This window comes from Cornus florida, unplaced genomic scaffold (genome assembly GCF_030987335.1).
Source record: "Cornus florida cultivar Cherokee Brave unplaced genomic scaffold, ASM3098733v1 CherokeeBrave_3.0.0_Hap2_Chr09, whole genome shotgun sequence".
In the NCBI taxonomy this organism is placed as follows: Eukaryota; Viridiplantae; Streptophyta; class Magnoliopsida; order Cornales; family Cornaceae; genus Cornus; species Cornus florida.
In genome coordinates this window covers 77,921,604-78,065,782 of record NW_026775579.1, presented here as the reverse complement: position 1 = coordinate 78,065,782, position 144,179 = coordinate 77,921,604, and the positions used below count along the sequence as shown (strand labels likewise).

At 37.5% G+C, this 144,179-nt stretch overlaps 4 protein-coding genes and 1 long non-coding RNA gene across 6 annotated transcripts; 3 read left to right on the top strand and 2 right to left on the bottom strand.

Moving 5' to 3' along the window:
* The first annotated feature begins 738 nt into the window (after positions 1 to 738).
* On the top strand, positions 739 to 2,311 carry LOC132272913 (probable serine/threonine-protein kinase PBL21). The gene is made up of 5 exons (XM_059773978.1): positions 739 to 951; positions 1,029 to 1,173; positions 1,672 to 1,799; positions 1,909 to 2,035; positions 2,265 to 2,311. The coding sequence occupies exons 1-5, from the start codon at positions 739 to 741 to the stop codon at positions 2,309 to 2,311; spliced, it is 660 nt and encodes a 219-aa protein (XP_059629961.1).
* Positions 2,312 to 37,546: 35,235 nt separating this feature from the next.
* Positions 37,547 to 63,310, top strand: LOC132274502 (probable serine/threonine-protein kinase PBL10). 2 transcript variants are annotated; one of them, XM_059775777.1, is made up of 6 exons: positions 37,547 to 38,063; positions 38,347 to 38,491; positions 38,977 to 39,104; positions 39,189 to 39,315; positions 58,510 to 58,578; positions 62,599 to 63,310. In XM_059775777.1, the coding sequence occupies exons 1-6, from the start codon at positions 37,848 to 37,850 to the stop codon at positions 62,967 to 62,969; spliced, it is 1,056 nt and encodes a 351-aa protein (XP_059631760.1). In that variant the 5' UTR covers positions 37,547 to 37,847; the 3' UTR covers positions 62,970 to 63,310. The 2 variants fall into 2 exon arrangements, with proteins under 2 accessions (XP_059631760.1, XP_059631761.1); XM_059775778.1 differs by lacking the exon at positions 58,510 to 58,578 and having other exon boundaries at positions 37,553 to 38,063.
* Positions 63,311 to 70,410: 7,100 nt separating this feature from the next.
* Positions 70,411 to 81,000, top strand: LOC132274501 (uncharacterized). The gene is made up of 4 exons (XR_009470446.1): positions 70,411 to 70,722; positions 71,036 to 71,127; positions 76,645 to 76,870; positions 79,058 to 81,000. It is a non-coding gene; the product is annotated as an uncharacterized LOC132274501 (long non-coding RNA).
* Positions 81,001 to 84,339: 3,339 nt separating this feature from the next.
* LOC132274499 (probable serine/threonine-protein kinase PBL23) lies at positions 84,340 to 101,395 on the bottom strand. The gene is made up of 5 exons (XM_059775776.1): positions 101,178 to 101,395; positions 100,506 to 100,708; positions 100,224 to 100,359; positions 94,526 to 94,656; positions 84,340 to 84,557 (listed from the first exon to the last, which is right to left on the bottom strand). The coding sequence occupies exons 2-5, from the start codon at positions 100,704 to 100,706 to the stop codon at positions 84,447 to 84,449; spliced, it is 579 nt and encodes a 192-aa protein (XP_059631759.1). The 5' UTR covers positions 100,707 to 100,708; positions 101,178 to 101,395; the 3' UTR covers positions 84,340 to 84,446.
* Positions 101,396 to 112,481: 11,086 nt separating this feature from the next.
* Positions 112,482 to 114,721, bottom strand: LOC132272912 (uncharacterized). The gene is made up of 2 exons (XM_059773977.1): positions 114,020 to 114,721; positions 112,482 to 112,535 (listed from the first exon to the last, which is right to left on the bottom strand). Exons 1-2 carry the CDS (start codon positions 114,719 to 114,721, stop codon positions 112,482 to 112,484), a joined length of 756 nt encoding a protein of 251 aa, XP_059629960.1.
* Positions 114,722 to 144,179: the final 29,458 nt, after the last annotated feature.

Sequence of the window (144,179 nt, the reverse complement as noted above, 5' to 3'; positions counted from 1 at the left end):
GTTCCCTCATAATAGTAATCTACTGGACTCCAAGATAACTTTCATGATGGTGAATGTAGAATTCTGCAAGTATTTTTGTTTTTTAATTTATATTTCCATTGTGAAGTGCAGACTGTGATCGCCTTTTGTTATTGATACCTGATGATCTATTGTTCTCCATATCCTCCTGATTTGATTAATCATTAATGTTACAGAATGCTTTGTTGTCTTTGTTTATATATATATTTCATTTAATGGTTGATGTATTGTTTTGGTTTTCTTTTTCTTTTTCTTTTCACTTTTCCTTGCAGTGCCTTCAAATCTGAATCTTGGTTTATTTACCCGGAAAAAAAAACCTGAATCATGGTTCTCCTCAGGCACTGTTTTGTGGCAGGGAATTCATGCCTTGGAACTGGAAATTGGGTAATTTGTATTGTGGACTGATATTATCTTCAATTTCAGTTCCAGGTTAGTGCTCTCTCGCTGGCAACGCAGCGTTAATGATTTTGTAGATTGTTCTATATTGGTTGAACCATTTTAGACAACTGTTGCACTCAAAGTCCTCATTTGGTGTTAGAATTGCCTTCGTTTCTGTGTTTGTATATAGGAATAAATTTGTTTTGATGTAATTTTACTTACAACGACGCAATTTACATACAAAAAAATGCAGGACATACTCGTGAGTATATTGATTCACATGGTTCATCATACGAAAAGACACGTTATATTCTACCATACAAAACTGAAATAGGACCCTCAATGGAAGGCGAAGGAATAGATCCCAGGAAATGTTCTCCTGAGGAGTTAAAAGATTTAACTGATAATTTTAGTGAAGCAAACCTGATTGGGGAAACCCAATTTGGCAGAGTGTTCCGAGGAAAGAGTCAGCAAGGTCAGGATGTGACTGTGAAGATCTGGGAAGAGGGAGGATTCTTTTTTGTTGGCAAGAATGAAAATCGTTCCCAATTGATGGTAATAACAATTTTTGTTTTTGTTTTTGATTTTTTTTCCCAGTTTAGTTTTTCTATGATGTGTTTCTATCTTCCCAGGCAGAATGTACTTTTCTAAAAGAACCAAGTGTCAACCATCATCCAAACTTGGCCAAGTTGATGCGATACTGCAGTGAAGATAGTCTTTTGGGTGTTGTTTATGATCTTAATACTTTGGATACAGTGCGCCATCTCATACTTAAAGGTACTAAAACTTTTTTCACTTTGATTCTTTTTCTGCACCTAGATTTTATCTTATCATGTATCTCTTTGTTCAGCATATAGATCAAAAATTTCAGTTTATGTTTGAAGAGTTTTTGTGGGGGCAAAAGAATACTTGCAAAATAACAACCATGATCGCAATATAAACTAATTCTGCTGTTCATCATATCATGAACTATGATGACATTTATAACTTTGCCTCGCAGTCAACATCCAATTAATCTTAAACTTGGTCTTAAGCTGATCAGATTAGTAGTTCATTTGTTTAGTTTTGCACCATATGGGATAATATTATTTTTAAAATCTATTCTTTCTTAGAATAAGAAAATTTCTGCTTCCTTTGGACTGCAACCAGTACAAAGTGTGGTGGTTATTTGCTTCAGGAATGTTGTTGTAATTAAGAAAAAAAATTGTTTCTGTTATTTACCAACATTTTTCTTTTCCTTGTTGTCTTTCCTTTTTTTTTTTTTTTTGGGTGTAGATAATTTTTCCTGGCTCCAAAGAATAAAGGTGGCAATTGGATTTGCACGTTTGCTTGAGTTTTTGCATGGTCAATCCCCGGAATACATTGTTCGCAATATTAATGCTGCACATATAATGCTTGATCAGGTTGCTTTTTCTGTCTACATATTCACCGTACCTAGCTTTGCATGAAAATTCATTTTGAAGCAAGGTATCTTGAGAATTTTACATGACATTATGTTATCCTGAAATGCAGGATTACAACCCAATAGTATTTGACTTCGGTATGCTTACTGGTGGAGTTCTCGGTGATAAGACTAGTGCCCCGAATAGTTTATTGCTTGGTTCTTCTGGTTATATTGATGTAAGGATTGCTCAACTTGGTATGTTATTTTGATCTTTGTTGTACAATTTTTTTTAGATAGATAAGTTATTGTCTTCTTCACCAAGAGTTTTCTTGTTTATGAAATTTTGTTCCACTTGTTATGTAATCACTAGAGAATATGCTATATGAGAGGGTGAAAAAAAGGAGAAATGAGAAGTGAAAATCGAACCAGATAAATGGAAATCTTTCTGCATAATCATAAATTTGTTCTTGACTGCTTTTTTTAGTTGAATCTGCATTGCTGAATGTCAGAGGTTTGATCATTTATGTGTGAACCTCTCTTGGATTTTGCAGCCAACTAAAAACTTGGAAGATGATTCTTAGGTTAAAATGTATCACCAAAAAGATGTACTGCCTAGCTCAATGCTTGCTTGAATGATTTTATCAAGCATCGTAACTGACATCATAAAGAAGCTAATAAGCTAACTTTTCACATTATAGAGTAAAGATCCTAGACACTAAAAAAATCCTCCCACAACTTGAGAGGGATTCTGTTATTTCTAAGGGTGACCTAGTTAGGGAAATTCTAAGGGTGACTTAGTTAGGGAAAAATACACGGACCTCTCCTATGTTTTGGATAATTACACTTACTTCCCTTTAAGTAACAGGAGTTAATGCTTGTCTACAGAGTTTAAGAATTTACTATATTGACCTTATTGAAATGGGATATATTTAAGAAAGACATATATCCAAGCTCATCTTAGACGATGAAAAACCTATGGTGACTCTACCTCAGTTTGGGTTGGGTTAACTCAACCAACCCATAGTAGGATATGGCTCCACCTGTGTTGAATATGCTAAAAACGTGTTTTCATTTTTTTTCCTTTTAGCTATATAGACACACTAGGGACACATTGCATACACAATATAGACACAGTATAGACATGCCATGGATGTCATACAATTGTCCAGTCATAGCTGTCAGAATCATGCGAGTTGCTATATCAATAATTCCCCCCCTCCCTCCTCCTCCTCCTCTTCTCACCCACTCCCACACACCCAAAAAATTATTCATACAAGAGTTAAGCTTGCACATTTAGAAGTTGTGAAGATGAAAATGAATCGATGAAATTGTAATGGATCTAGAATAAAGAACAATTTTGTTAAACCTTTTGGCTACAAGAAGTCTTGGGCTGTTGATTGTAGAAAAGGAATGAATGAAAAGAAGAAAAAAGACGTTATATGATGCTAAGAGAGAGAGAGAGAGAGAGAAGTCCTTTTGTTGAATTTTTTGCCCTAAAAGAGTTTCTTCACCATGCAAAGGTCCAAGTGCTTGCATGTGGAAGCGATGATTTCTTAGATGTTTGATATTGTGATCTTTATCTTTACTTCGGGCTTTGATGAAGTACGTTCTAGCTCTAATCAGCTTGCATACATACATATCCATATAGTGGTGAAAAGAGGAAATCCCTTTTCATTTGTTACAGGGCATGTTCAGAATAATTCCTAATTTCTACTGTCAATTCCTAAAACAGGAATCAAAAGTAAAAATTATGTTTAGTAAAATATTTTCACTTTTTAATTTTAAGAAATTAGTACTTTCTAATTTTCTAATTTTGTGAATAGATGAGAAAGTGGGAAATCCTCACTTTCTCTATTTTCTGCATTGTAGCAAGGAATTATTTACTTTTACTGTAGCACTCAGATTCACTTTCTCTCTACTGGTTTAACCTAAGCCAATTTGGCTGAAAGTATATGAACGGGGGCGGCTAGCAATGACTCCGAGGCCGGACTGAACTTACCGGCGGACCGAATGACGACGATGCTGTGACGATGCGTACAAGGAATCCAGCAATTGGGCATCGGAGAGGGAGACCCAAATTCACATCCACAAGCAATTCATAAAGTTCTATTCCGAGTCAGTTTGTCCATGGATTCCGGCATCGGAGAGGGAGACCCAAATTCAAGTCTCTGGTTTCCATGGATGCCGGCATCGGCAAATAGTATATAGAGAGAGATTGATGAGGCTGAGGTCCACGATCCGACATCCAAAGAGTGAGATGGTTCACTGGGTTACCCATCTCTTACACACAAGATACTAGAAACCCATAAATGGTCTCACCAAGCATGAGGTCTCCAGACCCTATTGAATATTGGAGGAGCTGAGGCCAGTCATTCAAGAGAAGAGTTTGGTCACTAGTTGAAACCCTAGAATTGACAAATGATTTTGTTGCATTACACTTTGGGCCTTGTTTATATAAGAACTTGCAAGATGAGCTCAAGTTGTTAACGAGTGGCTCTGGTTTCAGTGGAAGGAAGGCCAATTCAGTTTTTAAGGGTAGGGGAACACAGTAGTGAGTAAAAAGGCAGGAAAACAAAATTAAAATTAAAATTATTAAACTTACTTTCTAATTTTTTGCTTTCAAAATATTGAGAGCAGAATAAATTATTAAACATCATTTTCTTTTTTATTTCATCTCAAGATGAGCTCAAGTTATGATTTTACTTTGGAGAAAGTGAAAATCACGAAGTGAAAGTTTTAGTGAACAGGCCAAAGAGTTTCAATAGAGTTGTTTTCATTTATTTCTGAGGGACCTTTGTATGACTATGTTTTCATAAAGTTATTGAGTATTGACATTGAGTGGAAGTTTGATTGATTTTTTTGATGTATTTTTCGTTTGCGGGTCGTGGGCCTTATTTGGACTTTGTTGTAGCCCAATATCAACACACTCCATGCATGGAAATCCAATTGTGGCTAAATTATTTAATTAGTGTCAAAGTTCAGAGTTCTGTTGTTGACATTCCCCTTCTCGCTTTCAAATGCTAAATGTAAATGTAAAAAGACATTGAAACAACAATGAATGATTCATCGTTTACTTAATCATAGGGATGCACACGAGTCGTATTGGTCAGGTTTCGGAATATTTTGCAACCAAAGTGGTCCTAGAGGTTCCATAAAAATTGGAACCTAACTGAACTGTGTTTTAATTTTTCAATCTAATTTACTACTATAAAATAATCTATTATAATATAATATTTATATTATATTATTATATATGGTTAAGTGGTTAAAAGACTAATCTTATTATTCAATTATTTATATTATATAAAATATATGAATAGATACACAATTTGTAAGTTTGGTTCGATCATCTAGAACCTCAAACCAAAATCAAACTATTTATAAATGGTTCGATCATCTGAAGTGTAAGTTTTTATAGTAAATTGGTTGTTAACATGGTATCAGAGCCAAAAATCTCGAATTCAAACCTCACTTTCATCTTGATATTTAAAAATTGAAACGCGTGTTGAACCAAAAGAAGGCCACATGTGAAAAGTGTGTTGAATGATTAAATATTAAAGTTACACTCTCTCTAATAGCTTAAGTTATTAGAATAGATGTTAACAGGATGTATCTAAAGGAAATATATATATATATATATCAAATCAAATGAATGCATACATCCAAAAACAGGATTGTCAATCCACCATTGCAAACTCCATTAGTTGCCAAAAAGGTTTATTATTATACCTATGGCAACGGGCTATTAGCATCTAGCCTTTCTATGGTTTTATAAAAAACAAAAAAAATACAAAAAGCTTTATTGTATACCGGCCTATGGGCTATTTGCCTCTAGCCTTTCTATGGATTTATAAAATAAAATAAAAAATTACAAAAAAGCTTTCTATGGGCTATTTGCCTCTAGCTTTTTTACGGTTTTTAAAATGTACTTTGTAACTTGGAGTATAGGATAATCTATATTGATACGTGTTTGTGGGATTGCCTATGGTCTATTAGCCTCTAGTCTTCTTAGATTTTCTAAAATGTACGTCATAACTTAGGTCATGCCAAGGACCTCACAAGCTACCTGTAACACGTGATAGCTGACTTTGTTGGATGAAATATGGAGTATATGTAAAAACTTTAGGGGTTGCAAAACAAACGTGCCTGCATTTAAAAAGATTTACCGTGTAAGAAACGCGTGCACACGTGTAAAAGAAAAACGCATGAATAAAACGCTCCGAATGGTCCATAACACTAGGTATATAACGTGTATTACCGATTAACTGTAGCCAGCGCTTTGTCAACAGCCGAGTCCAATTTGTAATTTTTTTTAAAGTAAGATTGTATTAGAAGTCTTCAAAAGGGAACGCGGCCCACCAAAACATAGGTAGAGCCTAAAAAGGCCCCTAATCGAATGTCCAAAACGTTAACTCTCCTCCAAAGATTTACAATTCCTCCAGCAACCCAACAAAAAAGAGAACCGAGAAAAGAAAATTCCAACACCCCAATAGGAGTTTCCTCGCCGTCAAAAGATCTCCCATTATGTTCCCTACAAAGGTACCACCAAAGGCACAAGGATGCCACCCTCCAAAAGTCACGGGCTTGTGTTCCCCAAAAAGTGGATCCCACTCTAATAGCTCCGAATAAATTAAACTATACATCCTCTCCGAGCCTCAATCAAGCCAAACAAGGTCCTTGGCATGACCCAAGGAACCCAAAACAAAGACAAGAGCAAGCTCCAACTGTCCCTGGCAATTAACAATGCAACAAAAGATGATCAATCATCTCCCCGTCCCTCTTGCACATACAGCACCAGTTGACCACAACCTGTCTCCTCCTCCTCAAATAGTCAAAAGTCAGAACCTTCCCCAGAACAACTGTCTAGCAAAAGAAGGTCACCTTAAGGGGGCCTTGGTGTGCCACACTACCTTCCAAGGGAAATCAGCCCTTGGATCATCTGAAAGCCTTCCATAAAATGAGCGAACATCAAACCTCCCTTAAGAAGAAAGGGTCCAAACCAAGGAATCAACCTCACCTGCAGCCTTCTCCTGGCAGTACAACAATGCCAAAAGCTTGAGATTGATATCTAAATCCCAATCCTTGAAATGCATTACAAAATGAGCATCCTAAGTCCTCCCATCTCCAAGAGTCACGGGTTTGTGTCCCACTATACATCCTCTCCAAGCCTCAATCAAGCCGAACAAGGTCCTTAGCGTGACCCAAGGAACCTAAAACAATGCAACAAAAGATGATCAACCATTTCCTCGTCCCTCTTGCACATACAGCACCAGTTGACCACAACCTGTCTCCTCCTTCTCAAATAGTCAAAAGTCAGAATCTTCCCCAGAACAACCGTCCAACAAAAGAAGGCCACCTTAAGGGGGGCCTTGGTGTGCCACACTACCTTCCAAGGGAAAGCAGCCCTCGGATCATCTAAAAGCCTTCCTTGAGAAGAAACCTCCCTTGAGAAGAAAGGGTCCAAACCAACGACGCCAAATGCTTAAGATCGTCATCAAAATCCCAATCCTTTGAATGCCTTACAAAATGTGCATCCCAAGTCCTCCCACCATCAAGGTGATAACAGTCGGCAACCAAAGCATGCCTATCAATCCTAAAGAGTACGGGGAAAACTCATGCCAATGCATGGTCCCCACCTTTGTCACATAAATTTGTTCATCAGGGGCACTACTCTTAGCACGGCGCACGATTTTCCGATTTGAGAGTGAAATCGCACAAAATTCGCGAACTCATTTTTTGAGTTCGTGAATTCCATTTTTAGAATTCGCTTGGATTCACATATTGTGTCAATTTTCAATTCTCCTGTTTGCGCAAATCATGCTCCCAAAAAGTAGCAATACTCACTCCATGGGACCCATGACATAGTTTATAGAGGCTAAACATTTACCACTGGGCCACTATTTGGTAACACAATATTACATAAAATTTAATAAATCTACCACTCCAAATAATTTATTTGATCAGAGCAATAATAAGTAAAAATTTGATTACTTTTGAATAGTTTTATAATAAAAAATAACAAAATATAGTATTTAATAAATAAAAATAATAATGCATTAAATGGAATAATTCAATAAAAATAAATGTACAAACGCTCTCACAGCGCTCCCGCTCCTAAAGAATTTTAGAATTGACGCTCTCAAGCTCCCACTCCCGCTTTATGTGACTTAAGTCCCCACACCATATGTCCTCCCAAAACTAAATGAAAGAGCCCTTTGAATTCTGAACATGATTTATTTAAGGAATTCACCCTACACTTTCCTGATGAATTTCCAAACACCCATCCCACCTGGAATCCTCACCTCAAGATAGCACCACCCACACATCTCCTCTCCAAATCTGAGCGATAACTCTCCTCCAAAGTCTATTTCTCTCAACTCCAAACATTCAAAGCCACTTCCCCAAAAGAGCCTTATTGAAAGGCTCCAACTGATCCCCAAACCACCTAATTGAAGCGGCCTGCAAACATGCTCACAACAGACAAGATGGTACTTGAACTCCTCCCCCAAGCCACCCCAAAGAAATTGCACTAAAGCCTCTCAACCCTTATAGCCAAAGAGGAAGAAGTTTGAAATAAGGAGAGAAAATACGTAGTAAGACTCGAAAGCATATCCTACGTACGCGTCTGTGCTGTGTCGACACGAACACCCTCAGTGGCGCTAACGAGTCCATGTAACACAGCTTGTCCTATATAATTTACATACATAATTATGTATAATAAATGAGGGTTGACCTTGGCACAATGGTAAGGTTGCTCTATTGTGATATGGAGGTCACAAGGTTGAAATAGGAAATAGTATTTCCGCATATGGGAGTAAGGGTATAGGGTACATACATTTAATGCTACCCAGACCCTGCAATGGCGAAACCTCGTGCAATGGGCTAACTCTAGTAGTAATCAGTATAGGCACATATATGTAGCATATTCAGGTTGGTGGTCCTTTGCATGGCACCAATCTTGGGCCGTGCGTGGCCCAGATTCATATTTGGGTCAAAGATGAGTATTGGCTTGTGTCATTTTGTCAAATTTGGCTCAACAACCCATTTATTATATGAATGTGTCGGGCTATCCTACCCAAATTTACAATTGTACTAAAAGCTAGGGTTCTTTTTTTTTTTTTTTTTTTTTTTTAATAAAACTACAAAATTAAAGTGTGAGTCATATAATGTGAATTTCTTTGAACCTTTTTTACTCACTTTTAAAATTTTACTCACTTTTAAGTGGAAGTTACTGATTTAAGTGGTATGTTGCATTTTAAACTCACTTAATTAGTTAAGCAGTTATTTGAATTAAGTGACACATGCTTCCATAGGAAAGTCACTTGAATCTTGTCGGCCTAGTTATGAAAACTTATAAATAGTTAATCTTTTATTTTTTTCATAGTTGGTACTCACACACACATGCCTCTACTGAGACTCGAACCCTTGACCTCCCTTTACGAAGTAGGGATCTGTTGGTCTTATAAATAGTTGATCTCTATAAAAGAATTATGGAAGTTTGAAACTAAGTCGTTATGAACAATACACTTGTGAAACATAAGGTCCTTTACATCAACAAGTTTCTTAATTGCATTGAGGACTAAAGCCCATCCTTTGGGCTTCCAAATTATCATAACTACAGTGGACACTTCCTAATCCTTTGTTACGTTAGTTTGTCTTTCATGCTTAAGTTGTCCTCTGATGTGACGAGTTATTTTGTTCGGTTCTGGTTATTATATTTGGTTAAATTTTAACTTATTTGAGGAATATTTGGAGTAACTTATAGATAAAAAAAAATTATTTGTTGTAACTAATTTTCTTAAGCTCAAGATTTTGCTTTGTTGCATCATAATATGGGTTGAAGTTTTATCTTTTGATCTCTATTATTGATTTTGGGGTGTGCTTCCTCCATTCATTTTGGAACTTTTCTTGTGAAGTATTTTTCTTATTTTTGTCAACATAAAGGCCCGTATGATGCAATGTTGTCAAAGGCACGCCTAGGCTCCAGGCTCTACTCTGTGCTTTAATATAGAATATGAATGCTTTAATAATCATATAATTTCCTATTGTATGTCTTGCTTCAATCAGGCGCGCGTGCCTCGGCTTGCACCTAGGCTTTAAAGGACCTCTAGCATCTTGGGCCTTTGATAACACTGGTCTGATAACCTTTTAAGTTCTTAAAATTGATTTCTTTTGGTGATTAGCTATTAAGTGTGTTTGGTAATGCATCTATTTATAAAAAATAAAAATAAAAAGTGTGTTTGATAATACATCAACTCTTATTTTTAAGAAACATTAGTTTTCACCGAAGACGGGGTAACTTTCAAGTCATAGACGTAACTTATTGCTAAACAAGTTGTGGAAGGAATTTTATAGACTAAATTTGAATTTACATATGTATCCTTGAATATTCATCAACTTTAAATCTTTCATGTTAATAATTTAGCTCTTAGTGTTTTGATACAAAGTTTTTCAGTATATCAAACAACACCTTAGAGTAACTTTAAGTACTTTCTGTTTGGTATAAACAAGAGAATTGGCAAGTATCTTCCTGTGGAGAATTAAGTATTCTACACTTCTATGAAGTGATAAAATTATTTTTGGATAAGTTTGTCTCAGTAATATTCGAATTTGAATTCATCAACTTTAAATCTTTCATGTTACTAAATTAGCTCCTAGTGTTTTGATGCATGGTTTTCATTGTGTCAAACACCACCTTAGAGGAACTTTAAGTACTTTCAGTTTTGTATAAACAAGAGAATTGGGAAGTATGAACCCGTGGAGAATTAAGAATTCTAACGTTCTATGAACTGATAAAATTCGTATTGAATAAGTTAATCTTTACATATGAATGTGAAATCATTCTAGGTAGATGTTACCTTATCTTAATCAATTGGGTACTACTCTTTGTAAAAGCTTCCTTTATTTGGTGATTGTAACCACTTATTTAGTGGGTAAATTTACACATATCCCCTGAGGGTTGCCTAATTGCACACGGTGATTGAAATGGACCTCAATTACATCCTTCTTTTTTCTTTTTCTTTTTCTTTTTTTTTAGGGATTATTACATATAAATGAACTTAGTGGCCCATATTTATCAATACATTAAGTCAAAGTCAATAATTTCTCTAAAATGTGTTTGACCCAAAAGCTGAGGTGGCACATGAAAAAATACTGTTTCATATTTCTGTTGCCTAAAATACCCTTATTCCTATTTTACGTGTTGCCTAAAATCCCCTTTTGCGAAAGTACAACTTTTTTTTCCAAAGGTACCACATTTTTAGACTGAAGGTACCACTTTTTGGCGTCCAGGTACCATATTTTCTAAACACTCGTTTAGCTAGATTGGAGAATATTTTGTGTTATTCATGGCGTTAATGGAGCTGTTTATGAATGTAATGTGCAACCTAATTAGTGGTTTGGGGTTTAATACCATTTTCAATTGCAAAAATAAGTCCATTTTTTTGGTGTCGAGGTACCATATTTTCTAAACACTCTAGCTGGCTTGGAGAATATATTTTGTGTTATTCATGGCCCTAATGGAGCTATTTATTGATCCACTGTACAACCTAATTAGCGGTGTAGGGTGTAATACCATTTTCAATTGCAAAAATAAGTCCATTTTGCGAAGGTATTACTTTTTTTTCCAAAGGCACCACGTTTTTGGACTGAAGGTACCACTTTTTGGTGTTTATGTACCATGTTTTCTAAACACTCGTTTAGCTAGATTGGAGAATATTTTGTGTTATTCATGGCATTAATGGAGCTGTTTATGGATGTAATGTGCAACCTCATTAGCGGTGTTGGGTTTAATACCATTTTCAATTGGAAAAATAAGTCCCTTTTTTTGGTGTCGAGGTACCATGTTTTCTAAACACTCTAGTTAGCTTTGAGAATATTTTGTGTTATTCATGACTCTAATGGAGCTATTAATTGATTCACTGTGCAACCTAATTAGCGATGTAGGGTATAATACCATACGTATCAACTTACCCCCTTCCTTTAAGTAACAGACGTTTAGTGCTGATGCTAGGATGGATAAATGGGTATAATGTCAATTTTGCCCTTTACAATGGCTGAAATGACATTTTTAACGTTATTGACCATTGCAGAGTTACAAAACTACCCTTATTCACAACTGCTTCAATTTTGGAATGAAATATTTTTGATACTACATTCATGCAATAGTCGAAGAAAATTCAGGAAGGCTCTAGTATAATAAGCCATACAATACTAATTCATAAAAACCCAATGCAAAAGAGAACTTCATTTCATTCCATCTAAGGTAGATGCCAGTATAATACGCCATACAATGGTTGCAAAACCATACCAACCTAATCCACAATAAAAAGTTGCAAAGCTATTCTCCTTTAAAAATAGAAAAATAGCTCACACCAACAGATTGCAAAATAGCAGCAAAAAAAAATGACACTGTTCAACATTACAAATGTCCCATATCCCACATCATTTCAAATACTTTTTGGATTCTGAGATCCTCCTATCCCACTTCCTCTAGCTCCCAATTGGGTAAATATAGGTATGTATTTCCTTGTTATGCGGTAAACTATTTTGTGGCCCTTTTCCTTTGTGTGGTCCTAATGAGAGTCCTCTTGTTTGTGTATTTGATGGACATGCATTCTCTGTGTCTCTATGTGTAGTTGGAACAAAAGAACCACTTTGTCTATGTGATTGTCACATGCAATAAAAATTAAGGTATTAAGGCATTGTATAATAATAATAAGGAACAAAAGTAATATAAAAATAGATAATTCGAAACTTTGAATAATAATAATTTTAAAAAGAATTATCAGAATTAAAAAAGAATTTATAATTCGCCCAAAAAAGACAGCACTATCATGGTTAACATGAAAAAAAAAAAAAAAAAAAATTGCCCAATTAATACAACTATGAAAGAATTCACAGATTTGTACCAGATATATATATATATATATATATATATATATATATATATATTTGATATTACGAGACAAAAGACAACTTCAAAATATAATAATAAAAAAAATCACTCATTCCTACCAACAAATGGCCTTTGGAAAATTTTCACTAACTGTGCAGAATATATAACATAGAAAAGTGCAAATGAACATTGAGCTATAGTACTAACAACTAAGTTATACTAAGAAATTATTCTACAGCAAAAATTATATCAAAAGTCGAGGAAATTACATCTTATAAGCCTTGATGGATTAAGATGGAAATAGTGAGGTTCCTTAAGGTGAATGGTAGCTTGTTGGCTAATTAAGTTGCACATTGGATCAATAAATAGCTCCATTAGGGCCATGAATAACACAAAATATTCTCAAAGCTAGATAGAGTGCTTAGAAAACATGGTACCTCGACGCCAAAAAAAAAGACTTATTTTTGCAATTAAAAATGGTATTAAACCCCATACCGCTAATTAGGTTGCACATTACATCCATAAACAGCTCCATTAAAGCAATGAATAACACAAAATATTCTCCAATCTAGTTAAGCGAGTGTTTAGAAAACATGGTACCTGGACGCCAAAAAGTAGTACCTTCAGTTCAAAAACGTGGTACCTTTGGGAAAAAAAGTGGTACCTTCTCAAAAAGGACTTATTTTTGCAATTGAAAATGATATTACACCACACACCGCTAATTAGGTTGCACATTGAATCAATAAATAGCTCCATTAGGGCCATGAATAACACAAAATATTTTCCAAGCTAGTGATAAGCACTGAATACTGTATATTCAAGCGCCCTAAATTACATTAACAAAATCCAGTTATTAATTATTTTATGTAGATTAACTCCATTTGCATGTTTTTTTGCATTTTCAAGTTAATGTGCAAAAAGGAAGCAAAAATGATGCCTTGTGGAATTTTGAACAAAAAGGATGCCATTTCTGAATTTCTGGCAGCAGTGATCCTGACTTTTGTCGCCATTTTCGACTTAGAAAACTCAAGAACTAGACTTCCATCATAACATGAAAGATTTAGATCTCTGAATCAGCTTTCCAAATCTTCAAGTGGTTCATCATTCGGAGTTCAGAGCAGAGAGTTATGATCTTCGTAACAGAGGTGCGCAGAACTGCCTGGCAGCACTGAAGTACTGCCTTTCTCCCCATTTTCGACCAACCAAACTTGAGAATTGGGTCTTCATCAAACATGAAGTTTTTAAAGCACTAAATCAGCTCTCCAAATCTTCAAACAGATCATCATTCGGAGTTCGGGGCACAAAGTTATAACAGTTTTACCAAAATAGGTCAGCGCTGAGCGAGAGGAGCATGTTGCACATTGCACTAAGTTAGAGTGCTCGAGATCACTTTTCGAGTGCTCGAAAATCAGGCAGATTGCACTCGAAAATGGCTCAATTTCAGCCACTTGTATATTGGTTTCCTCAATGCCATCTTCCTTATTTATGAAGTGGTTGGAGGTGTTCCTTAGAGGAGAGAGAGAGGGTGTTGTTGGAGAATAAAAAGCTACCAAAGGCCACACATTTGCTATCTTTGATTTTAGCAAGATTAGAGGAGAGAGAAGAGAGCAAGGAGGAGGGTGTTCTTGAGTGCTACAGTAGGAGCACGAAAATGGAGTCTTGGATGGAGCTTCTTCCTTCTTCTAGCTTAGCAATGGGTAACTAACTCTTTCTCTAGGGAGGTGATGAAGTCCCTCCCTTGTAAGCATGTCCTAGGATAGTCTATTTTGGGGATTTGCCATGTATATTTTATGGTATTTTCATAACCATGAGCACCTCATTTGTTGTAATGAATGTTGATACATGTATAGATGATTTCTTTAAGTTGATTATCTTGTCTTAGATGATGTCTTAGAGTAATCATATTGCTTGAGTTTTTCATGGTGAGAGTGGAAGCATGGTTATGAAATGGTTTCATGGCATGTTGATAGGTGACTTTGATAGACCATTGCTTAGGAAATCCTTTGATGGTGTATGCTTAATCTCTAACTCCATGTGCTTTATCATTTTGTCAAGAACTTGATAGTCTCTCATTTAAGTAAATGTGTATAAGCTACACCTTAGTTAGGTAGTCTAAGCATGTTTATCTTTTGATGGATTATACTTGTTTGAGACCTAATGTACCTCTTGATTACTTATATGGCAACCATGTGTTGCTATGTAAGTCTTGATCATCATATGTTGTTTTTTCCCCAATTTAGGTCTAATCTAGCATATGTATAGGGATGGAGGCGGATTCACTTCCCTAGTCTCCTCTTCTTAATCTTTTCATCCTAAATTCCTTGCAAATTGGTGTTTTATGCACTTTGAATTCCTAATTTAAGTGACAACAAACAAAACCTTTATGAACACCCCTTCATCAGCCTAAGAATGACTCTAAACACTTAGGTTGCCTTAGACTAGCGCAGTCCCAGTGGTTTGACTTACCCGACCAATAGCCCTATTTTACAATGATTCGTGCTATTGCAAAGAGGGTTGATTTATAATTGATTTCGACCGTCGATCAATTTTTGGCGCCGTTGCCGGGGACTTGCAAACGGTTTAGCAACCAAAGTTTAGGGTTAAATTTAGTTTGATTGTGCATATTATGTCTTGTGAATATTCCTTGTGTGTTTTGATCATCTTCGTGTTGCAAGATTCTAGGGACTCGAAGCTCGCCGTGGGATTGCTAGCAAATTGTAAGTCTAGAGGACCCCAGGTAAGTCTCGTGACTTCTAGTTTCAAATTGTGAATATCGTGCATGTGTTAAGCCTAGAAGTAGATAAATTGCAAGCCCTTGTCGAGGCTATTTTAATTATGTATTTTCAATTCCAAGCATCGGTCCTTGTCGTGACCATTTATTTTCGGTCTTGATAATTGAGGAGAAAGGGAACATCGTATGTGGAGTTGATGATAAAGATTTGTTGTGATGATGTTGTTGTGAATTGTTGATGTTTGGCCGGAGGTCACTCTCTCTACCCACACTTGACTCGCCTATTGATATAAATTCACTTGAAAGAACTCTTAGACGGAACCTTAGGGAACCCACTCTTACAAGGGACCTTGAAACTGAATTCAATATAATGGGGGATAACGTAGGAAATCCAGGGAATGAAAGGGCTGAAATTCCTAATGTAGAACCAATGACTCTTAGAGATCATTTCATTCCTACCACCTATGCTTCTCCTTCTTGTATAGTGATGCCAAACATCGATGCAACTCAATATGAGATCAAGTCTAGTACCATTCAAATGCTTCCATCATTTCATGGCTTTGATAATGAAGATCCATATAAGCATCTTGATGAGTTCCTTGAAATCTGTTCGACCATCCGGTTGAGAGGTTTTCCGGACAATGCACTTCATCTCCATCTTTTCCCATTCTCCCTAAAGGATAGGATAAAATATTGGTTGAACTCCCTCGCTCCCAACTCTATTATTTCTTGGGCTCAATTGCAACAAGAATTTCTTAAGAAGTATTATCCGGTGAGTAAAACCAACCAAATGAGGCGTTCCATTCTAAGCTTTTCTCAAGTTAATGGAGAACAACTCCACGAGACTTGGGAAAGGCTACAAGATCTTCTTCGAAAATGTCCTCATCATTTGATCCCAAAATGGCAATTAGTACAAGCTTTCTATGCTGGCTTGATCGAAACCCATAAATTCATGGTTGATTCTTCTTGTGGTGGGATGTTCATGTCCAAGAATGCGGATTAGGCTTGGACCTTACTTGAGAATTTGAGTGAAAATTCACTTCAACACAATTCTCGTAGGGCTCCGACCGCAACCACTCCAAACAACACCAACCCTTGTCAACCAAAGTCAATAAGGGAGGAATCATCTCAAGTGGATGCCATCGCTCATAAATTCTACCAATTGATGGCACCACATCTTCCTCCTTCATTGTCTCAAAATTCGGCAAGTTCAGTTTGTGCTTCATGTACTAGTCCATTCCATCTCTCGGAAGATTGCCCCACATCGGAGCAATTTCCCAATCCCAACCAAGAGCAAGCTAATGCCATGTTCTCGCGGCCCGGGAACAATCCATATTCCAACACCTACAATCCGGGTTGGTGAGATCATCCGAATTTCTCGTGGCGGCAACAAGCCCCACAAAATTCCCAATTCTAAAACCAAGGGCGGCAAAATCAGCCCTCTTCTCAATTTCAAGGTAGACCTTTCCAAGCCTCTTCAAGCTACCGTCCTCCTTACAATCCAAATGTCTCCAATCAACCTCCTGTGTGTCCAACTGACGAGATAGTAGCTGCAAACAAGCAAATGATGGAATCATTAAATAAGCAAATAATGGATGCCAACAAGCAACTCTTGACATCCTTGCAGCCTACTCTCCAAATGGTTCACTCTCATACTCAATCCATAGCTAATCTCGAAAATCAAGTGGGCCAAATAGCTAACTCGGTGAATCAATTGCTTCAAAAGGACAAGGGCAAGCTTCCCTCTCAACCTTTTGAAAATCCTAGAGGAATGCATGTGATTGACGAAACCCCTCCTCCGAGTGGGCCGACTCATGAACAAGTTCAAGCTATCACCACCCTTCGGAGTGGTAGAGTGGTTGACAACAAGGTCGATGGAGACAAAAGTGAGGAAGTTTCTCCTTTGAAAAATCCAAATTCAAGCTCTTCTAATCCAAATTCTTGTCCAAATACCATTCACGGAAATCCCACACATGTCACCCCAAATGTGGAAACTACTTATGAGCCAAAAGCTCCGTTTCCTCAACGTCTTCAAGAGTCGACACATTTTGGGAACAAGAATTGTAAAATTCAAGACATGTGGGAAGTTTTCAAGCAAGTGAAGATTAACTTGCCCCTCTTGGATGCTATCAAGCAAATCCCTCCCTATGCGAAATTTCTCAAAGATTTGTGCACTCAAAAGTGCACTTCTAAAAATCATTTGCCAAAAAAAGTGAGGTTGACTGAAAATGTTAGTGCTATCATTCAGCACAGCACTCCTCCGAAGTATAAGGATCCGGGTGCCCCCACAATCTCTTGCGTCATTGGTGACAGCAAAATCGAGAGGGCTCTCCTTGACTTAGGAGCTAGTGTGAATTTAATTCCATATTCAGTCTACCTACAACTTGGTTTGGGAGATCTTAAGCCGACTTCCGTGGTTTTACAACTTGCCGATAGATCAGTCAAGCATCCACGGGGTATTCTTGAGGACGTTATCATCAAAGTGGACAAATTTTACTTCCCGGTAGATTTTGTGGTTCTTGATACGGAACCGGTCCATGACCCAAAAAAACACATTCCCGTGATCCTTGGTAGGCCATGTTTAGCCACGGCTAATGCATCAATTAATTGCCGAACCGGGGTGATGGACATTGCTTTTGGAAACATGCAAGTCAAACTCCACATCTTTCATGCAACTCAACATCCCTCCAATCAGGATGATTGTTTTCTTGTGGATGTCATTGATGAAGTGGTCGAAGAATCTCTCCCCTTCATTCTAAGCAAAGATCCTCTTGAAACTTGCATGTCCCATTTTGACTTCTCAAACTTTGATGTTGATCAAGCCATTCAAGAAGTCAATTCCTTGCTTGATATTAATGCTATCATGGATGTACCTCCTTGGAAAATTCCAAAAGAACCACTTCCCCAACTTTCCACCACTCTTCCGGTCCCATCATTGTTATCTCCGCCACAACTTGAGCTTAAGCCGCTCCCGGCCCATCTCAAGTATGTGTTCCTTGGTCCAAAGCAAACCCTTCCGGTCATTATTGCCTCGGACCTTCAAAAAGACCAAGAGACTAACCTTTTAGCGGTGCTCCAAGAGCATAAAGAAGCTATTGGTTGGACAGTGGCAGATTTGAAAGGAATTGACCCCTCCATTTGTGCATCGCATTCATATGGAGGATGACGCAAAACCTACTAGAGAGGTCCAGCGCCGGTTAAATCCAAACATGAAGGAAGTGGTAATGAAAGAGGTGATCAAATTGCTAGATGCGGGAATCATCTATCCTATCTCTGATAGCAAGTGGGTGAGCCCCACACAAGTTATCCCCTAGAAATCCGGGCTCACCGTTGTTGAAAATTCAGCGGGTGAGCTCGTGCCACAACGAACCACCACCGGGTGGCGTGTGTGCATTGACTATCGTAAACTCAATTCATCAACTAGGAAGGATCATTTCCCACTCTCATTTATTGATCAAATCCTAGAAAGGTTAGCCGGCCAAAGCTTTTATTGTTTTCTTGATGGTTATTCCGGCTATAACCAAGTGGCAATCGCCCCCCAAGATCAAGAGAAAACAACATTCACATGTCCCTTTGGTACTTTTGCCTATCGACACATGCCTCTTGGTCTATGCAATGCACCGGCAACATTCCAAAGGTGCATAATGTCCATATTCTCCGATATGGTTGAAAAGTTCTTGGAAGTTTTCATGGACGATTTTTCCATATTTGGCTCCTCCTTTGACTCGTGTCTTAAAAATTTATCTCTTGTGCTCCAAAGATGCAAAGAGATGAATCTCATTCTAAGTTGGGAGAAAAGCCACTTCATGGTCCAAGAAGGCATTGTCTTAGGACATGTCATTTCTAAGCGGGGAATCAAGGTAGACAAGGCAAAAGTTGAGTTAATCTCTAATCTTCCTCCTCCAAATTCCGTCCGTCAAATCCATTCTTTTCTTGGCCATGCCGGATTCTATCGTCGCTTCATCAAAGATTTTAGCAAAATCTCACGGCCCTTGTGTAATCTCTTAGCCAAGGATGTTCCGTTCAATTTTGATGACGCTTGCATGGAAGCTTTCATCAAACTTCGTATTCTCCTCTCCTCCGCCCCAATCATGAAACCCCCTAATTGGTCTCTTCCCTTTGAGATCATGTGTGATGCATCCGACTATGCATTAGGGGCGGTTTTGGGCCAACGTGTGGATAAACTTCCGCATGTCATTTATTATGCTAGCAAAACTCTCTGCGATGCCCAATTGAACTACACCACCACTGAAAAAGAATTGCTAGCTGTGGTGTACGCCTTGGATAAATTTCGCTCTTATCTTCTTGGCTCCAAGGTCATCGTCTTTTCAGATCATGCCGCTCTTAGGCATTTGTTAGAGAAAAAAGAGACAAAACCCCGTTTAATTCGATGGATCCTCTTACTTCAAGAGTTTGACATTGACATCCGGGACAAAAAAGGGACCGACAATGTTGTCGCCGATCATCTCTCTCGCTTACTTATTGAGAAATCTTCAGAATTCGCCGCCATCCGTGATTCCTTTCCGGATGAGCAACTTCTTCAAGTTTCACATTCTACTCTTCCATGGTTTGCAGATATTGTCAATTATCTTGCGGTTGGCAAAATTCCAGCTCATTGGTCCAAACAAGAGAGGGACCGGTTTTTCTCCCAAGTCAAGCATTTCTTTTAGGAAGATCCGGAACTATTCAAGTATTGCCCGGACCAAATCATACGGCGATGCATTCCTGAAACCAAGGCCACAAGCATTCTAAATTTTTGCCATACTCTTGCTTGTGGAGGCCATTTTAGTGCCAAAAAGACCGCTAACAAAGTTCTTCAAAGCGGGTTCTTTTGGCCTACCTTGTTTCAGGATGCATACAATTTTTGCAAATCGTGTGAACGATGTCAAAAACTTGGATCCATGTCCCAAAGAGACATGATGCCCCTCACCAACATTTTAATTGTTAAAATTTTTGATGTGTGGGGGATTGACTTCATGGGACCATTTCCATCTTCTTATGGCTATGAGTACATCCTTGTAGCGGTGGATTATGTGTCTAAATGGGTTGAAGCCGAGGCTACCAAAACCGATGATCATAAAGTCGTGATCCATTTCATTCAGTCTCACATCTTTAGTCGTTTTGGTACGCCCCGAGCAATCATTAGTGATGGCGGATCTCATTTCCGAAATCATTATCTAAAATCCGTCCTTGCTAGGTATTCCGTCATTCATAAGGTTGCTACACCTTACCACCCTCAAAGGAGTGGTCAAGTAGAGATTTCTAACCGGGAGATTAAGCACATTTTGGAAAAAACGGTTAGACCGGACCGCAAAGATTGGTCAGTAAGGCTAAACGATGCGCTTTGGGCTTACCGGACAGCTTATAAGACACCCATTGACATGTCACCATATCGACTTGTCTTTGGCAAAGCATGTCATCTCCCGGTAGAATTAGAGCACCGTGCTTATTGGGCCATAAAAAGGTTCAATTTTGATCTCAAACAAGCTGGCTCTAATCGTGCATTGCAATTAAATGAACTTGAGGAATTGCGTAATGACGCGTATGAAAGCGCAAAAATTTACAAGGCAAAGACTAAAGCTTTTCATGACAAACACATCGTCAAGAAGTCTTTTGCCCCGGGACAAAAGGTTTGGCTTTTCAATTCCCGCTTGAAACTCTTTCCCGTTAAACTCCGATCAAGATGGGATGGTCCATACATTGTCACTACCGTCTTTCCTCATGGAGCAATCGAACTTCATGATCCTGCAAGTGGATCACTCTTCAAGGTAAACGGCCAACGGCTTAAGCCTTGCATTGACGGCACAATTCTAACCCGAAAAGTTGAGGAAGTCCTCTTGACGGATCCAATTTATGAGGATTAGTGCCTGCTCTAGCTTTGTCTAGCTATCGACATTAAATTTAGCAAAGCAAGGGAATAAATTCTTTCGATGTTCCAAGCTTCCTTCTCTTTGAAATTGCTCGTGCCTTGCAAATTTTCTGGGAAACGGTTTAGAAAAGCCAAAAATTTGATTTTTCTTAGACCTTCTCAACTCTAATTTTCATTCCCGGAAGTCTCCATCGCTTTCTAGCAATTTCATTAGATTTTTCAAATGCGACTCATGTGCATATTTTCTCATTTTTACTAAAAAGTTTGAAAATTTTCTCAAAATTCTTCATGCATTTGAGATGATTAAAAAGTTGAAAAATTGCAAGGTTTCAAAACAAAACTTTCAAAATTTCCCATGCATTGGAATTGAATGAATTTGTAAGTTTAAAATTTTCTCCAGAAATTTCATTCATGCATTGTGTGATGTTCTGAAAGTTGGCAATTTTTCCATGCATTAGAAATTGCAAAGTTTGAAAAGTAAAAAAAAAAAAATATATATATATATATATATATATAAAATATATATATATATATTTCATTTTGTCCCAATGCCTTCATCATTTCCATGTCGAATCCATGCAAAACTTTCAATCCATTTCATCCATGCAAAATTCTTAAAATTCAATCCATGCATAGGAAAAATGCATGCATTCCATACATTTCTATATTGCATGCCTTCTTTCATATCCGAGCCATTGTGGGTTGCATGTATTCCTTCATCTTGCTTGCATGGCCTCACATTGCAACATTCATTTTCCATGTTGCCTTATGTTGAATAATGATGCCCACTGTCAACTAAGCTTTTCTCATAATGTTGCTCACACTGCATAATTCGAGTGCTCGCAGCTGAAGCTTCATCCAACTCTTCTCACCTCACAGCCGAGCTCTCTGTCAACACTTTGAGCACTCCAATTTCCAGTTTGAGTGCTCGAAAATCCCTCCCATCATTCGGTTGCTTCTGCCTCCAGTTCGAGCAATCACAACTACCCTTTGGAGTGCTCGCGGTCCATGCATTAAACCACCGAACCTACTGCTCTCAATTTGAGCACTCGCAATACCATTTCGAGTGCTCGACATTGCTTACACCAAACACCCGCGACACTGCCTTCATTTCGAGTGCTCGCACGCTCATTTTCGAGCACTCGAAGTTAACCTCATCTCCTCTCATCACCCTAACATGAACCATCTCTCTCTCGGCCACACAAACCCACACCTCAACTTCCCATGCAAACCTCTCCTCTCGGCACCCCAACTACACCCACACCACCCCACCATTCCAAACCCACAACCACCCTCCACTCTCATCCACTTCCCCAAACCATCTTCTTCTTTCTCCCACCCCCAAGCTCACCACCCTCTCGGCACTTCCACAAACCCACCACCAACCTTCAATCACCCCCACCTAGCGAGCAACAACCCATGCAACACCAATGCACCACCACACTCACTCTATCTCTCTCTTCAATATCACAAACCATACACCATCCCCACAATCAACTTCCTGCATGCATCAACCTCAAATCACCCTCAACCCCATCAACCATGCATGACCATACAAACCCACCACCCCACAACCATGCAACCAACTCCCATGCACCAAAACCTCTCTCAGCCATTTCATCAACCCTTCACACTTAACCTTCTCACCACCCTACCCTTCACCATCCTTGCTCTCGACATCACCTAACCAACAACCCAACCACGACCCTCACCCCCTCATCCAACCTCACCTCTCTACCAAATTTTCGAGCACTCGAAGCCAAGCTTCGAGTGCTCGCAACTGCTTGAGTCCTCTCACCACTCGGCTCCCAACTCTCTGCCCATCTTTCGAGCACTCAAAGTCCAATTTCGAGTGCTCGAACCAAGCTTACCCCCTCTCTTTTAAAAACCCCGAAGCCCCACCAATCTCACTCAACCTCAACAACCCTCCTCGGCTGCCAACTCCCTCTCCTCCACCATCAACCCAACTTGCTGCAGCACCCCAACACCCTTCCTCAAGCTTCACCAACTTCTCACACCCTCTCGGTCTCTCTCTCATCAACCCACCCCCTTCCCCAACCATCATTCCCTCGACCTTAAACCTTCATCTCTCTCGCACCAACTCCAAAACCAAACCACCCTCAAACCTCACCACCCATGCAAACCCAACTTCACCACCTCCACCTTATTCCCCACTCTCCTCTAACCCAAGCACCATTACCCACCTCCCACCCATCCCCACCACTTATCCCACGCACAAAGGGCCTTTGGTTCTCCATTGTGGGGTAAGTTTCTTCCTTCTCTTTCTCTTTCACATTTTTGGTATCAATGGAGGATGGGCTTGCATGCAATGGAGATTTGTGATTGTTTGGGAGTAGTTATTACAATTGCAGGGCCAAAAATTTTTGGGTTTCATCATCCATCCCACTCATTTTCACCTTCTCCTTTTTGTGGTGCACGCCAGGTGTTCGCCGAAATTCCTCAACCAAGTCCACCTCTCTAAATGTCTCGTGCCCATCATTCTCGCCCTCCTAGACCCTCTGCGGGTGCCCGTGCTGTCAATCGTGAGCGACCACGTGATCCTTGGGATCGAAAACAACTCAACTACGAGCTTTCTTTTCCGCTCACCGATGCCTTTGATATTCTACCCACAACTTCGTGGGCTGTAGCCGAATTGACTAACCGGCGTCTGCAGCACATTTGCGCGCCCCTTGCCAGGGTTGCCTACCCCCGTGTAGTGCGCCTTTTCTACCAGAATCTCCAATGCCCTGAAGAGCCACCCATTTCTCTCACTACATCCATTGATGGCACCACCTATGCTTTCACTATGACTGACATCATTCAGGTTTCTGGTTGCCCCATTGAGTGCCTCGATGACATTGTCAATCGTGAGAATCTCCCTTTATATGAGGAGCCGGATACATTAACTGTGGAGCAGATTGCCGCTGCCATTTGCACTATTGACGATCCTACTAGGCCCCGGTCTTTTATCCGCAAAACCAATCTTCCGGAATGCCTATGGTTCATTGACACTGTCTTCAAGCACAATGTCTGCCCTTTGGTGCATAGCACCGAGCGTCGGGGCCTCCTTCTGCAAGCCTTATATGCCATGGACCAAGGCCAATGGTTCTCCATCCCAGAGCTCATTTGGACCACATTTATGAAGTTTTGGCATGATGCTCATAATACACGGGTTCCGCGAGTTGAAAATCGAAAATTGCCTTTGCCGTTTTTCATCACTCAGCTCCTTCAGCACAAGGGTTTCGTTGTTCCTCCCCATGAACCAAAAGGCGAAAAGATTAAAATTTTTACCCAGCGCCGGTGGATCAATGTTCTTAGCCATTCTAGTACCCCTCAGCCTCCTGCTCCCCTGTTCATCCACGCTCCTCCTCCTCCTCCTTCTGAGGATGCTTCCACTGCAGCAGCCGCTGCAAGGGTAGAGCCTCCGGTCGACTCTCACTAGGACCAGGCTTTCATCCGGGCTAGCATTGCCGGTATTCATGAGCGACTGGATCGTTTTGAGAATTCTTTGTCCGCGTGCACTCAGACTCTGTGTGAGACTTCTTCACGTGCCGAAGAAGATCGTCGTCTTGCTGCTGAAGACCGTCGTGTCGCAGCTGAGGAACGTCGTTTGGCTTCCGCTGAACGGCGTAAGACTCAATCTCTCCTCCATTCCATCCTCGCCCGTTTACCCTCTGGACCATAGCTTGTTGCGAGTGTGGACCTTATCTTTTTGTTTCATATGTACCTATTTCTCTTGTATCTTTTGTTTTCCTTTTGAACTGTAAGAATTTGCTACGTATAGGTTGCTCTAGTCGACATGATCCCTGTACAGCTCTTTTTGTAATCATGTAAACTCTTTTTGCAATGCAAATTCTTTCTGTTCTGTTAACTTTTGGTACATTCTTTTTCTGTATTTATGCTTGTGCTATTAATACTGTTTGTGGTTGTTTCTTTTTGTTCTTCGTGATGCTCTCCAGGTTGCGCAGTCCAATTCAAGTTTGGGGGTTTTTGTATCAAAATGCCGTTTCCTCCCCTAGGTATTGTTGTTCCTTTTTATGCTCTTTGTCATTTTTGTCTCTAACTTACATCCATGTCCCACATTGAGGACACTGTGTAGTTTAAGTTTGGGGGTGCATCAAAGCATTCTTGGCATATTTTTGGTTTTATAATTTTTGCTAAGCAATGATAATATAACTTGACACTTATCGGAGATGAAACATATGTTTAATACCTTGTGTATAGAAGTAATTGAAATTTTTGAAAATAAAGAAAAATTTGAGTTGAAATGATCATGTAGATTCAAATTAGTCTGTATAAATGTTTCAATTAGATTCTTGCTGGATTTACACTCTTATAAGCTTCACAATGCACAGATGCACATTGGAAACTTAACTGTGAGGCATGCAGCTTGATCAACCTTGACCTTGGCCTAGTTAATCTGATTTGATGAACCTGATAGATGAATATCTTTGGCATGATTTAAGTTAAAAAAAAAAAAAAAATTGAAAAATGACAAGTTGACATTCGTAGCCTTTCCAACTTGAGCTAATAAGCCCTTTGGAGTGTCTCTACACTTAACACCCTAAAGCCGTCTGGTTTGGGAGTTGTTGGCCTAAAGCTTGCTACAAGGGTTGGTTAGAAAGCTTAAAGGACTTAAACATTGCACGGTCATTCAAAAAAAAATTGTAATAAACATGGTTAGCTAGAGTTCGTAGCCTTTCCAACTTGAGCTATTAAGTCCTTTGGAGTGTCTCTACACTTAACACCCTAAAGCCGTCTGGTTTGGGAGTTGTTGGCCTAACGCTTGCTACATAGGTTGGTTAGAAAGCTTAAGGGACTTTAGCATTACACAACCATTCTATGTTTCGCTTATGAGTTGCAGTAAATTGTTAACAAGCAACAAAGGTTGTCTTGTAAATAAAATCATGCCTTAGGGACCTTATTTAAAGGGGAATTCAATGATTTGAAAACTTGTGCTTTGGAATTGGAAAAGAAAGTAAAAGCCGCATGTTGGGAATCCAATTCACTTTCACTGGAGTTTGAGTTATTTCCATTTAAGAGATGACAATTGAATTATTTATATGGACTATGATGTTGATGCATGTATGTTGAAATGGTTTTTTTCATTTTTTGTATCAATGCTTCATATATGCAAGGTAGTCTTCCTAATGATCCCGTCTCCAGCTCTTTTTCTGTTTCAAGTTGTATTTGAGCTATGTTTATGTTTATCTTTGCCATGGTGAATATTTTTGTAATAGCATTCCCATGTTTTCTTTCCATTGAGCTTTGCATTTTGGTTTTGCTAAGGGACTAGCAAAATGTAAGTTTGGGGGTGTGATAAGCGCTGAATACTGTATATTCAAGCGCCCTAAATTACATTAACAAAGTCCAGTTATTAATTATTTTATGTAGATTAACTCCATTTGCATGTTTTTATGCATTTTCAGATTAATGTGCAAAAAGAAAGCAAAAATGACGCCTTGTGGAATTTTGAACAAAAAGGATGCCATTTCTGAATTTCTGGCAGCAGTGATCCTGACTTTTGTCGCCATTTTCGACCTAGCAAACTCAAGAACTAGACTTCCATCATAACATAAAAGATTTAGATCTCTGAATCAGCTTTCCAAATCTTTAAGTGGTTCATCATTCGGAGTTCGGAGCAGAGAGTTATAATCTTCGTAACAGAGGTGCGCAGAATTGCCTGGCAGCACTGAAGTACTGCCTTTCTCCCCATTTTCGACCAACCAGACTTGAGAATTGGGTCTTCATCAAAACATGAAGTTTTTAAACCACTGAATCAGATCTCCAAATCTTCAAACAGATCATCATTCGGAGTTCGGGGCACAAAGTTATAGCAGTTTTACCAAAATAGGTCAGCGCTGAGCAAGAGGAGCATGTTGCACATTGCACTAAGTTAGAGTGCTCGAGATCACTTTTCGAGTGCTCGAAAATCAGGCAGATTGCACTCGGAAATGGCTCAATTTCAGCCACTTGCACATTGGTTTCCTCAATGCCATCTTCCTTCTTTATGAAGTAGTTGGAGGTGTTCCTTGGAGGAGAGAGAGAGGGTGTTGTTGGAGAATAAAAAGCTACCAAAGGCCACACATTTGCTATCTTTGATTTTAGCAAGATTAGAGGAGAGAGAAGAGAGCAAGGAGGAGGGTGTTCTTGAGTGCTACAGTAGGAGCACGAAAATGGAGTCTTGGATGGAGCTTTTTCCTTCTTCTAGCTTAGCAATGGGTAACTAACTCTTTCTCTAGGGAGGTGATGAAGTCCCTCCCTTGTAAGCATGTCCTAGGATAGTCTATTTTGGGGATTTGCCATGTATATTTTATGGTCTTTTCATAACCAAGAGCACCTCATTTGTTGTAATGAATGTTGATACATGTATGGATGATTTCTTTAAGTTGATTATCTTGTCTTAGATGATGTCTTAGAGTAATCATATTGCTTGAGTTTTTCATGGTGAGAGTGGAAGCAAGGTTATGAAATGGTTTCATGGCATGTTGATAGGTGACTTTGATAGACCATTGCTTAGGAAATCCTTTGATGGTGTATGCTTAATCTCTAACTCCATGTGCTTTATCATTTTGTCAAGAACTTGATAGTCTCTCATTTAAGTAAATGTGTATAAGCTACACCTTAGTTAGGTAGTCTAAGCATGTTTATCTTTTGATGGATTATACTTGTTTGAGACCTAATGTACCTCTTGATTACTTATATGGCAACCATGTGTTGCTATGTAAGTCTTGACCATCATATGTTGTTTTTTCCCCAATTTAGGTCTAATCTAGCATATGTATAGGGATGGAGGCGGATTCACTTCCCTAGTCTCCTCTTCTTAATCTTTTCATCCTAAATTCCTTGCAAATTGGTGTTTTATGCACTTTGAATTCCTAATTTAAGTGACAACAAACAAAACCTCTATGAACACCCCTTCATCAGCCTAAGAATGACTCTAAACACTTAGGTTGCCTTAGACTAGCGCAGTCCCAGTGGTTCGACTTACCCGACCAATAGCCCTATTTTACAATGATTCGTGCTATTGCGAAGAGGGTTGATTTATAATTGATTTCGACTGTCGATCAGCTAGCTAGAGTGTTTAGAAAACATGGTACTTCGACACGAAAAAAAGGGATTTATTTTTACAATTGAAAATGGTATTAAACCCCACATCGCTAATGAAGTTGCATATTACATCCATAAACAGCTCCATTAATGCCATGAATAATACAAAATATCATCAAATCTAGTTAAACGAGTGTTTAGAAAACATGGTACCTGGACGCCAAAAAGTGGTACCTTTAGTCCAAAAACGTGGTACCTTTGGAAAAAAAGTGGTACCTTCGCAAAAGGGACTTATTTTTGCAATTGAAAATGGTATTACACCATAAACTGCTAATTAGGTTGCACAGTGGATCAAATAAATACCTCCATTAGGGCCATGAATAACAAAAACTATTCTCCAAGCTAGCTAGAGTGTTTAGAAAACATGGTACCTCGACGCCAAAAAAATTGACTTATTTTTACAATTGAAAAACGTATTAAATCCCACACAGCTTATTAGGTTGCACATTATATCCATAAACAGCTCCATTAACGTCATGAATAACACAAAATATTCTCCAATCTAGCTAAACGAGTGTTTAGAAAACATGGTACCTGGACGCCAAAAAGTGGTACCTTCAGTCCAAAAATATGGTATCTTTGGAAAAAAAGTGGTAGCTTCGCAAAAGGGCATTTTAGGCAGCACATAAAATAGGAAGAAGTGTATTTTAGGCAACAGAAATATGAAACAGTATTTTTTCATGTGCCACCTCAGCTTTTGGGTCAAACACATTTTAGAGAAATTATTGACTTTGACTCAATGTATGAGTAAATATGGGCCACTAAGTTCATTTATATGTAATAATTCCTTTTTTTTATTTGTTTTTTTTTTTTTATTCAAGTTACACTGACTTCCCTTATTGATGTTAACTGTTAACGGACTGCCACAATGGTGTGGAAATGTCATTTATGTCCTTGACTTTATAAGATTAAAATAAAGAAAAGTTTTGCAAACTAAATGTCTCCCTCCACCCAACCACAACTTCCACCACCATCCTCTCTCCCCCACTCGCAACCTCCATGACCACCCATCTCTCGCTCCACCCACTCTCGAATCCATGGATAATTATGCGTATACTTGTCTACACATCCACATCCAATATGTTAAAAACTCAATCAAAGGCATTAGGATAAAAATAAACAAAAAAATCGAATTGCAAAAACCCTAGATTGTCGGAGAGAATGGTACCTGAAGACGAACCACCATCAAACCATTCCTTTCTATGCACTTTCCCTTTCAAACTACGCAGAAAGAGAGGGTGAGGACCTGAATTCTGAAAACATTTAACCGGATAATTCAGATTCGATTCACACGGTCCAATCAGGACCCTAATTATACGACTTCAATACCAACACGATGAACCCAATTGTCTGATTCCGGCAAGACCGTGGTGATCACCAACTACCACAAGTTTCATTCGGACGTGAAGCTGTAGTGGCTGTCTGTTCTTGCAATCAGGAACATCTTCCTCTTCTTCTACAAACAACCTTGACAACCAAAACTAGGTGAAATCTGTTAATTGTCATCAACAACTGGGGTGATTCTATCATTATGCTTCTAGAGGGGCATGTTCTATATTATTGCTTGGAAAATCCATTCAACCTTTCCGCTGTAATTTTGTCAGCAACTTTCTGATTTCTAGTGAAACCCTAGCTGCTGGCAGGAGATATCTTCGCTTGCTGCACCTTTAGATCATTTGGGTTAGGTAATATAGAGCCATCAATCCAAAGCAGTAAGTCCTTGGTTTCTTTCTCTTTTAGAAGAGATAGGGTTTTTCCAATCGAATTTATTTATGTAATTCTTTGAAAAAATTGTGGGGCTCGAATACATAGGCTCAAAGAGGTCTACAACAAGCAATGGAAAGCGTAAAGCAGATGGCTCCTCCTGAACTGAACCTTTTAGTGACTAGTGAAAAAGCATATTGTGAATATCAATGGAGGATTTAAATAAGAAACAAAAAAAATGGAAATGCTACATTGGTGAATTGGCCAACACACGCACAAAGAGGGAGGGAGTGGGTTAAAGGTACATCGTAATTTTTTAGATCTCCAAATACTGTTAACATCTTTTTGGCCGTGGGAAGGAAAAATTCGTCATAACGTCAATTTTTTTACGATTCTAATGGCTAATTAATAAGATGGGGGTCGTCAAGCGCATACGCCAAACCTGAGGAGGAGGTGGAGTAATTAGGCCCTTTTCCGACCACAATGTATAATTAGGGCAAACCTCAGGCTTGTTTTTTTGAATAAGAACAAAATTCTTAAATGGTTCTAGTGCATATGTTCATGTTGAGATTTGGTGAAATTTTGTTCAATGAAATGTGTGACGACATGTTCCATTTTTGAGAAAAGCTTGCAAGCTAGGAAGTATGAGTACTTCTCTAAGTGTCGCACACTCAGACATGCGTGACAACTAAAAGTGTCTTGGAATTTGATTTTTTTTCCCGGACAATATGGGGACACATTTTGGGTACTTTCAAGATACGACAGTGTAGTTCCGTAAATATTTCTTTCAGAAGAATATGTTAGGATGCAAGTTTAAAATATATTATGGGTTAATTTTAAAAATGATATAAATTTTTTTAAAATAAAAGTACAAATATCCAACTCTTGAGCACAAAATGAGTACAAGTTTTTTTTTTTTTGGCATATAATAATATATTATTATTATTATTTTTGACGTATCTGTGTTCTCTATTTTTTATATTTGTCGTATCGCCATGTTCGTATTGTGTCGTACCAGTGTCCAGTGTCTATGTTTCTTAGGCGGCTAGGCCGCAAATAATGCCGAACCTAGAATGTTAATATATTTCAGTGTTGGGGCATCTGTCAATTCCAATAAAATAACCCTTTTTCTAAAGGGTGGTTTTGATTTTTGAAGTACTTGATGAGGCAAACTGCAGCAAAAGGGCCTTGAATTGTGCATGTCTCCCCAGAGGCATGTGTTTTATTGCAACATCTGTGGATGAAGGTGCATTTTCGTGTCCAAGTTACTGAGGCATGCCTCGAGAGGAGGCAATCTTTTATCTATTACCTTTTTTTTTCATTTTCATGTTCCTTTTACGGGTTACAATGGTGGTTTATAGAAACACTACACAGTCAAAAGGCTTATGTGGTCTCTTTTTAAGTCAGTAAGGTCCAGTTTGAGGAGGTGAGATCAATATATAAAAAGGAGCAGCTCGATGGTGATAGCTTATTTGGCCAATCCTCCCACATTTATAAGTAGTGGATCAAGAAAATTTGTTAATTCATACGGAATTCGAGGGAAAGACTGATCCTTTCGCGTACTTCCCTGTGTAGCACACACAAATTAAGCTTTGTAGTGCACACTGATTACAGTCATTCCAACTACCAACACATAAAGGAACAGATGGTAGGCTAAAAATGCATAGCCCTTGTGGAAGGAAAAAAAAACGCCCTCCAATAAAAAGCGCACACGTCATCACTACACATATCTACACTCCAAGGACATATAAGGCCCATCATGCTCAAGCCCAAATTAAGGGTATTTTTAGCTCAAGACCATTGTTATTTGTCCTTCAATCTCCATCAAGGCCGAATCAAGAGGTCGTCGGCCCAACTTGTTAATATTTGACATCCGGTCCGTTACTCAAGCCCAGCCAGATCAAAGTATGTTCAGCCCAGTCATTCAAGAATGCACAAGTCCTATCAGTTGAAGGATTTACCGTAGAAGGAAAATTCTGAGATAGGAAGTTTTGTACAAGGCAAGTTCTATGTATGGAAAATTAGACAACAGAAAGAACTCTATTAGTAAAGAATGTTTATATAGAAAGAATTGGAGGGCAAGCAACGTGAGTCCTACCATAATTTTACAATCTTTTGTATATAAATAGAGGCTTAGACCTCCAATAAAGGGATCAAGCAATTCTACGCTTGGAGATATATTGTTCTTGTTTATTTTTACTATTGATTGAGTGAGTTGTTTTATTTTTCTTAATCATTATTGGTTGAGCGAAATTTTGCACCTACACTTTGGCGCCGTCTGTGGGAAGGGGTGAAGAGGGAACCGGAGGGCGCTAAGATGCCCTACCGAAAGAAGCAATTCACACTCTTTAATTCCCTCGCCGGAGGTAAAATTGGCACCCTCGGGATATTCTGCAATTTCTACTCCCTCAGGAATATCAAATTCTTCCATTACCGAAGTAATAGAGAACTTGATGCGGCGAATAGAGATGATTGCTTTCCTCTCTTCATGAGTAAGAACATTATCAGAGCCTGAGGTGGATGTCTCGGCTGGAAGGGGGAAAGTACCTAATTGATTCAACGAAAGACGATCTGTAGAAACCCTAGGAGGGGGAGCCCTAATGCGAACGGGGGAAGATGAAGGTGTGGATTCAGAATCCCCAATGTCTATGCATTCGGGAGTAGATGAAGTACTCATAATGAAAGATTGAAGAGAATGACGCGAAAAAAAAACTAACCTGACAAGGCAATGGAATGAAGAACGCAGGAGGGCAGCAAGGGCGAATGTAACTCTTGCAGAATCTTGTATGACGGAGTAATAATGAAAGACCTCGAACCGTTTCTGAAGCAAAGTAAAAAACCGGTTTCAATTCCCTCTTTAATGGGAGCCGTCACTCAATTAAAAATGAAATTTGGGACAAAGTGTGGAGGGAAAAAAAAACGCCCTCCAATAAAAAGCACACACGTCATCACTACACATATCTACACTCCAAGGACATATAAGGCCCATCATGCTCAAGCCCAAATTGAGGGTATTTTTAGTCCAAGACCATTGTTATTTGTCCTCCAACCTCCATCAAGGCCGAATCAAGAGGTCATCGGCCCAACTTGTTAATATTTAACATCCGGTCCGTTACTCAAGCCCAGCCAGATCAAAGTATGTTTAGCCAAGTTATTCAAGAATGCACAAGTCCTATCAGTTGAAGGATTTACCGTAAAAGGAAAATTCTGAGATAGGAAGTTCTGTACAAGGCAAGTTTTATGTATGGAAAATTAGACAACGGAAAGAACTCTATTAGTAAAGAATGTTTATATAGAAAGAATTGGAGGGCAAGCAACGCGAGTTCTACCATAATTTTACAATCTTTTGTATATAAATAGAGGCTTAGACCTCCAATAAAGGGATCAAGCAATTCTACGCTTAGAGATATATTGTTCTTGTTTATTTTTACTATTGATTGAGTGAGTTGTTTTATTTTTCTTAATCATTATTGGTTGAGCGAAATTTTGCACCTACAGCCCTCCCTCTCTCTCTCAAGATAGATCCAGATGGGGTTGTGTTAAGTAAATATGGTGCATTGAAGGGGTAGAACAGGAAACATTTTTGTGAGCGATACTAATGACAGAATTATGGCATTGAGACGGGCTCGAAGTCGACAAAAAACTATTTATCCCACAGCGTGCAATGTATATCATGGAGGCACTTTTATCCTTCTCTTTCTTTCGAAAATTACTTTAAAAGTGAAAATTTCAGTCATGTTACTGGGAAAAAATTGGCCAAAATGCCCAATACACCTTTTAATGAGATAACATCATGTGATCCCACATGAATTTGTTGACTGTCACCTTTCAATTCCTGATTTTTTAATCTGATATTTTGCATATGCTACATTGGTCTTCTACTCTGGAAAATTTTCCTTCTCCTAAATTCATGTAAAGACTCATGGGAACTTTTAAAGCTCCAATAGCTGGGAAACTCTCTCTTAAGTACCCTTAATGAGGATGATCTACCAGGGTATTCCACTAAATTGGTTACTTCAAAAGGTTGAAGTATTACTTCAATAATTTATGCGAGGGCTGTAATTTTATTCTACTCGGGTAAATTACACTTACCTCACTCTAGTCAAATTCATTAACGGCTAGAGATGATCGATGCTGATGTGGCAGGGGTTGTTTGTTACAGACTTGTAATTAGAAGGTAGATACTATAATAATTCCTAACACGGGAGGTAAGTGTAATAAACCCAATTAGAGGGGAGGTCAGCGCAATATACCGTATGCATCAATTTTCAGTCTGATTCCACTTTGCGATAGACTTTAGACTTTTTGGTCCTGATTAATTCAGTTTGTCCTATATAATAGTTAAGTTGAGTTAAGGTTGAATTTTTTTACCTTAATTTATTTTTGCAACTTAAATTTCGACGTTAGTTTCGTAATGGAAATGTCATGCAACAGGTAGATTTATGACAAAAAAAGACGTCTTTTCATTTGGTACTTTACTTCTGGAACTCATATCCAAAAGAGTTTATTGGAGGAGGAAAATGGACGTCCAGTTCTTGTGCACAAGTGGGCAAAGGATGAATGCAGAAAGCAGAAATGGAAGAAATCAGTCCCTCAAAGTTTTCTCTTGTACATGAAAGCCTTGAAAAAGATTTCGGGTTCAATCAGAGTGACCGATGTATAATTACCGAGCTAGCGATGCGCTGTGTGCAAGACGAAATGTTACACCTTCCCATAGGGGACGAAAAAAGGATAATCCGCCCAACAATGAAGGAAATTGTTCAAATTTTGGGGGATCTATATGCTGTTCATCATCATGGTGATGTGGGTTTTTAATCTGATGCTTCTAGGTGCTCTGTACAGGTGGAAGATTCAGTTTACTGTTCTTCAAGCTAATTTCCTGACTCTGGAAAACTCTGATGTTCACTGTAACAACCAAGCATGTTACCTTTACTTTTTTTTTCATCTAATTTTTCGTTCCACGTATTATGTGCATTCTGACTGATATTCATATCGTATTTGCGTCTGGTGATGGTTAATGTGAAATCTGGTAATTGTTTATGCTAGTATCAATTCCAAAAAACCTAAATCTTTAATTAATGCCATGTTTATGCTCTGATCTCGACCTTTTGTTCCTTTTCCTTTAGAATTTGGTATTGTATTTGACAAAAATGTGGGCTGCAGATTGGTATTGCCTCTTGGAAGCCCTTCATTTCTTGGGCTGCAGATTCGTATAAAGGTATATCTTCAAAGTATACTCTTTATAAGCTTGCTTTTTTCAATAAAAGGCAGTTTGAGAGCTGATACACAAGCTAATTCTATCATCAAGATTGTTATAGACTCCATTCATTTCAGGCTACCTAATGATATCACACAAGGTTTTTGATACTGCCATAAATACGCATATTTAGATTTCTTGGCACTCGTAAGCTGGAATTTTCTGATACAGTGGGTGTGGTGTTGTTCGGACAAGTTCATCCAGATTGGTCTGCTTAGTTTTATTATTTCGGGAGATGTTTCAGATTCGGAATGGATAATTGTTGCAGCTGTTTTCTTTACAGAGGTGGTGTTTATTGGTTTTGAGGGAAGTATTTAGCAAATATTTGGTAAGCATGTATCCGCCGCTTGTGCGAGAGATCAGATGAGATCATTTTGTGTGAGATCAGAGGAGATCCGTTCGTTGTCATATTTGTCGGGATATAATTTAACCCTTTTGACTTTCTTGTTGGGTGCCCATTCACATACGATGCTGCGTCTGTTGATGGGGGAATCATGTGGAGGATCCGCCATCAATTTGAGTCGAATTGATTCAAGAATTTTGTATAGAATTGTGTTTGCTATTTACTTCTCTTCTTCAATACCCTACAATTTCGTTCGGCACATATATTGTAAACAAGAGATGTGAGTGTCAATCGTGAAACATGAACTCTACAATCAGATGCCTTCCCTTTCAAATGGCGGGCAGCCCACGCCACCAGGCTGTTCTATGAGAGGGAAGAGTGTGGAAGCCGCAACAAGTTTGAATAAATGTCCAAATGGGTGCATGGAATATTGGCATCAACCTAGCTCCAGTTGAACATTGGCATCAACTTAAAAGCGGTTGTTCTTAATTAGTTGGATATTCTACAAGTCTACTCATGTCCTCGATTCATGTTTTGGCACTTTGGGCTCAATACCTCAACACTGGCATCAACCTAGCTCCAGTTGAGTTCAGGCCTTTTTTTTTTTTTTTTTTTTTTTTTTTTTTTTTTTACTAGGAAATTTGATTTATTCAATTATGTAAAATCTTTTTGCATCATTATGTGTTGATGATGCATATTTTATCTTTTGCAAGCTTTCAATCTGAACTTGTTGAAGCAACGGATATTTAGCTTCACCGATTGGAGATTCAAATTCATATTCAATTTGTAATGAAATTTTAGCCTCACCAGTGAGATTCAAATTCATCAAGGAATCGGTCTATTCCCTTCCTTCCTGACCATTGTTTTCTTTTAAAAAATGGGAGATTTGCATGCCTCTATAAAACTCTAAATTTGCATAAAATTCTTCGAAGTTTTCTAGTGGCATGTAAATATTTTTTTAAAAGATCTCAAAATTCAATTATAAATTTTTTCCAAAACTTTGTACATAGATTTAAAAAAAAATTCAAGTGGCAAGTATATCCGATATTCTTTTGAATTATTTTAGAATCCGTCTATAGAATTGTTCTGACTTCTCAATTTTCAACAATTATATATATCGTAGCCTTATTTTTATAACACCTTCCACTTTATATGAAGGGAGTGTAGTGTACAAGGGGGTGAGATCCTATTTATTCACCATATGGTATGGGTTATTGATACGAAGTTGGTTGAGAAGTTGGATTTGACTAGAGAGAGAATTATTTAGTTGTTCTCTATTTAATAGATTTAATATACTTTTTCGAAAAAAAAGTTAAAGTAGACTTCTAGTACAACTAAAAGTTATTTGAAAAAATAATTCATCTCCTAAAATTGGTGTTGTTAATTAGAATTCACAGTATATTTGTGAATTTTGAAAAAATAAATAAATAAAATAAAAAATAGATCTTATTTAAATTTGGACAATACTTGAATCCTTACTAGTAGGGATCTACAATATCTTATGTGGTCCAAAAAAAATTAATAATAAAGAAAGAGAAAATAATCTAGATCATACCCGAATGAAGTTAGCATTTTTTCCTGCAGTTTGCATTTTGCAACTTGGATCGGTTGAACAAAAAATAACTGAACTCTTTTTACCCGATCTCATTTGATAGGATTCAATTTATTTTTCATTTCTTTATTTTTTTGATTTATTTAATAAAAAATGAGGTATTTTATTTTTATTCAATCACATAAAAAAAATAAAAATATTGTAAATTTTTATTAACGAAGATCTAAATATTATCGCTTAAATTTTAGTCGCAACAATATCAAACGAGGAGTCTTCTACTTTATGGGTTTACTTCAGAAGAAATTAATTCGACCACATCGAACCAATTTATGACATGAAAATTGAAACGGACCGGTTTTTCAGAGACCCAGCCCAATTGTTGTTCACCACACCTCCACCCTCGCTGTGGGTTTTGCGAACAGCATCTAATTTAATACGGAGTAGCAGCTAGAGAGAGAAGGAAAACCTATCCCTAATGCTATGTTTTAAATTAAATATTTTCTTAAATTATATAACTAATACATCATCTTTGATTGTGTCTATCCATCGCTTCTTCTCCACCTTCATCTAATTTTTTCCTTTAATTGCATAAGTTAGGTCCTCTATGGATACCCTCGAAGGGTTGAATCTCAGAAAGTACTCCCCTGGGGAGTTAAAAGATTTTACCGATAATTTTAGTGGAACAAACCTGTTTGGAGAAACCCAATTCGGCAAAGTGTATCGAGGAAAAACTCAGCAAGGTCAGGATGTGACTCTGAAGATTTGGGAAGATGTAGGAGATTTTCCTGTTGGCCGGGATGAACACCGTTCCCAATTGATGGTAGTAACTATACTATTCGTTTGTTTAGTGTTTGTGAAATCTCAATCTTGAAATTTGAAGGTTATAGATGTTGTTCTTGTCCTTGTTCTATGATGCGGGTTTTCTTTGTTTTTGGTGTTTGTGAAATCTCAAACATGAAATTTGAATGTCATAGATGTTCATGTCATTGTTCAATGATGTGTGTTTCGTTAATTTAGTGTGTGTGAAATCTCAGTTTTGAAATTTGAAGGTTATAGATGTCGTTCTTGTCATTGTTCAATGATGTGTGTTTCCATCTTCCCAGAAGGAATGCATCTTTCTAATGGAGCCAAGTGTCCGCCATCATCCAAATCTGGCAAAACTGTTGGGATATTGCTGTGAAGATACTCTATTGGGTGTTGTTTATGACCTAAAACCTTTGGATACAGTTCACAACCTCATTGCTAAAGGTATTACTGCATTCTCCATTTGATTAATCTATTACAACTAAAATTTTCTAATCATACATCATTTTTTCAGTATAGATAGAGGGCAAAAGAACGCATTCAAAGTAAAAATAATAATTGCAACACCAAACAGATTATGTTGTTTGTCATATTAGTAATCTGTGACAACATTTACATTTTCTACTCTGGCATGCTATCCAGTATCCAGAACACATGTTGAATCTTAAACCTGGTCCTAACTCGTTGAATTGGTAAAATTAGTTTTTGGAATTTATCCTTACTAAATAATATTTATTTTTGTAATTTTTTTCTTGGAGTATCAAAAGTATTCTTCTTTTGAGTAATAAATTTTCTTCGTCATTTGGACGTACTGCCGAGTGTAGTTCCCATCAGATGTAGCAACATAGTTGGTAATTAATACACAGTTCTTTAATTTAGATTATTTTGTTTTATACTAAACTGGTTTTTTTCCTTCTTGGCATTACTAGATCACTTTTCCTGGCTCCATAGAGTTAAGGTGGCAATTGATCTTGCTCGTCTGCTTGAGTTTTTACATGGTGTGGAACCGCCATACCTGGTTCGCAATTTTGGTCCTCCACATATAATGCTTGATCAGGTTAGATTTGGTGTCCACATACTCAGTATACTGGAGAAAAAGTTATTAGAGTTTAAAATGATTTTATGTTATGATGAAACTCAGGATTACAACCCAGTACTATTCGACTTTGGTATTATAACTGGTGGAGTTTTTGGTAAAAACCAAAGAATCCCAAATATTTTCACTCTTGGATTGGAAGGTTATTTTGATCCCACTATTACTCTTACAGGTACGTCAACTAGTCATTCTGAAATTCTGTATGGTTAATACATATTATTAAGGCTATTTGAATTGTGGGGAAAAGAGATGTGAGAAGTGAAAAGATCAACTCACATAGAAGAGTAAATCTTTCTGTTTGCTTGTTAATTTATCATCGACTTTTTTCATTATTAGGGAATCCATGGCGCTGAATTGAGAAATTTGAACATTTATGTTTGAATCTCTATCTAGGTTTTCATAGCAAGGAGGCCAATCTTTTCGGTGGGCAAGTTATAATTTGTACCAGAAAGAAGATATCCAGTTTAACTCTATACTCTTAAGGTCTACAACAAGCACTATATTTGGATACCCTTGGCTAACCAATCACAACCTTTGAGTATATGGAGTAAAAGATCCTAGTCACACACTGAAAAGGGAAAAAAAATATATATCTCAGACAAGGTTAAGTGACAAGCACATATACACACCAACACTAAGAAATCAATTCTAATACCCCAAGAGGATAGGTGACCGATGGGAATAAAATTATTCCCTTCCAAAATCCAAGAGCAAAAGAACCAACCTATTATGGAGATGGTAAGGCTAGGGGGACAGGGAAGGCCCTCCCACCTGGCTTAGGGAAACTAGGAGAAGCGTTGTTGGTTAAGGCATTTCTTTGGCTTACAAGATAGATATGCAAATTGCTACTCCCTTTCTATATTTATCTTAAAAGCAGTAATTTTGTCTTGTTTTCATTTCTTGAGTTCTTCACTTCCGTAAAACTAGGAATGACTTTGTTGCATTCTCAGCCTACTCTTCCCCTTTTTAAAGGGTATCCAAGCTGATTTTTACGTCAAACTCCTGAGTACCCTCTATCATCTACTGATCCACACTACGAGCGAGGACATCAAGTCATCAAACATATTGCCGCTACGAGAATCCCTTCTTCCATTTTTTGTCAAATGCTCTTTGCAAGGAAAGATTTAACGCAACTCTTGCCACTTGCTAGGGCTGTCCTATTACTCTTTTTATTTAGCTCTCTGCTTTTGCTTATGATTAATCTTTTAAGGAGGCTTAGTAGAAGTTTTGGGGTTGGAAGGTCAACGATTAGTAGTGTATATCTAGAGGCTTCACAGTTTTTTATTTTCATGATTTCCATGGTAATTTAATTTTGGTCTCATAAGGCTCAGTGCCATTTGAATTATGTGTATGTAAGGTCATTAGATCTGGACACTAATCTGTGCATATGTAAGTTACTTTTACATGGAGTATGTTCATACGAAGTGTTCAATAAATGCCATCCACAAAGCTTGAATCACTTTTCCAATAGGGTACATCTGAGAAGCCGGAATTTGATTAGTGAATGCCAAATTGCCAATGCTTGGGGAACATTTGCTTGCCTATAAAATCTAGGTCCCTGTCTAGTTTTTTATTTTATTATTTTCCTATGACTTATTTTAAAATCGAGGATGAATAACACAATAACCCCTTATTTATTATAACACATCCACAAGCTAACCGCAAGAGGATGGGAGAGTTGGTTAAGAACTACACCTATAAGCCATGTTACCTGGACTCGGACACGGGCATGTGTTGAGGTCGGATTTGGGGATTCGACTAAATAGTGTCCAAAAGTTGGACACGAGAACTTGGACATCTCCATGGACAAAGGATATGCAGCTATATACATGCTTATTATTAAAGGCTTTTGTCCTTCTTAGCAAAAAGTTTGTTAAAAAAATAGCTTTAAATAATAATACTCGTAAGTCTTTAAAGTAATAGCCAGATATTTAAATTATTTTAAGTACTCTGTAATTGAGTAATGAACAATTTTAAATAAAAAGGAGTTAGAGAGGACTTCCATTTGTCACGTCTTATCTTAAAAAATAATAAAAAGTAAAGAAAGGTAAATTAATATGTTGTACAGCTGTACTCCACCATCCACTCCTTTTATTTGTACTACAACTGTAAACTAATATGTTGTAAAACTGTACTCCACCATCCAGAAAGCCAAACTATATATCACTTATAATATATATATATATATATATATATATATATTACAGATTATGCGTAAGTTGGTAACCCAAGGTTAAATATGTTATATATACATAGGGGATTACAACTGTAACCCACAACACATGTATGTTTTCATGCTCGGCAATTACAAATAAATTGGGCATTGATAGCACATGAAAGGCAGACCGTCATCTTCAACCTTTCAAAGTTGTTTTCCAACCAGACGCCATCTTCGAATCACAAAGCTTCCTAACATTGCGAATGGAAGCCAATTCAACAAAAAAAACATGAAAAAAATTTGTAATCCTTGACAAGCATCAACCCATACACTCGTTTGTGTATTTTTGTCATCAGCCGTGTCCGAAGTAAAGATAAGGAGTCCAACCCAGAGCCAGTGTCCGTGTTCGTGCCGACACAGACACTCTGGCCAGCAACAACAAGTCTAGGTAACATGGCCTATAAGGTTGAGGTCTTGATTTTGATTCTCCTCCCTTGAGGCCAACCCCACGGGAATTTTTCATGGATTAAATTTGACACATCGCATTAGGGCATTCCACATATTTTGAGGGAAAAGTCTCACCGAAAGGGTGCGGACACCTCTCTAGTCACCAAAAAAACAACAAAAGTACAAACAAACAACAATCACAACCTCTTGTATAGTTTTTTTTTTTTTTTTTTGATAAGTAAGATTGTATATAAAGAAGCGTTCAAAAGGTGAACACATCCCTCAAAAGCTACGTAAGACCAAATAAGGCCTCTAATTTTTCAAAGAGCCAATACAGTCCACTATCTTATGAAAGGATTTACAATATCTCCCAAGAGCCCAACAAAAAATAGAGCTAATAATGGAGAATTTCAGCACACCAATAGAAGTCTCCTTCCCTTCAAAGTATTTCATATTTCATTCAAGCCATAAACACCACCAAACGCACAAAGGCGTGATCCTCTGGAAATCCCGAACATGAGCCCCCATTAAACAGCCTCTCCAGACCTCAATCAAGCCTCTAGCAGATTTAGGCATAACCCACTGAACTCCAAACGGACCAAACATCAAACCCAACAATCCCGAGCCACTGGACAATGTAAAAGAAGATGATTTACCGTTTCCTCGTCTCCCTTGCACATACAACAACAGTTGACCACAACCTAGGAAGCACGGACACTCCGAAATAGGCAAAGAATCCGTGTCGGACACGGACACGCGTCGGACACGGCACGACGTGTCGGACACGGCAAAAAGCGTGTCTGGAATTTTTTATTTTTTTAAAATTTTCGGACACGGATTGGACACGGCACGAATACGGCACGGACACGCGTCCGACACGCCAGGGTGTGTGTCCGACACGCGTGTCTTATTTTTGGGGGTTTAAAAGATAATTTTTAAAAGAAAGTTGGGTTAAAGTACAAATATATAAAGTTATTTACTTATGTGGTCAGAACATAATAATTTTAAACTTTCAAGGTTAATATGTAATTTTAAACAAAAGAGATAGATATTTAAGGCAGTCATTACACTATTACAAGATCAGATTCAAAGGACGGGGGTTGTGCTCTCTCAAACTGACGACGAAGCTCTGCAACTTCCTGCTGCAGATCAAAGCGACTCCTTCCAGCCTCTAGGTCAGTCTCTCTCTCTCTCTCTCTCTCTCTCTCTCTCTCTCTCCTCTCTTTTCTTCCTCCTCCTTCCTCTTTTCTTTCTTTTTCTTCACAAACCCTAGTTTCTTTCTTTCTTCTTCATTTTTTTTTTCTTTTTCCTTTTTCACAAACCCAGATTCTTTCTTTCTTCTTCATCTATTTTTTTTTTTGTTTTTTTTTCGTTTTCCTTTTTCAAAACCCCAGTTTCTTTCTTTTTCTTTTCTCTCTCCTTTGTTTTTTTTTTTCCCCGTTTTTCACTAACCCCAATTTCTTTCTTCTTCATCTATTTTTTATTTTTTGTTTTTTGTTTTCCTTTTTCAAAACCCCAAATTCTTTCTTTTTCTTTTCTCTCTTTCCTCCCCCCCCCCCCCCCCCCCCTCCACTAACCCCAGTTCACAAACCCGTCTTCTTCTTTTCTGGTATTTTTCCCTTTTTACAGACCTTAATTTCTTTCCTAATTTCTTTCTTCTGCTTCTTCTTCTTCTTCTCTGTTGTCTTTATTCTTGCTTTAAATTTTAGCTTGTGTGAGTCGTGACTTATTGACCTGTAAATGAATTAGATTTCATCTTTGATTTAATTTCAGCTATTGCATATGACTTATGAATCTGTAGCAAATAGGAATTTATTTTTTCTTTGCTGACTGTTCTTTCTTTGCTGACTGCTGTAAGTATGGATTTTTTTTCTTTTCTTTTTATGTCTAGGGAATTAGACATGTCATTGTCTACATCAGTTGCTAGTTGTACTCCTCAATTCGAACAAGATGATAACAAACCACTTTGGAACTATGTCACACAATTAGAAAAAATTGGTGGTGGAGGAGGAAATTTTTTATTCAAATGCCACTTTTGTAATAACGAATTCAGGGGGTCTTATACAAGAGTTAAAGCCCACTTGTTGCAGAACACTGGTATGGGTATTCGTATATGTCCAAAAGTCACATATCAGAATATTGCAGAAATGCAAAAAGCAATTGAAGAAGCCGAATTGAGAATTAAAAATTCTAAACCAAAAAAAGTTCCTTTGCCGCCGTCTAGTGCATCATTGGGTGGTACTACTAGTCTCACTTAGGAGGCTTATGTACCAAAGAAAAGAAAGGCAAGTGGGGGTGCCATTGGGAAGGCATTTAATAATGAGGTTCGGGAACAATTGCACTCAGAGATTGCTAAGATGTTTTATTCCGCAGGATTGCCGTTTCATCTAGCAAGAAACCCGTATTATGTGAGTTCATACAACTATGCTGCAAATAATCCTCTGTCAGGTTATTTGCCTCCGGGTTATAATCTATTGAGAACCACTCTACTTCAAAAAGAAAAGGCAAATATTGATAGATTATTGCAACCAATTAGGAGTACATGGAAGGCAAAGGGTGTTAGCATTGCAAGTGATGGTTGGAGTGATCCACAAAGGCGGCCTTTAATTAATTTTATGGCTATGACAGAAGGAGGTCCCATGTTTTTGAAAGCTGTTGATTGTTCCGGTGGAATTAAAGACAAGTTTTTCATTTCCAATTTGTTGAAGGAAGTCATAAATGAGGTTGGCCCCCAAAATGTGATCCAAGTAATTACAGACAATGCCCCAAATTGCAAGGCTGCTGGACAACTAATTGAAGGGCAATTCCCTCACATTGTTTGGACACCTTGTGTGGTCCATACTCTTAATCTTGCCCTCAAAAATATTTGTGCTGCAAAAAATGTGGAAAAGAATGAAATTGCATATGCAGAGTGTGGTGGGATTCTTGATTATGCTGATGAGGTTACAATAATAAAGAATTTCATCATGAACCATTCAATGAGATTAGCTATTTTCAATGAGTTTGTCAGCTTGAAGTTGCTTTCAGTTGCAGAGACACGCTTTGCTTCTGTTATTGTGATGATGAAAAGATTTAAACTTATAAAAGGTGGTCTCCAAGCAATGGTCATAAGTGACAAGTGGACTTGCTATAAGGAGGATGATGTAGGAAAGGCCGATTATGTGAGAGAGAAGCTGTTGGATGAACAATGGTGGGGAAAGATTGATTATATCCTTTCCTTTACTTCACCTATTTATGACATGCTAAGGGCTTGTGATACCGATAAGCCTTGTCTTCACTTAGTTTATGATATGTGGGATACAATGATTGAAAAAGTGAAGATGGCAATATATAGGTATGAAAGAAAGCGACAAAGTGAAAGTTCTTCCTTTTATGAAGTGGTGCATGGGATACTTGTAGCTCGTTGGAACAAGAACAATACTCCGCTTCATTGCTTGGCACATTCCCTAAATCCAAGGTAAATCATTAGATATTAATTTGTAAGCTAAAGAAGTTTTAATCTTAGTTTAGAATTAAGGAAATTAAATTATGAATTAAATGCATTCTCTTATTTATTGTAGGTACTATAGTGATGTGTGGCTTAGTGAAGACCAAAGTCGAGTTCCACCACACAAGGATTTAGAGTCTCAAGAGAGAGAACAAGGTGCCTTAAAAAATACTTTAGTGACCCACAAGAGCGTTCAAAAGTCCAATTGGAGTATGCTAATTTTTCATCAAACTCGGGGGAATTTGGGGAGAGTGATTCTATATGTGATAGATATACCATGGATCCTAAAAGTTGGTGGGTTGTACATGGTTCATATGGTCCCTTGCTTCAAGAGTTAGCTTTGAAGTTGCTTGTCCAGCCTTCTTCCTCCTCATGTTGTGAGAGGAATTGGAGTACTTATTCTTTTATTCACTCATTGAGAAGGAACAAGATGGCGCCACAACGGGCTGAAGATTTGGTTTTCATTCATAGTAATCTCCGTCTTCTGTCAAGGAGAACCCCACAATACAATGAAGGACGAACTAAGATGTGGGATATTGCAGGAGATGCATTTGATTCATTTGGTGATGTTGGGGTGCTTGAGGTTGCAAACCTCTCACTTGATGAGCCAGAATTAGAGGCGGTATTATTTACCGATGATGGAAGTGTTAATGATGATGAGATTCATGAGACAATTGATGATGAACAACAATAGATGAATGCTGATATGTTCTTTTTTTTTTTTTTTTTTGGACTACCCTTTTGGTATTGTAAATGGTAAAGTCCTAGGTCAAATGATGGATGGGAATAGATGATAGTACACTGACTTGTTTTTGTATCTTTTTTGGGACTAGCCTTTAGGTTTTTGTGAATGTTAAGTGCTAACAGTACAGTCCTGAATGTTAAACAATCATGAATGTTAATAGTCCTTTCAGTCTATGCTTTTGTATTTGGAGTAAAGTTGCAATGATGATTAAATGATACTAGTTATTATTCTAATATCTTGTTTTTTATTTGGTTTTATAACTCTGCAACATTGTTTTTTTTATAGTTTATTAGTTATAAGTTATGATTTGTATATATTTTCCATTGTGAGGTTGATGAAAAATAGTAACACTCGGTAATTTTTAAAGTACTACATCATATATATATATATATACACTATTCGCCGTGTCCGTGTCCTAATTTTTTTGGATTTGCCGTGTCGCCGTGTCCGTGTCGTGTCGTATCCATGTCCCGTATCCGTGTCCGTGCTTCTTAGACCACAACTTATCTCCTCTTAAGGTGATCTTGGACTTAGGCCATGATGCATTTCTCAGATTTCATCGATGGTCATCAGCTTATTGATCTGCCTTTAGAGGGAGCATCCTTTACTTGGTCCAGTGGAAGGGAAGCGCCAACTCTTTCTTGTCTGGATCGGTTCTTGATTTCTGGTGATTGAGAAGAGAGGTTTCGGGACATTGTCCAGGCCGTGTTGGCTAGGGTGACGTCGGACCATATCCCTTTTGTCTTGGACCGTGGGGGCTTGAGCTCTCGTTGCACTCCTTTCAGATTTGAGAACATATGGTTTCGTGCGGAGAATTTCCAGGGGACTATGCATTCTTGGTGGGAGGAGGATATGGTGGTGGGTACGTCGAGTTTCATTTTAGCATAAAAGCTCCGTTTTCTGAAAAATAAACTCAAAAGGTGGAATAAAGAGGTGTTTGGGAATTTAGAGTGGATGAAGAATAGGGCCTTGGCTAATATTGCTGAGTTTGATTGGTTGGAAGGGGAGGGTGTTTTCCTCGAGCCTCAACGTATTAGGAGAGCTGCTTGTCAGGCAAAATGTGTTGAAATTGCTGTTTTGGAGGAAATCTCGTGGCATCAGAAATCTCGGGCTTTGTGGCTCAAAGAAGGAGACTGAAATACCAATTTTTTTCATAGAACTATTAATGCTCATCGGAGGGGCAATCATATTGAGCGGATGTGTGTGAATGGTACGGTCTTGACTATGGAGGAGGAGGTGCGAAGCAGTATTGTCTCTTACTATCAAAGGCTTTATTCTGAGCCTCTTAGATGGAGGCCACGGCTGGATGGTCTTCACTTTGACTCAATTTCTAATGAGGATAGGGAAGGGTTGGAGAGCCCTTTTTCGGAGGAGGAGGTGCTGAAGGCTTTGAAGAGTTGTAATGGAGACAAGGCTCCAGGCCCAGACGGCTTTACTATGAGATTTCTGTTGGAGAGCTGGGAGGTGGTTAGACACGAGGTTATGGGCACTTTTCATGAGTTTCATTCTACGGGGAGGTTCGGAAAATCGTTGAATGCTACGTTTATTGCCCTTATTCCTAAGAAGGGCGGTGCTTCTAACATCAAGGATTTTAGACCGATCAGTTTGATTGGATGTATGTACAAGCTCATCGCTAAAGTCCTCGCATTTAGATTGAGGGAGGTTTTGGATGGAGTCATTTCTGAGTCTCAGAATGCTTTCATTGGGGGTTGACAGATCCTGGATTCTACTCTCATTGTCAGTGAATGTGTGGATTCTAGACTTTGTAGTGGTGTTCCTGGTGTTCTGTGTAAGCTTGATATTGAGAAAGCTTATGGTCATGTCTGTTGGAATTTCCTCTTTTATCTGTTAGAGATGATGGGTTTTGGTGAGAGATGGAGGAAATGGATTGTCACGTGTGTTTCCTCTGTCAGATTTTCGGTTTTGGTGAATGGGTCTTCTGTCGGGTTTTTCGGCAGTTCTCGCGGTCTGAGGCAAGGGAATCCCCTCTCCCCTTTCTTGTTCATTATTGTTATGGAAGCCCTTAGTAGGTTGATGAGAAGGGATATGGACTTGGGTTTCATTAGGGGCTTTAAGATTGGCCCTGACTTTGTCCAAGAGATGGAGATCTCTCACCTACTTTTTGTGGATGACACTCTTATTTTCTGCGAGGTAGAGGTGTCCCAGTTACGGTACTTGAGATGTGTCCTGGTTTGTTTTCAGGCGGTTTCTGGTTTGAAAATCAACGTGGGAAAGAGTGTACTTGTCCGTGTGGGGGAGGTTCAGGAGGTGGATTCTTTGGCTGCGGTTTTAGGGTGTGAGACGCGACGTTTCCCCATTTCATACTTGGGTTTGCCATTGGGTGACTTGGCTAGGAGGTCGGGCGGTTGGGACCCGGTAATTGAGCAATTTGAGAGAAGATTAGCTGGTTGGAAAAAGCAATATCTCTTTAAGGGTGGTAAAGTTACTTTAGTAAAGAGTGTTTTGTCAAGCCTTCCAACGTTCTTTTTTTCACTGTTTCGGATTCCCGCCTCTATTGTTAGAAGACTTGAGACACTTCAACGGAACTTTCTTGGCCCCGGGGGGGGGGGGGGAAGTTTAAGTAGCATCTCCTCTGGTAAGAGCAGGTTTGCAGGCCTTTCAGTTGGGAGGTCTTGGAATTAGGAGGTTGGTCCCTTTCAACGATGCTCTTCTTGGCAAGTGGCTTTAGAGTTTGGTAGCGAAAGACAGAGATTATGGAGGAAGGTCATCTCTTGTCGCTTTTGGGGGGGGGGGGGGGGGATGGTCAGCTAGGACAGTCAGATCTGCATCTGCTGGTGGAGTGGGGGTGTGGAGATCCATTGGGAAAGGGTGGGATATGTTCTCCAATCATGATAGATTCAGAGTTTGGGATGGATGGAATGTCCGGTTTTGGAAGGATACCTGGTGCGAGGATAGGCCATTGTCTCTTTTGTTCCTAAGGCTGTTCAGGATTGCTGTTGACAAACATGCTATGGTTGCTGACTGCTATCGCCTTGATAGCAGTAGGTTGTCTTGGGATGTGCGGTTCCGGCGATCCTTTCAGGATTGGGAGTTGGATGATGTCACTGGTGTTCGGCTCCTAGAAACCGCGGTCCTTTCCAAGTGCGGAAAGGAGGGTGAATGTCGGACGTGCCAGGAACTGCTGTTGTTCCAAAGTGAGTATCTGAACAACTATCCAGTAGGAGATTGTATGGATCAGGCGATTGAATGACGGACTGTAATTACCACCTTTAAAAGGTTCTTTTTGCCTTGAAAAATGACTTTTGGATTACTCTATGGCTAGTGGAAAGGAAAGCTGTATTGAAAGTGCAAGACTTCAAAGTGCAGTGCTGGAAAGTAAGAAAGAAAAGTGTGGGACTTGAATTAAACATATTGAAATTGCATTACATAAATGTAAAAAGACATGAATGTAAGGAAATTGAAGTGTTGTATTGCTGTGTGATTTGAACAGGGTTTGCAAACTAGCTCTAAGTGCTCTATCTATAGAGTTTTCCATGCATGCAGCAACTTGATGTGGCAGCTTCAGCAGCTTCCACGTGGCCTTTCCTTAGACTGCCAAGTGTCCCATGATCTTCTAACCTTCTCTCAATGTTGATAAGTGTAAAATTATATTCTCCCATGATTTATAACTGATAAATAGTGGTCTTGGTGGTTGAATGCATGTTTGCAAGCCTTTACCCACGTTCTGGAACTACCCAGATGGAAAGTCGGCAGTAGTTGAGAACCTCCACCTGGAAGGTCCGGATCTTGCCACATGTCCCATGTCTTCCTTAGTCTTCTCCCTCATGCATGGTCTTCTCCTTTATTTCAGACCATGATTCCACTAATTTAACCCTTGTCATTTATAACCTTTGACAACTTCCTCAGTTAGTGGTAGTTACTATATGAAGTACCACCACTTTCAACTGAAGTGTTTATATTTAGCCAAGTGTCCCACGTTCTTTATAGTCTTTTCCTTTTACAAAATCCCTTTCCCTGTATAATTCTATATATATATATATCATGCATATATATAGAAGTTATTTGCAGAGCACGTTCTCCTCGACTTTGGGTAACTGTTGAACTTTCCTTTCTGGTCTTTGTTTCATGACATTGTGGCCCCTTCTTTCTAGCAACTTCTTCATCATAAGCTGCATATAATACAAATATATATATAAATATATATCCATAAATATGTGTCATCCCACATTCCTTCTCTTCTGCAAACCATGTCTCCTTAATCTTTGGGTAACTTCCTTTCAGTTGGACTTTCCTTTCATGGCATCATGATCCCAAAGTTTCAGCGATTTCTTCATCATGGGTAATATATATGTAAATATATATATATCCATGAATACATCATCCCCCACGTCTGCTGACCATGTTCTCCAGATTTTAGTAACCTTCCTTAATCAGACTTTCCCTTCTTGCTTGATGGCGTCGTGGTCCCTGAATTTCAGTAACTTCTTCATCGTGGGAAATATATATATATATATATATATATGTATATATCAGAAATATATATGGTTGCCCATGTCCCTTGAACTTTGGCAACTTCCATCTTGAGACTTTCCTTCTGGGCTTTGGAGTTCATGGTGCCATGACCTCCTTGATTTTAGCAGCTTCCTCATCGTGGGTTTAATCTGACATATAAATATGTACATAGATATATATATATATGTATATATTTATATTTATTTAGAAGGAATAGATAAACACCCCCACATCTTGCTAAATTTTAGCAAAAGAGTTGACTTGGCTTGGACAATTACCGAAGTCTCCTAAAAAGAAGGAGAGAATTCAGCCCCACGTTCTCTTGGTCAACTCTGGTCTTGACATAATTGACAACCTTCCTTCTAGGATTCTTTGAAAATACGATCTTTTCATGAACCTTCCATAATACCACTCTTAAAAGAACTGATCCACCGTAGTCAACACCGTGGTAAGCTCAGTAGAACTCGCCATGTGTGAAAAACAATTGGTTGGATGAACCTTGACTTTGGATAATTGTATGAGGTTGCATGTAGTATAGTGTTTCCATGTAATAATTCCTTCATTCCAAATAGGAAAATGTGGACCCTTCCTTTAAAGATGGCAAGTCCTAATAGGACTCACCTCTTTCCTTTTAAAATAGAAAACCCCACATGGTAGGATTATACTGACCCACTTGTCTAATTACTACGTAATATTACATAGCTTCTAATAATAATTCATAAAAGTTGCGATCCAGCGTGGTAAGTTCTATTAGAACTCGCCACATGTCGCCTTTCCATTGGGCCAAAAATAATGGAGTAAACAACTGGCTTTTTGGCTCTCTTGTATAGATAGGAGATGGAGGGTAATGTTGCGGATTCCTTGACGTGGATGCCTTCTGCACAAGGGATGTTTCAGGTCCGGTGCTTCTTTGTTTGTCTTTCTGGGTTTCACGGTACTACGTTCCCGTGGAAGACAGTGTGATTGTCAAAGGCGCCTCTTATGGTGGCCTTTTTTTGTGTGGACCGCAGCTTGGGGTAAGATTCTGACTTTGGACAATTTAATGAAGAGAAGACATATCATTGTCAATCGGTGTTGTTTATGTATAATTAATGGAAAGTCCGTGGATCACCTTCAGCTGCATTGTTTTGTGGCCCATGATTGTTGGAGCCTTATTTTTGGTCTGTTTGGTGTCAATGGGCCATGCCTGTACCTATAGGGAGTTGATGGACATTTGGAGGGGACAATGGGTGGGGGCGCATGCTAAAGTTTTTTTGAGGGGGACTCCCTTTTGTGTTTGGTGGAGCTTTTGGAAAGAGCAGAATAGAAGATCTTTCGACAGGAAGGAGTCCTCCATTGGGGAGTTGAAATTCTCTATTTTTTGTACTCTTTTTTGTTGGGGTTGGGGGAGAAATCATTCATCTATTGAGGAGATTGTGGACTTTTTGGGTTCTCTGAGTTCGTAGCTTCTTCTCTTCTTTGTATATAACTCTTGGACGCATTCCTCTTTTGAACGCTTTCTAATACATTCTACTTATCAAAAAAAAAAATTCTTTTCCCACACAAACGTCCAAACAAAGAAGACCACTTTGAGGGGGGTCTTAGAACGCCAAATAGTCTTCCACGGGAATGCATCTCCTAGAGAAATCGTAAGACATCTAAAGTATGAGCAAACCTCAAAATGACCCCTAGAAGAGGGGACCCATACCATAGAATCAAGGACTCCACTAACAATCTCTTGATGATACAACAACTCCAGAAAACCAACTACTTCCCTCAATCTCCCAATCTTGAAAATGTCTCAAAAAACGAACATCCCAGGATGATCTACCTACCACTATCAAGGCGATAGCAGTCACTCACCAAGGCGTGTCTATCTTGGCAATCCTGAAGAGTATGGGATAGGAGAGAGCAAGAGACAGTTCCCCACACCAAACATCCTCCCAAAACCGAATTATGCTACCATTTCTTACTCGGAACCTGATGTGCTTGGAAAATTCCTCCCATCCCTTTTTGATGAATTTCCACACATCAAGACGATAGCAGTCACTCACCAAGGTGTGTCTGTCCGTGGCAATCCTGAAGAGTCTGGGATAGGAGAGAGCAAGAGATAGTTCCCCACACCAAACATCCTCTCAAAAACGAATTATGGTACCATTTTTAATTCAGAATCTGGTATGCTTAGAAAATTCATCCCATCCATTTCTGATGAATTTCCACACACCAACTCCACTAGGACGTCTCACCTCCAGCAAACACCAGCCACCTATGTTCTCCCCGAATCTACTCACAATCACCCTCCTCCACAGTCTGTGCCTCTCCAAACCAAACCTCCATAACCACTTCCCCAAAAGGGCCTTATTAAATAGCGCCAATTTTCTGATACCCAACCCACAATTCCTAGTTAATCGACACACTTGCTCCCAATTAACCAAATAAAATTTGTCCTCCCCCCACCACAAAGAATGTTCCTCTGTAATCTCTCTTTCCTCTCTGACACAGAAGAAGGAATATTTTTGTTTTTGATAAGTAAAAGTATATTAGCAAACGCGCTCAGAGGGGAGCGAACCCTTCACAAAACAAACAAAAAACGCAAACAGTGTCATTACAACGATAAGTTGTCAACAAAATCCAAAAAACTATCTACAGATGGGCAATTTTTCCCATTAACCCAAGAATAAAGAGAATACAAAATATTCGCCACACCGGCGACTCATGTCCTTCGAAAGATCTCCTATTCCTCTCATGCCACAACCCCCACCATATACAAAGAGGTGCAACCCTCCATGCCTTCCTAACCCGACTTTCCACTCGTCTCCCTCTCCAAGCATCTTACATATCCATCATGTTACTTGACACTACCTATTCCACCCCAAAGATATTCAGAACCAAACTCCAAACATCCGCTGCCACTCTACAATGCAGCAAGAGATGATTAACCGACTCACCCGACTTCTTACTCATGCAACACCAATTAACTGTTATTTGTCGTCTTTTACTGAGATTATCCAAAGTGAGAATGCTGCCAAGCACCACTATCCACGTGAAAAAAGTCACTTTAGTGAAGCTGAAGTCCTCCATACAGCCTTCCAAGGAAACCCGTTGCTTATCAAATTTGTAAGACTTTTATAGAACAGCCTCACCTTAAACACCCCTCTAGTATCCCCCATCCACACCATCTCATCCCTTCCTTCCCCCTCCACCACTTGACTATAAATTAATCCCATTAATTTGGTAAACTCCAACACCTCCCAATCATTAAAATTTCTACGAAATCTCACATCCCAACAAGCTCTCCCATTCTCTAACCTAAAGTAATCTGCCACCACCGCATACTTCTCCTCAACCAACCTATAAAGTCTAAGAAACCTACAATCGAATGCCCCATCCCCACACCAAACATCCGTCCAAAACTCACATAATGACGATCCCTAACTCGAAACCGTATCCGCTTAGAAAATTCGTCCCACCCCCTCCTAATACCTTTCCATGACCCCATAACTGCTGAAGCATTCACACCTCTGGACACCCAACCTCCTCTTCCCCAAACCTACAAGCAATAACACGCCTCCACAGCACGGACCTTTCACACCCAAATCTCCATAGCCATTTCCCTAGCAGAGCTTTGTTAAACATTTCCAACCTGCAAATTCCCAAGCCTCCTCTTCGAATCGGAGTGCACACTTTCTCCCAGAAGAAGGAATATGAAAGATATAAAGGAAATAAGTAGGAAGGCTCGATAAAGTGCTTTTCATCAAAGTCACTCTTCATCTTTCAACTAATACTGCTTCTTCCAACCTGCCAACCTTATCTTAAACCTCTCCACCATTAGATCCCAAAAACCCGTTCTCCTCGACGGCGTCTCGAGAGGAAGCCCCAAATAAGAGATAGGGAAAGAGCCAATGCAACAACCTAAGTTAATCAGCAAGAACAGAAATATCAGATACTCCCCAACTGGAACCAAAACACTGGAACCAAAACATTTTTTCCCACATTAATCTTCAATCCGGAAACAACTTGAAACCATATTAGAACGCATCTCAAATATCTCATTTTAGAAACATCCGCATCACAAAAAACCATAGTATCATTAGCAAACATCAAATGAGAAATCTCCAACTGACTAAGAGCGTCTCTCCCTACCTAAAAACCCCTTAGGACCACATCCACTGCCCTCCTCAGCATTCTTCTGCTAAGAGCCTCCACCACAATGAGGAATAGAGGAGAGCAAATCTCTATTCCTCAAACCCCTCGAACTGCAAAAGAAATCCGTCGGAGCTCTATTCACAAAGACCGAGAATTGAACACTTGAAATGCAAAACATAATCCAACTTCTCCTTCTCTTACATCCTTTCCAACAGAAATCCATCCTTTCCAACAGATAAAGAAGAAAGCTCCAAGAAACATAGGCCTTTACAATGTCCAGCTTGCAAAGCACCCGCACCCCCGAAACCCCACTACACCGCCTAGAGTCCACGCATTCTCCAGCAATAAGAACTGAATTAAGAATTTGGCGACCTCCCACAAAAGCATTTTGAGAATCCGATATAACCCCATCCAACACCTCCCTCAATATCAGCAATCTCTGTAAATGCTCGATTCTCTCTCCATTCCAGGGTCCCAAACTCTTCCTTATTCCGCCTTTTAGTGTATTCCTTCAATCGACGCAATTTTCCCGTAAGGATAAAGGTTGGGGTGCCAATCACGTCATAACCGCCCCACCAAGAACAAACCCTCTACTCGAAGCCACATATTCTCGAATCTAAAAAGAGAGCTTCGTTTTGGAGACACAATCGAGAACCAAAGGAATATGATCAGAAGTTGGTTTAGCCAACGCCGCCTGCACCAAATCTGTAAACTTCTCTTCCCAATCACCAGACACAAGGAATCTATTCAACCAAGAAAGCGTAGAAAAACTTTGCCACTGGACCAAGTGAACATCGCCGCATCTAATGGTAAGTCAATCAACTGAGAATCATCAAATAAAGTTCGAAAACTGTTCCATAGCCAAAGTCCACTCCTCCCTGTCGACCTCTCAGTGGGGGATCTAATAACGTTAAAGTCCCCTCCAATGCACCATGGAATAGGCCAACTCCTTCGGATTGCCCGAAGCTCCTCCCACGACAACAACCGTACCTCATCTTCATTAGGATTTAGGACCATAAACACCTGAAAAGATCGAGCGAAATCCATCCTCCTTCAAAGAAAACATACAAGACACCAAGAATCCAATCCACACGTCAAGCTTTGACACCCATCTTTTATCCCACATCACCAAAATGCGCCCCCTGAGGACCCCATAGCATCAATCGCCACCCAATCCACAAACACCCCCCCAAACACACACACAAAGACTTCTATCCACCTTATCTGAAACCGACCCAAATTTCATTTCCTACAAACACACCACATGAACACCCCATTTGCAAACTGCCAATTTCACCACCTTCCTTTTCTCCGGGTCATTGAGAACATGGACATTCCGTGAAATAATGTGTAACTTCACGAGTATACCAATGAGTTCTCCTTCCTCCTCCTCATCCCTCCCCTCTCCCTTGACCCCCACACTCTTCCCTTCACAGTTGACATACAATATTAAACTCCTAACCTTCCTCTCCCCTTTCCCAGATGGAGTCCTTCCCTTCCCCACCCCACCACCACCACCCCCCTCTCCCCCCCCCCCCCCCCCCCCCCAACATGCTGGTTCATATCAATATCATTGAACATTCCTTCCGCCTGAACAGGATCACCATCAAAAGTTACTCCAAGAAGGTTGCCTACAGCCCCAACTTCATCCTCATTCCAATCCCCTTCAGTCCCCCCTTCCCCTCCCGCAACATCAACGCATTCATCCCTCACTCCCTCAGCATTCATCACTGCCAAAGGAACGTAAAACTCCTCAGCCAAAAACTCACAGCCCTCCCAAGGAACAATCCCCATCGATCAATGCACATGACCTCCCTTCCCAATCGTCAATGGCAACAATAGATGAACAGCTGCCAGCAAGAGGAGTGCCAAACTCACCTTCAGAATCATCACAAACAGCATCCAGTTCCCCAATCGAATCACAATTCATCCCATTCAAAGCAATCTGAAGCCGAAACTTATTCACCAGCATTGATGCAGCCTCACTAGTCAACTGGAACTGCACATCCCAGCCCACACAAATTGTAACATCATCTCTATCCTCCAATCTGGTAGACAACCCATCTGCAGAACAAGCTAGAGTCCCTGAGCACAAAACCCCTTCAGGGTCAGTCGCAATCGTATCGGCCGAGACAATCTCCGTAACATGCTCCAGAATAGGTGAGCCTCCGTGAATCAGACCCACCACCGTTATCCATCCCCGCAAACATCCTCAACACCCCACAAGGAGTTGAAGCAGAAGAATGAGCAGAAAGAGTGCTCCAAGAATTCGAGAAAGACGACATACCTGGTTTGTTGGTAATATCATTTGCCATAACCCATTTTTGCTTCTCCATCGTGGACCATTTTTTTTATTTGGAAACATGTGGACCAACTTGTGTAGTTGCCCATAAGCTGGACTCATCCCCTGAACTAATGGAGATACCACCTGCTGTTGTCTGTGCAGGAGATACTTGCTGATCTTTGTCTGTGATCTGAGTTGTTTTAATTTGTTTTTAAAACTTCTAAGAGATCTCTGCATTTTTTTAGTTTCTTTATTGATGTTAGAAAAATTGATATTGATGATGATGTAATGGGAGGGTAAGAAATTAGTTTGGAAAATAATTTTTAGTTCCTTAAATCCCATGCACGGGAACCTGGTCTGACCCATATATTTAATCAGATTTGGGCTAGGTTTAGGCGAGGATGTTAATACCATGCTCCAACTCAATTCTGAACCCCACAGATAAATGTTCAAAGAGTTTGATGCAAATCTCCTGACTTATCCAATAAAATGTATCAAAAGCAAATCCATATATCAAATCAACTGGAAATTGTGAACACTAAATCATACACTTTTAAAAGCTAATCTTCAATTGGTAGGACAGAAGGGAGAGGGGTGGTGGGAAGAGAGGAAGGATGGAGCAAGTCTCAATTGTTTATTGTAAGAGAAAGTTGGAGAGAGAGGTTGGAAGGATGAGGCCTCTCTCCTAGCCCAAGCTGGAGAGATAGAGATGAGGGGAGGGAAAGATAAGTATTGTATATGCTGTAAAGTGACATCATTATTCTTTACTGTTTTGCGTGCTTTTGAATTGAGGGTGTAATCGTAAAAGATATATAAGATTTCTCCTTTCCTTCCATATAGAATTTATATACACTTATTAAAATATATATATATACACACACACACATTAGGATGTTTAAATCTAATAAAGCGAGAACCTCTCATTTGGAAAATAGTTATTACTTAAATTAATTATAATTGTCTTCTAACTGTACAATTTTTTATGATAGATTAACCTTCAAATGATGTAATATAAGTGCGCGCGCATGCACACACACACACATATATATATTATCTTATAGAAGTTGAAATGACATATTAGGATAGGCCTTTTTGGTTGCATCAAGCTAGGGCTTTTGCAACCAAATTTTTTATTGAGGCCCAAAGAGCCTACCTAGGCTCTATCATTTTGTAAAATTTAAATCAGTCTGCCGAATCTGTGCCCATTTATTATGTCAATGAGTCTGGCTTTGGGCCAGTCCACCTCTAGAGTCTTAATAAACATTAAACTTAAAGCAGAACAATTAAATAACAGAAAACTACAAAGGAAAAAATATATATATAAAAGGCTTGCTTAATTGCATTGGGGTTGTAGCCCTTTCCTTGTGCTTCCAAAACTTGTCAAACCTAACTTTGAAAGCATCATGCTATATTTGTCCTGGTAGTTTGTCCTTTATGTTTTCGTTGTCTAATTTATTAATTCTGATCTGGATTTTGAGATCTCGTGATTGTTTACTCAACTTTAATCTGGTCTATTGTAAAATTTTAACATTTTGAGGAATATTTGAAGTAATTTATTTTCTTTGAGCTGAGGTTTTTGCTTGTTTCATAAAGGAATAATTTTTATATGGATCCCTTTCGCTGATTTTGGGCGTTTGTTCTCTCCAGTCTCTTGGACCTTGTCAAATCTCTACTTCTGCTCGTCATTCGTCAACACAAGGGACTTTTTAAAAAAACGTAAGGGACTTTTTAGTAAATCCCAGTCAGGTGCTTAACTATAGACTTCAGATTATCAACTCAGTGTCTTCATATCGGATTTTGAGATATCTCTGAAATGTTTCATTTTAAAAGGGATTAGAATTTTAAGTCATAATAGAGACTGAATTTTTTATGAAAGGCACCTTTTAAAGTGAAGATTTGCATATTTCCTTAAAAAATAATTGCATCAAGCACCACCTAGAGTAACTTAGAATCCTTCCTGTTTGGTATGAACAAGAAATTTACCATACTTCCGATCAGATAAATTTCATCTCTTTACTATTGCTGGTGTTAGCTCCATTCGTGCTAGATGTTATATTATATTGTCTGGAATTAATTGATTTTTGTCGTCAGAAAGGTGAGAACCTACAAATTGTACTTGTTCAAAAAATCTGTTCCATTAAACACTACCTTGAATGGTGATTGTAGCCACTATTTATTTATTTGTTTTTTAATTTCTATGGAGAAAAACCACCTTTGAGAAAGTCTTGAAAAACAATTATCTCAAATGTTTTCAGTGCTATTACTATTGTCTATTGAAATTTGGTGAAGTTCTGTTCAGTAGAATTTGTTTAATGTGTTTGCTTGTCCACAATAAATAAAATAAAAGTGAAAAAATAAACATCAGAGGGGGAAAAAAAAAGAAAGAAAGAATTTGTTTGATGGTATGTATAGATATCATAAGTGTTCCAAGTGTTTAGGGAAAGCTACAGATATGTTAAGGACTTGGATATAAAAATATGAGCTGGAGTCATCTTTTTTTTTTTTTTTTTTTTGGATAAGTAAGAGTTCATTAAAAGCGCTCAAAAGGGGAACCCATCCCTCAAAAACAACAGAAGGCCAAATAAGGCCTCTAAACCCTCAACAAATCCAAAAACTCTACAAGCTCATCCAAGGATTTACAATTTCTTCCTAGAACCCAACAAAAAAGAGTGCTAAGAATGGAGAACTTCAGCGACCAATATGATTTTCCTTTCCTTCAAAGGATCTTGTATTCCTTTCAAGCCACAAACACCACCAAACGCATAAAGGAGTAACCCTCCAAGAATCCCGAGCTTAGAGCCTCTGGTAGACACCGTAGGCCGTGGCATAGCCCAGTGAATCCCAAACAAACCCAGAAACAAAAACCAACAAATCTTGAGCCATTGGGCAATCTAAGAAAAGATGATCAACCGTCTCCCCATCATTCTTGCACATAAAACACCAGTTGACCACAATCTGTCCTTCTCTGAAGATTGTCCTGAATCAAAATCTTTCCCAAAACGGATGTCCAAGCAAAGAACGCTACTTTGAGAGGTGCCTTTGTTCGCCAAACGGCCCTTCATGGAAAGGATGGTCCAGCAGCATCCACAAGACAGTAGTAGAATGACCGCACCTCAAAACGCCCTTGAGAAGAAGGCGTCCAAATGCAAAAATTAGAGATCTCCTCTACTATCTCCTGACGATACAACAACTCTAAAAAGCCAAAAACATCCTCCAACTCCCAATCCTGAAACTATCTCGAGATACATCCCACACCATTCTTCCACTACCAAGACGATAGCAGTCGACCACCATGGCATGTGTATCAGTAGCAATCTAGGAAAAGTGATAGCAAGTGAGCGATCCCCACACCAAATATCATCCCAAAAACGTATCCTCCTCCCATTTCTGGCACAAAATCTAATGTGCTCGGAGAAATCTTCCCTCCCATTTCTGACACGAAATCTAATGTGGTTGGAGATATTGTCCCACCCCTTCCAAATGTGCTTCCAAACCCCAACCCCAAATGGGATTCTCACCTCATGGGAGTACCAACCTCCCCTCGCCTCCCCATGTCTGCTCACAATCACACTCCTCCATATTCTTTGCCTCTCAACTCCAAACCTACAAATCCATTTCCCTAATAAGGCCTTATTAAAAGGCACTAATCTTCTGATACCCAAGCCTCCTATTCGAATTGGGGTGCAAACCCTCTCCCACCACACGAGATGATACTTGAACTCCTCCCCTTTACCACCCCACAAAAAATTTCTCAGCAACCTCCCAATCCTTTTAGCCATTGAAGATGGAATCTAAAAGATAGAAAGGAAGTACGTAGAAAGACTCGACAAAGTGCTCTTCAAGAGAGTAACCCTCCCCCCATTGGATAGGTATTTTTTCTTCCAACTAGGGTTGCAAATGAATCGAGCCGTGCCGAGCTTGGGCTTGCTCGGGCTCGGCTTGTCAACTTCAGAGAGGTGCTCGGGCGAGCTTGGCTAGGTCGGGCTTGGCTGGCCAGGCTCGAGCTCGGGCTCGGCTTGGTAGAGATTAGATGAGCTTGGGCTCAAGCTCGGTTGCGCACCCAAGTGACCCAACAACTATCGATTCAAGAAATTATTGTGATTTCTTCCATGAAATCCGATTTTAATCCCCGAGGAGAAAGAAATTCAACAGATCTTCATCTCTAACAAGAAGAAAAAGAAATAGCATGTTTATCAACTCGATCTACAGATAAAATCAAACCTTACAATGTTTTGTAACTCCATCTACAAATATGTTGCCTCCTATACCTTACGATCCGTTGGAGAGAGCGCGCTCTGTGTAGCATGTGGAGGACTGCCGGTGAGATTGTGGAGCTGAAGAAGAAGCGTGGATCGTGGAGCTAAAGAAGAAGATGCGTGCCGTTGTAGACTTTTGTTTTAGGTTTATTTTTATCTTTAGAGAACCAATGGCTGTGATGTGCTAAATTCTTGTGGCTGGGATTAAATCATATTCAGATGATGGGCTACTTAAATTCTTAGGCCTCATTAATGAATAGAGGTGGGTTAGAGCCAAACTTATATTTATATGGGCTTAAACCTTTTAAATGTAAAATAATAATACAAATGAGCATTTAAGTTAACAAGCTTGTTCATGAGCCGAGCTTAGTGTTGCTCAAGCTCGGCTCGTTTACTAAACGAGCCTAAAAATTTAGCTCGAACTCGGCTTGTTTACTTAATGAACAAACCCGAACCGAGCTTTTAACGAGTCAAGCCCGAGCTTTTCATGAACAGCTCAGTTCATTTGCAGCCCTTCTTCCAACCAGTCAACCTTTTCTCAAATCTACTAGATCCCAACTGCCCACCCTCCTAGACGAATCCCCAAGAGGCAGACCCAGATACTAAATGGGTAAAGAACCAGTGCTGCATCCCAAACATGAGCCAAAGTAAAAATACCAGGACCCTCTCCAACTGGCACTAACACACTTTTTCCAACATTGACTTTCAAGCCAGAGATGACTTGAAACCAAATTGGAACTAGCAGCATCCCTACCCACCCTAAAGCCTCTCAAGAAGCCCGTGTCATCATTCTACTAAAAGCCTCCATTACAATAAGGAAAAATAAAGGAGATAGCGGATCCCCCCGTCTTAACCCTCTCGAACTACCAAAGAATCCTGTTGAGGCTCCATTAACGAGTAGAGAACCGAACACTAGATATGCAACATTCAATCCATTTCCTCCATCTCTCTCCAAACCCCATCTTTTCCAAGAGGTAGATGCATAGTTGTCAAAGTCGCGCCAAGTGCGCGCCTGATGTGTCAGGTGCATCAAGGCGCAGCTTCAGCGCCTTGCATGTACTAAGGCGAAGCCGGTTTAAAAAGGCGCGCGCCTATTTGTTAGAAGCATGAATCCCAAGGTGCACTTCAGGTGCGCCTGATTAAATGTTCTCTTTTGTTGCCTTTTAAAATAGTTGTTCAAATATGATTGGTGTTAATCTATTTTGTGGTGGACCCTCTTTGTTGACTTTTAAATGGTTTGGTGCTAATCTATTTAGTGGTGGACCCTCACATAGAATAGAAACAAAAGGTTAAGTAACCTGGTTCTTTAAGGGTAAAACTTTTTGTTTAAAAAATTGATGTCAAAAGAGATTGGCAAATAGTGATCATAAATTTTTTCAGTCTTTTCCTGTATAGAATTCTGATGACATCATCTACTAGCTTCGTTTCTTACCATCTTTTTCTATTTTGTAATGATTATTTTAAAAAACCCCTTCAACAGGTAAATGGCTGGATAAAAACGATGCCTATTCATTTGGCGCGGTACTTTTGGAGCTCATATCCAAAAGACTCTATGAGAGGGGCCAAATGAGTCCAAATCCTGTATTCCGTTGGGCCAATATTGAATATGTGAAGAAGAAGAAGAAACATAAGAAATTATTCTTTAGCTTTGGCCCCTTGAAGTTCTCTGTCGTGCACGGTAGCCTTGAAAAAGATTCTAATTTCAGTCAAAAAGATGGATACAAAATTACTAAGCTGGGGATCCGCTGTGTGCAAGGGTTGAGCTTAACATCTCGCCTAAAAATGCCAGAAGTTGTTCAATGTTTGCTTAGTTTAGATGTTCTTCGTCACCTTAATGATAAGGGTAATTAATCTGATGCTTCTAGGTGCTAATGGTGCCCTCTACAGGTAGAAAATTCAGTTTAATTACCTCTGAATAGTGATCTATGGTCTCCAAGCTAACTTTATGATGTTGGAAAACTCTGATAACTGCAACATGTTGCATGTAACTAGAATTACCTACTTTCATCTAATTTTCCTTTTCTTATATGACGAGACTAGACTGATCTATATGTTTATATCATAATCATACGGTTCATACCATTTAAATTGTATGGTATGATTATTTGTGTTTATGGTGAATGTAGAAATCTGCAGGTATTCAATGGTAGGATCAATTCCTTGATCAACCTAATATTTTTTTGTGCACAAAATCCGTGTTGTTGACCAGGAAAGCTCAAGGCTAGTATAGCCCCTATTTTATTTATTATTATTATTATTATTATTATTTTGAAGTTTGCTGGGAAGAAAGTTTTCTGGAACGGACTCGTGGCAATATTCTGAAGTCTGCAACTTTTCTGTGCAATTATTTTGAGGCTACATTGTGTTTGTCACCATGTGATGGTAATACATCCTCATTTATTCGTATATATGGTGATCATCCTAATAAATGTGTGATCCATGGCATTACATTGTAGTCACAAAATATGGTTGCAATTATGTGACACTGTTATCATTGATTATTGTGTTTCTCTTTCTCGGTTACCATGTGTTTCGGCTATTTGTTGTAATTTCGTTGCAATGTATCATAATATACCTTGTGTTGTGATCTAGGGGTTTGATTGATGATATTGGCTTGCAGTTTGATTAGGAAAAACGTATTACTTGATATCTTGTTTCTTTGGTTATGGTGAGAATACGTGTTAGAACCCTACCAAATTACTAGATAGGGCGACGGATTGTGCACAAGTTATGTGTGTGTGTGTATATATATACACAAAAGTTTCCTGTCAAATTATCAAACCGGTATGTACATAAATACATATATATATTTTGATGAGTATGTGTGTACATATACTGGTTTGATAGTTTGACAGGACACGTGCAACTCCTCTTTGATTTCATGAAGGGTTGAAGTTACAAACATTTGCGAAGGAATAATAAATCAATTTTGAATTCATAAAGTTTAAGCAAAGCAAGTTCTGAAATATTATTAATGGGTCTGTCCGTTGCATTACATGTATGTATAATAGATAAATATAAAAAGAGATCAAAATGACATTGTCTCTAGAAAAGAGTCACGCTACTTAGATAAATATCCAAATTTTATATATATATATAGTTTATTTAGACATTGCAAATTGGTCCCAATGGCACGGATCCATTGGTTCTGAGATCCTCATGTCAAAATTTAAATGTGCACCCCTAAATATGTATCATATTGAACTTGAATAAATTTCATTCATACCAACTGTATCTCATAAATTCTGAGTAAGCTTAAAACAGTTCATCCAAATTGAGGTGAATCAAATAGTGAGACTAATGTTTGATGAGTAAGCTTTAAACAGTTCATCCAAATTGAAGTGAATCAAATAGTAAGACTAATGTTTGTGTGAATGAATTCAAACATCTCTTTTATTGGTACATGAATAATTCAATAATGTACATGTGAATGCATTTAAAATTTGATTGCTCAAGAGGGATGAATCAAAATGATTAAATTTAAATTTATTTATATATATATATATATGAAACATATTCTAACGTCCTACTCCAATATGATGTTAAAGTCTAACTTCCGAATCACTTACCAATGTTTGGACGGATGAATATGAGAATGCATATTTATTTAGTCCAAGAGCAACCGTTGAGTAAGGGACTGAAATATTTTTATAAAGGGCAGATTGGATGTAATTGAAATTACTACTAAACCCTAATGGTCCCTTTGATTTCCATTTAATATGTCAGTTTACTGCAAACATGTGAGGTTTTATCATAACTCTTTGTTACTTGTTAGTGATCAAAAGGGAAGAACCCTAATAAGTCACACAATTCTTTAAAATGGGTGACACTCTCATATTTAATATGTGTTTTTCCGCTCTGCGCTCCTGCTCCTACTCCTGCTCCCGTTGATATGTGTGAGTTAAACTAATTTTTTTTTTTCCCTTAATGGCCCTTCTTCAAAAGAAATTAATTAGGCCGGAATGAATCAATTTATGGCATGAGATAAAAACGGGTTGTTCGAGTGGAATGGTATGGACCCCAATGGTTTGTGTTAACTGGGCCGTCTATTCAAGAGTTTGGGCCAATTTGTTGTGCCTCACAAGTAGGGCTGCAACTCGGGCGGGCCCAACCCGAAATTACCCGAGTCCAGCCTGAAATTTTGTAGACTTAGGCAATGTTTTTCTAATTTCGGTTTGGGCCTGGGTTATATATTTTAAGTCCGAATTCAATTCGGCCTGGGCTTGGGTTGATATGGATGAAGCCCGAAACTCAACCCGAGCCCGAAAATATTATATATATTTATAATTATACTTAATTTACAAGAGTGTAGTAGCGAAGTTGATAGTATGCTTGAGATTTATGCTTAAGGTTTCACTTTCAAGTCATTGGTACAATATTAATTGATTTTTTTTTTTACACACAAATTCTTTTGAGATGGGCTTAGTGCGGAATCGGGCTAGACAAATTATGTATGGGCTTGACTTGGGTAGCACGGGTCGGGCTTAAGGCGGGCTTGGGCTAAAGATTTTCTAAATGGGCCTAGCTCGAGAAGAGTGCCAAGCTTGCCTAACCCGCCCGAGTTGCAGCCCTACTCACAAGTCAGCTTTTGTAGCATTGTTGGAATACGTATTCATTGAAGATTTGTGGGCTATGTGAACACCAAGCGAAGGCGCAAGGATCAGAGAGAAGGAAAACCTAATCCTAATTGTAGGCGAGAAACATTTTAGGGATTATTATAGGTGTTAGTGATTCATATTTATCATTTGATGGAGTTAAAATCTTATAGTTCCAAATAAATAAAGTTTACCAAAATATTGATGTGGATATGAAAAAACATTGTTCATTTAGTACCACTTTTTGTGCACGCAGGTATCACTTTTTGTCATCATCAACTCGATCAAATCGAGTAATCAAATCCATCCGGTCACAATTAATAGAAAAAATCATATATAGAGTTGTAATCTCTTGCTCATCGGTTAGCAAAAGAATTTATCCACACTTATATGTGAACAGTCACATTCCAAAACCATTAATTTTATTTCCTTTGATTAGAAAATCAATCTTTACCTTAAAGATGAGAACATTGAGAGAGAGAACTGACGGTGATAGATACCCTAGTATTGATTTTTATTCCAAAGACCTGTGACCAAGAGATGTGTAACAACTGTGATTTTTAAGACTCGTGTTATATATATAGCTAGTTAACTTACGTTTTATATATATATAAAAGGAGATAAAGTTACGATAAAAAATGATTAGATTATTCGACGGAGATAAAACTATCATTATACTAGATATATATCTAGACTTAATTGCATCGGCATTGCATTACCTACGCTGTTATACATACAATACTATTCCTTGAATTTTACACGATCATTTCAAATAAACGAAGACACTTCAGCAGATTTTATTTTCAGGCAAGTTAATTCTTGCTTTTGATCTCTTATATGCAATGCAACCTAATATGCTATCAATTAAAGCTATAATTCTCATGTTATGATTAGCAACTATATATATATATATATATATTGCTTTATATATTCGTATCTATTTGTAGTTTTCTTTGCAGAAGCTTGCGGTAATAATTATTTTGATGTTATGTAGGATTGCATGGATATTAGAAAGTGAATCTTGATATTTTAGTATGTAGTCAAAATATCTTAAAATTGTCCAATGAAATAGTCGCCGATTACATGGATGTGATAGTATGTGTGTGTGTGTGTCTATATATATATATACATGGAATCTAAGTAGTGTCGGACAATGATTCCTCGTGTTCATGGGTATACTTAGTCTGAAATTTTAATCCATAGGTGCATAAAGAGAATGAGCAAGAAATAGGTTGATTGTGGTCTGTATTGATTAAATCATTTTATTTAGAATTTTTTTTGTACCTGATTGACATTTACTTGAGACACAATACTTGAACGTCGAACCATTGATTTGGAGATAATTATTAAATAAAGAACTATGAACTCATGATGTGGTGTATGCGCTGCACATAGAAATGAAGAAGGATTTGGAGATACATGATGGTATTTAATTACATACATATATAGGTGGAGAAGGAGTTCAATTAATCATTCAATTTGGTTGCTGGCATGTACATCTATGCTTTTAAATTATTATTATCATTTACAGATAAGTTGTATACCAATGGTAAGTTCAGAGGATTGCTACAGTGATGCGTTTAAGGATCTGCAATTAGGTATTGACTTTCATAATTAGTTTTTTTGGGCACATTTCTAATTATAGCCTTATCATATATTTGATTGACTGGGTGGAAAATTAGCCGGGACTCACTTAGTGCAAGGCAAGAGATCACCATGATTAAAAAGAGAGAAATTTCCACTATAGAATGAAATACAGTTGAGTCTTCAAGGGTTTTATTGATTTACGATTATTAATTCTTAGTATTGTTGTTACTTGTGACCACACAAAATTAGAGTGCCTGCCAATGAGAGAGATTATGGGTCATGGTTTTGGAGTGTTTTGAGCCATAAAATAGAAGAATTTAAGCATAGAAGCCTCATACGAGACTTAGGGTCAATTTGGTAGAGTGGAAATGGGAGGAAAGGGAAGGGAAGGTAATGGAGAGTGATTAAAAAATTGTGTTTGGGTAAAATGGGTGGAAGAAAAGGAAAGGAGAGGGAAGGGTTTGGAGGGTTATGTATAGCTTTGTGCAGTAATTTGTTTATCCTCCCAAAAATGGGAGGAAATGGAAGGAAAGGGAAGGCAATGGCTGATGGAGGAGTTGTGATGCCAATTTTACCCTCAAGATTACACAAGTTTACAAAAAAATATACATACAAGTTAGCAGTTGCAAAGAGAATAAGAGGGCCAGAGGCTGACGGTGAACCCGAACTGGAACAACGGCGATGGAAACTGAAAGATGTGGGTTTTGATTTTCTGAACAATTTGAAATGATATACCGATCCGGGTTTTGAACTTTTGATTCTTGCAGACAGATAGATAAACTGAGAGAGAGAGGGGGGAGGGCAAGTTCAGAGTTGAGAACGAGAATAGAGATGGAGGCGAGATTGGGGAGGCTAAAATGATTTGCCCTATTTTTTTTTTCTTTTCTTGTGCAAGTATGGGATATATATGTATATATATATATATATATATATATATATATATATATATATATATTAAAATATAAAAGGGCATAATAGTCAATTTATTAAAATAATTCCCTTTCCTTTCTTTTCCTAAACATGATTATTATTCTTCCTTTTCTTTTCCTTCATTAATCAATCAAACACAATAGGAGGTTAAAATTATCATTCCTTTCCATTTCTTTCCTTTTCTTTCATAACTAATGTTATCCTTCTCATTCAAACCCACCGTACCAACACATACCCTTAGAGAGTAAGAAAAGCATGGGCCACTCGGAGTGCGTGTTGAGTCGGGTTTGGTTTTTAAGTTCACTTTTCAAGTATGACACTTTGGGGCTACTATTGGGCCACCTTTGTATTAATGAGATATTTTAAGTTAAAGTATATCTGAACATTTTGTTACAGTTTATTTATTAAATGTTTAATTTAGTTAATAAACAGTTTTGATTGATGGTTATAAATATTATTGATTTAGTCCGTGGAATGAAACAATTATGATTTGCTAAGTTCGGTCAGGGGCTGTCTACAGGAATGAATTACTCTTTTTATTATGGCCATTGAATTAATGGTGCCCTTAATAGGTGGACGTGTGGTCAGTGACCATCTGGGCGAGTAGACATACAACCAAGCCATATGTGTGAAGTTGGTAGTCCAAGACTATGCAATTCATACCATTTAATTGAAGTGGAGCCAGGGGCTCATGCGAGTTAATGGCATTAGAACGCCAACTGGTTGAGAGGAACCAGGGGCTCATGTGAGATAAGTAGAATTTTAGTAATTTAAATTCTAAATGGGTTAGAAGTTTTCAATTTGAGTTAATGTTATTGAAGGACGTCATAGTTGGCACAATTAGAGTTGAGTCAATTTAATTATTAGTTAGTTTGATGACTGTAGATATTTCGTGGTCACTTATATATGAATATATATATATATATATATATATATATATATATATATATATATATATACGGATTATAAGTAAAGATTGACTTGCTTAACAGTTATAGTGTTTAGCAATTTTTTGTTGAGCTTGTGAGCTCACCCATTTATCACTTTCAGGTGCATATGGATTTAACTTGCAAAGGAGGCTAAATGGGAGGTGGAGATTTTTCGAAATTTTCACGTATTGATTTTATTATTGTTTCTTAGCAAACATATTGTAATAAGGTTCACTAAGTTAGTAGAATTTTAATTTGTTGGTGGATGTAATAGATTTCTTTTGATGAATGGATTTTAAAATAAAATTTATTCTTACTGATTTTAATTATGGATTATTGTGGATGAATGATGTAAGTCACGTACTTAAATTTTAGTTCTTGTGTTGGAATTCTTGTATTAGAATTTTTGGGGCGTGACAAGATGTGATATTGATTTTTATTACAAAAATTCTAGATCTAAATACTTTTTTTTTTTTAATACTTTTGGATGAATGGATTTTTAAATAAAATTTATTCTTACTGATTTTAATTATGGATTATTGTGGATAAATGATGTAAGTCACGTACTTAGATTTTAGTTCTTGTGTTGGGATTCTTGTATTAGAATTTTTGGGGCGTGACAAGATGTGATATTGATTTTTATTACAAAAATTCTAGATCTAAATTTTTTTTTTTTGGTTTGATTTTTGGTAATTATCTTAATTATTAAATTGATGGTATTGATAATTTTAATAGTGGAAAGTAAAATAGGCGGTGAGTTTGTAGTAAAAAAAAAAAAAAAAGAAAGATAGTGGGTTTAGAGTATGATTATTTTATTTAATCTAATGATTCAAGTACAAATTATTCTCTTGAGACTCTGTAGAACATTATATTATTTAACAATCAAGAAAGCGCAAGCATCATTTTTTTTTCTTAAAATTGAATCACTTTGTCGAACATTTCCTCTGTATAAAACCCAATTTATATCTGTATATGGGGTTAATGACCAAAAAAACAAAAAAAAAAAAAAAAAACATTTTTATAATATCGTGTGTTTTAATTTTGGTGACGTGGCTCTTCTCTGGCCGCTGGATTTAAGGCAGGGAAATTAGCGGACAAGATTTGGGCAAGATTTAAGGCAGTGGAAATTGGCGGACAAGATTTGGCAGCGGATCTGTCGCACTGGAACGTACTGTTAAAATTGCCTCACGTGCACAGACATGTGACGTCATGCAAGCAAATCATGGCGGATTAGTCAATTTAACAAAATTTCAACGTATATCAAAATTTCTATGATAGGAAAAGATTAAAAAAATAATAATAAAAAAATAAAAAACAAAAGAAATCCCAAAATTTAACAATCTGTGTTCTGCTGGAACGACGGGATTCTCCCCCGCCGCCTGGATCTACTTTCTCTCTGCTCGCACCATCTGTTCAATTGTTTTCACAAAAGAAATTTGGATACCCTTTCTTCTTCCCTTCTCTCTCTCAATTGTAAAAATACGATCTTTTCACCGTTTGCATATATCTCTTCCTCCTTCCCTGTCATTGGTAAAGATCTGTTCTTTTCATTGCAACAATTGGGTATGTTTCCTCCTCCTCTTTATCATCTGTAAATATTTGTTGATACATATATAAATATCTCTTCTTCTTTATTTTCTTTCTTAGAGTTAAAGATCTGTTATTTTCACTGTTTGCATACCCTTTCTTCTTATTCTCTCTCAATTGGTAAAGATATGTTCTTTTATCTCCTCCACCTTCTTCTTCTTCTCTCGTCAGTCTAATCTGTACAGATCTGTTCTTTAAATTTTCTCTGGGTATGTTTAATTCTATTATATATAGAGAGAGAGACTGATTTCTTTTTATTTGATTGATTGTTTCATGAATCCTCTCACAGTCGGAAACTGATTGGAAGAAGGTATATTTTGTTGATCACGCCGGAACCATTCCTTGATGCTCGCCTGGTTCTGATCTCGCTTGCTTTTTTCCGTAAGTAATTATGTTTCTCTGTTTTTATTGTATTTGATTTCCTTAGAGACTTTGAGCCTCTTCTTTTCTCAATTCTTCAGTTTTTATTATTATTATTGGCCTGGTTTCTGAATTATATTCCCAGACACAGCTTTATACATCTCTTCCGATTCAGTCTAAACTATTGACTCAGGATAATCCCTTAGAAATATGGAACTATTAGCTCCATTAGTTGTGCATTTTGTAGGACTTTTTGCGAGTATCACGACCACTTGTTCTTTTTCCCTTAGAATTTGGTATTGTATTTGAAATAAAATGAGAGCTGCAGATTGGGATTCATCGATTTCTTTGGCAGTAGGTTCATATTCATATAAAGGTATATATTGAATGTATACTCTTTATAAGCTTGCTTTTCAACAACTGTGTATCAATTTTGGAACGAGAGGAATAAAAGGCGGTTTGAGAGCTGATATACCGGAGCTAATTCTATCATCAAGATCGTTATAGACCTTTCGTTTCAGGTTAATGAGCTCCTCCACATAGTCAGATTTCTTGGCACTTGCAAGCTGGAATCTTATGTTAAAAAAAGGAAGCTTTATGTAATTTCTGATACAGTGGGTGTAATGTTCATCCAGATTGGTCTGCTTGGTTTTATTATTTAGGTAGATGTTTTCAGATTCGGGATGGATAATTGTTGCAGAGGTTGTGTGTGTTGGTTTTGAGGGTTGTTTTGATGGTTTATCTGGTTTGCTGCTCCCACTTTGATTAGTTCCCCAGTTGGCAAGTTCTTGTTGCTGCTTGGTTTTTCTTCTGTTTCTGTATAGTTAGTCTGTTTTCTGTTTCTCTAGCCGTTGAAATTGGGCTTCCGTCTCTGTATAGTTATTCTGTTTTCTGTTTCTTTAGCAGTAGATTGGGCTTTCTTTGGGTTTTCTGTTTCTCTAGCAGTAGATTGGGCTTTCTTTGGGGTAGTTTTGTTGTTGTTGTATTGCTGTCCTTCTTGTTGTTACTGCCAGTGGTTTTTCTTCCATCTCCATATGGTGGTTTCAGATAATAAAATCTCTCTTACCCGAAACAGAGAAGAGAAAAGACTGCTGGAATTGGAATTCAAAGCGAGACGACGAGTCTTAATAATTTGATATTGTAACTTAATAACTTTAACTAGCTTCTTTAAGGAGACGAGCACTCAAATCATGGGAGTGGCTCTAAGATTATTGACTCATTAATTTTTGCTGACTATCTTATTCATGTAATTATAATGGGTATAATATTGGTCCGTGCATTTGATTATTTTTCCCGATTTCAACCCATCAATTTACAATCCTTGTGAAGTGTCATATTCTCTAGGAGATATAAATGAGCTGATAGAGAGAGAGAGATGAGAAAATGCCAGTGAGTATCGTGTGCTTCTCGCTTTTCCCTTTTGACCTGGTTAGAACGAATTCATTTTTTCTCCGTTCTAGTTTTTGCTTTCCTTTTTGCCTACGCATTTATTTGAATGTGTGGGCAACATAAATATGATTGTGTCTTGGTTGAGTTTGGTTAACCAACCTAAATGCCTTGTTTAGCCCACCTGAGTAGATGGATGTGCTCTAAACTCACAAGTTCCGGATCTTGGACTTGTTTTGGCCAATTACAAACTGCCTCATGAAATTTTCTTTGTGCAATGTAAGGTGCAGTCCAAATTTTTATTCATTTTAAAGTTCAGAAGACCCATTTGTTCTTCCATTGGATGCATACCGAAATAAAATTTGTCTATAAAAGAAATTGAATCCAATATCCTCGTATTCAAATAAGATAAATTTTCTAAAATAGAGATATCAAAAGTTCATTGTTACATACATTAAAATATACATTAATTTCTGGAAAAAGAAGAGGATAAAATTTTACATGACCTTGGTAATCTTATAATCCCTCCTCTCTATGTAAAGCCTGCAAATTAAAAATAAAAATAAAAAAGAGTATAAAGCACGGGCATTTTTTAGTGTGTAATCCATGATTAAAGGCCAAGGCTCCTCCACATAGAAGCTGTGAAATATCAAACGTTTGAATAAAACATGAGTTGCATTGAAAACCTGCAAAATACTTTTCAACAGAAGAAGCAAAATATGATATTAAGAACTCTGCAACAGCTGATATCCTCAACATATTTTTGCCTGGAATATGTTGCCTTACTCGTACTAATATTTAACTAAAATTTACTTGTCAGTTCTGTTAAAGAGTACAATTTTTATGGGTTTAGGTTCATGAATTCTAAAACAGAGTGTAAATGTTATGAAACAAAATCGTGTCTTACATTTGAAGGATATAGAAGGCAACTATACTTTCCGTTCACAAATTTCTTCTCAAGAGCTTGGACTGAGGTAGAATCCTAGGGCCAGTAAAAGCTTCTGTCAAACATATGGAGTGGAAACATGTAATTTTTTCCTTTTCATTTATTCATGCTTTCTATGGCCTAGATAAGTAAGATATATTTCATTGTAGCTTATTTTAGAAGATCTCAATTGTCAGTTTTGGAATCTCTTTCTTAGCCTTTGTATGGAGGTTTTCTATGGCAAGCTTTGTATCTTAAGCCTGCCTGCAGCTGTTTATTTTTTATTATTTATTTGTTTATTTATTTTTCTTCTTCCAGACACCTTGAAGGATTTTCTATTGTTTAGTCATGTGCTCCAAGCTCACTCTTCTCGAATGAGAAAGTCCACACATGTATTCCCATCTTTGGAGGGGCTTCACACCCTACAGCTTTTAAAACTGCTTATAAGAAATTTGCACTCTGGTGGTCTGAGGGTCCTTTCTGTGTGTATATATATATATATATATATATATATTTTTTTTTCCTTTGGCGTCTTGGTCAGACTCTTTATAATTGGTTTTTAACATTGATGTCCATACTTCCATTCTGCAGCCTTTCATGAATTCTGCAAAACCTGATTACTAGACTTGAGTATAGCTCTGAAAACATTAGCATTTCCTACAAGTCTTGTACTGCCTATGGCACATGATTGCTTAGTTTCGTTAATTACTAGCATTTTGAATTTAAACTGAAGTGTTCCGTTGGGGTCTGCCTCCTGCAATCGGAAGTTTTTTTTTTTTTCCTTCTGATAAGTAAAGTATCATAAACAACCCTTAAGAGTGGAGCGCATCCCAAAATCTACACAAGGACTAAATAGGGCCCCTACACACTCAACGTATCCACAAAATCCGCTATCTCCCCTACAGATCTACAATTTCACCCCCGAAGCCAAAAAAATAGTGTGGATTATAGAAAAATTAAGCACACTAATAGGAGTTTCCTCTCCCTCCACAAAGACCACCGAAAGCATAAATGCATAACATTCCGAGCACTCGCTAGGCCCTCTCTCCAAGCCTCAAGATTACTTCTCGTAGAAAGAGGCATAACCCACTGAACCCTATAGATGCTTAGAAGCATATTCCAACAACTTCAAGCCACCGGACAATGAAGAAGGAGATGATCCACTGACTTCTCATCCCTCTTGTAGTTTAAAGTTTATCTCACTTATTTTTGTTCTATGAACTTGCTATTCACCAAGTCTGTTACTTGGCGATATATGTGATATAAGAAAGAAGAAGTTAGGTTGGTCAAGTGGAAGCTTTGATTCCCAGAACAAGGTGAGACATATTTAAGCTACTTTCGAGAATTGTCGGAATGAATCTGGGAATGAGATTCCTATAAGTCCCTAAAAGTGATTGGCTTTGAGAATACGCGAAGCGATATTGTTCCAATAATGGAGAAGGTTTCGGTCTGGCACATTGGTTGTTACAATTCCCCAGGACTTCGCTCCACTTTCTATTGGTAATGATCAACTGACAAATGTAGGTTTCTGTCAATTCTGAGTCTTGTAAGCATGATTATAAAATTCTGAATTTGAATTGTAAAGAATTATGATTCTCAATCTTAATACTTACAATTTTATCGAACTCCCAAATTAGTAAATAAGCTATAGCTGATTTATATCAAGTCAATAAGATTTTTTATTTAAGTCCATACTATTTCATCTTTTTTACCAAAACCTATCGAGTTAAACTAAGTTCTATTTTATCTTCTCCTACCATAAAGAAACTATCAATCTTAATTTCAAAATGATATTTTTTAAGACTTTCCCTACATACATCTGATGGATGTGCCAACACTTGCTCATTTTTAGATCACAAATAGAGGAATATTTTCATTCTCATAAATGCAGAAAATGAAGTTACAGAAAATCCCATGACTAATTTTATAGAGATAATCAGTTTTATGTTTCAAGTGTAGCTACTAGCATACAATGCGATATTTCGCAATGCAACTTGATACATATTACATGTCTAGAGGTCCTTAATATATATTTTTTGGTAAGTAAGATATCATTAAAAGCAATCGAAAGGGGAGCGAACCCAAAAAAACGACCGCCCAAAGCGACCCTAATGTTTCAAGCTATCCACAAAATCCAAGAGGTCCTCCATAGAATTACCATAACTCCCAAAAGCCCAAAAAAATTAAAAGAGACAGTACATTGTATTTAAGAGCCCAAATTGGAGATTCCTCTCCCTCGAAAAATCTCTATTTCTCTCACGCCCTCATAAGCAAAGGTGAGTGAAGAAGTCCTTAATATGAGCTGCCAATATTCATATCTTTGTATTCTAAAGATACAAGGTCAAAAGAAACATCTCAATTTGTGTGTGTAATGTGTATCATTTATGTAGTGGAAGAGAAACATCTCAATTTTTTAGCTAGTTTTTTTAAGAAACTAGGATTTGTCTGAACCTCGAAATGCTGGAGTGCGTCCAGAATATGAGCTAGGCTTGGGCGCAAAATTGTTTCCTCATAGGTGGTTTCATTTTGACGTGGTCCCTTCGTGCACTCCAGTGCCAGATCGGTAATATTTTCTGCATCCTGACGACTACACCCAGATTTCATTATATCAGGGTGTACAACATTCCCATTCTGGCTTCTTTCTTTCGTAGCCCATTGAACAATATGTAAAACATCCTCAGGTGCATCTGGATCTGCAATGTCTGACAGTCCATCCCTTTTTGTTAGTAATTGGAGGATCAGCACTCCTAGGCTGTAGATATCGTCTATCTGTTTTGCTCTATATCCTGTCAGTGCAGTTTTGTGTCAAAAAGTTAACCAAGGAAAGAAATAATGCTAATCAAGTTAAAACAAATCAACTATCGCATAACAAGATAAATTTACCAGTGTGGGCTAAAATGGAAAGTTAAAAAAAAAAAACTAAAGTTCAAACAAATTTAGATGATGCCACACAAATCACCTGATTAGATTAGATGAATACAGGCCAGCAAACCAATGCCACCAGTTTATATATTCTTATGTATTCATGTGCATAACTGCATATTAGTAACTATTTATATATCTGTATTATATATAATAATTGTGTATGTATTGTTTATATGTATACATATCTTGAAATGACACTAGTGAGAGAAAAGGAGATGAAGCTAACAATGATTGCCCAGCCAAAACAAGCAATTCTTTTTGTTCTGGAACAAAAGCACTGATATCATTCTAAATGAGTGCAGATGGAATCTAGGATTTCAAGCAAGAACAGAGGATCTGGAAGGGTCCCCGGCAAATCCGCGGCAAACTCCTTCAAAAGATCAAGGACAGACATGTTATTGATCTATGGTTTGTTATCTGTCAATCACAAAACAACTCTCTTAATCGCCAAATCTAAAGTTTACAATCTGATCAGAGGGTGTTGTCAATTTCCTTCTCCCTTGCCCCTTGCAGATTATGCAATTTCTGGTAAGATTTAATTAACCAATATATATATATATATATATAAAAGCTGATACATTAGAATGTCGTTTCAATGCATTTATTGCTGTTTTCATTTAGTTCATATCTAAATGTTTTTGTGGCCATAAATTAAGTAAAAAGTACCAATTTAAGAACAACTGCAATAAAGGCTTTGAATTCTAAGGATACAAGGTCAAAAGAGTTCATGAGTGCGATGACTAAATGCATTACTAAGGTTTTGTTACTGCCCGTGTCATTATAGGCTTGTCTGGATTGGTTTGTGTCCACAATTGGGACCTTAGGTTCAATTCACAATATAATCCCTTTTTGATGATTTTTTATAAGGACCTTTGGTAAATTGCCATCCTGATTACATGTTTATTGGATTGCTTTTAAGTAATCCACTACAAAATTTAATTTCATTTATTGGCTAAGCTAAATTAACCCCTTAAAGCTTGTCGTAAGATAGAATTTATGTGTTTAATACGTTTCTATCCCCTATGAGAGTTTGGTAGACTAGGGTAAAAAAATATGAGAATGACATTTTTAATTTTTTCATTACTTAATTAATTTTAAAGAAAAAAAGAAAAGATGTTAATATTAAATAGAAGAAGCTCTATATAGTCAGTATGCTTCCTTATTTTCTGTTCATGTCTCTTTTGAATTTATCCAACTTTTCTCTCTAAAAATTCTAATTTCTTCACTTCCACCCCAGTGGATCTATCGCCTCATACAACCTGCACGTGTTCCTTTCATCTGTCAATGGCCAAACCTAAAACCAGTGTTACCTTAAAATAAAATAAAGCCAACTGGAAATACAACAGAACATTTAGTGAGCTGTTTTTTTACGCTCATTTGAGTCATACCACACATATATCTAGAGATCTTTGCCTATGTATGGACGTTATATATATATATATATATATGCATATACATAGGAATAGATGTAGAGAGATGGTTGCAATAGAATAGTGAATATAATTTATTGTTCACTTTTGAGCATTCAAAGAAAAATCATCATGTCGATTTCTTGATTTGATATATATATGTATATATATATAGAGAGAGAGAGAGGGAGAGAGATGATCATTGTGATTTCTAGATGAGAGAGTGAGTTATACTTGATAGTTGTAATAAAATTGTGCTTGGATTCTGTTGCATCCACCAGATGTGAGACCATATCAGATGTGGTTCTTATAAAAGTTAGGCAAATCGACAGATGAAGAGCATCTTCATAGTTTTCTCCAAGGTTGTTAGGGTCGGGATCCTATCCATAGGATCGTGATCTTAGTATCCGATTGAGGATCGTAAGATTCTATACCACTATTAGAAAAATTACTCAAACTAACTCTCTAAATCAACATCTTCGATATAAGTTGAGACTAAGGCTAAAAAACCAACATGAGACGTTCTAACAAAATCAATTTATTGATTTCCTCTATTACAAAAGCACTAGCGTTTTAGTACTCAGTTTGGGGTCCCTGAACCTTAATAAAATAAAGATATATTATATATATGAGATATATAATCTGTTTCTTCCCTATCCCTAACTGATGATTCTCATTTCAGATTTCTCACAGTCCTCTGCAGTCCAGAACCCCTCCTCTCTCTCTCTCTCTCTCTCTCTCTCTCACACACACACACACACACACTCTTAACACTTCGCCTCCACTGTCTTGATCCTTAGCTACTGCAGCCGTCCCTTAAGCACCCTTGACCCTTTCTCAGCCATCACCACCGTCCTCTCTCTCTCTCTCAAACACATTTCACACTTCACCACCATCGTCACTTTTTTGCCTCTACTTCTCTCTCTCTCTCTCTCTCTCTCTTATACCTCCACAATCACGACCAATAACCATACCTCACCACTCACGCCTCACGCATTATCTTTGGCGATGGAACCACTTTCAACTTCTCAAACTGAAACAGGGCATGTATTGCTGTTATGGTGTTCAAATTTTCAAATTTTGATTTTTTATCTAATTGCTATGAAGTGTGTATTTATAGCTTTTAATTGATGTTGGTAATTGATGTTTTCATGATCTGAGTAAATGGGATAAAAATTTGAATTATTATTCTAGTTTTGAGCTTTTGAATTCAGTGATATATATGTTATTTCCAAATACAGTTTCCGGATAATTGGGGTTGACCAATTTATTAAATATTTTTTTATTTGTTTCTTGTTGATGTTAGATGTAAACTACCAGAGGCAATTATTCCTAGCCAGCTTCTTCAAGAACCCAGTGTTCTTGAGGCAAAGGTATGTCCTAAAATATGGCTCATAAATTTGAAGTTTGGTATCATTTTATGAAAATTGCAAATGAAGAGGGAGGGAAATTTAAATGTGGTTGTAATGCAATCAACTTATGAAAGAAAAATAAAATCCGCAAGAAGGGAAAACCAAGAGCTAGATCAAGCTAGAGAATAGCTTAAACACCCACAACTCAATCCCAAAAGAAAGGGAGAGGTAAAAAACTGCTTTGGCAGACTGAATATACTGATAGTACTAAAAAGCTGCTCAATACAACTTGGAACTACCCTTTTATGTGACACAAAGATGCCCTAGCAAAGACTTATCAAAAAAAAAAAAAAAAGATGCCCTAGCAAAGGATTTAATCCTAGCCCTTCATACAAATGTAATCTAAGAGCTTGTATTCTGTCCAGCAGAATTAAGATGCTAAACATGTCAAGACAGTCCTTAAATGGTCGCATGACTCACTTAAAAGGCACATGACTTATAAAATAAAACCAAAATGACAATAATATCCTAAACATGAAATAAAGACAGATTTAAGACTTATAAATAACTTAAGACCCAAAAACAACCACATTATCCGATCACATGATCTAGTCCTCTTAGGATTTTTTGTTTCTTGTTGATGTTAGATGTAAACTACCAGAGGCAATTATGCTAGCCAGCTTCCTCAAGAACCCAATGTTCTTGAGGCAAAGGTATGTCCTAACATATGGCTCATAAATTTGAAGTTTAGTATCATTTTATGAAAATTGTAAATGAAGAGGGAGGGAAATTTAAACGTGCTTGCAATGCAATCAACATTGAAAGAAAAATAATGCCTGTAAGAAGGGAAAAACAGAGACCTAGATCAAGCCAGAGAACAGCTTAAGCACCCACAACACAATCCCAAAAGAAAGGGAGAGGTAAAAAGTTGTTCCGGCAGGCTGAATATATTACTTAGCCCTATATACAAATGTAATCTGTCCAGCAAATTAAAGACACTAAAATGACAAAATATTCCTTAAATGGTCACATAATTCACATAAAAGGCATGACTTATGAAATAAAACCAAAATGACAATAATATCCTAAACATGGAATAAAGACTGATTTAAGATTTATTAAATGATTCAAGACCCAAAAACAATCACATAATCTGATCACATCATCTGCCCCTGTTAATGGAAAACTCAGTCCAGTCCTCTTAGGATGTTCAACTAATTGAAAGTAGTCCTCTATGGCTCTATCACTTGCTCTGCATCAGCTTGTAACTAAATTTATGCATGGGTGAGTGAGAATGGGAATAGCATTGTGAGAGAACATATTTCAACATATCGCTACACTCAAGACAAGAAACAGAAACTTCTATCATTTCAATCGGTAGCAAAAGAGGGCAGTAATTACTGTTTTGGTTTTTGGAAATATGACCAAGATATCTTAACTTTGATGAGTTGCCTTTCAAGTTTGTAGAGAATGAAGGCTTTTTTTATAATTATTTTTTATTTTTTATGTCACGTGTTGGAACCTTCAAAATCATGTCAGTTACGACAGTAACAAAGGATTGCTTGCATTTTATGCTAGTGAGAACTGGGAAGAAAATTTTGAAGAAATTTTTATCAATTCCAATCAAAGACTTTGCCACTCCACAGATTCATCGACTTTACCGGAAAATCTTTCTTACATATGCCTTTCATCTCATTTTATTGATAAAGATTGGAAAAACACTATATATATATATATATATATATATATATGTATGTATATAAATTTTTGCGTTATTCTAGTACCAAAGGTGAGGCAGTTGGTCGACCAGTGTAGGCATATTTAATTGAATGGGACATAGAATAGCTATGTACACTTACCAATGATAAATGTAAGTTTATTTGATCTTCTTGTTGCATATTTGGAGGAATGATTTCTAATAGGAATGCAGTTCCATTTTAGATTTTTAGGTGGTGAATTCTCATATGAAGTGGTGTGCACATATCCTTAATTGTAAAGATGAGTTAAGTAAATTTTAAGATTAAGTAACTCGAATTCATTGGGTATTGTGGTAAGCATTGAACGAAGTTTTTTTTTTAAAAGAGAGAGAGAGAGAGAGAGATGATTAACATGCAGGGATTCTTTGTGCGTAGATGTTCAAACTACATGGCACTCCGCATATCTCATGCTAAATGCTGCTATAAATTGTTGATAGATATTTAGTAATTTAGAACTATTATTATTCTGGTATTTAGCATGTACTATACATCTATATCACTTTCCATAACATGTGTTCTTTGGATTTGAAGAGATCTCCTTTATGCAAAGAAATATCTGGAGGCTTGAATAATGGGAATTGGGATGTTTTCTTTTTGGCTTTCTATAAATTCTTCATTTTTTTCACATGGCTTTCTAGTTGAAGTCTGGAATATCTTTTGAGCATATGATATTGATGATTGATAAATTTTGTTAAGCATGTTTATTTAGTTTGGGATTTTTTTCTTTTAATTAAATCATGCTTATGAGTCTTCTTAAGGGTAAAGTGCAATTGACGGCATCGGATTTGGCAACTACAATAGTTGTTGTGGCCACCATTGTTGCACCGCTTGGTATTTGTCGTCACCAATCACTACTGTCCATCATCATCATGCATCGCCGTTGCCTTTGTTGTTCATTGCCTGCATAGCCGTGTCCAGTGCTTGTGGATTTCGACCCACCTGCTGAGAGGTGATGAATAGAATTCCCAAATTTATTCCGTTGCTCTCTTACGGGGCAGTGGTGGTTGTGAAGGGAGACTCGGTGGCAGTGGTGGTCGTTACGGAGAATGAATGGTGAGTGTGTATATATATTGTATATATATAATAGGGTTTTTATATAAGGAATGATGACGGTATATTTTATATACACACACACACACACACACACACACATAATTTTCCCTCAGTCAATTTTTTCCCCATTGTTATGTTGCACCTTTGTATGAGGGGTAAAATAGACTTTACCATTTTCCGGTCACGGGATGACCTGAATACTCCTCTTTGTCCTAAAATTTAACCAATTTGATGCTTGAGGGGGTTATTTGTAGTTGAGGAGGGTTAGTTGCACTTGGGTATGGTTGAAGGGGGTTTATTGCACACTTTAGCACCCTCTTAATTTAATTTTGCTGTGATTTTTGTTTGGGCTGAATTATTGGGCCAGGGCTTTTTTTTTTTTTTTTTTTTACAAGGCAATAAAAACCAGAAGTTAAGGAACAGGGTGATGGTAAAAAAAAGCATAGCTTTCCTAACAGAAAATGTCACCCTAGACCAATATAAAACTAAGAGATCTTGTTGACCACCCATTTGCTCATAAAACTTCATGAGCAACTTGATTTTCATGTTACGGGATCCATTGCAAGGAAAATCCTTTGGCCTACTTGAGCAAGCTGTAAAATCTTGAATTTCCGTCCCCTATTCTCAATTTCATTCCTTCTGTAATCACTTTTTTGGCAGCAAACAGATTAAGTTAAGGAACAGGGTGATGGTAAAAAAAAGCATAGCTTTCCTAACAGAAAATGTCACCCTAGACCAATATAAAACTAAGAGATCTTGTTGACCACCCATTTGCTCATAAAACTTCATGAGCAACTTGATTTTCATGTTACGGGATCCATTGCAAGGAAAATCCTTTGGCCTACTTGAGCAAGCTGTAAAATCTTGAATTTCCGTCCCCTATTCTCAATTTCATTCCTTCTGTAATCACTTTTTTGGCAGCAAACAGATTAAGTTAAGGAATAGGGTGATGGTAAAAAAAAGCATAGCTTTCCTAACAGAAAATGTCACCCTAGACCAATATAAAACTAAGAGATCTTGTTGACCATCCATTTGCTCGTAAAACTTCATGAGCAACTTGATTTTCATGTTACGGGATCCATTGCAAGGAAAATCCTTTGGCCTACTTGAGCAAGCTGTAAAATCTTGAATTTCTGTCCCCTATTCTCAATTTCATTCCTTCTGTAATCACTTTTTTGGCAGCAAACAGACTTCACATCTGAGATGTTCCAGAATTATAGCATTCAAGAAAAGGACATTTTTTTAAATACCTTCTTTAAGAATTCCGAAGAGCATTTGAATCATGTCCCAACTCCAATCTCCAAGCCACTTTTGAAAGCAAAGAATGACTGAAAAGACTCGAGGTTTCTAAAACCCAGGCCACTATCTTGGACATGACATAACCTTGCCCTACTTGCCTGTTTAATTTTGTTTGAATCAGTCTTTCCTCCCCTACAAAAGATTCCTAATCGTACTCTTTCGGAGATAATATACTAATTTAGGGAGGAATAATTTGAAAGACCGACAATACAAACTTTAACAAGACCTCTGGCCTACTAAAAGGCAAAATCATAGAACTAAACCAATCATTTACATTTCTATTCCGATGATTTCATTGTTCCAATTCCAAATTTATGGAACAGTACATGTTCACAATTCACATTAGATGTGCACCCCCGTTTGCCTTATTCAATCTGCTTGTCATGTCTTATCAAGATCAAAGTACATGTAACAAAGGATTTGAAAAAAGGATCGATTTCTAGTTTGAAAGGAAAAATAGTCTCTCCATGCAATTGCCGGAGAATTGCAGGAGTCTTGTTTCCAATTCCAAATTTATGGAACAGTACATGTTCACAATTCACATTAGATGTGCACGCCCGTTTGCCTTATTCAATCTGCTTGCATGTCTTTTTATTACTAAGTACGCGTAACAAAGGATTTGAAAAAAGGATCGATTTCTAGTATGAGTCTAATAGTAAGCCTTGGTTCAATGGTACAGCTCCTCTACGGTGACTCGAGGGTCCTAGTTTGAAAGGAAAAATAGTCTCTCCATGCAATTGCGGGAGAATTGCAGGAGTCTTGTGCAATGGAGTATCCCTTCTTATATTTAGTGAAGCAGGGTATCTCGTTTAAGGTATTTAGCCACAGCCAAAGCACTATTGATTCATCAAAAGTCAGAGTTGGCATGTAGTTGAAGCTCATAGAGACTTTCTCAAGTATCCAGACATAAAATAAAAAAGATATTGGTTATATTCAATGCAATAATATGTAAAAAGGAACCTGAAGGGAGTGATTACATGGCCCAATAGTGTAAAACGTAAAAGGACAGTAGAAACAAACAAAATCATATTAAATTGGATATCTAGGATTTTTCATGTTACCACTAGAATAATCAACAGCAGCAAAGAAAATAAAACCGTGCAATGGTATTCATGAAGAAAATGATTCATTTGAAACATAACTACAAATTTTACTCTCATAAGTATTGTATATATATACATGCAGATATCCAAGATATCCAACAATGATGATATCAAATCCTCCCACTAACTACTCATTTACCTCTCATAACAAACTCAATATCCACGTAGTGCATACTGTAAACAGCCTGCGTCCGATTCTCCTCAGTCAAGCTCCCAAAATCACTGATTGTTGGTTCATGATCCTGTTCATTAGATCATACAAGAAAAACATAAAATAATGAACTGTAAAAGTTTAGTTTCTTTGCAACAGCACAATGGATTTATGTTATCAAAGGTAAAATTCAAATTTCTACAACAGCATATTGGATCCATGGATCCACGAGTAAAAAAATAAATCTAAGTTCTTTATGTCTCAAGTATAATTCTAGAACTCAAACTATTTTTTTCACCCAGCTTGTTCATTCTCTCCGTGGCCTGTTATTTAGGCTCCTTACCATTTTTCATGCCATATTTGTCTAGTTTGGCTCTCATCCTAGTAGTTTTATAAGAGATCTCAAAGTGTAGTCGTATTGAGTCTGGAAAGGGCTGGGATTATAAACATTATGGGAAATGGTATTCATCTTGATAGAGATTACAATCACAAGGTGCTCAAGGATATTAATGCACACTACAGTGGCCTTGACATAGAAGCTGTGCAAGTTTCATTTCTTTTTTCTTTCTTTCTTTCTTTTTTTTTTTTGAAAAGAAAAATGCTTTGAATAGAGAGCAATAGCAGATGAAGAAACGCATAACTGAGTTAAAATATTCTTAGAATTCATATCCTATACGAAACAAAGGATAAGGTCGCAAATGGAACCAGAGAACAAGGTAAATCACACGTCTAAGTCTCATTCTGAATCAGCAAATACAGGCTCAGGTCAGATCATGTTGGTGAAGATATCCCATAAAAACTATAGATGTAAAAAAAAAAAAAGTTTCTTATCCATGCCCCTACATTCCAATTTTATAGAATAGATTTTTTATCCATGCCCCTAGATCTGAGGCATGTAACTGTTTAACAGATTTCATACACCAATAATATGAAATGTAGTCTTTAAGTAAAAGTTTCCATTACAATTTTCATGTCCATCAATTCATGTGGTTGCAACTGCCCATCAAACTATGGCTTAATTATTACAAGGAAAGATGGTAGGAAAGTGAGGTCACGGCTTAACAAGTTCATTGTACAACCGGTGGCAGTCATATCGTACTTCAAAATATAAGTATTAGATATATATATTTTTTTTGACAAGTAAGAAATTTATAAAAAGCGCTCAAGAGAAGTGCATCCCAATGGAACAAAAACAAGCCAAAATAGCTATTACACTTTTAAAGAGGCCAAAAAAATTAACTCTTTCATCTAAAGATCTATAACATCTACCTAAGACTTAACAAAAAAGAGTGGAAACAATAAAGAACTTAAGAAAAGAAATAGGTCTCCCTTCCCCTCAAAATATCTTATATTCCTCTCAAGCCAAATATACCACCACACACAAAGAGGAGTAACCCTCCAAGCATCATGAACATGGCCCCCAATAAAACACTCTCTCCAAGCCTTGACCAACTCTCTGGTGGAGTGAGGCATAACCCATTGGAACCCAAACAAGCCAAGCATCAAATCCCAACAATCCTTGGCCATGGGGCAATGCAAAAGAAGATGGTCCATTGTCTCCTCGTCCCTAAGACACATGTAGCATCAATTGACCACCACCTGATTTTTCCTTCTCAAATTATCCTGGGTTAAAATTTTGCTCAACACAGAAGTCCAAGTAAAGAAGGCCACTTTGAGAGGAGCCTTAGATCGCCAAACAGACTTCCACGGGAAGGGCCTCCAGGCTCCACAAAAAGACACTTGAAGAAGGACCGCACATCAAAACAACCCTGAGCACTGGGAGCCCAAATCCAACCATCAGACTCACCAACCATGACTCGCTGCCAATACAACAACTCCAACAGACGAATGGCATCCTCAACCTCCCAATCCTGAAAGAGATGCATGAACTGAACATCCCACACCAGTCTCTCGCTATCAAGATGATAACAGTCAACTACCATGGCCTGCTTATTCGAAGCAATCCTAAACAGCCGTGGAAAGGCGAGAGCAAGAGAAATATCACCACACCAAACATCCTCCTAGAAACTGATCCTCCCGCCAACCCTAAATCTAAAACGGACATTCAAGGAGAAATCAGCCCAACCCTTCCGAATGCACTTCCAAACCCCCACACCCCTCTGACCACGCACCTCAAGAGAGCACCACCCTCCTCTGTTCTCCCCAAACCTACTAGTAACAACCCTCCTCCAAAGCCAATGCCTTTCCACTCCAAACCTCCACAACCATTTTCCAAGGAGAGCTTTATTGAAAGGCACCAATCTACGAAGCCCCAACCCACCATTACGAATAGGCCTACAAACATGCTCCTACCAAACCAAATGAAACTTAAACTCCCGCGCCCCCCCCCCCCCCCCCCCCAAAGAAAATTACGTTGCAAGCGCTCACAATTCTCTCAGCCACAGAGACGGGAATCTGGAAAAGCGAAATAAAATAAGTAGGAAAGCAAGAGAGGGTTCTCTTAATCAGAGTGACCCGCACTCCTTTGGAAAGATATTGCTTCTTCAAGCCTGCAAGCCTCCTCTCAAATCTATCCGGAGAAAGCCTTTTAGAGAAGGAGGACAACCCTCCCTTCTCCAACCCCGACACCCCAATAGAAGGGGGAGAGAACGAAGAAGAAAGCAAAGGGGCCAAACCAAACCGAGAGAAAGACTTACCCGGAGATGAATCTGGTTGCTTAGACATCACCCATTTCTGCTTTTCTTTACGAGACCATTTCTTACGCAAAACTGGGAGAACAACCTTCTTTTTGACCTCAACCGGTGCCCCTGAACAGGGAGAGCAGATCTTCTACCATGTCTGATGCCCCCAGAAAGAGACGCAGAAGGCTGTTGATCCGGGCAAGCCACTAAAGAAAAAAGAGCGTCGAACCGGTTCTTAACTTGCAACCCAGAGCAAACAGGAACAACATCAGGCCCACCCACCGAACCGCAATCCAATCCACCCAACTTACCGCTTTGCAGGCCTAAAGAAGAACCCAAGGAACAGCCCTTCTCGAGCCTCTGGGCTATCTCAAAATAGCTCAGTCCATAATAACTTGCGTCGCGGCAGCTAAGAATCCCAGGCCCAATCGAAACAAGGTCAGCAACATAAGAAGAATTAGGCCCCAACACCAGCCCACCCACACGCCCATCAGTACAAGAAGCCTAATTAGCCTTGACAACCCATTTTTTTGAGAAAGAAGTGGATACAGCTGTATCCCACTTCCAACGGCCGAACCTTGGACGCCAACCACTTGTCTTAGATCCATCCCTTCCCCACCCACGCGTTGCAAGCACGTGAAATCCATGTTGGTATCTTCTCCAATCAGTAAACTGGACGGCCGTCAAAAGGCCATGGCCTCTGAACTCACCGAACCTTGGGAACGTCTTATTGCTTGCAAGACGACACGACTCTGATGAGGATGAAACACCATCTCTCTTTTTATGAGAGAAAATCCTTCTGAAGCATTCCGTATTCCTATCCCAAAGCAAATCACACCACTCCTTCCATTTCTGGAACTCGTACATCCCCTTCTTCCCCAACGCCTCCCATCTCAACCAATCAGCCTCCTTTAACAAGTGCGAACCATCTCCACCTTCCAAAACAAGTACAGGCCAAATACACTACATAATTTATTTCTAACCTTAAACTTACCTTAATTTAATCATCTAGTTTAACCCTCTTCCTTTGTGACCTCATACAATAGGGTAAAGTGCGAAAAAAAAAAAAAAAAAAAAAAAAAAAAAAAAACACACCCCTAAACTATAAGCCAATTGTATAAAACCCCCCTGAATTAACAAATGCCCCCCTGAACTATTAAAAGTTGCAATTAAGGACAACAGGTGAGTCTTAGGCACCGAAAAAACAAGATTACAAAATTACCCTATAATGGAGGGGCACCGTTTTGATCGAGAAGAAATCAACACCTGTGACTAAAAAGACATCCATCATTTCATCAACAACGGTGACCAAAAATTGGTGCCGGCATGAGTAAATAAATCAACACCACCAAAAAAAAATTCCATCAACACGAAGTAAATTGTGTTTGTGTGAGAAGAATTACAGAGGATGAGATGACTAAGAAGGTTAGTGGACCAACGACAATGAGTAACAATCACATAGCACCAGCAGTGATGAAGACGTCGAACACTTCTAGCACTAGCGGTGAAGTGGCGATGAGGACCACGACCACCCCTTTATCCATCCCTCACAACACACTGTGGATGACATCCTCAATGACTACGATTCATCTTCACCGTCACGCTCCTACCTTCCACGCCCACACTTCCCATCAAATCGCTCCATCTATAGTGTAACAGGGCTTAGCTCGGCAACGTAATAGAGGTTTCTCTCACTCACTTACATAGGGTTTGAGGAGCACATATCGTGCTTCAATTCTACAGTGCCTTGTCCAGAATCAAAACGGTGAACATCCACACATAGAGCGAGAGAGGGTGATTTGCAAGCTTAGGGTTCGAATGCGCAGAGGCATGCTTCAATTGCTGCTGTTGATTTGGGGATTTCACTTTTTTGGCCTAAACAACTGTGACAGAAGCATCTTTGTTGCCTTTGAAGGAGTTCCAGTACTCTTCCAATCTTATCTTCTGCCTTTGATATGATAATTGTCTCCCTCTTTCAGTTTAGGAAAACTCTAAACCCTTTGTAAATTACTACGCGAGTCTAAGATTTTTGGTTTGCCAGGAAGAAAGAGAGGACACCCAAATCCTTTACAGAGAGATTGGAGGTGGCAGCAATAAAATAAGATAAAAGGTAACTTCGTCATTTTCAAGTTACAGTTATGGTAAGTGATTAACACGGGCCACTTTAACGGGAAGAAACGGTCGGAACCTAGTCGGTGGGTTAATTTTGCAAGAAAAATAAAAGTTCAGAAAAAAAAAATAAAAGTTCATGAAATTTTTAAGGAGAGTAAAGTTTAGGGAGGTTTATTGCCCTTTACCCCATACAATATTTTTCCCGCTCATGATTTTTATTCAACATTTTTCAAGTCTAATTATTCAAACTCTTGCAGATTGACTCATCACTTTAATGTTATTGCGCTCTATCGTTCCAATTTCTCATATACAATACCATATTCAACTGCCCCGTCATGTTCAGCCATTCTGGAATCACACAAGTAGAAACTTATCCAACCATCACCTAAGAAGCACGGAAAAGGACACAAGACTACACAAATACGCCAATAGGTCAAATTCTAAAAAGTAGGTGATGCAATATGAGGTAGGGGTGCTCTGAAATCACAATTTCAACCAGAACAAGAAAGAGAATGAAAGAGGAAAACAAGAATACGAGGAAGAAGAAATCACAATAATCTTTCAATATTCAATAAATCATCAATCATAAAAGGTACCTTAACAATGTTCTCAACCCGCATATAAATAGGCAGCAAGAAAACCCTAATAAAATCCTAATACCATAAATAAAACCCTAAAACTAAGTTACTAAAATTATTAGATTACTAAAATAAAAATAATAACAATAATAAATACACAAAATTTCCTAATTCTCTGTGTCTTTTCAACATCTCCAATAGTAAAGGCTGAACATGAAAGTTTCAATCTTTTGGACCATGCCCCAATCTCCAGCATTCCCTTTCGGTTGAGAAGAACTCTCTCCTCTGGAGAGTAAATGCATATGCATAGCTCCAAAAAGTAAGGTCAACGCAATAAAGTTCCTCAGCTACACTCCATGTAAAATCTAAAGCTAGATGGTAATTCTAGATATCCCAAATACAAGAAATACGGCTGAAAAGATGGAGGAACTGATGTTGGTGCTGAGGAAAATGCAAATCCACCTGTAGGAAAACATGCCAATAAAATAGGAGGCTCAAAGGTGCCTCGGTTAGGTAACAAATGCTCCACATCAAAATTTGAATTAGTACTCAAATCCAATGATCAGTCAAAGAAATGTGCATTAGGTCCTCATTTGTGAATGATGTGGAAAAGTCAACAATTTTGGTATGTTTCACCTGGGATGAGCTTTAGGATAAGGTTGAGACAGTGCAAAGACTATAATATATATATATATATATATATATATATATATATATATATTCTTCTTCAATTAATTCATGATTCCTATGATGAGCATATGCAGTAAGTCCATAATTTTTTTTTTTTTTTTTAATTCAAGACAATTTCTTGTCGCATATCGGCATGACAATCACGGACAAGGTGCACAAAGGAATTCAAACAAATATATATGTGGAGGCCAAAGAACATGATCAATGGATTGGCATGGAAATAGATTATAGGCAAGAACAAGCATACTCCATTATAGGCAATAACAAGTTTCAAGTGTCTAGGTGCACTCTAAAAAGAAAACTAACCAACTTTCCTAGACCTTGCTTCACAGCCTCAATTTTCCTATCAGTTAAAGAACAAAATGCAGAAGGAATCTTCAAATCCGTTCTTAAGAATTCCCAAAGTGTCTTACAGAAAATACCATTATACTTGACATTCTTATTTAACACAATGGAATTAGATGACTCGTGATGTTTAACAATCTCTTCGAGGCTATTGTGAATGAACCCTTTTTGTGTCAACTCATCATTTGGACTCAATTCAACATGTTTCCTAGGATATGTGAAATTATGTGTGACATTAGAAGAATGTGAGACTAAGGCAATGTCATGTTGCTCATCACTCGTGTGACTATTTAGGTTGATGTTCCTTAAATATTATATCTTTAATTTCATCTACAATAGTGCATTTAGGTGATGGAGAGTCCAACACCTTAGTTGTGACATGGGGAACACCCTCAGTTACTTCTCTTTCTTCTTTTGACAACACAGGTTTGTCATCGTTAGGTGGAAAAGAAGATATCTTCAGTGTTTTTGAAACCTTTTGATGGCTTTGCAGGCCTTAACAGGAGAGTTTTTCCATTATATTTGAAGCGGTAATGATTCTCTTTGCTATGGCGAGTCACATTTAAGTCATTGATCCAAGGGTGACCAAGTAACACGTGTGCTACAGTTAAGGGTAAAACATCACACCAAATGTTGTCAAAGTAATCACCCATTTGAATCGGGAATAAACACCTTTCTGTAACAGTCAAGAAAGGTCTGTATTCCCAGGCCATTCTATATGGCAGTGGATGAGGTTCATAAGTTTCATTCTAGCAACACCTGATTTTGACACTGCATTTATTACTTTCTCCATTTATTTGCACATCATGTCATTGTTACAGGTCTCAGCTTCCATATGATCTTCCCTTAAGGTCTGGAAATGGTTCAATATCATCTAGGACACGTAGATACTCGGGTGAATATCTACATTCTGAGACTCAAGAGGGTTTGACAACTGGAGGTCTTCTAGTAGGACATTGGATTTGACTCTCAATCAAAGTTGTTTTGCCTCATGTAGGAGTTTCGGGATGATCTTGGACTATGAAAAGTGTCACAGTAGTCGCATGTGGACTCATAAGTGTCGCAGTAGTGGCATGTGGACTTGTCATAATAATGGTGGTCATTGTTTCTAACATTCTGCCTAAACCTTGGGGAAACAAATCTTTCTTTCCTTACGTACTCGTTAGGGAATCTCTTCACAAATGCATTGGGACTTCTCTGCTTTGATGCTGATTGTGCATGAGACATATTAAGGCCAATCATGACGACCAAAGGATGGTATAGGCATAAAAATGATTAAAGATAATGCCGATATAGGACTCAAAATTGAAATCAGTAAACCAAATTATAAACTAGCACAATGCACAATCAAGGAATTTCATGCAATGGTTGCAATTTTTTATTATTATTATTATTTTTTTTTTTTTTTTTTTTTTGGGGGAAAATTTAAGTGACAATAAATAATACAATAAAAATGGATATGGTGGAAACAAAGACAAAATATAATAGGCAATGAGAATGAATAAAGGTAAAATTGATACAAATAAATGTATTCAATAGTTAATTGGGTTCATCGGACCTTTTGCAAATTTCTAGACTAAACAAATAGATAAAAGTACTAATCAAAATTTTTTAATTGAAGTATATGTACCTTTTTCGAAGTCCAATGCAGTAACCCAATTGTTGAAGATTACCCAAAAGTGGCTGTGAGAACTCAACTGAAATTCTTCTCTTTTTTTTTTTTGCCCTAGAATTGGTTTTAAACCTTGAAGAACTCTATACCAGCAACCAAACAAGCCAAATCCGGATTCTGGTAATATCTCTACAACACCCTTTTCCCAAACGACAAACAGAGCGAACCAAAGCTTGCGATACAACCGTGACTTCCCAATGACGACCAGCGGGGATGATGACACGAAGGCGACGAGACTGAGAATCCGATGAGAAGAACGGCAGGAGGATTTCATGTTTCTTAGCAAGATGCTGTTGTTTGATCGACGATGACGAGGAACAGTGATTTCAGGATCAGACGACAATGGTTGTAACAGATTCCGGAAAGATTGACGGCTGTAGTTGTTGGCATGAGGGGCTGTGGAATTTGCTGGTGGGTATGGTTTCGCTTGAGAAGTCTATGGGGGGCTGATGGGTTTTGTCTGGTCGATGGGTATGGGTTTTGCGATTGTCTTGCGGCTAAGGTTGGGTGTTACGATTGTTGGCTTGGTTACAGTGGCAGTCAGAGTTTGGATAGGATTACTGCTGGTTTTTCTTTTTCTTTTTCTTTTTCTTTTTTCTTTTTTTTTTTTCCTTTTGTGTTCGTGTGGTTGAGGATGAGAAAGGGTTAGGGTTGCGTTTGGTTAGATTGGTTTGATACAGGCAGTGAAAGTTTAGGATTTGGGTCTTGATGGGTGGGGGATTTGCTTGGGTTTTGTTGGTGATGAGGAATTATCCGTTGACACTTGAAACCCACATCCCACAGGACATAATAGAATTTTTTTGTGCAGACAAGATGGTCTAAGATGATTTGACTCAAAACAACTTAAGTGTGTGCTAGTTAACTTATATAATAAGCTGCTTGGTTCTAAAATTGTAAATCAGTTTTTGTCTGAAGAAATAATCTTCTGTGAGCAAGCATATATCAGATGAACAGACTGCAATGCAGCGCTGAAGTATCTCAACCGAAGATATTATAGAGGTCTGTCTTTTTCCCCTATAAAGAAAGTGTTAAGCTCTTGCTCCAGCTTGATAACCTTTTTAATCTTAATTTTTCAAAGAAAACTTGGTACGTATTTGGTTTTAAAAGTTTCAAAACCAATGAAATCTTTCTTCTCTAATGATTTTCTTCTAATGGAAATAAATTATCTAATCATTCTCAAAGTTCCCAAAATCCCTATTCCCTCTTCCACATTATACTTTTGTCCCTGACTTTGGCTGCAATAGTAAGTGTAAGGTCAAGCCTTTAGTTTACACGGTGAAGCTTATCTTACCTTCATGCATCAATTCTTAGTAAGACAGATTTTGTTCCTCGAAATGCTAGAACACAAAGGGGAGGTCTCCTATGGGCCTGACTGCATATTTGGTTGAGACTTCGGAGTGATGCCAAGGCAAAGGCAAGTTCTTGGGAGTACTGATCTAACAAGGCTATAGCTGAAATGGTATCTCCTCTTCCTCCTCTCACATGAGAGGTTGAGGGTTTTAATTCCCAATTGACTAGTATTGGCCTTGTGGAGTTTGGAGCATAAGTTTAACTCAACTCAATCAAGCTTTTCCCAGCTACTTGGGATCAGTTATACGAAATGCATTTTTCCATTCTGCTAGATCTAAGGCCATGACTTCAGTCAAACCACATGTTGCCATATATTTCTTTACTAATTCAACCTATGTTAACTTTGATTTCCCCTTCTCTTACTATCCTTTAATATTGTCAAGTCAATCTTCCTAATTAATACACTTAGTGATCTTATTTGCATATGTTCAAACAATCTCAATTGATTTCTCTTATTTTATCTCCAATGAATGTTACTTCAACCATCTTATGGATGTGATCATTTTTAATTCTACCCTTTCATGTCTTGCAGAACTTCCATCTCAAACATCCACATTTTTGTCATCATGTTATGCATACCACTAACGTTCTTCTGTCCTTACAAAAATGACAGTGTCAATAGTTGCTTTATAGAACTTCGCTTTCAATTTGAGAGGAAAAAATCACTGACCTCCCCCAACAAGAGGATGTTTCCTGGCTTCAGATCGCCATAAACAAGTTTTGGATCTTCAAATCCATGGATGTATTGAAGACCGCTGGCCACTCCTCTTACGACCCTCAGAATTCCTTCCCAGTTCAACCCTGAGAGTAAATAACATTGATTTAAAGGGTGAATTTATCCACGGTCCACATTATAATTATACCACAATAAAAGCACAATCATCTATAATTAATAAGTAAAAAGAAATTGTATAGGATAGAAAACTGCACGTGAGACAACTATATAAGAAGCATGGATCCAAGGTCAATTAATAAGTTACATCAATAACCTACCGAACATACATCTATTCTCTTATTGTTAAATAAACTACAGTTCAGGAAGTGGCATATTAAAAACTCGACTCTCTTTTAAAAGACCTGTGATCACAATAAACAGGTGTTCAACAGGTGCTTGAAAAACCATAAAAGACAATGTACTTATCAACGTATCTGGAATACTAAAACATTCAAAGAAAGTTTAATAAGTCAGCTTTTTAATTGACATTTGAGTAAAACTAGTCAACAGAACTAGATTATATGCCAAATAAAAACCTGCAAAGCACGATCACAACATAAACACGAGGCTATTAAAATCGCGGTCCAGTGTTGCATCAATTTGGGGTTACGAGGATCAAATTGTCGATTGGGTTGAGAATCGTAGATTCCACAAATGACAAATATAATGTATATTGATTTTTGAGCATTAATAATTCTAAAAGAATACACAGGAAAAAAAAACAGAATCCAGACAATTCTAAAGTTCTCCCTAATAATTTTGAAGCACATTACACTCACACATAAGCAAATTATTAGGTATAAGAAAAGTTTAATTCAAATAAAATAATATCCCATCATGTCAGAATATTATATTAAATAAATAAGATTTATGAGTCATCATTCAAAAACTCTTCGCTGCAAAAAATCTAATTTAAAATACTAAATACTCATATGAAAGATACTATAAGAGAGCTTATAACACAAAACTTATGGAGAAAATGAAATGTAAAAACTGATGATTCGTGCAGATAAAATAGTGACTTCTTTTGGAGTAAATTTAGTGAACTTTAGAGAGAGAGAGATAGAGATCCAATTCAATGGCTTGAAGTGTTGGTTGAAGCAAAAATTTTGTTCATCTTATTAGTTGAATATCATAGAAAAAAGTAACCAACCAAAAGAAAGTTTGAAAAGGGGAAAAAACAAGTATAAAAGAGAAAAGGAAAAGAAAACTTATCAAAAATATACTAGTATAAAGAAAGTAGCAGATCATATTACTTTAAATGGAGTTACCTTCCAACAAGATTCAAAATTAGAAATTAATTTTATCTCATGGATGCATCCTTTTGGAATGAAGTCTTCAAGGGTATGAAGAGGTTTAGTAATTTACTGTGAGGTCCTGATTTTACTTTTAAATTTATTAGGCTTTTAAAAAGGGTTGACAAAGGAAATAAGAGATGACTCCACTTGAAAGTATTGCGGTCATATTAATGATTGTGATGGTTTTATTAGAATGGATATAGAGAGCATCTATTATTGGATGTGTTAGGGTAAATGTTGTGACAAACCACGACAAAGTACAAATTAAAAAAAAGCAATATCCAATGGAAACAAGACACACCACATCGAACACACAGACTTAACTTGGTTTGGGTTATAGCTTACATCTACGAGTAAGGACGGCTTTTCACTATACACATAAGGATAGTAGAACTCTCTCATGGGTGGGCCCTACATTTGGGCCACAACTCAACAGTAATGTTACAAGCTCGAAAAGCAAACTGGATAGAACTCATAACATGTCCATGAATGCCCACAAGATACTTTTTATGTATTATCATTCTTCTACATACTTATTATGCCCTTAATTTAAGAAATACGAAAAGTTTCAAGAACATGTCGGACATGGATGCTTCTAAACTATGTTACATGGACTCTTCAAAAGTAGTGAAGTACCCGTGTCGGACACGTTGCTTGGACATGGGTATATGATATGTGTCAAGACACTTTTGGGTGGAAATGCAGTTAAAAACCATATCTAATCATTCAATTATACTATATTATTAATTTTAAATGACTTAAATACCTATATTGAACACTATATTAGATAAAAACATTGTTTTATTCTAGAAAATAAAATTAAATAATTAAATAAAATGAATAGTGTCCAAGGGTCCCGTTTAAAGATCCGACAGGTTCGACACATGGATACATACCCACGTTTGACACATATTCGAGCCCAGGTAACGTAACTTATAAAGTTCATCGTTGTTAAAGACTCAAGAGCACTAAAGGCGCCAAATTTCTTCTGAAGTCTAATTGCAAGATGTCTAGAATGCATGGATACGTACACGACACGATACAGGTACGGCGATACGATAATTCTCAAAAATACAGGATATGGGTACAATAGGATATGGCAATGAAGAAATAATATTTTATATTTTTACACATACAAAAAGAATATTTTGATCACTTTTTAATAATATTATGAATATTTTTTTTAGAAGTAAAATTATATTAAGAAATACGTCCCTCAAAAGCTACACAAGGCCATATAGGGTCTCTATACTCTCAAAGAGTCCAAAGAATCAACAATCCCATCCATAGATTTACAATTTCTCCCTAGAACCCAACATAGAAGAGTGCTACTAATGGAGAACTTCAACACACCAATATGTGTCTCCTTTCCTTCAAATGATCTCCTATAAAGCCAAAAACACCACCAAATGCACAAAGGCGTGACCCTCCAAAAGTCACGAGCTTGGCCCTTACTGCATCTAAGTGCATCTTAAATGCAATCATTGAAATGTTTTTAACAAAAAGAGTTCGTTTCACAACACATAAAACAAACAATGACGGAACAAAGAGATTAAGTCAACAGCATATTGAACATGATTAAAAAAAAAAATTAAAAATCCAACGAACATGCTGACTAGTAGTGTTGCAAGACAGCAAGTTGACAAATAGATGTGTAAACTATTGAAGAGTCCAAAGTGATTATCGTGTGTGATTCTTCATTACCAAAAAAAAAAATTAGTTCATAAAATTACAGTAATAAATTTAAAGACGAGATAAAAAAAAATTAATAATAATAATAATTAAATAAAAAACCAGAATAGAGAAAAAGGTAATTGCACATGCATCATATATTAAGAACTATTAAGAAGAGGGGGCGAGGGGCGGGGGGAGAAAGAACATAAAAAGGAAAGAAAATTAGATAAATTCGAAGGAAAAAAATACGGGTTTCATTGAAAAAAAAAAAGGACGCAAAATATTTTAAAGGAAATCAAATAAATTAAAAGAAAAAGAAGAGTAAAAGAGAAAATAAAAGAAGAATGTGAAAGATTTTTAAAATGGAGAAATTTTAGGGAGCAATTTGAAAATATCACATGCATAAAAGTAGAAAAATGTAACCCATAGAAAAAAATAGTAGAAAAATAAACTAAGGAGCCAACTCAGGGGGGCACATGCCCCCTTAAGCCTTAGTTGGCTTCGTCCTTGAAAACAAGCATCCCTAGTCATCATTAAATAAACCTTCACCTATGAAGCATGGATACGAATGATACAATAGGTATACAACGATACGTAAAAAATTTAAAGAATAGAATATGATGCAAGAACACGATAATATATATATATATATTATAAGCTTAGATACGTATAAAATATATATATACTTGTGTGTGTGTGTGTGTGTGTGTGTGGATAAATTTAATTAATACTTTTTTTTCCTAGTAAATCTAATTAATACTTATTCATGTTATATATATATTGTATTAGCATTTTTTTTTTAAAAAAAAATTATGATTAACAAACAAAAAAAGAGTTAATAGTAATATTGCACATTTTACATGGATAAATGGTGTACTAAATCATGACAATACTTCTTTCTTATATATATTTTAAATTTTTCTTAACAAATTATACTATAATATTATTGTTGGAAAAGTTCCATTTTAATGTTCCAAACTTTGTTAAAAATGTGTTCTGAAATATCTAAGCCGCATAAGATACGTGATCAAAGTATTTAAAAAGTTTCGGATATGTGCTAGAAATAAATAAATAAATAAATATATATTAAAATTATGGTTACTCTTAGGAAGTAACGGACACGTATCCACGAGTATATCGCCATTCGATGCAGACACGATATGGGTATGTCACTCATATATAAATATTGGTAATTCCTAGCAAGACTTGAAATAAGGCACCGAGTCTAATCGAAATAAGGCGTGTATGTAACAATAATGCATACTGATCATAAGTATTTAAAGAACAATAAACTATGCAACACAAACTGTCATTATCAAATAAGAAACTTTTTCAACATATCGATTCAATTAATTAGTTAAATCACATACATATATCTTTTTTCTTATAAGTAAATCACATACATAGATCTATTCTATTTTCAAACGAAATTAATAAAATCAATCTACAACCAGAACATTTCAAGATGTACTACACAAATAATAAAAAATTATAAAAAAAAAAATGGAATTTTCAATATATCAACTAAGATGATTAGGTAAATTAATGCTCATAAATCTTGCCATATGCATATGCATCAACCAAACAAAATATGATTACAACTCTAAAACAATTAGAAACTATAATCATGCAAATTATAAACATTTGTCATCATAAAGACTCAACATCAATCGCTAAATGCAATTAATTTAAGTAGTGAACCATATAGTTATAAATTTTGTCAAATATTTCATAAGGTTTACCCAATAGGGCCTTTGAATATGATCATGATATGACAAAGAACATTTCGATTTAATTATCATTAAATAAAAGTGAAAATGACAATAATATATTTAAAAAAAAAAAAAAGGCATGCTTTTTTTTTAGCCTGGAGCCCACTAAAATGAGCAAGTTTGAGCGCTTTATGTGGGTTTGGTTGAAGGGGTGTTGCCTGTACTTGATTAAGGTGTTTTAGTTGAGCCTTCCTAGGACTTTTTTAGAGACTAGGCACACCTATAACAACTATGTTCTAAGAATGTGTTTGATACTTTATGGATGTGTGTCAATAATTCGAAATTGAATTCCACTATTCCGGGCACTTGGGTAAGAAACCCTCAACCCATTTCTTATATTCCACAAACACGTCTAAGAGCAGCCACAATTAGCGATCTTATAAACAATTAGAACACATTTCACCGTTCCAAATTTTTTTTTTTTTAAAGCAAAATTAACATAAATTGCACGATATCAGCAAGTTAAGCACAATACCATTTGCATAGAAATAAAAAATAATAATTAAAGTTTACATATGTCTAAATCAATACATGCTTAAACTCATGTCTACACTCAGTCCTAATTAATTAGGTTTAATGTTTCATCATGTTCATGTCTTATCATATTTGTGGCGTGACTCCTTCATGTCTATGCTACTATATGCTCCATGGTTTTGTGTGTGTGTCAATCCACGTGTTGTGGAGAAAGCATTTTGGTTACCGTTTGACTTGTGGGTATCAGAAGAGAATTAAATGATATATTATCAAAATGCCATGCACATGTGCAGTCCAATTGTTCAAAATGCCATCTTTCACAGCAAATGTTTTAGTATGCAGTGACAATTTAATTTTAATTGGATTATCTCTATCTCTACCAAGTTTAACTTCTAATTGATTCCATGGTATTCTCAGCACATGTCAAAAGCTTACTTTTTCTGTACTCTTCCAACGTGCCACCAGCCACGTACTCGTAGACGAGAATAAAACTGTTCCCCGGATCCTCACAGTAGCCAACAAGTTTAATGATGTGGGCGTGATCAAACCTCTGCAAATAATTAACCTCAGCCTGCAAAATATACACACACACACACACACACACAAACAGGTTGTATTAGCTAAATAGGAAAATATACACACATTGGTTGTATTAGCTAATTAGAAAATAATATAGGAGAATTAAACTTTGTAATGGACTTCTGACTAATTGACAACCTGCCACATATTCCTAGTTTCAAAGCTGGCATTGTGTGACGCCTTAATTGCAACATCTTGCTCATCTAGACCATAAGCATTTTGGGGATGGATTCTTCCCTTGAAAACAATTCCGAAACCACCCTCACCAAGTTTATTCCGCTCATCTTCAAAATTGGTCATGCCCTGAATATCTTCCAGGGAGAAGTTGATGGCCAACATCCCTGGAAAAGACACAAAATTCAGAAGATAACTAAAACAGCGCCAAGGTGGAGGGATGGGGGACTTCCATAATATCTAAAGCAGTAGGCATAATTTACAAACGATTATCGAATTCATTTATCAACGGTTTGATTAGACTCCCGTGAATTTCAGAGGCCATTCAATACATTTATCGAGGGTTTGATTAGACTCCCCTGAATTTCAGAGGGCCATTCAATACATTTATCAAGGGTTTGATTGTACTGGATTGGTATTCAATGATACGTTTTAAAAGGCATTTCCATTTTGAATTAAATCATTTTAAAAACTACCAAGAGTAACTGGACAGATAAATCAAGAAATAGACTGATAGGGTTACAGAGAAAAAAAACCCTAATCACGGTAGACAACCAAACAAAAAGACTAATCACAGTAGACAACCAGATAGAAAGACTAGAAGAGAGGGGTAGCGAGAGAATCAACAAACCCTACCTTGATTTTTGATGGAGTTGCAGTGGCTGAACCGGATTTCACTAGACCAACCTCTGTTCTTCGACAGTTTGTGCGAATTGGTTCGGCCTTCGTAGCCCTCACTTGAAGGCTTCAAAGACGACCTTGATACACATATATAGTCATCACTGTACTTGCCATGTGGGACTAGCGGTGCAAATGATCCCACGTTTTTCTTATATTTCCATTTCGTTTGTATAATACTTTAAAATTATAAAATTGCCCCCCGGTTGAAATTGCCCTATACTTCAAATTTTCAGCCCTCAATTTAGACCTGTCAACGGGTCGAATTCGGACCGGATCATGGTCAATCCGATCCGAATCCGATAAGCAAAATAATTAATCCGGTCCAATCCGATAATCCGATGGATCCTTTCCTAATCAATCCATATCCGATATTAACGGTATCGGATGTCCGATCCGATTATATATTATACAAATGCAATATTTTGAAAAAATACAAATCAAACAAAACAATCCAAATATACCAAATATCAACATGTATTTGATCTATGAAATTCATCTGTGAAGATCATTCCACTGCTGAAAATATGTTTTAATTTGGTAAAACAAATAGAATCAAAGTTAGGGTATTAAAAGAGAGGGAAACAGTTTTTGTAATACATACCAAAAATCACCAAAAAGAGATAAAAATGAAAGAGCGAATGAGTGGGAAGAATAAATTGAAAAGTGAAAGTTATATTCTGAAAAAACATATAAGAAAGAAAATTAGGGTTGGAGAGGAGAAAAGGAATAATACAAGAAAAGTGAGAGAAATAAGTAACAAACAAAAAAAATTACTTCCCAAGCATTCCAACCATGGTTTCGGCAATCCACTGCTGGCTTGCCCTTCCTCTTCCACTTCCAGCAGTCCATCCGCGGCCTCCCCAATTCTCCTTCACTTTTCGCCTCTTTTAGTTTTTATTGTACCCTAAAGTAGGTAATATACAACATATATATATATTGGGAGAATTCTATTATGTGGGTAAGCACATCATTATAAGTTACAACTTACAACTAAACAAATCCAACGGTCATATCTGATTTATATATATATATATAACATATAAGTATAATTATATATAATTTTAACCGGATCGGATTATTAGCGGATCGGATCGCCCTAATCCATATCCAATTTGTTAAGTTAACGGGTTATTGGATTCGGATCATAATCGGGTTATCGGATTTTTTATTCAATCCATATCCGGTTAATCGGATTGGATTCGGATCAAAATCCGATCCATTGACAAGTCTACCTCAATTTGATGGATCTATTTTATTTTATTTTTTTCAATTTGATGGATCTATTGGATTATTCAAAATGCCCATCTTTTATATATATGTGTGTGTGTATTGTTTATGTCATATGAATCTCTTTCAATATTCACACTTTAGTTAAAATGTCACGATCTCTATGAATATATGAAAAATATCTAAATAAACCATCCTCGTTTATTTCTATTTTACCCCATATATAATACTTGAAAAATCATATTATCATGAACCCTTTAAAAAAATATGAAAACCCATTGGTATCTCCTTTCTCTTCCAAAGTTAACGGTAAGAGTTCAAGTCTAAAGGAGCAAAGTAGGTGTGTAATTTTAAAAAAAAAAATTTAAAAATATTTCAAATTCTAATACAAACAAGTTTCATTTCATAATGTCTTTTAAATTTAGAGGATGCCCAATAAAAAATAGGGTAAACTACAATGACCTCTCATGAGGTTAATTGTAACTAAACCCGAGATTTGTCATTTTGTTGCAGTGTGACTCCTGAGGTTTTTCCCATTTTGCAATGACCTTCCCTCCGTACAAAAAACAATATTTTTTGCCAGAAAAATGGTTCAAAGTGACTAAAATGCCCATCAACAACGTAAAAGACGCTATTACCCTTGTAATGTAAACAAATGAAAATAAAATTCATGTTTAGTGGACCAAACTACCCTTAAACAACAGACTCACCATTGTCTCTCTCTCTAACCCACCTCCACCACTTCACTGCCACCATCCCTTCTACGAAATCCATCTGTAACCTCCCAATCAAATAATGTATTTGTGAGCAATAATTTATATATTACATTGGTTAATATATATAAAGAGATATATATTCTCAAGCCCAACTGAAATTCAGAGATCCTATTCAGACTCGGAACCCACCTCCACTTCTTCACTGCCACCATCACTTTCTGTTTAATCCATACGTAACCCCCAAATCAAATAGTGTGTTTTGTGTGCAAAATTCACGCTCATAAGCACGCGTACACTCACACACACACACATATATGGGTTAATTATATATATACCCCCTGACATTTGACCATATCCCACTTACACCCCCTTTAGGTTTTAACATTCCACCTACCTCACTTCACTATGATGGCCGTTTACTTCATTAATGGAATTTTGTAATTTTACAATTTTGCCTATCGATGATATATTACTAATATTTATAAAAATTTAGAGTTGAATGGAAAAGACAAACACCCTACTCACAGACAAATATATACACATTACATACACATATACAAATTGAAGATGCAAGATATTTCTCTCTATTTTGACAGAATACCTTTACACTTCAAGAATTATTTTTTTTTTCTTTTTTCCCTCAATTTTCAATCTATTTATAAACTATTATAAACATTCTAGAGGCTTCCTAACTAACTCCTTACGCTGGGCTCATTCTCCGAGCCTCTCTAGTCATAGGCTTGATTACTTTCAGCGGGCCTTCAGCATGATTCTTCAATCTTGGGCCTGACTTGAGAAGGCTTGGTTCGGACCAAGATCACTCACCCGGCCAGTTTCTCGTCATGTGAGCCGTATTAGGCCCGCGCCGTTTTTGGCATTTGCAGTTTGATTCAGGGATGTGCCTTCTGGCGTCTACAGTTTGATCCCAATCCCTGCCCCCATTTGATTCGAAGAACCATCTACAAAGAGCTTCCATGAAGAACCCCGAAGATCTTCCTCTATAGCTTCCACATCGCATTCCAGCAAGAAATCAGCCACCGCTTGCCCTTTAATAGCCATTCTGGGTTCGTCCGTTATGTCAAATGAGTTCAGCTCTATGACCTACTTTGTCATTCTTCCTGACAGATCTGGCTTATACAGGATTACCCTTATAGGAAAGGTGGTCAGAACGACGATAGGATGGGATTCAAAATAATGCCTGAGTTTCTTTTTTGCATTCACCAGTGAAAGGATTACTCATTCGGCTTTTGAATATTTTCATCCTGGCTTTGCCATCGTTTTGTTAACATAAAACACTGGGAACTGCCTACCTTTTTTCGCAGCGCACCAGAACAGCACTCGTTGCGATGCCGGACACACCGAGGTATAAAAAGAGCTTTTCTCTTATCTCGGGGGCTGACAAGACTGGAGGGTTCTGCATATATTCTTTCAAGCTAGTCAGTGCCTGCCGTTGCTCATCCCCCCATGCCTGTTTTCCATAGCCTCTTATTGTATCAAAAAATGATTTACAGCAATCTGACAACTTAGAAATAAATCAACTCAGTGCGGCTATTCGACCTGTGAGTGCTTGCACTTCTTTGGCCATTCTTAGTTCTGACTTTTTTATTAGAGCTTTTGCTTGGGCTGGACTAACCTCAATTTCTCTGTTATTGACTACATGTCCCAGGAACTGTTCAGAACCCACGTTGAACGAATATTTGGTTGGGTTAAGCTTCATTCCATATTTCCTCAACACCTTGAATACTTCTTGCAAGTTTTTCATATGATCATCCTTCTTCTTACTCTTTACCACCATGTCATCAATATAGGCTTCAACAGTCTTACCTATTTGACTTTTGAAAATCTTGTTGATCAGCCTTTGATAAGTAGCTCCAGCATTCTTTGGTCCAAATGGCATAACTTTGTAACAGTAGGTTCCTCACTCGATGACAAAGGAAGTTTTCTCTTCATCGTTCGGGTCCATAGGGATTTGATTATAGTCGGAGTAAACATCCAAGAAGGTTAACCATTCGTATCCAGTAGTGGCATCCACCATTTGATCAATCTTTGGCAATGGGAAGCTATCCTTTAGGCAGGCTTTATTCAGATTGGTGAAATCAATACGCACTCTCCATTTCCCATTCTTCTTCTGCACAACAACGACATTCGAAAGCCAAAACGGATATTGAACTTCCCTGATGAATTTTGCATCAAGCAATCGATCAATCTCTTCAGCTATGATTTGATTGCACTATGGGATGAATCTTCTCTACTTCTGCCTTGCGGGCTTAGCGTTCGGGTCTACATTGAGGGAATGACAAGCCACAGAAGGACTGATTCCTGGCATGTCTGAATGGTTCCAAGCGAACACATCCGCATTCTGAAAAAGGAAGTCAACTAATTATTGTTTCTCCTCATCTGCAAGTCCTGATCCAACTCTTGTGGTTCGGTTTGGCTTCTCACGATCGATCTGCACTTCAATGAGAGGTTTTTCGGTCTGGACCAGAGGTTCCTCCTCCTAATTCTTGCTGGGTGGAGGTTCTTGTAATTGCTATCTTAGGCTAGCAAAACAGATGGGAGCTTTTCCCTTTCTAACAGCTTGTACTGTCAATTTTACCATACCAATGGGCTTCACCCGTTTTCCATCGAACCCCGGCAACGGATTTCCGATGGGTTTGAGCTTTTCTGGTTTGATCTCAAGCCTGTCAAACGTTATTCTTGGCATGACATTTGCACTGCTCCCTGGATCAATCAGAACTCTTCGTACCAGGTATTATGTCACTGTTAAACTAACAACCAATGGATCTTTGTGAGGGGTCTGAACGCGTAACAGGTCTGTTCTATCAAACTTTATCTGTGCTGATGCTTTCTACTGGTGCAAAGCATTCACACTACCTATTCTCCTCTTCATGTGCGCTGGCGGAGGCGTGTTCGGAGTAGTTCGTCGGACTCTTCGATCGGCTCAGGTTGGCCATGAATTGCATTTATTATCCGAATTGGTTGTGCATTGTGGGAACTCGGCTTTTGATTCCTCTTCACTTGTTCCCCTGCTCCACCGCTAGCCCTTAAATGTATCCTGCAAACTCTCCTCTTACTATCAGCATCCCCACCTGCCTCCTTAAGTTCCTGCATTCGTTAGTTTGATAACCAAAGTTACTATGAAAAGCACAATGCTTAGACTGATCCCTCTGCTCGAGGGGTTGTCTAATTGGCAGGGGAGAGCGAGATTTATCTTTGTTTTCCTGATATAGCCTTGCGAGAGTGACTTTAAGTGGAGTGACTAACTCCTCTTCCCTAGGCCTCTTTTTTGCCTTCCAGGGGGTTTGACGCTGTGGTTGGGCTTGTTTTTGTCTGATCTTTGCTTTAGACTTCTCTTTTATTGATATAATGGAGGTTTTCCTAACGTTGGCTACTTCTTCTTCTTCTAAGCGCACAAAACCATCAGCTTTTTCGTTCAACTCGTCCATGGTCTTCGACATATTCACCACTAGGCTCATGTGGAACGGTGTTCCGCGATTTATTGCTAGTTTGAATGCCTGAACCGCTGTGGAAGGGTGGCACTCAATCACCATGCTCTTGGTAAGGTTGAATTTGGTAAGAAAAGCTTGGAAACGCTCGTCTTCATGCTACTTCATCGTGAACAGACTCGAGATATCTTTAGCTGGGCGCTTATTCCCATAGTACTGGCTTATGAACCGATCACATAAGCTCCAGAAACTATCCACTGAGCCTCTCAGCAGGTTCTTGAACCAGATGAGCACTGGTCCAACCAAGCTTGTAAGAAAACATTTGCACATCAGGGGATCGTTCTCCGTGTTCGGGGCCATCTTCAACTGTATGTGATACACATGATCAATCGGATCAATTGTTCCATCGAACAGAATGAAAACAGGCATAGAAAACTTCCTTGGACTCGGAGCATACAGGATCTCGTCAGTGAACGGTGAATTAACTGTCCATGCTACCGAACGGAGGGCCTCATTCTCCCTTTAAAACCTTGTGAGGATTCTCTGATATGTAGATCTTCTTTCCGAGCTTCTATAGTCATACATGGCCATTGAAGGCCGGTATGGCGAATCGAATAATCTTTCCTCTGTGAACTCCTTCTGCCAGGGCAATGTAGCCTTATGGTGACCAAACTCCATAACTTCTTCTCGATTCTACCTTTCTTTATATAGATCGAAAGCCATGGCTTCTTCCCGCCTAATTTGTTCATGATGTGGATCCAAATGAATAGATCCTTCTCGATCCTCAATGCGACGAACATTTAGCGGTAAATCATTTAGCCGGACCTCCTCGCGGTGAAGATCCATGTGGTTATTCCCTTCTTACTCGCCTTGGTGTGCAATGTAATACCCCTAGTTTTTAAAAGGATAAAATGGGAATTAAAATTTTTAATTTTTATTGCATTTTTAATTTAATTGTTTAATTGAAATTGTTTTAATTTTAATTGTTGGTTAAATTAAATATTTGATTAATTATGTTTTAATTGACGTGTCTTTGGTAGATTATATTTGGCAGCTTTTATATTTTGTTTTGTGTCGTAAGGTTTTATTATTTTGTATGATTAGGATGCCGACTTATATTATGTTTTAATTAAAAACCTTGTAAATATAAGTTTAAGCCGACTTAGGATATGGGATGCATATATATATATATATATATATATATATTCTTAGACGTCTACTAGGGTTGTGGAAAAACCCTATTCACGTGATAGGGTCTTGAGAGGAAAAACCAGAGAGTGGTCTGGAGAGGAAAACACAGAAAGAGATTCACAAAGTGTCTTAAGAGTTAAACAGAGGGGTTGCTTCTGGATAGAACCAAGAAGCAATAATGGAAGGGAGCAGTGATCGGAGGAGGAAGGGAAGGTCTTGGGGGATTACCGAGAATTGCAGACGGATGACGGCTGTTGAAAGGCTTCAAACCGAAACCTAAAGGCAAGTTTCATTCTATTTCCTTCCTGTAAACTTGTGTTCTGTGCATTCTATATAGACTCCATGAAGTAATTTAACTTTTAAAACTGACCTTTGATGCATGTTTTATCGGACTGTATTACGATTACATTTAAATACTGAAATCGGTTCTTGCATAAACTATTTGATTATGTATTAAACTTCTGTAAATTAATTCATAATGGAATGTGAGGAGTTGCTAGGATGGTTAGGAAGTTAATTAAACTTTGAAACGGAATTTTGATGCATGGGATCAGATTTTAAACTATTCGTATATTCAGTTAACTGTGACTGGTGTTTTTGCATAAACTGCTCTGTTTTGTTTAGATTTTTGTCAAACAATTGTTAGTGAAATCAAAGGAGTTTCTAGGAGTATTAGGGCTTACATTGAACCTTTAAAATCCTTAGGAAACTTGGAACAGATAGTTGGAATTATCGCCGGAAACGAAGACGAAGAATAGAGGAAGCAGAAAGGGAAAACTGGAGGCTAGGTGAGTAAAGGCAGCTCTACAACAGGTAGAGGCGGCTCCACAACAAGTAGAGGCGGCTCTAGAAGCTTAGGAGCCGGCTCCAAGGGTTTCTAGAGCCGGCTCCCTTGGTTGCTAACACCTACGGGTGTTTTCATGTGGATTTCTGGGTTTCAGGGGCTTGGATGTGATTTTGGGAAAATTGTGGGAGGTTTTAAAGGTTTAAAATTAATCTGTTTAAGCATGAAAACAGTTAGTATAAGCTAGTATGCTAATCTTAAAAGGTTGATCATGAAAAATAAACATATGATTAGGCATACTGTTAAGGAGGGAAGAAGGATCAAGTTGCTGATTTGTTTAGCAACTTAAACGAACTGTTACTGAATTGTTTGTGAGACGCTATATGATTATATATATATATATATATATATAACTAAATGAAGGTTTAGGAAGTTGGTTTAAAGTATGTTAATAGACTTCATGAAATTTTAAACAATAATTTGCATGTCGTCACGGAATATGAAAAGGTTGATACTAGCGGCTGTTTTAGCAAAGTAAACGGACTAATAAGAGTGTGGTTATAGAATCTGAGTGTGTGAGCTCAGTTTATATATCTGAGTATCATTATATCATACTCCAGACTTACAGTTGGGGATTAAATAGTTGCCATGAGAATTAAATATTAATTTGCATGCCAACAAGGATTGAGGAGGATTTAAATGCTAGTCTTCGTTTTAATAGTGTAAATGAACTGATATGGATGTATTAGTTGGGATTTTTAGTATAATGTGCAGTTTATGTAACGACTCGAATAAATACCAAAATAATAATAAAAATCTATAAAAATTTCGGCATGACTTCCGCAGAAAATGTTCCTCAAAAACCTGTAGAAATACAAAAATAAATGCAATGGCCTCATTGGGCCTTAAATCTAACTTATCCTATCCCAATGCACAATTCAAATATTATACTACATTCCCAAAATGGTTACATACATACAAAAGTCCCGTTCCTCCATCTCATCCAAACATGGAACCCACTTAAGTTACATCAAATTACAGTCCATAAAATGTAGCTAGAATTAAAAGTCCATAGCTCACAACATTATACTAATTAAACTAAAGTGTCGCAAGGTAGTTAATATTACATTTACAAAATATTAGAGTCTAATACAAAAGATAACAAAATAGAATGGGTCTTCAAGCTCATCTAAACCTGTGGTGGACCGTCGTTCGCCACCTCTTTTCCATGTCCTGAAAAAATGTTAAAAATAAGGGGGTGAGCATAAGCTCAGTAGGAAGTGTCTAAGACATACTTCTTATGTCCCCGTGAATCCATACAATGAATAGATAAAAAGTGAATGGGATCATGCCATCGGAAAACACCCATTCTCAACCACAATAACAAGTATATAACAAATATCAATCAATCACAAATTTACCACGATGTCATGAAGTGCAATGTTATGTAAATGTCACTCCCCATTTCCGAAACAATTCCGTTTCGACAACCAAATCGTTAGTGTAGTCCGACCCAAGGCACCTCCATGGCGTCACGAAAAGAAGGTTGGTTAACTATCCACGAGCACAAGGCACCTCCAAGGCGTCGCATCCGGCCTAGTTAACTCAACTACATTCCCTTCTAGACTACACCAACATCACGGACCACTAGGCGCCTCCTAGGCGTCCGATTTTCGCAACACTTTTAGAAAATATTTTTCCCAAAATAATTTTATTTATTCTAACAATTATTTTTCCCCCTTTCTCTTTCCCAATGGATGCATGAATACTTCATGCTTCAGATCATTAATTTAACTATATGTTTTCACACATTTCCATTTACATTATCATCACAATTTAATGAAAATTTCTAAACATTCCTTTCCTTTATTTATTTATAACCATAGCATCCATTTTTCTTCAAGACAATAAATAAATAAATAATCATGGAAACATACAACACATCAAACACTAAGCATGCTCATTTACCATAATGAAAATAGACATGTATATGAACTCAAATAACAAAAGGAGCACAATTATCATTGTAATTACAAAGAACTACAACAATAATAAGCTAAGTAATTAAAATTTAGCATGCTTAGAATCAAATTTAAGGGGAAAATTTCACCAAAGGCCAAGAAATTGTAGATTAGAACACCCCTACCTCAAATTGATGAAAACCCCCAATTTGATCCCAAGAACCCTAGAATTTCGAACTCCCTAGAGAGCACTAAAGTTGAAATTGCTGGTACCCACGCGTAGATCTCGCCGTGCTCTCCAACTTTGCTTCACAAGGTTCTATCAAATTCTAATTGAGTGAAGCTAGATCAAGTCTTGAACTTGCAAAAAAAAAAAAAAAAAAAAAAAAAAAAAAAAAAAAAGAAGAAGAAACTGCCGAGGTGAGAATGATGCAGCAGAGAGAGATAGAGAAGTTAATGATCTGCGAAATGGCCTTATGGCCTTTTTGATATTTTAATATAGTGGTGGGGTCCACTTGTTTTATTTCTTTTTCTTTTAACATTAATTATATATATATATATATACATATATATCACAACATTACATTCTCCCCAACTTTAAAAGATTTCGTCCCTGAAATCAGGCCATACCTGAGGGAGAAAACAACTCTGGATACTTGGAGCGAATCTCCTGTTCGAGCTCCCAAGTAGCCTCCTCAACTCCATGATACTTCCAAAGAACCTTTACCAACGATATCGTCTTTTTCCTCAACACCTTCTGTTGTGTGTCAATATTCTGAACTGGTCCCTCTTCGTAGGAAACATCCTCATCAATGTCCACATCAACCCAACTCAAAATATGAGACGGATCTGGCTCGTACTTCCGTAGCATCGGCACATGAAAGACATTATGAACCCTGTCCATCTGTGGTGGCAATGCCAGTCTGTAGGCAACCTTTCCTACGCGGTCCAAGATCTCAAAAGGTCCAATAAATCGTGGCGACAACTTGCCACTCTTCCCAAACCTCATCAACCTCTTCCTTGGAGAAACCCGAAGAAAAACATGGTCTCCCACCTCAAATGATAGCGATCGTCTCCGCCTATCTGCAAAACTCTTCTGTCGGCTCTGAGCTGTAAGTAATCTCTGTCTAATCAGCTTAATTTTCTCGGTAGTCTCGAGTACAATGTCGGGTCCTAAGGCGGTTGTCTCGCCCACCTCAGTCCAACAGGCAGGAGACCTACAAGGTCTACCATACAACGCCTCAAATGGAGCCATCTGAATACTCGCCTGATAACTATTGTTGTAGGCAAACTCAATAAGTGGAAGGTGATTCTCCCAATTACCACCCAAGTCAAATACACAGGCTCGAAGCATATCCTCCAAGATTTGGATGGTACGCTCCGACTGGCTGTCCGTCTATGGATGAAATGCAGTACTAAGGTGCAACGCTGAGCCAAACGCTGCTTGAAGTCCTTCCCAGAAATTCGAGGTGAACTTAGCATCCTTATCCGACACAATAGCCACTGGAACTCCGTGCAATCTCACAATCTCTTTCACATAAAGTACACCGAGTGTCTCTGCGTCATCTGTTGCCTTAATAGGTAAGAAGTGAGCCGTCTTGGTCAATTTATTGATAATGACCCATACGGCTTCATTTCCCCTCCGTGACTTAGGAAGACCTGTCACAAAATCCATTGCAATCTCCTCCCATTTCCACTGCGCTACCGGCAACGGCTGCAGTAAACCAGCTGTTCTCTGGTGCTCGGCCTTCACCTGCTGACAGGTAAGGCACTTAGCTACAAACTGTGCAATATCATTCTTCATTCCATTCCACCAATACTGATGTCTCAAATTGTGATACATTTTGGTACCACCCGGATGAACTGCAAAGCGGGAAGTGTGAAACTCCCGTAAGACGTCCTCACGACAAACTGTGGGAACAACCAACAAACCCCTAAACCGTAGACCTCCATCTGCATGTAAAGTCCAATCCTTCACGGTCTCGCCACTGGAAATCAGAGTGTAAACGGCATCCAAATCTGAATAATGTCTCTGTGACTTAATCACCCGTCTAACAAGAGTGGGTTGAGCCACGAGACTAAACAAGAATGCTAACTCACTGCCATCATCATCATCATCAAAACAATACAATCCCATTTCAGCCAAATTTTCCAGCATCTTCCATTTTCGAATGGCTAAACTAGCCAAAGTCCCACTAGATTTCCGGCTTAAAGCATCAGCTACCACATTTGCCTTGCCAGGATGATACTGCAAATCAAAGTTATAGTCTTCTAAGAATTCAACCCATCGCCTCTGTCTGTTGTTTAAGTCCTTTTGGGAGAAAAGGTACTTGAGACTCTTGTGGTCCGAGAACACCTCAAATCTCTCACCATACAAATAGTGTCTCTAACACTTCAAAACAAATACAACTGCCGCTAACTCTAAGTCATGAGTAGGGTAGTTAAGCTCGTGAGTCTTCAACTGTCGAGACCCATAAGCCACTACTCTATCATCTTGCATCAGTACACAATCTAAACCATCACGTGAGGCGTCACAATAGATCACATAACCCAAGCCACACTCAGGTATCACCAACACCGGAGCCGTAGTCAACTTTGTTTTCAACTCTTGAAAAGATAACTCACAGGCCTCATTCCATACAAACTTGATCCCTTTCCTGGTCAATCTGGTCATAGGAGCTGCCAAACGGGAAAAATCCTTCACAAATCTCCAATAATAACCCGCTAGGCCAAGGAAACTCCAGATCTCAAAGACATTCTCAGGTTGCTCCCAACTCAAAACTGCCTCTATTTTTGAAGGATCAACTGAAACCCCACATTCAGAGACAACATGTCCCAAAAATTTCACCTCTTGCAGCCAAAACTCACACTTTTCATACTTGGCGTACAAACGGTGCTCCCGTAGAATCTATAACACTATACTCAAATGGACCTTGTGCTCCTCCCGAGTCCGTGAATACACAAGAATATCATCCACGAAAACTACCACAAACTGATCTAAGTAATCGTGGAAGACACGGTTCATTAAATCCATGAATGCCGCCGGCGCATTGGTTAAACCAAAAGGCATAACAAGAAACTCGTAATGTCCATACCGCGTACGAAACGCGGTCTTTGGAATATCCTCCTCTCTAACCCATAACTGATAATAGCCTGACCTCAAGTCAATCTTCGAAAAACAACTGGCTCCCCTCAACTGATCAAATAAATCATCTATCCTTGGTAAAGGATACTTGTTCTTGATGGTGGCATGATTCAACTCTCGGTAATCAATGCACAACCTCAAAGAACCATCTTTCTTCTTAGCGAACAAGACCGGTGCACCCCACGGTGACACACTCGGTCGGATAAAGCCTTTCATCCTCAAATCATCAAGTTACTTCTTTAATTCTTCTAATTCAATCGGTGCCATACGATACGGTGCCATGGAGATTGGCGCGGTACCAGGCATCAAATCAATAGCAAATTCCACCTCTTGGTGTGGAGGCAACTCAGTCAAGTCCTCCGGAAACATATCCAGAAAATCACGCACAACCGCTGGAAAATCAACCCCATAAAACTCAACGTCATCATCGGCAAAAAGACTAGCCAAGAAGAATGTCTGCCGATCTCGACCCCTAACACCATAAAATGAATGAGTGAGAGGATCACACCGATCTCCCACAAAACAGAAACAATCCCCATCCGAGGTACACACTGAAACTCTACCCCTGAAACAATCAATGACAGCTCTGAAGGATGACAACCAGTCCATCCCAAGAATGACGTCAAATCCCGTCATCTCGAGAAGGATGAGATCGAACTCAAGAACACGTTCGGCAATTGTGATGGAATAACTCTTACAAACTCTACTAAGAGCAACTGAACCCCTGATAGGCTTGTCAACACAAAGCGATCTGTCTAACTGACTGACCTCTAAACCCAATGCCTGTACAAATGATGAAGCAATGAATGAATAAGAAGCACCGGAATCAAACAATACACGAGCCCAAGAATGGGACACAAGAAACATACCCCTGACAACTGAAGGACTGGATGGTGACTCAGCTGGAGTGAGTGAAAACACGCGACCCTGGGTCCTCTGCCCCTGGGAACTGCCTACCTGATAGCCAGACTGCTGAGTAGGTGTACTCGAAGAAGCTCCCCTACCAGGTCGAGGACTCTGGGCTGACATAGCTGGCTGAGGTGGTGGTGGTGGTCGAAACCCTGACTAAACTGTGGCAGACTGTATCTGCCTCTACTGTGAACCTCCACCTCTGCCCAAACCACTTCCCTGCTGTGGACAATCTTTCACCCTATGGCCCTGCTAGCCACACCCTAAACATTCACCAGACGCCACCTGAATCTGAGTACACTGGGACTTGTGATGCCCTGGCTGCCAACACTTGAAACAAATCATCTGAGCTACCTATGTCTGAGTGCATTGGGACTTGTAATGTCCCAACTACCCGCATATGAAACAAGTAACATTCGTTCTAGAAGACCCCATGGACACTGAAGCTGTGGGTGCAGATCTGACTGGCTGCTGTCCCCTGAACCTTGACTGCTCATGCTTCTGCTTCTTACTTGATTGACCTTCGGAGAAAGTACTCATACCCCTGTTGTGCTTGTAGGACTCCCTGATAGCCTTGTTGTCCTTGCTCTCAGCCTCAACCACTAAAGCCTTTTGCACTGCTTTTGCATACTCTGTCGGTTCTGAAGCAGCTACAATTGGCCTAATGGTAAGATCAAGGCCATCAACAAATTTCTCTATCTTTCCTTCTTCATCATTAGCAATTCCCGGTGCAAACCTTAAAAGTGATGTAAACTTGTTTTCATACTCTGTAACTGTCATACTTCCTTGCTTTAACCCATCAAACTCCTTCTTTAGTTCCCTCCGCTTAGGCGCTGGAAAGTACTTCTCATAATATAACTTCTTGAATGTAGCATATGTCATAGTATCCAGATTATGGGTGTGAGAAACGGTATTCCACCAAATCTCAGCATCGCCCATAAAATTGTAAGTAGCCAATATAATCTTCAACTTGTCCGTTGCCAAATTCATGGCATTAATATGCTTCTCCACCCTATCCATGAAACTATCTGCAACAAGCGGATCTGGATCGCCCTCAAACAGAGTTGGCATCAATTTCACAAACTTTGCAATGTGGAAAAGAGTATCATCTAACTCATTTTTCTTTGGAGGTGGTGGTGGTGGTGCCGGTGGTGGCATAAACTGTGACGATGGCGCGCCTGTCGGTCGATATGCATCAAAAATAGCCTCCTGAACGGCTAACCTCAACTGTTCCCTATTTATCTGAAAAGGTGGGTCAACGGTCCCCCTCGTTTGTCCCTCTCTTGGTGGGACCAAATCACGCAATAAGACATCTTCCTCAACTTGCTCCTGATCCCTTTCCACGGGATTGGAGCTAGAACTTTCCTCGGGATCCCTTCGTGTTGCCATGAAGCTATAAGAAAAGGAAACGGATCAATTACGATGACACTAAAATACGCACGAGAACGGAGTCTTCACACGAATGACTTGACAAGAATGGAAACACATAAACACCTTCCATAGTTCCAAAATACACAACTAAGGATAAATATAATCATAATAATATACAACAACATTAACCACTTAACACGTAATGATATAAGCATTTAAACAATTAAGCATGCCTTTCAAATAATTAAACACCTTAACACATAAACATATAAGCATGCAATCACGTAAGCAATTAAACAAGTAAGCAAATAACTCAACCCCCATGCAATCCTAGGTAGGCCTCTGCCCGTCGTCCTAAGGGTATTCGAACCATCGCTCTGATACTAAATTTGTAACGACTCGAATAAATACCAAAATAATAATAAAAATCTATAAAAATTTCGGCATGACTTCCGCAGAAAATGTTCCTCAACAACCTGTAGAAATACAAAAATAAATACAATGGCCTCACTAGGCCTTAAATCTAACTTATCCTGTCCTAACGCACAATTCAAATATTATACTACATTCCCAAAATGGTTACATACATACAAAAGTCCCGTTCCTCCATCTCATCCAAACATGGAACCCACTTAAGTTACATCAAATTACAGTCCATAAAGCTAGAATTAAAAGTCCATAACTTACAACATTATACTAATTAAACTAAAGTGTCACAAGGTAGTTAATATTACATTTACAAAATATTAGAGTCTAATACAAAAGATAACAAAATAGAATGGGCCTTCAAGCTCATCTAAACCTGTGGTGGACCGTCGTCCGCCACCTCTTTTCCATATCCTGAAAAAATGTTAAAAATAAGGGGATGAGAATAAGCTCAGTAGGAAGTGTCTAAGACACACATCTTATGTCCCCGTGAATCCATACAATGAATAGATAAAAAGTGAACGGGATTATGCCATCGGAAAACACCCATTCTCAACCACAATAACAAGTATATAACAAATATCAACCAATCACAAATTTACCACGATGTCATGAAGTGCAATGTTATGCAAATGTCACTCCCCATTTCTGAAACAATTTCCTTTTCAACAACTAAACCGTTAGTGTAGTTTGACCAAAGGCACCTCCATGGCGTCACGAAAGGAAGGTTGGTTATCTATCCACGACCACAAGGCACCTTCAAGGCGTCGCATCCGGCCTAGTTAACTCAACTATATTCCCTTCTAGACTACACCAACATCACGGACCACTAGGCGCCTCCTAGGCGTCCGGTTTTCGCAACACTTTTAGAAAATATTTTCCCCAAAACAATTTTATTTGTTCTAACAATTATTTTTCCCCCTTTCTCTTTCCCAATGGATGCATAAATACTTCATGCTTCAAATCATTAATTTAACTATATGTTTTCACACATTTCCATTTACATTATCATCACAATTTAATGAAAATTTCTAAACATTCCTTTCCTTTATTTATTTATAACTATAGCATCCATTTTTCTTCAAGACAATAAATAAATAAATAATCATGGAAACATACAACACATCAAACACTAAGCATGCTCATTTACCATAATGAAAATAGACATGTATATAAACTCAAATAACACAAGGAGCACAATTATCATTGTAATTACAAAGAACTACAACAATAATAAGCTAAGTAATTAAAATTTAGCATGCTTAGAATCAAATTTAAGGGGAAAAATTCACCAAAGGCTAAGAAATTGTAGATTAGAACACCCCTACCTCAAATTGATGAAAACCCCCAATTTGATCCCAAGAACCCTAGAATTTCGAACTCCCTAGAGAGCACTAAAGTTGAAATTGCTGGTACCCACGCATAGATCTCGCCGTGCTCTCCGACTTTGCTTCACAAGGTTCTATCAAATTCCAATTGAGTGAAGCTAGATCAAGTCTTGAACTTGCAAAAAGAAAAAAAAAAAAGAAACTGTCGAGGTGAGAATGATGCAGCAGAGAGAGATAGAGAAGCTAATGATCTGCGAAATGGCCTTATGGCCTTTTTGATGTTTTAATATAGTGGTGGGGTCCACTTGTTTTATTTCTTTTTCTTTTAACATTAATTATATATATATACATATATATTACAACATTATAGTTTATGTGATACCCTAGGATTTCCGGATGCGGGTTGGCCAGACCCACGCCCGATTACCCGAGGATATCAAACCAAATGGCAATAAACGAATACAGAATATAATTTAAGAAAATAGGAATAAATACAATTGCGGAAAAGAAACTAGAATGATAATCTAAAACTGAAAACCTAAGAATAAAATTTTATAAATAAAGTAATAATCTGATACATCCAACTGTTCCAATTCTAATACAACTCGGGAAACCATCTGGTGAACCCCTAATCAAAAGCAGTACTGGAAAGCGAACAACTGAAAAGAAGTCCACTATTAAACCATGAAGAAATCTCTTACGTCATCGGTAGAATGAGTAGTCGTCTATGCTCAGCACGAACAAGCTCTAAGACCTGGAACCGTCCGTTACCTGAAAAAATAATAGTGGGTCAGGCCCACGAATAAGTTTTATCCTAACTACAATCCAAACAGAGACCCGATACGCAGATACATCCTAGATGTCTCATCCATATCTATATAGTCTGTAAATAGATATATACATATAACCACACTACAGGACTCTCACTAGGCTATAATGAGGGTCTCAACCTGAATAGAAGGCAACATGCAAAAATGCACCTGAATGGGCATGACTACCTAAGTCTAACAGGGTATACCTCAACCAACATAGCTAGCTACGCATCCTACTGCATATACGCTCCCTAACCGTCGACTATGAGACTCAAGCTCAGATCGTGGTACCATAACTTATATATATAAATTCCCATCCAAACCAATGTAGTGCCGCTCAACAGTTCGTTGCCATGACACGACATAAAATTAGGATTTAAGTGTTTTAATTAAATCCCTATCCATTCTACTAACAGAAAATCTAAACAACCATCCGTTATGTCGTTCAACTATTTTAGTTGATAGGACATGCATCCATGTAGGACTTAACTACTTTAGTTAATCCATTCCATATGTATGATTGGGTTGGAATTAGCATTTTGATCTAATCCGTCCCTCCGTATGTCACCGTCCCATATCGGTACATATGTGCAAATGATCCGTAAATCATGCAACATTTTATGCAGTACATCAAACAAATCCATATAATCCAAATAGATAATAAACATAATTTAAACAGTTCATCATCTATAATCCAAACACCATACTTGTAATTGCTAGAACCAGATTTACTAATTCAGCAATTATCATCCAAGACCATGTAAATTACTGAAGGTGCATAACAGTTCAGTAATTTAAATCCCATTAAATCTATAACCTAATTAATTACAGAAAGAGTTTCATATCTCGTCAGCACAATAATCCAGACTAAAATTCATGTGATAGATGAGACAAAGTTTAATAGTTCATCTATCCAAAATCCAGAACCTATCCAAGTGGTTGATAATTTAATTCATTTAACTTAAATTTCAACTAATCCATATTACAGTCCAGCAGTTGACAACATTAGCAATCAGTAAAGTGTCAATTATAAATCCAAGAATAATATAATTTAAACTGAAAAACCAACCACGCATACTACATTCAATTATAAATTGCTACAACTAAATTAGGCAATTAAACCCCTTTCAACCGTTAGCAGCCTACACTGTTGTATACTTTTCTACGGTTGAATCCATGTGCACAAGGACATTAATTATGCATATTAGGCTATAAAACAACACATTATAATGTTTGGAGTCTACACTACTATCCGTTAAATTCTTAAAACAAGATTTAGCAATTTAGTCCTTCCTATGTGTTTGCAGCGTGCAAAGTTGCTTATTTTTACACTGTTTATTCTATTTGCTCTATAGACCAAATTTCCTAATTAGAAAGTTTAAAACCCCTTGCAATTACTCTTAAAATTTTTATTCTAGTCCTTGCGATAATTTAGAATTCTAAACAGTGCCCAAACAAATCAGATTTCACGCATAAAAGGGAGCCTACTCTTATCCTTGTAGAGCAGGCTCCAAAAAATGATGGAGCAGGCTCCAATATTTATTGGAGCCAGCTCTAGAAAGGTGGAGTCTGCTCCACTTCCCCTAGAGGCAGCTCCACTCTTGGGGGGAGCCGGCTCCCTCTTCCACGGAGCCGGCTCTCTCCATCTCTGAGAGCTGTCTGCGCTTCTGCAGCTTCTACAGCCTTTTGAATCATCTCCGGCCGCTTCCACCTCCTCTGTTCTTTATTAAAACTGAACCTAAGGGTCTAAATTTCATCTTGCATCATTCCAGTTATTTATTTAAAATAGTTTGCATTAAAAAGAAACGTACAAACTATTACCGATTCAAACATGCTTATAAATCAAACACTGACCCAAACTTTCCAGAACGATTTCAGTTTAATTTCAACACATACAGATAATTAATTTAACGTATTCAAAGCATGCATGATCCGTTTAATATCTGATTAAAATCCTAGAGATATCTAGGATGCATAGAACACAGGCCAACGGGAGAGAGAAAGAAAAAAACTTGCCTCTTGGTTTCGAATTGAAACATTTAACCGTCATTTGTTTAGACTTTCCGACGACCTTTTGACTGTCATCAACTCCTTCATTGCCCTAGGTTCAACCCACGAGCAACACCTCTTCTTCATCTCCTTGGTCCAGCCTTGGTTCTTGGCCGAAACCCTAATTCTCCTTCTCTCTGTTTTCTCTCAAAAACTCACTGTTCGTGAAACAGTGTTCTACCACCCTCATACAGACTTATAACAGTATATATATAGGAAATGCTAAAACCTAGGTCCAATTGTAATTAGAGACAGAAACCCTAATTAACCCCAGTCGGCCAAACCGTAATTCCTAAAAAAATATAACCCTAAGTTCACATTATAATCAATAACTCTAATTTAATCCAATTAATTCATTTAAAAAAACTAATAAACCATTTAAATAATTAAAACTAATTTAATTCAATTAAAGAAAATAAAAATACAATTAAATACCCAATTAAACAAACAATACAATTAAATAACAATTAATCAATTTTTCAAATAAACAGACAAACCTAAACAAAATAAACAAACAACCCAATTAAAAAAAAAAAACAATGAATCAAGTAAACATAAACATGAAATCATCTAAACACATATCCACATAAACAACTAAAATGCACAAGAAATAAAAATTTAAATTCCAATTTTATCCTGTTGAAAATTAGGGGTATTACATTTTTCCCCCCTAACAAAAGGAATTTCGTCCTCGGAATTCACGAAACTCTGAATTATTTATATTTAAATTCATTTCCATCCCATTGTGGACTCTGCCGCTATGCAGGAACTCCACTAAATTCAAAATCTTCCAAGGAAACTTATGAGTTCCACATCAAGGAAACATAAAAGTTATGCAACACGTAAGTTGTATTGAGCAACTTCCTATCCTTACCCAAATTGTTTAAACAGGGTACAGATCCACCTTCCTCCAAGTTACATAGCATAAATGTGTAAAATTTCTATGCATCCCCATCCTAACGTTTTAAATCACGAATTTATAGGCTACCGCCTAATGGAGAAACACCCTCCATGAACGACAATATAATATATAAAAACTGACCTTCCTCAATAATGCACCTTGCTTCTGATATAGAAGACATCCCCAAATCAACTGTTTCCCACTTCCATTTCAATTTAGGTAGTGGTAAAAAACTCCAATGAGCTTCGGTTATCCATCGTCCACCTTGCAAACAAGTGTTACTCGTATAGACAGTTATATACATGTCTCTTCCCAAACCTAGTCCCTAGAACTGACAGTTGATGTCTTGATGTTCCGGATAACCATCCGAGTGCATTGAGAAGAAGTGTCGATTGTGAAATCGCATTCATTCTGACAGCACTAACAAAACTACAAATCGTCTGTCAGTACCTTAAGCTCTAACTGAGTAAGGTACACCTCCACAAAGATCAACCCCAAAAGGTGCAGTTGACTTCCTGATTTCCCGTGATAACAGCCCGTGTCATTGTTATACAAGCGAAACTGCCATTATGAACTCAACAATGAATCGCAAGATATAAATATCCAATCAGTTGTTGCGAGCATCCACCTCCCTATTCTTTTTTCTCGGACAGAACTTAATGCAAAATGTGAATCACCACATTGAGGCATCTAAGTCGTCTTGTAATCCCCTCTATTCATAAAAACTGATGACCCACCAGTTCGCAATAAACCAGAATTCAGCTGATTTAATAAAGAAACGAACCAACATCCCAACCACATCCTAACCCTTTGAAAAAGTTAGCAACCCCTCATCCAAATCCGTGAAAAGGGTCTATCAGTGGAACATAGAAAATGTCTATAAGGGTCTCCTAATCTCGAATGGTCCATTTCGATCATATTAGAAATGGTATCCAAATCACCATATCCCTCTGCTTGCTGATCCTCCAAATAACTGCTCATACCATGAAGCATTTTGTTTTGCACCGGGATGAATAAAGAACTAAGAGGTGTAAAACTCAGTCCTTATATCCTTTTTCCTATTTGTCTGCAGGACGTATCAACTGGTCTAGTAGCACCAGCTTTTGCTTACACCCATTGCTTACATTGAAGCATCCTTAAAAGTTAACCCTGCAACTGTAACTATGCATTACCAGTTAGTGATAAGCATACCGATAATAAAATCAACCAGCACTTCCATTCAGCGAAATTCAATTCACGATGACTTTCCACACACACCGTGCACCACTTCCTTATACAGACATTCATTCTCTCCTTCCTGTCCTTGACACATCTTATTTCTCTAATATAGGTAAGTGTCCAGTTAACTCCTTGTCTCGTTTCAATTGAATATGAAACTGTTCCCATCCTCCATATAGTCATCAATATCAGAGCAACAGCTAATTGTTGCAAAAGATACCCCTAAAAAAATTTCCCACATTTTATACAGTGTAAAAACTTTGGTTCCTCCTCTAAGTGCAACACCAGCAAACCCTCCAAATGACACCCTCGTAAAATAATACGTAGACCACGAATAGACTAATAAAGCTTGCATCAGTCCACTATCCTCCCTCGGCGTCATTCTAATAAGTACCTACCAGCACGAAATCCTCTATCCGAACCCTAGCGGCATTACAGTGATATTTATCTACCATAACCTCACGAATCCCCTAAGACATTCACAACCACCATTCGTATAGCGTTGTAAAAACAAATCCCTACCTAGCGTAGAGCATATCCAACTAATCATTGTAGATTATTTGACTCTCTTGGGTAGTTAAACTATCCCTTCCTAAGTAGCATAACATAATGATGCATATCCAAGTCTAATAGATTGGCTAGAAGTTTGTATCTCTACCTAGTCCTATGACCCTATATCCACAAATCCTAGCGCATATAGCGCTATTACTCCATGTTATTACAATAATAGTTGGCCGACATACGTGTGCCCTAACTAAACCCTATTCCAAATCCTGAACCAATTAACAAAAATGAAACACGTAACAACAAAATACAACACAAAATAACAAAAAAACCAACACATAGATACACACAATACAATAAAACAACCAAAATATAACTTCTACTTAAAACATCCTTCATTCCAGAGAAAAACCTCATTTGAACTCAAGTTCCCAAATTATGTCACAAAAGTTCATTTCGTAGTTTCGTTGGTAATCATCCAACCTTGAAACCCATCTGTAACCATAGCTTAAAAGCAACATTCTTTTGCCTAAGCAAATACCAAAAGCTTACCCTTATCCTCCTTATACGCGGAATGCAAACCGTCTATCATGGCTTTGCAACACAACGTAGAACGTCACAACCTAATCTCCATACTCTTTGGAATGTGATACAAAATCACGTCTTTGTTCTGGTAAGAACTCCGTCTGATTCCCAAACTCCTAAAGAGTACTTTGCAACTAACTCCCGGAGAGATGATACGAAACTTTAACTATATGTAGATTGGTTCACACCAACTCCACTAGTAGCATTCACTATACTACTGGTGAATGAGAGCACCCTCGTGCGATTCTTTATCTTTAAGCTTCAATATCCCTTTTCTTGGAGATGCTGATATCTCCTCCTTTAGGATCTTCTTCAGAATCCTACTCTTCGCTTACCTCCTTTTTGAGAACAACTGAAGTTATGTTGGCCCCGTATGCGGTGACCTAACACCTACACCTTAATCTGTTCTTGGCGTATACTTCCCAAGTAATGCCAACCTCGAAACTACCTTCGACCCTAAGTTCTGCTTCTAGCAAAAAACTCGACAACGTACTCCTTGGGTCCGTATCGCTTTCGCAGTGAACCCCATCCTCCTCTTAGTGTCAACCATTCTGTTTCTACAGAATTCAATTGACATCAACTCCTCCTAACGAACCGCAAATAGAATACAACGAATCCTAACATGCCTCTAAGTTTTAAGAGACGCAAAGCGGAAGTCTTATAATGAAAACACTTCAAAGGACACTAGAACCTGGAGTGCTCTGATACCAACTGTAATACACCCGGATTTCCGGATGCGGGTTGGCCAGACCCACGCGCGATTACCCGAGGATATCAAACCAAATGGCAATAAACGAACACAGAATATAATTTAAGAAAATAGGAATAACTACAACTGCTGAAAAGAAACTATAATGATAATCCAAAACTGAAAACCTAAGAATAAAATTTTATAAATAAAGTAATAATCTGATACATCCAACTGTTCCAATTCTAATACAACTCGGGAATTCATCTAGTGGACCCCTAATCAAAAGCAGTACTGGAAAGCAAACAACTGAAAAGAAGTCCACTATTAAACCATGAAGAAATCTCCTACGTCATCGGTAGAATGAGTAGTCGTCTCTGCTCAGCACGAACAAGCTCTAAGACCTGGAACCGTTCGTTACCTGAAAAAATAATAGTGGGTCAGGCCCACGAACAAGTTCTATCCTAACTAAAATCCAAACAGAGACCCGATACACAGATACATCCTAGATGTCTCATCCATATCTATATAGTCCGTAAATAGATATATACATATAACCACACTACAGGACTTTCACTAGGCTATAATAAGGGTCTCAACCTGAATAGAAGGCAACATGCAAAAATGCACCTGAATGGGCATGACTACCTAAGTCTAACAGGGTATACCTCAACCAACATAGCTAGCTACGCATCCTACTGCATATACGCTCCCTAACCGTCGACTATGAGACTCAAGCTCAGATCGTGGTACCATAACTTATATATATAAATTCCCATCCAAACCAATGTAGTGCCGCTCAACAGTTCGTTGCCATGACATGACATAAAATTAGGATTTAAATGTTTTAATTAAATCACTATCCATTCTACTAACAGAAAATCTAAACAACCATCCGTTATGTCGTTCAACTATTTTAGTTGACAGGACATGCATCCATGTAGGACTTAACTACTTCAGTTAATCCATTCCGTATGTATGATTGGGTTGGAATTAGCATTTTGATCTAATCCATCCCTCCGTATGTCACAGTCCCATATCGGTACATATGTGCAAATGATCCGTAAATGATGCAACATTTTATGCAGTACATCAAACAAATCCATATAATCCAAATAGATAATAAACATAATTTAAACAGTTCATCATCTATAATCCAAACACCATACTTGTAATTGCTAGAACCAGATTTACTAATTCAGCAATTATCGTCCAAGACCATGTAAATTATAGAAGGTGTATAACAGTTCAGTAATTTAAATCCCATTAAATCCATAACCTAATTAATTGCAGAAAGAGTTTCATATCTCGTGAACACAATAATCCAGACTAAAATTCATGTAATAGATGAGACAAAGTTTAATAGTTCATCCATCCAAAATCCAGAACCTATCCATGTAGTTGATAATTTAATTCATTTAACTTAAATTTCAACTAATCTATATTACAGTCCAGCAGTTGACAACATTAGCAATCAGTAAAGTGTCAATTATAAATCCAAAAATAATATAATTTAAACTGGAAAATGAACCACGCATACTACATTCAATTATAAATTGCTACAACTAAATTAGGTAATTAAACCCCTTTCATCCGTTAGCAGCCTACATCGTTGTATACTTTTCTACGGTTGAATCCATGTGCACAAGGACATTAATTATGCATATTAGGCTCTAAAACAACACATTATAAAGTTTGGAGTCTACACTACAATCCGTTAAATTCTTAAAACAAGATTTAGCAATTTAGTCCTTCCTATCCGTTTGCAGCGTGCAAAGTTGCTTATTTTTACACTGTTTATTATATTTGCTCTATAGACCAAATTTCCTAATTAGAGAGTTTAAAACCCCTTGCAATTACTCTTAAAAATTTTATTCCAGTCCTTGCGACAATTTAGAATTCCAAACAATGCCCAAACAAATCAGATTTCACGCATAAAAAGGAGCCTACTCTTAAACTTGTAGAGCAGGCTCCAAAAAATGATGGAGCAGGCTCCAATAGTTATTGGAGCCGGCTCTAGAAAGGTAGAGCCTACTCCACTTCCCCTAGAGGCGGCTCCACTCTTGGGGGGAGCCAGCTCCCTCTTCCACGGAGCCGGCTCTCTCCATCTCTGAGAGCTGTCTGCGCTTCTGCAGCTTCTACGGCCTTCTGCATCGTCTCCGGCCGCTTCCACCTCCTCTGTTCTTTATTAAAACTGAACCTAAGGGTCTAAATTTCATCTTACATCATTCCAGTTATTTATTTAAAATAGTTTGCATTAAGAAGAACCGTACAAACTATTACCGATTCAAACATGCTTATAAATCAAACACTGACCCAAACTTTTCAGAACGATTTTAGTTTAATTTCAACACATACAGATAATTAATTTAACCTATTCAAAGCATGCATGATCCGTTTAATATCTGATTAAAATCCTAGAGATATCTAGGATGCATAGAACACAGGCCAACGGGAGAGAGAAATAAAAGAACTTACCTCTTAGTTTCGAATTGAAACCTTTATCCGTCCTCTGTTTAGACTTTCCAGTGACCTCTTGACTGTCGTCAACTCCTTTGTTGCCCTAGGTTCAACCCACGAGCAACACCTCTTCTTCATCTCCTTGGTTCAGCCTTGGTTCTTGGCCGAAACCCTAATTCTCCTTCTCTCTATTTTCTCTCAAAAACTCACTGTTCGTGAAACAGAGTTCTACCACCCTCATACAGACTTATAACAGTATATATATAGGAAATACTAAAACCTAGGTCCAATTGTAATTAGAGACAGAAACCCTAATTAACCCCAGTCGGCCAAACCGTAATTCCTAAAAAAATATAACCCTAAGTTCACATTATAATCAATAACTCTAATTTAATTCAATTAATTCATTTAAAAAAACTAATAAACCATTTAAATAATTAAAACTAATTTAATTCAGTTAAAGAAAATAAAAATACAATTAAATACCCAATTAAACAAACAATGCAATTAAATAACAATTAATCAATTTTTCAAATAAACAGACAAACCTAAACAAAATAAACAAACAACCCAATTAAAAAAAAACAATGAATCAAGTAAATATAAACATGAAATCATCTAAACACATATCCACATAAACAACTAAAATGAACAAAAAATAAAAATTTAAATTCTAATTTTATCCTGTTGAAAATTAGGGGTATTACAGTTTATAATTATGATATTCATTATATTATGTTAGGGATGATAATTGCTGAACTGTCGTGATTTCTGTTCTGTCAATTATATGAAAATAGATGGTTTAAATTGTTTATCGTTACATTAATAATTTATTTGGAGGATTAATGATTATAATCATATACTGGATGCATGATGGGATCTTAATAATATCTGTTTTCTATTATGCTAGTTTCTGGATATATTTGATGTTCATTTGAATGTGCATCATCTGTGGATCATATGCATGTATGTACCGGTATGGGACGGTGACATACGGAGGGACGGATTAGGTCAAAACGCTAATTCCAACCCATTCATACATAAGGAATGGATTAACTAAAACAGTTAAATCCTACATGGATGTATGTCCTGTCAACTAAAATAGTTGAACAACACAATGGTTATTTGTTTTATCTTTCTGCACTAGGAAGGAATTTATATATATACTTATGGTACTGTGATACGAGCTTGAGTCTCCTGATCACGGTTAGGGTGTGTATATCGCAAAGATTGGATAACTAGATATAGCTGATGTTCCCTGGTAAATCTAGGTACTTGGCCGCTGGAAAGTGTGTTTTTATGTCACCTTCTACCCAGGCTGAACTATGTTATAGGCTAGTGAGCATCCTTTAGTGTGTGTGTATATATATATATATGGACTATTTTAGATATTGCCGAGCTATCTAGAATGTATCTGCGTATCGGGTTTATGTACGGATTGTAGTAGGATGGAACTTGCATGTGAGCCTGACCCACCTTTATTTTTCAGGTGTTTGTGAATACCAGGCTTAGGGCTTGATCGTGGTGATACAGATACAGTCACTCACTCTTCCAACTACATAGGGTTTCTTTTCTTATTTTAGTTTTGGGGTTTTATCCTGTAAATTTATTTATCAATTGGAACTATTAGGGGTCCACTGGATGGATTCTCGAGTTGTACGGATTTGAATGATTTAAATAATATTAATTTATTACTTAAAGTTTGAGGATTTTTATTTTAGATTTCTTTCAGCGCATTATTATTTTATTCTTAATTCAGTTTTTATTCCTGCTTGTTTATATATTAATTGTTTGGTATCCCTCGGATCTGTGCTCGGACTTGATCACCCGTGGCTCTAGAATTGAGGGGTATCACAGTTGGTATCAGAGCACTCCAGGTTCTAGTGTTTTTAGGAGTGTCTTTCGTTAGAAGTCTTCCGCGTTGCGTCTCTTAAAAACTTAGAGCCATATTAGGATTCGTTATACTCTTTTACGGTTCGTTAGGAGGAGCAGTTGATGTCAATTATATTCTATAGTTATAGGATGGTTGACCCTAGGAGGAGGATGAGGTCCAAGGCGACAGCGATACAGACCCGAAGGAGTAGAGGAGTACATTATCGAGTTCTTTATTAGAAGCAGAACTTGGGATCAAATGTTTAGTTTCAGTTGGCACTACTTTTGAAGTATAAGCCAAGGAATAATTTAGGAGTGTGTTTTAGGTCACCGTATAAAGGGACCAACACGATTTCAATTGTTTTCATGAAGGAGACAAACGAGGATTAGGAGTCCGAAGAGGATTCCGGTGGAAGAGTTTTCAATATACCCAAGAAAGAGGGTATTGAATTTTGACAATCAGGGATCGTGTATTGATCACTCGTGTTCGCTAACAGAAAAGCGAACAATGTTAGTGGAGTTGGTAGAGATCGACCTACACAAAGTAAACCTTTTGTCTTACTTTTAAAAGAGGTGGCTAAAGGAACTTTTTAGGGGTTCAGGAATTGGATGGAGTTCTTCTCAGAATGAAGCAATGATTTTATATCACGTTCCGGGGAGTATGGGGAATTAGGTTAGGAAGTTCTAAGTTGTTTTACAAAGCTACATTAGACGGTTTGCATTTCGTGGATAAGGAGGGTGAAGGTTATGCCTTTGGAATTTGCTGAAGCAAATGGATTTTATTTTGAGCTACGATTTGAGCTTATGTTTCGAGGTTGGATGATTTCCTCTGAAACTGTAAAAAAGGAGATTGTGAACTAATCAGGTAAAGTTGATTTCTAAAAGAGCTTTTCTTTGCAAGGAGGAACGATGTTTTACGTAGATTTTATTGTATTTTATTGTGTGTGCTTTATGTGTTTCCTTTTCGTTAATTATTCAGGATCGAGAATACGGTTTAGTTGAGGACACAAGTGAGTGAACAGTCAACTTCCGTTTTGGAGGAATAACGTTAATTATGCTAGGATTTTGGGCATGTGGTCAAGGATTTGGTAAGTATACGTACCCATAGCCAATCTAGTGAACTTAGATATGCGTAGTTATAGTACGTTTTCAGGATTGGATAAGTAAACTGGTAGTTCAAGTCAAATGATATAAATTCCTTTAATAAACTGTAACGTTGCGACAGTTTATCGGAGGAACTAACTTGGCTGAATATCTTCTCAGAAACTTTAAACAGGTGTTCCCAAGTCAGCAGGAGGATTTTGTACTAGTTTAAGTACTTGTTGGAACGACACTGGCTAAGGATAGTAGATGGATTAACTATTCATCGGTCTATCCTTAATCAAGAATTTGGTTCCTGAGGGAGTGTCGTTAGGAGGAGTTGCCGGAGTTGTATATCCAGGAGGAAGCAAGTCTCTTCATTGGCACAAATAATATGGAAATTTTTTTTTTAAGTCACAGCTCAACAAACAGTTGTTGCTAGGGAATTGTTGATTATTTGGAGGATAGAAAGATTCCATATGCTTTTGCAGTTAGACAGGAAGTCTAATAGACACTTATTTGTGTTAGAGAAGTAGGATGTCAAGACTTGCAGGTGCGGCCGAACATCTAAATACGGAAGCTGGTGCTACCAGACTAACGATACTTTCATTAGATAAATTTGAAGGAGGATATAAGGACTGAGGTTCACAACTCTTAGTCCTTTATTGATCCTGGAGGAAACATGATGCTTCACGGAATGAACTAGATGTTCGGAAGACAGGCAGGAGGAGGGACACAGTGATTGTACCTCACTATTGGATATCTATTGGATAATCCAGAGGGACTATCAGAGGTCACTAGGTCCTTGCAACCATTTCTCATACTAAAGTAGGAATAACAGAGTAGTTTCTATGGATTTAGTTGAGGGGTTGCTGATTCTACACAAGGGTCAGGATTCTGGTTGGGATATTGGTTGATTGATACAATTAAATCAGCTTCAATTCGTCTATTTTGGAACTGGTAAGATATCGGTTCCTACGAATAGCACGGATCATGAGATGGCTTAGATGGATAGATGTGGTGATTCACACTTTGCATTAAGTTACGTCTAGTGGAAGTAATAGGAAAGAGGATGATCTTATCAACTGATGTGGTGATTGAACCTTCGGTGATAACACTTACTATTACCAGGGAAATGGGGGCGGTCAACTTGGAATATTTGGGCTGACCCCACAAGAAATGGTATCTTACTCAGATGAGGTTAGGGTACTGAAGGAGGATTGGTAGTTGTCTGTTTGATTCTAGGAAGGTCGGAGTGACTGAGATGTAAATTTCATAAATTTTACGGTACAGTCAAATGGATAGGAGTTACAGCACGACTTACCAGGTTCGTCTTGGTAAGCCGATATGGATGGAGACATGTATATCATTATCTCCAAGTGTCATCTGTTACCAAGGTGGAAAGTTAATACTTAGATATTATTGGAGGTTTTAGCCACTTCCTATATCAACAGGGAAGTAGGATTAATCAGGAGATGGATAGTTGGTAGATAGTACTGACATTGGTTAGAATTTTAATTCTATATGCATTAATAGTAGTGAATAAACAGGTTCAATGGTGGATATCACTGTTAATGGTGTTTGTTTTGGCATGTTATGTCAGTTCTACATGGTCCTGATAACGAAGTCGTAGTCTGTGGTTATCTCCTATGGGAGTTAAACACTGCTATATCACTGGAGTTTTGAAGGTGTTGGAGCAACAACTATACTTCGCATCTCTATATGGGAAATCGGACCGCGATATAATATGTGATCATGGCAAGTATGCTTAGGATATATATCCTGGGTTGGCATGAGTGATCGAAAGCGTTAGTTAGCTTTTCAGTTATTGTCTGTGCTAGTGTGGGCACAAGGAGGTTAGTGCGACAATGTTTGGGATTTTGGATAGTATGTTGTCTGGATCTCTCACTGGTTGGTCTGGCATGGAAGCAAGGTTGTATAATACGACCTTGTCTTTATTTAAGGATACCTCGGGGATCAATAATCTCGTTTGGTGATAATTGTGCACGGTTTAGAGGCAGCAGTCTGATTTGGTAGATAGTTGAACTCGTACATAGGAGTTTTCTATCAGGGAATGGTTATTTTGGAGAAAGATCAGTTTTCTGTATTACATAGACTTTTCACGGATTTTGTTAACCTAGTTAGGCAGTTACTTATACTATAGCATTACCAACTTGTTGAGCGCTGGATGTATGGGAATTTTATGATTTTGTTCTATGGAACTGGAAGGAATAGAGATGGTTACCCTTTGCTAAATCGTGAGTAAGATTGGATCGTTGACAGATACAATCTAGGAGTTGTCTAATTGTGGTTTTTCTTACACATAGAAACTTGGTATATTGTTGGATATGTTGGAATTTGGTGGAACTCATCTAAAGGGGTTGTGCCACACGAAAACGGAAATGAATTTTGCAAAGACATTAATTCAGAGTTTTGTGAATTCCGAGGACGGATTCCTTTTGTTAGGGGGGAAGAATGTAATACCCCTAGTTTTCAAAAGGATAAAATGGAAATTAAAATTTTAATTTTTATTGCATTTTTAATTTAATTGTTTAATTGAAATTGTTTTAATTTTAATTGTTGGTTTAAATATTTGATTAATGATGTTTTAATTGACATATCTTTGGTAGATTATATTTGGTAGCTTTTATATTTTGTTTTGTGTCGTAGGGTTTTATTGTTTTGTATGATTAGGATGCCGACTTATATTATGTTTTAATTAAAAACCTTGTAAATATAAGTTTAAGCCGACTTAAGATGTGGGATGCATATATATATATATATATATATATATATATATATATTCTTAGACGTCAACTAGGGTTGTGGAAAAACCCTATTAACGTGATAGGGTCTTGAGAGGAAAAACCAGAGAGTGGTCTGGAGAGGAAAACATAGAAAGAGATTCACAAAGGGTCTTAAGAGTTAAACAGAGGGGTTGCTTCTGGATGGAACCAAGAAGCAATAGAGGAAGGGAGCAATGATCGGAGGAGGAAAGGAAGGTCTTGGGGGATTGCCGGGAATTGCAGACGGATGACGGCTGTTAAAAGGTTTCAAACCGAAACCTAAAGGCAAGTTTCATTCTATCTCCTTCTTGTAAACTTGTGTTCTGTGCATTCTATATAGACTCCAGGTAGTAATTTAACTTTTAAAACTGACCTTTGATGCATGTTTTATTGTACTGTATTACGATTACATTTAAATACCGAAATTGGTTCTTGCATAAACTATTTGATTATGTATTAAACTTCTGTAAATTAATTCATAATGGAATGTGAGGAATTGCTAGGATGGTTAGGAAGTTAATTAAACTTTGAAATGGAATTTTGATGCATGGGATCAGATTTTAAACTATTCGTATGTTCAGTTAACTGTGACTGGTGTTTTTGCATAAACTGCTCTATTTTGTTTAGATTTTTGTCAAAAAATTGTTAGTGAGATCAAATGAGTTTCTAGGAGTATTTGGGCTTACATTGAACCTTTAAATTCCTTAAGAAACTTGGAACAGACAGTTGGAATTATCGCCGGAAACGAAGACGAAGAATAGAGGAAGCAGAAAGGGAAAACTGGAGGCTAAGTGAGTAGAGGCGGCTCTACAACAGGTAGAGCCGGCTCCATAACAAGTAGAGGCGGCTTTACAAGAAGTAGAGCCAGCTCTAGAATCTTAGGAGCTGGCTCCAAGGGTTTCCAGAGCCGGCTCCCTTGGTTGCTAACACCTACGGGTGTTTTTATGTGGATTTCTAGGTTTCAGGGGCTTGGATGTGATTTCGGGAAAATTGTGGGAGGTTTTAAAGGTTTAAAATTAATCTGTTTAAGCATGAAAATAGTTAGTATAAGCTAGTATGCTAATCTTAAAAGGTTGATCATGAAAAATAAACATATGATTAGGTATACTGTTAAGGAGGGAGGAAGGATCAAGTTGCTGATTTGTTTATCAACTTAAACGAACTGTTACTGAGTTGTTTGTGAGACGTTATATGATTATATATATATATATATATATATATATAACTAAATGAAGGCTCAGGAAGTTGGTTTAAAGTGTGTTAATAGACTTCATGAAATTTTAAATAATAATTTGCATGTCGTCACGGAATATGAAAAGGTTGATGCCAGCGGCTGTTTTAGCAAAGTAAACGGACTAATAGGAGTATGGTTATCGAATCTGAGTGTGTGTCCTCAGTTTATATATCTGAGTATCATTATATCATACTCCGGACTTACAGTTGGGGATTAAATAGTTGCAATGAGAATTAAATATTAATTTGCATGCCGACAATAATTGAGGAGGATTTAAATGCTAGTCTTCATTTTAATAGTGTAAATGAACTAGTATGGATGTATTGGCTGGGAATTCTAGTATAATGTGCAGTTTATAATTCTGATATTCATTATATTATGTCAGGGATGATAATTGCTGAATTGTCGTAATTTGTATTCTGTTAATTATATGGAAATAGATGGTTTAAATTGTTTATCATTACATTAACAATTTATTTGGAGGATTAACGATTATAATCATATACTGGATGCATGATGCGATTTTAATAATATATGTTTTCTATTATGCTGGTTTCTGGATATATTTGATGTTCATTTGAATGTACATCATTTGTGGATCATATGCATGTATGTACTGGTATGGGACGGTGACATACGGAGGGACGGATTAGGTCAAAATGCTAATTCCAACCCATTCATACATAAGGAATGGATTAACTAAAACAGTTAAATCCTACATGGATGGATGTCCTGTCAACTAAAATAGTTGAATGACACAATGGTTATTTGTTTTATCTTTCTATACTAGGAAGGAATTTATATATATATACTTATGGTACTGTGATACGAGCTTGAGTCTCCTGATCACGGTTAGGGTACGTTTATCGCAAAGGTTGGATAACTAGATATAGCTGATGTTCCCTGGTAGGTCTAGGTACTTGGCCGCTGGAAAGCGTGTTTTTATGTCACATTCTACCCAGGCTGAACTATGTTATAGGCTAGTAAGCATCCTTTAGTGTGTGTATATATATATATGGACTATTTTAGATATTGCCGAGCTATCTAGGATGTATCTGCATATCGGGTTTATGTACGGATTGTAGTAGGATGGAACTTGCATGTGGGCCTGACCCACCTTTATTTTTCAGGTGTTCGTGAGTACCAGGCTTAGGGCTTGATCGTGGTGATGCAAATACAGTCACTCACTCTTCCAACTACATAGGGTTTCTTTTCTTATTTTAGTTTTGGGGGTTTTATCCTGTAAATTTATTTATCAATTGGAACTATTAAGGGTCCACTGGATGGATTCCCGAGTTGTACGGATTTGAAGGATTTAAATAATATTAATTTATTATTTAAAGTTTGAGGATTTTTATTTTAGATTTCTTTCAAAGCATTATTATTTTATTCTTAATTCAGTTTTTATTCCTGCTTGTTTATATATTAATTGTTTGGTATCGCTCGGATCTGTGCTTGGACTTGATCACCCATGGCTCTAGAATCGAGGGGTATCACATGCAACATCGGGTTGCATACCTCTCTCGCCTACCAGAGGTGGTCGTGGAACTGCCGGAACTTCTCGACGCTTCATTCCAGCTCTCAATTCTACATTCTCTCTTCTCAAAGCTTCAATCATATTCATTAACTCATCAAGCTTCGTCTGCTGGTCATTCTTCTGTGAATTGGAATTCTCACTTCCTATCATCGTTCCTGATCGGAGCAGAGTCATCAACTGCAAATTCTAGATCGGATCTGAACTCTGCTCATACGGATACATCAGATCTGATTTCGAACTTGCTGAATCTCGATCTTTTTTGGCCGGATCTGAATACTTCTTGCCGTGAACTTGACAGATCTAGCTTTGAGAACTAGATCACGATTGTACAGATTCGATTCCGATCTCCAAATATCAATTGGAATCAAAACACTGCAAAAATCAGATCGCAACCTCGCCGACTTGGATTCAACCTCCGGAGATCAATCTTCTTCTTCATGAATCAATCTTGATCGAATCAATTTTTTTCAATTCCCACGAACGGCGCCATTGAAGATGCAAGATATTTCTCTCTCTATTTTAACATAATACCTTTACACTTCAAGAATTGTTTTTTTCTTTTTTCCCTCTATTTTCAATCTATTTATAGACTGTTATAAATATTCTAGAGGTTTCCTAACTAACTCCGGGCTCATTCTCCGGGCCTTTCTAGTCATGGGCTTGATTACTTTCAACGGGCCTTCAGCATGATTCTTCAATCTTAGGCCTGACTTGAGAAGGCTTAGTTCGGACCAAGATCACTCACCCCGCCCGTTTCTTGTCATGTGGGCCGTACCTGGCTCGTGCCGTTTTTTGTATCCTCACAAATATATACACATATACAGCAAGTACAGGTGATGCAGTTGTTATGAGCATGCCATGGATAGACTAAACTTCATGTACAGGTAATATTGGTCAGATCCATTCGTTGAAGCTCGGTGCCGATTGGGTCTATTTTGGCTCAGAGCTTCTTTATAGTTGGGTCTCTGCGTTCCACCGAAAGGGAACTTCAGTTTGATGAGTGCGGCAAAGCCGTCAGATGCAGGCAATAACTTTCCCAACAGATCCGCCAACTGTGGTAACAAGGTTTTTCGGTCACTCAAGAAACAGACGGAGGAGTGTTGATGCCGTATAGAAGCTCAGAGAGCAGTGACTTTTGCCTCACATGACGAAGAGGAATTCACTCGCCGGTCACACCTGCCAAAAGCCGGTTACACCCCAAACGGCCAACACCGGTGATACTAACAAACTTGTAACAGACCAAAGGCGCAATAGAGGCAGATCCACGGGTGTCGTCCACTTTTAAATAATTGCTAAGGACGGCCCCATAATCCATTGGAGTAGTCATCGATCGGGGACTGACAGAATCCGGCGACTTCGCATGTTGGGAGGCGCGAAGGAGAACCCAGGCGGAGCTGGTAGATCGGCCGTCAACAAAACCAAGTCCGATGGGCAGGTCGGCGGAAAACATAACCTTGAGATCCGGACAAATGAACTCAATACTGGCGATGAAGACCTTGAAGGAATTTTTGTCTAATATGATGGTATGGTTGTCTAGCGCATGAGTGACAATTAGAGCACCTTCACTGATGTTGTGGTCAGATCCAGGTTCTTTCTATGTTTTTGGATCAGAAGTGGGAGGAGAAACGGCATGTGGCAGTGCGCCGAGTATAATGGAGCACGGTGGTGCTGTTTTTGGTGGTTGGCGACTCAAGCACAGTCACCGTCGGGAAGGCCGAATCCAACCCTTCAAACATTGCGCCATGGTCCGTGGATCAATAGTTTACCACCGTCGGTGTGCCTCTATGTGGGAAGAAGATGATGATATATGAATATAAATATTTTTTATTTTTTTATTTTTTTAACAGAAGCTAATAATATATGAATGTAAATATTGATGTATGTATGTTTAAGTGAAAGGAAGGGTATTCTTTTTTTTCTTAGTTGATACTCACACACACTTGTCTCTTCTGAGACTTGAACCTCTAACATCTCTTTGGGAAGTAAGAGACTGATACCGCTAGGCTACTGGCTCGTTGGTAAAGGAAGGGTATTTTTGTACATTTGAGTTAACAAATTAGGGGTAGTTTGTAATTGTGTATTAGTAAATGAGGTTAAAGATGTCATTTTACATATTAGAAAGGTAAAACTTTAACAATTTTACCATGCTGACATCAGCTACACAGTTACTTGTTTAACGGGAGGGGGTAACTTGATACATATAGTCAAAGGTTAAAGGGTGTGCATGAAATATTGAAACTTAGAGGAGGTGTAAGTGGGATATGGTCAAAGGTCAGTGGGTGCGTATGAAATTAACCCTATATATATATATATATATATATATATATATATATATATATATGGGTTAAGTGCATAAACCCCCCTGTAATATAAGTTTTGTGCACAAATAGTCCATCTACTTTGAAAATGTGCATTTCAGTTTATAAATTACAAAAAATGTGCAAATAAGTCCATTTCACCACTTTTTAGTCAAAATTGACATAAAGTAAATATAAAAATCCTAATTTGCCATTCTTTCTTCCTATTATGCCCTTTTCTAAGGGACTCCAATCGCCGCATCACTGCCACAACAATTGGCGGTGACCACCATAGTCGCCATACTCGACAATTGGCGGTGACCCAAACTTACATGACAGCTGCCCTCACTCCTCGGATTCAAGACAGTGACGAGACAACCACCTCTTTAGCCAACCTACAAGACAGCCACCTCATCACCCAAAGCTTGACTCACCAATGATCTGACATACGCCGGCAGTGATGCAACCTTAATGGTGAGACGTGCTGAAGGTATCGAATCAACCCAGATAAGTGGGTCAAGGTCACCCACAGCGGAGCTTCTAGCGACCGACGAGCATGGAGGCATCGATGGTTGAGTTCACCATAAACTTTGTGTACGAGTACTGTTTCATTTCGGTACTATTCGCGTTAGTCAACTGTGCTCTGACAAAGGGAAGTGCAGAAGATATTGAGGTGTTTGGATCAGAAAGTTTGCTCCGGTCAGGTTTGTTGGGTGTCTTTTGGGCAATTGATTCAACTGGGCACAGACTTGATTGGCGATCCAAAGCTGTTGATCGGCATTGTCCTCAGTGGGAATAGGCGGTGTTGGTGAAATCGGACTACGATGCGAACAGGTTCAGCCAAGTTGGTGGTTCTCCAGTGAGGGTTTGGGTTGGGTGAGAAGAGTAGAGGATATGAAAAAAAAAAAGATAAAAGATTAATGGTAAAAAAGTATTTTCATTATTATAATTAATTCAATTAACTAAGTTATTATGCTGAAATGACGGTATTATGGTTATTTTAAGTCTCCAAGGTGCTATTTGCACGTTTTACACTACACGTGAACTATTTTGCACTATATCAATAGTAGAGGGATTTTTTTGCACTTAACCCACATATATATATATATATATATATATATATATATAAAGATCAGACCTATCCAATCCGATGACTATTCCCGGTGAAGAACACTCCCAAACGGAACCGCACGTGATGAGAGAGTGAATCAATCTAAGTATTCTCTTAACCAACTCCGTCAGCTAGCAACATCAGAAGTTAATTATTCTCCCGGTGGCTCTGAATGGGTCGCTGCAAATCCATGGCTATCTTTGGTATCAACAACAACAACCCCTCAAAGACCGGTCGAAAGAATTTTTGATATCGGCTTACACTGAATGAAAGATCGAATCGAAGGATGCAATCATCAGCAGCGACGAGAATTTGAGCAGCGTGGAGGTGGGATCGATTATTTTATTATTTGATAAATTATTTTATTTATAAATGGTTTAAAAATCTTGATTGAATTTTAATTAAACAATTACCTATTTAATTTTAATTTGTAATTTATTTAATGATTTGAAATTAACATCTTGATTGAATTTCAATTAAACAATTACTTATTTAATTTTAATTGATAATTTATTTTATTATTTGGTAAATTATTTTATTAAATAATTACTTATTTTATTTTAATAGGTAACTATTTTTAGTTGTTTTAATAGTTTTATAGAAACTCTTTTATTTTAATTCATTTTATTTATAAAAATTCTTTTATTTTAATTTATTTTATATCAATTAATAAATATTTTTTATATTAATAAAAAAGTACTGAAATATGAGACTCCGGAGGGTGGTGGTGTGGATAGTACTAGTGATGGTCAGTCGGGATGGAGAAGGGAGATGAATAGTGAGATAAAGGAAAAATATAAATATTTTTATTGGGTAAATGTTAGTTGGCAAAATGGTCATTTGTTATTTCTAGATATTTCAATTTTTTATAATATAATAATGAAGGTAGATAAGCAAATTTATTACAAAATCTGAAATCTTTGCAACAAAATGGCAAATCTCAAATTTAATTACAATTAATTATATTGAATAAAGTAAAAAAGATAAAATTTGTGCGCTCTGTTACTGGGTCTTCACATTTTTTTCGAGGTTGTATGATACTCCCCCCGTTTCATTATAGTTGTCCATTTTTTCTTTTGGGTTGCCCCAACCACTTACCAAATTTAAATAACATATTTCACATCTTTTTATAAAATACTCTTAAAATTTAAAAAAAATTTAAACTTGACTATATATATATATAAACTTGAAACGGCAACTTTGTAATTTTTTTTAGGTGTAAAGTAATAATTACATGTTTCTTTAAAAAATTATACTTTCCATAGGAGAGAGAGAGAGAGAAAATCAAAGTGGTGCACACCCCTAGTCACGGATTATAAATTTACAATGGGACCACGTTCCACTACATTGCTTGCTCGGGTTGGCTTTGTGGCCACACACTCGTTGCACCTTTTAAATTAAAGGCAATTTCATTTTCACTGTCACACACGAAAGCGTATGTTAGAACCGTATTCTCGTATAAATGAGCGTTAGGGGCCAAGCCGAATATTAGAGTGTAGGGGCTCGAATCAACCAATCAACAGCAGATGTGTTCAGGCAGGTTAGGGCTATAAACTTGTACATATAGGATTTTGAACATAACAAACAAAAAAATACATGCAACATAGTTTTAAAAGAAAAAATTGCTGAAATTCAAACAAAAAATACATGCAACAATAACAGAGTTGGTTTTAAAAGAAAAAAATTGCTGAAATTGAAATTATTGCAGAGAAATATGTACAAAATATTTCTAAGCAAATTTTTGCATTGAAAATGAATTGAATCAGCCTCTTAAAAGGTCAAATTGCTACTCAAAAGATCTTACTTAAGATTAACTTTTGCAAAAGCAAAATCAATAGTTACAGCAACAACACCAATCACAACTTCACGATAAAATTTGCGCACACCCACTTCATTATGTCTAAGAGTTTCAAAATATTTGCTCACTATATCAAGAAAACTAGATCAATTAAATTGTTAATTTTTCACAAACTCTTCTGTTAATTTAGCACAACTTCTAAGTATAAATTCTTGACCAACATGAATTTCTTTTTCATTCTAACGCCTCTTCTACCTATTTAATCTAAATCACCATTAATTAAAACTTAACATACCTTCATTTTCATTTTCTACATGCAATTTTTATTTTTATCATTTTTTAAATCATTTTCAATATTCAAAAGAATTCTTATGTCTGGAGTTATCTATGTCAATTAAATTGCTATTTTTTCACAAACTCTTCTATTAATTTTAAACAAATTATAGAATTGAAGAAATATAGTGATAAAGAAATTCATGTTGGTTGAGAGTATAGAATTTGTTTAAAATTAATAGAAGAGTATGTGAAAAATTAGCAATTTCATTGATATAGATAACTCTTCAGACATAAGAATTCTTTTGAATATTGAAAATGATTTAAAAAATGATAAAAATAAAAATTGCATATAAAAAATGAAAATGCCCCACTAGATTTTTTATATTTTCATTTTATATCTTAAATGTTTTAAAATTTATGAATTGCCCCACTAAAATTACAATTCGCCTCCACTGAATTTTATTTAATTATTATTATTTTTTTTTTTTGCATTTTATAGTTCAATTTTTTTAAATTTATGAATATGCCCCACTAAAACTACAATTCGCCCCCACTGATTATTTATTTATTTTTATTTTTTTTTGCATTTTATACTTTAAAATTTGAAAATGTTATAAAAAAAAATCCCATTGAAATTACAAAAGTGAACCCACTATATCAATTTGCCCCAATAAATTAAAAGGCCGCCCCCTCCCCCACCAAAAATTTTTGGATCAGCACTCAAGTATTTTAAAATTCAAGGGATTTCGTAAAATCCAATTCTTCTCTTTTAGTAATGTGTTCTTCTTACTATAGCAAAGATTAATGATATACTATTAATTATGAGTAATAATATTTGCACCGATTTGTTGCACTGAATATTCTGATTGGTTATTTATGCATAGTACATGTAAGTGGAGGGTACTTATTTATTTACGTGATGAATTGTCAAACCTATTTATTTTAATCGGTCTATGTATGCATAAATAAAGAAGTAGGTCCCTCCACTTACATGTACTATGCATAAATAACCAATCAGAAACATTCGGTGCAACAATTCAGTGCAAGTATTACTCATTAATTATTCATCCTCTAAATACATAATCGTTATATATACACATAATGTTTTACCATCAACCTGCTTATCACAATACTGTTATGTAGTATATAAAATTATGGCTTAATTTCACTGACACTCCATTAGGTTTGGCCAAATATCACTTTGAAATATCTTTCAAAAAATACTATCACTCATACCCCAAATCACTTTTCCATCACTAACACCGTCAAAATGGGTGTGGAATGACATTTTTACCCTTGTTTTTTAATGCCTTTTAATGTAACATTATAATTGTATATGGACGAAATTACCCTCATCACCATCACCTTCACTCGTGATTCACAAACTCTATTCCAGCGCTAGCTACCTCTAACCACCACACCACCATTGCCGAATGAATCAACTTTTTAGTTAATCTATGTGATACCCCTCGGATCCGTGACACAGGTTGATCAGGCCCAGGCTCAAACCCGAGGGATATCAAATAATTAATATTTAACGAACACAGAATGCAAATTGAATTAAAGAGATAAATAATAACGCTGAAAGAAACTAGAATAAAAATCCTCAAAATATAATTATTGAAATCCGTTAATCCAAAATTTCATAAGTCTACAACTCGGGAATTTATCCAGTGAACCCCTTATCAAAACCCAAAAGAAACTAAAATATCTAAAATAGAATCTAAAGCTAAACATAGAAAAGATTCCTACGTAGTCGGAGGAATGAATATCTGTATCTGCTCTGCACGTCCAAGCTCTAACTCTGAAACTGACGAACATCTGAAAAATAAAGAGTGGGTCAGGCCCACATGCAAGTCATGTCCTATTACGATCCAAACAGTAATCCGATACGTAGATACATCCTAGATAGCTCAACAATATCTAGAGTAGTCCATATATGTATATATAGTACACACTATAGGACGCTTGCTAGTCCAGTTGGTCTGTCTCAGCCTGAGTAGAGATACCATGCAAATCGCACACAATGTGGTCATGCATACCTAGACCTACCAGGGAACAGCAACTATTGTCCAGTTATCCATCCTAGGCGATATACGCACCCTATCCATGGTCCTGAGACTCAAGCTCATACCATGACACCATATAATAAATATATATTTCCGTACTCCTGTTACAAAATATCAACTATCTGTATTGTGGTTTGATATATGTATAACAAATCCATCCTGAAACCAAGGTAGGTCATTCAATTCACAATTGATATGACTCAAATATGAGATGTACTTAACCTTTATGGTTAGTCCATAACTCAATCCAAGTTAGGTAGAACACAGTGTTTAAACTAGTCCATACCTAGTATGTCACTGTCCCATACCAGTGCATACAATCCTCTAGATAACATAGTTAATAAAACGACAGTATATATATATATCTAACAACCATCTTTCAAAACATGAATCAATATAAATTAACACATATATATCAATACTAGGCAGTCATTAGAGAGCCTAAAAATCCAATTCCAATCATGTAAATAGCTAGAATAAGTATAAGCGTTCACATCCTCCAAAATATCCATAAACTGATGCAGTTGAATAGCAAAGTGAATATTACTTTGACCCAACACAACATTGGTTAAATTCAAGTAATCCAGGTTACTTATAATCCTATCTAAATATGATTAATTAAAATTAAATCATATATAAACAATCCTCCAAATTCCAAAGTGTAAACTGATTAACATTTAAAGTTCAACATGTAGGATCTTCCCCTAACGGTACACTGTCCATACCGTAATCCATTTATGAATCATTGTTTTCCTATATTCTTACAGGTCTAAAACAATAATATACATCATTTAAACATATAATACAACTGTTAAACAATTAAATAACTAACCACCCCTTAAATAATTTATAAAAATTATTTACAAATCCGTATTGCTTAAGCATAAGAAGTGTATTATGCATTCTAGAACCTTCCAAAATCTAGTTAACCCATTTAGATTAATTAAAATAGGTTTCAAAATAATTCTGGGCATTTAAAATAAAAATCCAGGTCATGGTCCAACTGAGCAGGCTGAATTGCCAACTTAACTGGCTGAGTTGTCAATTAAGTCAGCTGAGTTGCCAACCTAGTCGGTTAAGTTGTCAACTAAGTCGGCTGAGTTACCAACTTGGTTGGCTGAGTTGTTGTCGTCTTCTTTTTCTGTTCAGCCTCTGTAAACCCTAGAAACTTCATTG

Bases quoted from the DNA above. Each gene is read 5' to 3' on its own strand.
- LOC132272913 (XM_059773978.1), top strand. From the start codon at position 739: ATGGAAGGCGAAGGAATAGATCCCAGGAAATGTTCTCCTGAGGAGTTA. The intron at 1,800-1,908 runs GTTGCTTTTTCT...CCTGAAATGCAG, and splicing joins CACATATAATGCTTGATCAG to GATTACAACCCAATAGTATT. The intron at 2,036-2,264 runs GTATGTTATTTT...TGCTTTTTTTAG, and splicing joins TGTAAGGATTGCTCAACTTG to TTGAATCTGCATTGCTGAAT.
- LOC132274502 (XM_059775777.1), top strand. From the start codon at position 37,848: ATGGATACCCTCGAAGGGTTGAATCTCAGAAAGTACTCCCCTGGGGAG. The intron at 38,064-38,346 runs GTAGTAACTATA...CCATCTTCCCAG, and splicing joins AACACCGTTCCCAATTGATG to AAGGAATGCATCTTTCTAAT. The intron at 39,316-58,509 runs GTACGTCAACTA...TGTTCTCTCCAG, and splicing joins TCCCACTATTACTCTTACAG to TCTCTTGGACCTTGTCAAAT.
- LOC132274499 (XM_059775776.1), bottom strand. From the start codon at position 100,706: ATGTTGGCCATCAACTTCTCCCTGGAAGATATTCAGGGCATGACCAAT. The intron at 100,360-100,505 runs GTTGTCAATTAG...TATATTTTGCAG, and splicing joins AAACTAGGAATATGTGGCAG to GCTGAGGTTAATTATTTGCA. The intron at 94,657-100,223 runs GTAAGCTTTTGA...ATTTACTCTCAG, and splicing joins GTTGGAAGAGTACAGAAAAA to GGTTGAACTGGGAAGGAATT.
- LOC132272912 (XM_059773977.1), bottom strand. From the start codon at position 114,721: ATGTCAGCCCAGAGTCCTCGACCTGGTAGGGGAGCTTCTTCGAGTACA. The intron at 112,536-114,019 runs GTGGAATTTGCT...TCTGATTTCCAG, and splicing joins AGTTGCCTCCACACCAAGAG to TGGCGAGACCGTGAAGGATT.